Below are 142,539 nucleotides of genomic sequence, written 5' to 3' on the forward strand. Positions count from 1 at the left end.
AGCTCAATGGGGAGTTCTATTCCTATGAATAATTGGACAACTCAACCTTTGACATTTCAAGCGAAGTGCAATAATATTGATTCAGGCTTCACAATCTAACAACGTATAATTCAACCGTCAACATTTTTTTCTTGCGTGAATAAATGACAATCCGGTCATCACTTTCTTTTGATCTAACAATTCCAAAATATACATATATGTTTCTATCTTTTACATGTCATTTTCCTTTTACATTCTAAAAGTTGTCCTCTAGATTCTCACTTGAAGTTGTCTATTGTATGATCTACTGTTCATATAATAAATACAATTAGAAATATTAATTCCCCCCTTTTCTAATGTTGGGTGTTCATCTTTCACACCATTATTAGAATTGTCCCACCTTCAACATTTATTAAACAAAAAGGCATCCTATTTGTATTATCTTTATTGAAAAATGCTAGTGCATGTAGCTAAGGGGATATTGGTCATTTCATGGGTGGACCCAAAGATCTAAGATGTGAATAATGTCTTTTAAAACTTGACATAGTTATTCATGCTGGCTCATAACATATCAAAATAGTAAGCAAAGATTATTAAATCAACTTTCAAAATGAAAAAAGTCCCCATGCATGAGTATTTAAAACATTTTATAATTAGATTTAATTGAAATAAGATAAACTAACTAGTGGTAAATAATGAGGCGAATTTTTCCTAGTATTCGCCTCTAATCATACGAGTTTAGAAGAAGCATAAGTGGGTTAGGGGTGAGTTCGAATTTTTTTTTTTTTTTTTAAAACTCAGAGACGGGTTGAACTATTACTTTGTCCCTCCCCACCATATCACAATTATATATATAGTTATAAAAATAATTAAATTATTTTTTTCATTTCCCTTTTCTAACACATAAAATTTAAAAATAATTTTTTATTAAAATTATAAAAATTTTTTTTAATTTAATTTTTAATATAATCAAAGTTTTTCAAAAAATTGAAATTTAAAGATAAAAAATAATTAAAAAAAAAAAGGGATAGGAAATTTATATATATATATCAAAGAGGAGAATATCTTTCTTACTTGGAACAAGAGGAGAATAACTAAAAATAACAAATAAAAAGAATATTATAGATATTTAATGAAATTTCAAATTGATGATAATTATATGTATTTAGTCAAAATCTTAAGGGAGATGAATGAAATTAACTAAATTAAAATTAATCAATTACTTATATCTACTTTGCTATCTAATTCATTAATCATCACTTATGAGTATAATCATCACTTACAATTACAAAATACTATGGTACGTCCTTAAATGCAGAAACTTTAGACCCAAAATTTCTAATCATATATATTCTGGAAATCCAAAATTTCAACCAAATTTAATAGCACCCAATTTCCATCTTAGATTTTGACGAGCCTTTTATCAAGATTAAAACCAACGACCAATAATTTTGAATCATTATTTCTTTTTTATTTTTTCTTTAACATTTAGAGTATGTTTTTTTTTCTTTATAGTAATTTTAAAAAGTGTTTTTAACATTTTTCAATACTTGAAAAATTTTATTTTTTTAATATTAAAAAGAAAAAAAATACCTCTTCCAGGCTAATATAGGCTAAATTTAATAATATCGTTAATTTTCTATTACTCGTATCATTGGTAGGCCAAAATAGGCTTAGTTTTCAAATTACCTCTTCCAGGGCCATGGTTATTTTTCATTTTTCCACCTTTACCGTATGACCATACTAGTGTTTGAACTTTGAACCTCCACTTCAACTAAAATTTATTAGGGTAGTTGCCTTGTTCTTTATATTTTCGCCCTTCTTTTATGATAGGTTTGACTGACTCAAAAGCTTGTTCAATCACTTTCACATGCTTCAAGCTATTAACTATTTACATTTTGTATGGCAGCAGAAACATGTTCATGTTTTTGCAGGCAAAGTCCTTAAAACTTGCTTATCAACACCTTCTCTTCTTGAATTGTGTGTCCACAACTTCATATTAACAAAATCTCCACAAATTTTGAAGTTCTATTGAAATTATTTTATCACTTCTCTTGGGATTCTTAATTTTTATAATACTTCTTATGCAACTTTAGCTTTCTAATCCCCAAAAACTTCTAGGAAGAATAACTTAATTTGCTTAAGAGTTGTTTGGTTAAATTTAATGCTTATTTGTTAATGATTTAAGTTAAATTATATTTAAATTATTGATTAAAAACTTATTGCTTAATTAATATTGTTTGATAAAATTTATTTTAAATTTATTTTAAATTATCTAATTGACATATTTTTCATCATAAATTATAATTAAGGTAAAGGAAGTCGAATAATAATAGAAGTTATAAAAAAACAAAAGAGATCGTTGAGGTAATTAGAGTAAATTAAGATAAAAAAATAAAATAAAGATATGAATTTAAAAATAAGTTAATTATTTTTATTTATTATTTAAAATTATTTTTTCACTTTAAATCATACTATTAAATTATTTTACCAAATATACTTAATTTAATTAATTACTTAAATTAAATTATTATATCATTTTAAGTTATTAAGTTGATTCACCAAACACCTGTAACCTTTCTTGAATATGTATAGAAGTATAAAGAGATCTAACAAAAGTAACTTTGCTTATTTTATACTTTGTTAAACACATAGTAAGTTAAATAAAGAGAGACAAGTTTTTCTTTAACAAGAATCACTAGACTTACAATGAAGAAGTCTATCTTTTGACACTTGGTTTTCACAAGATACCAATGGACCTTTGGTATACACTTAAGGTGCATCTCAACAACTCATACATAACCAAAAAGAGTAAGTATAGATTTAATGAACATTAAATGCTATTAAAAACTTGTGGAATAATATTTCCATGTGATTATCAAGTGCTAGGTACATGATAGATAAGTTTCAAGAAGTCTGTTTAGGCACTAATCTTGCCAATCTAAATTTGCTATTGGCATTAAGTACTATTGGTTATTGCAGGCTCAACTATCCCATTGCTAGGCCGAGCTACTTTAATTAAGGAGAATATATATGTGTTTTTATTTGAAAGTTTGAAATAAAATAGAAAATAAGAATAGTTGGAAAAATAATAAAAATTATGGACTTTCAAGTAGAAAATAGTACTTATATATATCATTAAAAGGTTCATAATACTCAAATATTACTTTTGACTTAAAAATGCATCAAATAACAATTTTTTTTTTTTTAATTGCATGATGTGAATCCAAATTTGAAAAAATGAGATCTCATTTTACATATATTTTAAAATAAGACCATGAAAACATATTTTTCCTATATTAAACAAGGAAAACATTTCAAAAGGGTGAAACAATGTACTCTGTAAACAAATGATAATTTCAATCAGCCAATTTTTCTTCTCGGGTTCTAGGATATATCTTTAAACGTATGATTAGGGAGATATTTTGTGTTTAAATTACGGGGGTTTAAACATGTTTTTAAAGTATGGTTTTACATCACTAGTATAAGAACACTTTAACAACCAAGGTTTTGTTCCAATACAGAAGTGTATTTTTTCTATATCCATCAAATAAACATCACCAATCAAATGGTGCCACATATACATTTTTAGGTTTCGTTATTTATATTCTCATCTCATTTGTTTGTATTTATCATTATACCTTAGTTTCATTCATTTGTACTGTTTTTCAACCGTCTAGATCATATTATATAAATTCATGGATTTGAATTTTGTTTGGTATATATGCATTACCATGTTACTTTAGCATTTTCCTAACAACCATGATCCTAAGACATGTCTATGCAATTTATGGAGCTTAAATGCACAAGTACATCCCATCTACATCTGCTTGTTAAGAATATTTGCCAAAACCACCACACTTTAGAAGGTGGTGAGAGTTTTCTATTTATAATCAGTTACAGAATATTGCAAATCAAATAATATCAAACTGATTACAAAGGAATAACATGTAATCAAGGGTCAAATATGATACATATGGTAAATTGTAATGGAAAAGCTAAGTATCCTTAACACCCCCCCGCAAGCTGAGCGTCGGATTGGAACGAATGTGAAGCTTGGATCGGAAAAATTCAAAGAGAGGTCGAGAGACACTTTTGGTGAATATGTCAGCAACCTGGAGGTGGGAGGGCACATACTGGGTGCGAAGTTTGCCAGCGACAACGAGTTCCCGAAGGAAGTGGTAATCTAATTCAACATGCTTGGCCCGCTTGTGAGAAACAGGATTGGAACTCAAAAAGATAGCACTTTTGTTGTCACATAAGAGTAGGGGCTGCTGTGGAATGGGGACCTTGAGGTCATGCAAAAGATGCGTAAGCCAAAGAAGTTCAGCAGCAGTCATAGCAAGGGCACAATACTCAGATTCACAGCTAGAGCGTGAGACAGTAGGTTGCTTCTTTGCACTCCAAGATACTAGATTGTTACCAAGATAAATAGAGTAGCCGGATGTAGAACGACGAGTATCGGGACAGCCAGCCCAATCAGCATCCGAATAAGCCACTAGCTCACTAGGAATAGTGGATGGACGAAAGGTAAGGCCAAAGTGGAGTGTGCCCTTAACATAGCGAAGAATACGCTTGACAGCAAGAAAATGATCTGTAGTAGGGGCGTGCAAAAATTGGCTGACAGAATTGACAGCATGGGCAATATCTGGACGCGTAATGGTCAAGTACTGAAGGGCGCCAACAAGAGATCGATAGAGAGTAGGATTAGAGAAAGGAGAACCAGCAACAGTCAGGTGTTGGGAAACAACCATGGGGGTGTGAACAGGTTTGCTGTCGAGCATCTGAGCACGAGTAAGAATATCTCGAGCATATTTTAACTGACTGATAAAGAGACCATCAGGAGTGGGCGAAGCTTCAAGACCAAGAAAGTAACTGAGGGAGCCCAAATCCTTGGTAGCAAACTCAGAATGAAGCTTGCGAGTAAAACTGTTAAGAAGTGATGGGTTGTTGCCAGTAACAATAATGTCATCAACATAAAGAAGTAAATAAATAAGGTTAGACTGCTGATGAAAGACAAAAAGAGAGGTGTCAGCGCGGCTAGAAGAAAAACCGAGTGTAAGAAGAAATGAGCTGAAACGTTGAAACCAGGCACGAGGAGCTTGCTTTAAACCATAGAGGGCTTTCTTTAACAGGCATACATGAGTGGGAAAACGAGAATCAATATACCCAGGAGGTTGTTCCATATAAACATGTTCAGTAAGGGTGCATTGAGGAAAGCATTCTTGACATCAAGTTGCCGAAGAGGCCATTTATTTGTGACAGCAAGAGAAAGCACAACACGGACAGTAGTAGCTTTGACAACCGGACTGAAAGTGTCTGTGTAGTCGAGACCAGGTACCTGGGTATAACCTTTAGCAACAAGGCGAGCCTTAAGACGCTCGACGGATCCATCCGGAAAATATTTAGTGCGAAACACCCATTTAGAGCCCACGATGTTGGTGTTGACAGGCCGAGGGACCAAAATCCAAGTACCATTTTGTTGTAAAGCTTGAACTTCTTCATCCATGGCAGCAAGCCAAGCAGGATTCTTAGCAGCAGATTTGAATCCTTTTGGCTCAGTGGATGCAAGAAGAGCAGAAAGAAGTCCAGAGGAGCCCAAGACACCAAGATTTGCTGGATGACGAGTCTTGAAAATACCAGCTTTGGCTCGTGTGATCATAGGATGAGAGCCCAAAGAAGAAGAGGATTCAGCAGCAAGCTCAATAGAATGTGGACTGGAAGCCAAGGGTGGCAAAGAGGAACCTGCAAGAGAAGTATCAACCTGCACAGACTCATCCACAAGATCAGAACAAATATTACATGGAGAGGAGTTGGATCGAGGAATGTGCGGGGAAGGAAAGGTAGGGGAAGGGGGAGGTGGATCAATATGGTGAAGACGTGGTTCCAAGAAATTTGAAATATGAAGAGAGGAAAGAGGTTGGGCCTGGGAGCTTGGGGCAGTAGGAAAGTGAGTTTCATCAAATTGAGCGTGGCGGGTGATGTATAGCCTAGAGGTGGTGGGATCAAGACAACGAAACCCTTTATGAGAGGGACTATAACCCAAGAAAATGCAAGGAATGCTGCGGGGAGAAAGTTTGTTAGGCATATAATCACGCAAGCAAGGATAAACACGACAACCAAAATGATGAAAATTCTCATAATGCGGAAAGTAGCCGTATAAAAGTTCAAAGGGTGACTTACCACCAAGAAGTGGAGTGGGCAACCGGTTGATGATATAAGTTGCAGTGCTGAAAGCGTCAACCCAGAAACGAGGAGAAAGTGAGAGTGGAAGAGAAGGGTCAAGCCAGTCTCAGTCACATGACGATGTTTTCTCTCAGCACGACCATTTTGAGCAGGTGTATATGGACAAGAGAGTTGATGATGGATGCCAGAAGTACGTAAGTGAGCTTTGAAGCAAGTATTAGTAAATTCAGCACCTCCATCACTTTGAAAAACCTTGATACGAGTGGAATGTTGGTTTTCCACAAATTTTTGAAATTGAAGAAAAATATCAAAGAAATCAGATTTAAATTTCAAAGGATAAAGCCAAGTAAACCGGGAATAATCATCAATAAAAATAACATAGTAAAGAAAACCTGAATTTGATTTGATGGGGGAAGGGCCCCAAAGGTCACAATGAATAAGATCTAACACATGAGACGACCTATGTTCATTTCGGGAATAAGGTAATCGATGATTTTTCGCAAGTTGACAAGTACTACATAGTGAGGGAGAAGGCAATAAAGACGTAAGAGAAATATGTCCTTTTTTATTTAAAAAAGAAATTACAGAATAATTCACATGACCTAGGCGAGCATGCCATAAATCATATGAAGCACGTAGAGATTTATTTTTAAGGACAGAAATAAAGGCAGAGTTGCCGCGCTCCAGCACATATAACCCTCCATCTCTTTTACCGGTCGCCACCACCCTTCCTGTTTGACGATTCTGGACAGTAAAAAGATTATTAGTAAATGTAACGGAGAGAGGAAAATCAGACGTTAATTTACTAATTGAAAGAAGATTTTTAGTGAGATGAGGGACAACCAAGACATCTAATAAGTGAATATTTGGAACAGGAGAAAGAGTACCAGTGTGGGTAATGGGTAGAGAGGCACCGTTTCCTACGATCACAGAATCCTTACCCATGTAATTTTTGGACTGATCCAAAATAGATGGATTGGTGGTCATATGAGCCGAAGCTTCGGTGTCCAAAAACCAGTCAGCAGCCTCGGGTCTAGAAAGAGAACAAGATGTGTTGAAGGCCTCGGCAAGATGAGCAGAGGAATCAGTCCGAGCATACCGTTGGTTGCAGCGGTCAGCATAATGGCCCTCTATGCGACAAATTTGGCAGCGAGGTGGTCGACGACCATGACCAGAGTAGGTTCGTCCTCGGTTGGAAGAGTTGTTGTTGTGGGAATGAGAACGACTTCGCTGGTTGTTACGGAAAGCAAATGGAGTTCCATGGGAAGTGGTGCGACTGCGATTAGTGGCTGTGAATGCCGCAGTGGTGGGTTCAGAAGACTCGAGGGATCGCTGGAACAACTCAAAGCTTTCAGCTTTGTAAACTAGATCTGCAAAACAGGGGAGAGGGGTGAGAGCCATCTGAGCTGTAGAAAAACTGGAAAAATCGGTGCCGAGTCCACGAAGGAACCAGTGCACTTTGTCAGTGTCCTCGACGGGTCTTCCAATGGCATGAAGCTGGTCACAAAGTGTTTTGAAGGTACGGGCATACTCAGCAACGGGTTTGGTGTCGTGTTTCATCAGCTGCAAGTCATCCTTAAGTCGTAGTTCACGGGCTTTCGAATGAAGGCTGAATGTATTCTCCAATGCGAGCCAAACTTCACGGGCAGTGGAGAGACCAACAACGACAACAATGGCTTCCTCGGTGAGAGAGGAGAGCAAGAGACAGAGAAGTCGTTGATCAGCTGCTTTCCATGCCAGATATTTCGTGCTGAGTGTGGTAGAAGTTTCTGGTTCAAAACGGGGTGGTGGAACAAGAGTTCCATCAACGTAGCCCAACAGGTCTTGACTCTCAAGGAGAGGAAGAAGTTGGCTTTTCCAGAGAAGATAATTGGAGGAAGAAAGTTTGATGGTGATCATGTGGATTAGAGTGTTGAAAGGAAGAAGATGAGAGGATTCGGAAGCCATGGAGAAAAATGGATTGGGATTGCTAAACCAGATTGGCTCTGATACCATAAGAATATTTGCCAAAACCACCACACTTTAGAAGGTGATGAGAGTTTTCTATTTATAATCATTTACAGAATATTGCAAATCAAATAATATCAAACTGATTACAAAGGAATAGCATGTAATCAAGGGTCAAATATGATACATATGGTAAATTGTAATGGAAAAGCTAAGTATCCTTAACACTTGTAAGCTTACCATCCATTCATACCTCCAAAAGCCAGAAACCACAATTTGGTAAGGCTCTAACTTTATCACTCAACTAACATGAGGGTAGGTTGAGATCATCATGCAACGTTGGTTATTATATTGAATTCAAATTGTCAATTACAACAACCCATGTGCACTATCTTTACTGTCTGGAAGCCAAGAATAATTTGTGGCAGTGTCTCTCGGGAGAACCAGAAGCAGTGTATGAGCGGTTCGTTTCCAGCAACTGAAAGTCCTGATTACCCGGGTCTATCAGCCCTCCCACGGAATTGTAACATGTTGACCGGTAGATATCTCTATCTCTCTTCAGATTAAAAGCATCAATATATGGATATGCTCTTAGACATACAGAGTTGACCCAGCAGGAGAAAGTAGCCAGAGTAGCTAAACCCTAAGAATTTTGAATGATGAAGAACACCATTGTTCTGTATCCTTCTTCAGGTTTAAGCCACCTTGTTCCCATGGTAGAGATTGGCCGACTCCTGCTCGCTAACTACCCTTCCTTTTCCATCACCATCCTCATTGCCACCCTACCTTCTGACACCGCCTCCACTGCCACATACATCGCTTCCATTGCTGCCACCACCCCTTCCATTTCCTTCTACCACCTCCCCACTGTTTCTTTTTCCAACCCGTCCGGTTTTCCAGCTCTATTCTTTGAATTTATAACCCTTAACAACAATAATCTCCGTCAAACCCTAGAATCCATGTCCCAGACCTCAAGTATTAAAGCCTTCATCATTGACTTCTTCTGCAATACCTCTTTCGAAATTTCGGCAAATCTTAACATCCCAACATACTATTTGTGTACTTCAGGGGCAAATGGGCTTGCGATGTTCCTTTACCTCCCAACGATTGATAGACACATTACAAAAAGCTTGAAAGATGATCTCAACATGCATATCCATGCCCCGGGAACACCATCCATTGCAGCTTCTGACATGCCCTTGGCGTTGCTTGATCGCAGGACTGAAGTCTATCAATACTTCATTGACACCGGAAATCAGATGGCTAGATCATCTGGAATCATCATAAACACTTTTGAATCGCTTGAACCAAGAGCTATTAAAGCGATATCAGAGGGCTTCTGCGTTCCAGATGTACCGACTCCTCCAATTTTCTGCATCGGGCCATTGGTCTTGAATTCGAATCGAGCTGGTGGTGGCGGTGATGAACATGACTGCTTGGGCTGGCTCAATATGCAGCCAAGTCGAAGCGTCGTGTTTCTGAGTTTTGGTAGCATGGGGTTGTTCTCATCGGAGCAGTTGAAGGAAATCGCAACTGGGCTAGAAAGAAGTGGAGTGAGGTTCTTGTGGGTGGTGCGGATGGAGAAGCTCAATGGAGAAACACCTCAGCCAAGCTTGGATTCATGCTTGCCAGAAGGGTTCTTGGAGAGAACGAAAGATAGAGGTTATCTGGTGAAGTCTTGGGCACCACAGGTGGCGGTGCTGAGTCATGACTCGGTTGGCGGGTTTGTGACTCATTGCGGGTGGAATTCGATTCTGGAATCTGTGTGTGCTGGAGTGCCTATGGTGGCATGGCCTCTGTATGCAGAGCAAAAGATGAACAGGGTGATCTTGGTGGAGGAATTCAAGGTCGCTTTGCCGGTGAACCAGTCGGAAAACGATTTTGTGACTGCGACTGAGTTGGAGAACCGAGTGACCGAGTTGATGAATTCCGACAAAGGAAAAGCGTTGAGAGACCGAGTTATAGCCATGAGAGATGGTGCCAAGGCGGCCATGAGAGAGGACGGATCATCTCGGCTTGCACTAGCCAAGTTGGTTGAGTTAATTACACGAGCTCCACCGACTTGAAAAACTTTAACTCAGTTGTAATTAAATTTGTTAATTACAATTATATTTAAAACAAATTACAACTTTACCAAATTATATTTAAATCTACTTTGGTTTGTGGGCCTGGCTGGCCTTAGTCGCTGAAACCCTCCAGGATGGACTGGGTCCAGCACTGCCTGCCTGACTGGTCTGGCCTGACCCAAGAATATGTTCGGCCCATCCCACGAGCAGCCGCAAACACCTACCTATTTGGGAATATTTTCCAAAATGATTTTTGAAAAATAATTTATGAGAACAGTTGTTGAAAATATGTATCAATTATTTTTAGGAATAAAATTTTATTGAAAACACTCAAATATAAAAAACAGATTTTTGACTTATTTTTCATAGAAGTATTGATTTGCTTCAAGAATGGTTAGTTTTACAAGAGTAATTAACTCATTGCCAAGTTATTTTTTGTGTTAATCATCTCCTTTAATCACCTATTTAAATCACTTGGGTTGTTTGGTAATTTAATATAATATTTTTAGTGGTTTGGAAGGTAAAGATGGCAACGGATGCCAATTTAATAATGCAAGATAATGGAAGATTAGGAAAGTAGAAAACTGAAAAAACAAACGTTTGTGCCCATTAGGGTAAGAGTATCAATACTAAGAGTGACGATCATTTTAGAAAGTATTTTTAGTTTTTTAATATTTAAAAATTTTTATTTTTCAAATATAAAAAATATTATAAATATTTTATAAAATTACTATCAAACACACTCTAAATATGATTAACACTTAAAGGAAGCATGCCCGGTGTAGCATCCCCATCACCAATTTTCAAAGTCAAAGCTTATTTGGGGGTTCATTTCTATTTTTCAATGCATTATGCATTGAATCCCATAAAATGACCTTGTAACTCTCTCCTAGTGATTAATCCCTTTGTTTTTACCAACCCAAAATTTATTTCTTTTCCCTTTCTTATCTGCAACCCGGTTTATGAAAAATTTGAGGAAAAATATAAATAAAAGAAAATACAAAGAAAAAGTAGAACGAAAGAAAAAATGAAAAAAAACAAATTAAAAATCGATAAATTATTTTTATTTATTACTTTAAATTTATTTTACTTATTTTAATTCATTAATATAAAGATTAAATAATTTAAAATACATAAATTTCTAATTAATTTTTATTATATTTGATATTTTTTTATAAGAAAATAAATTTTTTAAAATTTTTTTTTCTTAGTATTTTTTGGTAACCTAACATATTAAAATGAATTCCTACTCTTCTTCGACAATCAACTAACGGAATCAAATTTTGACTTGCAACTAGCAACTCTTCACTTTGGGTGGACACTATACAATATCCTATTTCAAGCACATACTACAAATTAATATATGATACAAAAACTTTTCAAAATTCTCCATATTTTCAATTGTTACTCCTGACCCATTATGAAAAACAGTCAAATGTAACTTTTAAAAAATTACTTGTTTTTAGAATAAATTCATAAAAAAAAATTAAATTAAAAGTTTTATTTCTATTTTTAGAAATTATTTTCTATTTAAAAATTTATTTCTAAATTAAACCAGTCTAGGCTTTAGAAGTAATTAATGTAGCATTATTTCTACCCAGATGCAGAAGGGTTGGAACCCCAAAGAGGTGACAAGCTAGCAACACACCAAAGGGCCATTTTCTCAAAAGAGAGACAGCTCATTTATGCTAGTTTGGCCCATTCCTACTCGACTTTTGGGTTTTTTTTTTTTTTTTTTAATAACTTATACGGCAACTTTAAAAGTAATTATTTAAAAATGGTAATTGAAAAAATATTGATAGATATACGACACTTTTCGTAAAATAAAATGTGTTTTTTGAAGAGACATCTTCTATAATTTTCAAATATCTAATATTCATTTAGAAAAATCAAATTTAAACTAAAAGTATCTATTTAAAAGACATTTTTTATAATTTAAAAAAATTAGATTTATATTAAAAATATATTTTGAAAAGATACTTTCCACAATTCTATAAAATTCAATGCATACTAATTCTTTTGAAAATGTGTCTCTTGAAGAAACATCTTTCATAATTTCACAAATTTTAATTTATACTACAAGTGTCTCTTGAATTTGATTTTATGTTGAAAGAGATATCTTCTACAATTCCCAAAAAAATGAATTTATACTAAAGGTGTCTCTTTAAAAAATATTTTTCATAATTCCACAAATTCCTATACATACTAAAGGTGTTTTGAATTTTAATTTTATTTTTAATTTTCACCTTCAACAATTTTATAAATTTTAATTTATATTACAAGTGTTTCTTAGATTTTAATTTACATAAAAATTGTCTTTTGAAGAAATACCTTTAGTATATATTATATTTTGTGGAATTGTAGAAGGTGCTTCTTTAAGAGACACCTTTACTATAAATCATTTTTTTTTTTTGAATTGTAGAAAGTGTTTACCTTCAATATAAAATCAAAATCAAGAGACAATTGTAGTATAAATTAAAATTTGTGAAATTATGAAAGGTGTAGAGACACCTTTGGTATATATTGAATTTTTTTGGAATTGTGGATAATGTCCATTCAAAAGACACCTTCTAGTAAAATTAAATTCAGGAGACACTTGTAGTATAAATTATAATTTTTGAAAATGTAGAAGATATCTCTTCAAGAGATACCTTTTATATAAAATTAAATTTAGGAGACACTTATAGTATAAATTAAAATTGATGAAATTGTGAAAGGTAATCTTCAAGAAACACCTTTTAAGTATATATTGGATTTTGTGGAATCGTAAAAATTGTCTTTTCAAAATATATCTTTTACTATAAATCAAATATTTTGGAATTGTAGAAAATGTATGTTGAAGAGACACCTTTAGTTTAAATTCAATTATTTTAAGTGTATATCATAAATTTAAAAATTATGAAAGATGTTTTTTGAAGAGACACTTTCAATATAAAATCAAATTCAAGATATATGAAAATAGGTTTTTATAAAAAAGTTAAAATATAATTTTTTTTTTCCACCTCTCTCTTACATATTCAAAAGTGAGATAAAATTGGAATTATTTTCCTGTATTTTATAAAATAATTTTTTAAAAGTTCGTACATTTATCAAAAATCCAACTTTTTGGGTATGGCATTGAATATGCCTTTCCTACAAATATTCTGTCTCAAACCTCTTAACAGTGCCAAAGCTCTGTTACATCAAACCCTAATCTTTAACATAATTTTGTTTGTCAAATTATTGTCACTTTTTTGCCTGATTTGAATGGAGGGTATACTTGTTCTCTCTGTGAAAGGGAAGTTGATATTTTGAGCGGCCATGACTGATTTTTCTTCCTTCCTTTGATTTCTTCTTTACGTCCTTTTCATTATCTTCCGGATGTGCGTATAGATGTTGATATGGCATCCTTGAAAACAAACCATCTCCACAAACTATTCCCTTTCCACAACCAACCCCCTCTGCTCTCCGGTCCTCTCAGCAATGGAGAGTGTAGTAGTATTGTATCCATCGCCAGGGATGGGTCACCTGGTCTCAATGGTGGAGCTTGGAAAGCTTATATTGAAACACCATCCTTCATTCTCCATCATCATCTTCATCGTAACCCCACCTTACAACACTGGCTCTACCGCTCCTTACATCGCCCGCGTCTCCTCTTCCACTCCTTCCATCACCTTCCATCACCTTCCACCACCTCCCCACCATCTCTCTCCCTCTCGATTCTTTCTCCTCGCCCAACCATGAAACCCTTACTTTCGAGCTCCTCCGCCTCAACAACCATAACGTCCACCAGGCCCTTGTGTCCATCTCCAACAATTCCACTGTCAGTGCCCTTATCATCGACTTCTTCTGCACTTCTGCTCTTTCCGTCGCTAATGAACTCAGCATCCCATGCTATTATTTCTTCACCTCCGGTGCTAATTGCCTGGCTTGCTTTGCTTATTTGCACACTATTCACCAGAATACCTCCAAAAGCTTCAAAGAACTCAACACCCACATTCATATCCCAGGTCTACCGCCGATACCAGCCTCTGACATGGCGAAACCAATACTTGACAGAACAGATAAGGCCTATGAGTTCTTCCTAGACATGTCCTTCCACTTGCCCAAATCAGCTGGAATCATTGTGAACACATTTGAAGTGCTGGAAGCCAGAGCCTTGAAAGCGATTTCGGATGGACTTTGTGACCCACAGAGTCCAACCCCACCGATTTTCTGTATTGGACCATTGATCGCAGCTGATGATCGTCTCGGCGGTGACATGCCCGAGTGTCTGACATGGCTCGACTCACAGCCGAAGCGCAGTGTCTTGTTCCTGTGTTTTGGTAGCCTAGGCGTATTCTCAGCAGAACAGTTGAAGGAAATAGCGATTGGGTTGGAGAGGAGTGGGCAGAGGTTCTTGTGGGTGGTCCGCAGTCCACCAAACGAGGACCAAAGCAAGCGCTTCTTAGCACCACCAGACCCAGATTTGGATTTGCTCCTCCCAGACGGGTTCTTGGATCGAACCAAGGACAGGAGCCTAGTGGTGAAGTCATGGGCACCTCAAGTGGCAGTTTTGAATCATGAATCAGTAGGCGGGTTTGTAACTCACTGTGGGTGGAACTCTTTGCTTGAAGCCTTATGTGCGGGCGTACCAATGGTAGCGTGGCCGCTATATGCCGAGGAAAGATTCAATAGGGTCATACTAGTTGAGGAGATGAAGCTAGCGTTGCCAATGGAAGAGTTGGAAGATGGGTTTGTGAAGGCAAGCGAGATTGAGAAGCAAGCTAGACAGCTGATGGAATCAGAGGAAGGAAAGTCGATTAGGAATCAGATCATGGTAATGAAAGAAGCTGCTGAGGCTGCAATGAGCGATGGTGGATCATCTCGCGTTGCATTAATGAAATTGGTCCAATCGTGGAACTGAAGACAAGATGATTCTTATTCTTATTTTATCCCATTTATTTATGCCCATAGATGTCATCATTCATGTTCAACGGTCGGGAATTTTTTTTTCTTTTCTTCCTGTCAATCTTGGCATTAGTAGATCGAAGCTACGTGAAGGTCTCGCAGGATCATTAATAGGCTGCCTGTCTCCATACTTGTTTGGTCCTTACCATTTTAGTCGTCTATAGAATTTATTGAGTTATGTATTGGAAAATATCGATAAAAGAAAATGTTTATAAACGAAAATTAATTAAAACTTAAAAAAAAATAGAAAAAATAATAATATATTCATTGAGTTATTTTAAGAAAGAAATTGATAATTTATGATAAATCTATAAAATTAAACAATAATATATTGAATTTAAAAATATGATAATATTAAAATGAGAATGTATTTAGTGTTTTTTTTTTATTTAAAAATGTTGAAAATTTTATTTATAAATTTATAATTTTTCTTGTTTTAAATTATTATATAATATACACAATAATATAATTAAAATTAACCTATTTATAAATAATTTATTTTAATTAGTTTTCAAAAATAAAATTTTCTAGTTTATAGCTAAACACTAGTGATTGTCTTTAAAAAAATTTAAATGAAAGTACTACTACTAAAAATGCTACCGGCAAATGGGGCTTTTTTTTTTTTTTTTTTCCTTGTACGGCTATTTAAAAAAATAATTCTTAAAAAATGGTAATTTGAAAAAAAAATTGTTAAAATATGGTAGTTACAAAAAATATTTTAAAATTAAATTTATGTTAAATGCGTCTCTTCAAAAGACACTTTTTTCATAATTTTTTAATTAATCATACATAAAAAATAAAAATAAAAAATTGAATTTATACCGAAGAAATATTTTTTTCACAATACCATAAAATCAAATTTATACTAAAAGTGATTCTTGAAAAGACATTTTTGATCATTTTTATATCGGCCATACAGTGAAAAAAAATTGAATTTACATTAAAGACGCATCTATAATTCCACAAAATTGAATTTATACTAAATGTGTCTTTTGAATAAATATTTTTCATAATTTTTATATTAGTCATCTATTGAAAAAATTAAATTTATACTAAAAGTGCCTCTTGAAGGGAAACATTTCAATATAAATTTAATTTTATGGAATTGTGAAATATATATTTTAAAAATACACTTTTAGTATAAATTCAATTATTTCAATGGATGACTGATACAAGAATTGTTAAAGGTGTCTCTTCAAGAGACACCTTTATTATAAATTTAATTTTGTGAAATTGTAAAAAAATGTGTTTTAAGAAGACATCTTTAATATAAATTCAATTTATTTACCATACAACTAATATGAAAATTATGAAAATGTCTCTCTTGAAGAAACACTTTTAATATAAATTTAATTTTTTTTTTAACATGTGTTATTGATATAAAAATTGTGGAGAAAGAGACATCATCAATATAAATTCAATTTTTTTTTAATGTGTATCATTGATATAAAAATGATGGAAGGTGTCTTTTCAAGAGATATCTTTTAAAGTGATAAAAAGTACGTAGATTTGAAAATATTTTTCATTGTACTCTATTTAAAAAAATTAATTTTAAATTCACTGTACGATTATAAAAAATCCGGGCAAAAGGGCATTTATCAAAATCACTTTCAAACGGCTTCTTTCAGCTCACATTATGGGCGACTGACTAGTTTTGAAGTAGGGGGAAAGTCATTGTGAAGGAAGCCCAAAGCCCATTGGGTTTAAAATTGGGCTTCAAAAATCTAAATCTGGGCTCAACTAATTGGTTTCGTCCATTCAATAAATGGGCTGATCCAAACCAACAACAGAGGGTTAAGAACTTTCTTAATCCAGATGAGCAACCAGCAACCTTTACTCCAAAAAATAAAGAACTTATTATTGCCTCCTTTTATTCACATTAATGTAAGCTTTATTAGCTTTCACACAATCTTCAAAGTTATTAATCATCACTTTAAAATTATTAACACTGTTGATAGCTTCTCAAGATGACTCTCAATACTAATAATTTTGAAAAATTATGGCACGACATCTAAAATTGTTGATTTTTGTGTAACGATTTGTGGTGAAAAATTAGAGAAAAAAAAAAAATAAAAACACATAAATTTCGACAGATTGCCTGCGTCCATAAAAAGAGGGAAAAAGACTTTCACTATATTACAAATTATGGTTACATAAAAATATATTTATATTAACCTTCAAGTAATAAAATTCAAAAATACCCCTGAATCGTACCACATGGGGCGATGCCTCCGCACCCCTAATCTATTGTTCGTCTTCAACAATAGGAATATAAACTTGAATGACAAATGTCATTGCTTCGACATTTACCTTTTTTTTTTTTCATATGTCTTTCACTCAATATGAGTCACATCCTACAACAGAAATAATTATAGAAATTAAAGTAAAAAGGAGATCATGCATGGTTGTTCATGGAAGAAGCCAAATGCATCCTATTTTATTCAAAACAGGCCAAATCATGGGGTGTTAATTAAATTCTTAATAAACCAAGCAGTGACGTAGTTAATTTTAATCCTGTGCCCTTCCCAAAGGAAGCCGAGGCATCTATGATCAAGCCACAATAAAAAAATTAAGTAGTCTGATCCCTCTGAAGTAATTTTTTTTTTTGTTTTTTTGGATCCCCCAAATAAATTTCTGATTTGATCACTGGTTCTTAATGTTGAGAACATGCATGGCTCTATTGTATGGGAAAATTCATAAGATTTTGCAAGGTAATATCACATCAATAAAAAGATTAGAGTTTTGACATTTATTAGATTCTAGTTGATACTCATAGAGTAGGGACTCTTTTCTTCTAATGATTCAACAATTTAAAGGATCGGGTAGTATAGATTAAGGAAAGTCGTGATACAATTATTTTATGGAAGGTTTTGGGAATTTTTCCAAGAAAAAAAATGGAAAGTAGACATGACACCAACCAGTTCACGTGTTGGCAGAAGAGAAACCCGTGACCATGCACTGATTAGGTTGAAGGAAGCAAACAAATGAAGCAATATTACGCTATCCGACATGCCTTATGGAAATGACTAGGATACCTTGGATTTTTCACCCCTATGGATCAAAGGATAGAGACCCGTGAACTTCAGGTCAATCCAAAAGCCTGGTTGGCCTCTCATCTCCATTATCTTCAATCTTAAGTCGCCTTCCCAACCTTCAAAAAATGATTTCAATGGTTTTGGAGGACCCATGTGAGTGGTTTGAGGGTTTCTTGCCACGCTCTCTTTCAAATGTGGCCCAATGGTAGGATTTGACGTTTCATTATGTAGGTCTTCGAATCAAATTCATTGAACAGTTTCTGTGAAAGTAACAATTCATAAGTATTTATACCTTGCTTTTGTTGTGATGACACATAGGCTTTTGTTACATCCAATAAACTTGTCTAAAACAAAGTTAGTTTAGAAATGAAACCAGTCTATTGGTGGGATGGGCAGAGTAGAGAGTGAAAACAATGCAAACCCATGAACAAAACTAGCTTTATTCACGCTATTTTCAATTTATTATATGATAGACCAAATGAAGCTTCAGAATGCAACACATGAGCTTGAGTTTTGACACCAAAATGAAAATGGAAACTTACATTTAACTTTAAGACAATGAGTAAATAGAAATCACATGATTTAGCCATGGCTTCAATTCTTTGATCTTCGAACCCTCCTGATCAAAACCAGAAAGCAAAGCACACGGTAGAAGAAAAAGAATCCAATCAACATGTAGATGTTGGTCCATCTCTGCCTCTCATGGAGCCCTTTCTTCTGCAGCACATCACCCCCAGTCGCCATACATGTCTTGTTCTCTTCGTACCATAACAAACACCTTGAAACAAGGCATGAGTACTCATTGATGAGGAAGGCATCCAAGGCATATTTGTACATGGAGAAGAAGTGCATGAACAGCCAGTACTTGGGCATGCTGTCTTTTGAGATGAAGTAGCCGGAGAAGAGAAAGAAAGCGCCCAGAAATATTGTGACTAGTGATGTTCCGGCGATGTAGTTTGGAGCTACCGAACTCAGGAAGAGAACAAATGAATTTGCCATGAGGACTATTACCCATATCACCAAAACAAAGTAGGCAAAAGCTTGCCATGTAGCACAGAGACCCACTAAGAAGTATACGGAGACTGAGTAAATGATGGCGATGGCCAGCAAGTATGGCAAGAAAACCAGTGTGTTTGCGATGAGATATGACGAGAGCCTGTAAACCCCACTTGAAGTTTCTCTGAGTAGAATGGGCCTTTCATTGATGAAAATTGGGAGAGTTTCGGTTGTTGAAGAGAGGAGGAAGGTGAGAGTGAAGGCAAAGAGGCCTAATCGCTTCTCCATTCCTTGCTTGTCGAATCCAATGTTGATGTAAATGGTTCCTAGAACAAGGCCCACACCAAGAGCTTCCAATGTGTTCACGAGGAGAAGCTGTCTGGTTCTGTAAACGATCTTCCAAAACCTGTTGTACAAAGCGAGTACTTCATGGAGTCTTGAGCTCCTATATCTGATCATTGATCCACTATGATTAGAAGGAGAAATTTCAGGAATTTCTGGTGATGGAGGAAGTGATGGTGGTGTAAGGGGTTTATGCTCATGGAGTTGGCTCAGTATTTCCATAGCGTATTCAAGGGAATTGAGCTGCGGAGGAACAGTGTAGCCATGGGAGAGTAAGAACGTTTCAAGTGAAGAAAGAGTTCCATGGTGGATAACAGTTCCTTTTGAGAGCAAAAGGACTTTATCAATGGTGGAAAGGATCTTGAAACTAGGTTGATGAATGGACAAGATCACAGTGCGGTGGCGTGATTGCGCAATCGACTGCAGGGTCTGCATCACATTGAAAGCCGAATTGCTGTCAAGCCCAGATGTTGGCTCATCAAGAAGCAACACGGCAGGGTCATGGAGAAGGCTGAGGCCTATAGAGACGCGTCGACGCTCACCGCCAGATAGCCCATGGGCGAGCCTGGTATGTGCTAGGTGAGTTAGCCTGAGCTCACTGAGAAGAGAGGCTACTATGATGGCAATTTTGGAAGATTTGGGAACAAGGAGGCTGGCTGCAAAGGCAAAAGTTTCAGAAACAGTAAGCTGGGGTAAGCATGCATCATGTTGAGGTACATAAGCTGAGAGCTTCCTGAATGAAGAACGGTTGAGAGGGGAAGAATTGAGAAGGAGAGAGCCACTTGTAGGCGAGGTTCGAGCAGCTAAAATGTCGAGAAGGGTGGACTTCCCTGCTCCACTTGGGCCAACAATAGCGAGAACTTGAGATGGATAAGCAGTCAGGCAGATGTCCCGGAGAATGTAGGTTGGTGGAGTTGTAGTGCAGGGTTGGAAGAGGAAGGTGGGGACAATGGTGTAGTTATTGGTGGTTGGTTTGGTGTAAGAGATTGAAGAGGCTGTTATTCTATAGGTTTTGTGTGGTGGGGGTGGTAATGAAGAGTGGTCTTCCATGGAGGAGGTGGTGGAGATGGGTGGAGGAAGAGAGGTTTTGGTTCAGAGAGAGAGGCGTTGAGAGATATGTTGGTGACAGTTTCCATGAGTTTGAAGAGTATAATGCTGGTGGAGGATAAGTAGTTTGAGAATTAAAAAGTTTAGGTGCCCAAGCAGTTATATTAAATTGGAGTTTTATAATACTGATATAACACCTAGCTAAAAAAATTAACAAATGCTACTGTATTTTCAGCTATGTTTTCATCAGAAAAACACCATGCATTAATGAAATTAACCAAAGACTTGAGGAAATAAAAAGAGTAGAAGATTGAGTTTAGACTGAGCTCACAAAGTGGCAAAGAGAAGTACCTTTCAAGCTATAAGGTTTATTTCACTTTTTCACAAGTAGAATCTGTATTCTAGTCCATTTTGAACTATTTTGTGCTCCATTATGAGCCAAGCAGATCTCCTCCTCCATCACTACACGCCCCTATAGAATCAAAATACCACTCCACAGAGAAATGCTATTTACTCTGAATGACCAAATCTTCATCCTTGAACTTCACCAAGAGAACAACCCATTCTCAACAGAAATTCATATGCTTCTTTTCATTGATGTGTACGATATAATTTCCACAAGTTTTGTTCAATAAAGGGCATGTGCTGAAGCCATATGCAGGCATTAAATAGGGTTCATATTCAGCAAAATCTATGGACTTGTGAAATATAAGATTGGGATTCATCTCAAATAAACTCCAGCATTTGGGTTTCGGTACCCTCATTAAATATATTAAATTTGTGGCCCTGTTGGATGAATAAGAAGCACAAACTTGTAGATCATATGTTTCTGCTGATTGGATGAACATGGAATTGACAGCATGTGCAATATTCTCTTTTGATTGATGCTGGTAGGTTAAAGGTCAGTGTCCAAAATGGAAAAGGCAGCTAAATATATATGACCAAATCCAACATCGCAGCTAACATTAATTCACCCATGACTATTGGCCAGAGCCAATTGAATGGATCCTCTATTTCGTTAGGGTGGTGAATCTAAATCTTGGGGAGTTTAGTAAGGGAGGATCATGTGAACCAGCATATATTAAATTTAATTCGGCGATGGTTGACAGAAATATGCTAGTGGGAAGTGATTGGATTGATTGGAATTTGTTAGGAAGATGGGAAAAGAGGAGAAGAATCCAAGCAATTCACGAGTTCACTGTTGTCCATTTCTCTCATGTATCTGTCTGTACTTTGATAAATGCATTGAGGCCAGCAAGGCAGGCTACCCACACTTGACGACGAGCTTTGCATTTAATAGTAAGCCATCCGTGATTCTTCCCTCCATACGTATAGTACAGTACTAGTTGCATCACACATAGCACAGGATAATGAGCAGCCTTATCAGTAGAGAGTCAATACCTACTTCGCTATTGAAATAGGTATCAGCGGACTACTACTGTATTGACTCTCTCTCACACAAGTAGGTATCACTCACTCTCTCTCTCTCTCTCTCTCTCTCTCTCTCTCTCTATATATATATATAATCACATACATATATTTTCAAGCGACCCTTTTATTAGGGTGGTTCCCAATTGCCTTGGACCTACAAACTTACTTTTCAAAGACCAAAATGGATTAGTGAGGTGTATTCGTTACTTCATAAAAATATGCATGAGGACAGTATATGGTCCATAAAATAAAAGCATGCATGCATGCTGCTGTCTGACCCTGGCCGCATTCATATACATACATCTGTTGTAAGTGTTGTGTTCTTTTGTACATATATATCTTGAATGGAAAATTAGATGGTTCATGATTCATGTAGTACTGCAGATTTGAGATCGTGGTTGTATAACTTCCAAGTAATGAATAGCATAATTTATAGAATGTAACACAAAAAAGTTCAAATCTGTGTATTAGAGTAAAAGAGGCAGGCATTGACAGTCTGATTCATTGAAGATGGAAGTACAACTTATGTTATTGATTAGGGATGACAACAGGGCGAGTATAGGATGGGCCACCCCTACCCCATTTCCATCCCGGTTATATATATTTTTTCCCATCCCCGTCCCAAACCCGGGGCGGGGCGAGTTGGTGTCCCTCATACCCATTTACAAAAGAGCTGATAATCTCATCCCCGTCCCAAATGTGTTTTCTGGAATTATGAAACATGAGGTCTTTGGAATTTCAATAAATGCTATCTGGGTCTCCTCATCTACATTTAATCAAGTATTTGTTGTGCAACAAAACTGCACACTACATATACGAGAACAAAATGCACAAATCTACAAACAACCCAAAAAATCTCAATTCCATAAACTAAAACCAGAAAATATGAAAAACAAGACATTTCTAACAAAACCTCAAAACTTAGGGTTTTCTTACCTGGAAATGAGGAATCCATAGAAACCCTAATAATTTGTTGCCTACGAATTTGGTATTCTAGTTTTTTGGGCAAAAATTATGCTTTTAGGGTGAAATGAGAAGAAACAATTTAGGAAGAAATGAGAAAATAAAAGCCCTCTTATGAGCAAAAGAACCCTAAGCAATTTAGGAAGAAATGAGAAAATGGGAAGAAGTGAAAATGAAAGCCCTCTGACTCTCTTACAAGCGAAAGAACCTTGAAACTTTAGGAAGAAATGATTATATATGGAGGACTTTTTGGGTATTTTGTAATGACATAAGGGTAAATTAGTAATTCACATACGAGACGATGCAGAAATTGCAAAACCCATCCCCACCCTGAACCCAATTCAAGTTTTTATATATTCCCAAAACCAGTTCTATCCTCGAATAGGATATTCCCATACCCATCCCAATAGGAGCGGGGCGGGATGGGTGACCCGAATTACCCGTAGTACTAACTTTGCCCATTTACACCTTTTTTTTTTGAATATTTTTATAAGGAAAGCTTCTTACTTTAAAATTGAGGTTGATAAAAAGACAAATACAACATTGATTTTTGGGAAGGAGATTCTCTATCAATCCCCATTTTTCCATTAATAGCAATTTTCATTTTTGTTCCTGATTGAAAAATTATAAAATATTTGAAGTGTCTTAATCTTTAACCTCATGCCTATCCCTCCTGAAGTCTATCATGATCGTCATTTGTGGATTTAGCTAGGGCAATACACTAACAGATGGGCCAAACATTGCTTCTTGGCTTGTATTTGTCCCCTTGAAATTAACCTCTATCCTATTGCCTCCTGCGTCTTATTTGTAGCTCCACCCCTACTAGTCGTGATCGTGTTCGCTTCCTCATGATATAATATTTGCACAAAATTTAAGGAGACTTTCCTATCTATATGGCATTACTAGAAGGGGTAAAATTATCCGAATGTTTGAAGATTCAAAAACATGGCCGGGTTTCATGTTGGGCCGAGGCTTTAGGCTTTCTTGGAAAAATATGAACTAAGTGAAAATTGGAACCGGCCCAGTACATGTTGAGTCCAACCCAAGAAGTGAACCCAGCACAAGCCCAGATAGAGGCCCAAAAGTATATCCGGGAAAGACTAGCTGGGTTCATTTGAACCAAGCTCAAATTTTAAATTAATTTGCTTCCATTTGTATTACTACTACTGTTTAGAATCAAATTATAAAGAACATGGGCCAGTTTGAGAACGTTTTCCAAAGAAGTTTTCAAAAAAATAGTTTTTGAAAATATTTTTTTAAAACAATTCTCTAATGTTTTCTGACAACTTTGAATGTTCTCAACTTATTTTTCATATCTTCAAACATTTAAAAAAACAAAAAAAACAAAGAACGAGCAGTTTTATTCACGTACCTATGTTTCATATGAGAAATACCATCTACTCTAGAGTGTCAGCACAAGAAGTGTGGTAAATGGTTCCATGTGAAGCAAGTCACTCATAGAATGCATTGGAAGTATACTCCCCACCTAAAAAAGAGAAGGCTATTTTTGCATTGTTCTATTCAAGATCTTAGGATAGTGAGCCTACCAGTGACTCTTCTACTTACAGTATCTACGTTCATCCATGGGAACCTTTGGGTAAGGTTTGTTCTATTGTTGGAAGATGACCTAGAAGGTATTGTCAAAATAGATGTATAAGATGTGACAAGAATTCCTTGTCCTACTTGAGACTTGGGACATATCCCTTCATCCAACAATTCACTAATCATCGAATCAACATAGGGAAGTAGGCAATAATGCAAAATTATCCCATGCAATGCCCTAAAATCATTATGAATGATCATAAAAAATTGCACTAATCATTATTACTCTCTACAGGTAATATAAGGCACAAAAGCTTGGAGCTCTACAGATTCCATGAGAGTCAATTGATCCTAGAGATCAATCATAATGAAATAAAATTCCTAAATGCTCATATTCTTCTATTAAAGGGCTTGAATATTTGTCTCTAATTGATACTGTTTAGCAAAATTATATTGCTTATATAACCATTCCAAATGCTCCAGATCTCCTTTTCAATTAGATACTTTATTAGTTATATACCTATCAAATTCTTAATAAAGTTTGTTGATTCACGTGATATTTTCCATTCAATTTCACACTAATAGATTGAAGGGAATCATTTCTTTCGCCCATCATAATGAATAGTCAACAAATAACTACCAAATAAAAAAAAACATGTAAGAATCAAAGAAAACAAATGCAAAATCAAATACTAAGATTCGACAAGAAAAACAATGTGATTACCTATGGCAAAGATCTATGATTAGACACAATGAAAAAATCAATTATGGTGTGATACCATGTGAAATTCAAATAATCATAGGGGGAAAAGAGAAAGTAAAATCTACAGTTTCATATTCTAACCACTTAAAAATTAGGTACAACACAATTAGAATATAAATTGCTTTACAATCAAAAGAAATAAAAGACAAAAAATGACTAATTTATCCTTACTTCTAAAAAAAAGATATTAACTCTAAGTATAAGAAACAAATCACTCTAATAAATATTTCTAACAATATATTCATAAGGTCCAATTTTTTAGAAATAGAAAATTTTTGAAAACTCTCCTTATAACTTTTAAAATAATCCCCTCTTTTTAAAATCCACTTCAGAATACAACATCAAATTTAAGGAATGATTCAAAAACACTATAATTGATTTTTAGATTACCTGATAAAACTATTAGGCAAATCTAAGTACTTTGACATCATATAGTGGATTATTATATTAGAGATCTTAGATCCCATGATTTTTTTTCTTCATAATTTGTGTCCGAGTTTTTCACGTAAAATTGATTGTCTTGTATGTAATCGTGATTTTATTGTTTATTCATATTCTTATACATGATTCAATTGATTTAAAATGACTTAGATCTCTCTCATAAATTAAATTAGGTAAAGAACTTCTTTAATTTACAAATTAAAATTCTTTATTTTCACTCTTATACCCCTTTGGGTGTTACCCTACTAATACAAACATTTTTCAAAAATGTTATTTGATATTTTCTCAATTTTATTATTGCTCTATAAAAATAACTTCTACTTTATTTTTAAAATTTATTTATTTTTTCATTTTTTTTAGACAGAGTACCATATATATTTAAAAACAATTTTTAGTTTAATAACAACCAGTTTGATCTTTATATTTCTTGAGTTTTACTTCTCTAATAACACATAATTTTGATTAATGTGGGTGCATGTCCCATTATTGGTTTGTTGAAAGCAAGAACTATAAAGCTATGAACTCACACAAATCTGGAATAACATCCCCAGTTTTATTAAACACTTACTGGTGGCTTATATAGCCTTACAAGATAAAGAAATAGAAAAACATTGCAACCCACGTCTTATACCTAAAGACATGGTATTAGTTACTAAAAGAGTCAAAACCTATCTACTGGTTCCTAACTAATAGGAACTTATTAACAGAACTTTGACAAAGCCAAACCTTAACAAAAACAAATAAATCCCAACAATAATTCATCCCCTAAATTGAAGCAGTATGCATTCAGTTTAAGTTTGGTACCTCACATACCCCAAGTTTCTCATGCAACTTCAAGAACACTTCAAGCTTCAGTGGCTTTGTCAGGATATCAACCACTTGATCATTGGTGCCACAATGAACCAACTTCACCACTTCCTCCTTAGCGAGATCCCTCAAGAAATGGAACCTCACATCTATATGCTTGCTCCTACCATGCATAACCAGATTCTTAGATAGCTTGATCGTTGAACTGTTGTCACACATAATAGTAGTACACTTACTTTGTGAGTGCCCAATCTTTCTAACACTCTCCTCATCCATATACATTGACAAGCATAGAAAGCTGCTACCACAAATTTTGCTTCAGTGGTAGACAGAGTCACCACTGGTTGCTTCTTTGAGGCCCAAGAAACTGCTCTGCCACTCAATAAAAACACATAATCAGATGTGCTCTTCCTATCATCAATGTCTCCAGCATAATCGTTGTCAGTGTAAGCCAATAGTTCTCCAACATCTTCTCATCTCTTATAAAACACACCCAACTCCACAGTTCCCTTTAAATAATGAAGAACTCTCTTTGTTGCTTGCATATGTAGGTCAGTAGGATTGGCCATGTACCTGCTTAAGAGACATACTACGTACATTAAATCAGGTCTTGTTGCAGTAATGTACATGAGACTCCCAATTAATTGCTCATAAACTGTAGCATCAATCCTAGCACCTTCTCCTTTCTCTGATAGCTTGAAATTGGGCACAATAGGATTCTTCACCGAATTGGCATTTTGTAAACCAAACTTCTCAAGTAATTCACAAGCATGCTTCTTCTGACTTAAGTAGATACCCTCTAAAGTTGGCAAAACTTCAACACCAAGGAAGTACTTCATCTTCCCTAAATCCATCATATCAAACTTATCCTTCATGGAACTCTTGAAGCTTTCAAACATGCATGCATCATTCCCAGTAAAGATTAAGTCATCCACATACAAACTCATAATTAAGAACCTCTTACCTCCTTCTGTTTTAAGAAAGAGAGTGTGCTTGTAATCATATCGTTCAAATCCCTCATTGACAAAATAAGCTTCAATTTTGCTATACCAAGCACGTGGTGCTTGCTTCAACCCATATAATGCCTTCTTAAGCTTGTAGACCTTTTCTTCTTCACCCTTTCAAATATAACCTAGTGGCTGCTCCACATACACATCTTCTTTCAATTCACCATGAAGAAATGCACTTTTGACATCTAATTGATACACACTCCATCCATTTTGTGCTGCTAGGGCTAGAACCATCCGAATTGTGTCCCACCTTGCTACTGGAGCAAAGACTTCATTATAATCAATTCCTTGTCGCTGAGCTTAACCTTTAGCTACCAACCAGGCTTTGCACTTATCAACCTCACCATTTTCATTCAATTTGGTCTTAAAGACCCACTTCACACCAATCTTCTTGTCACCTTTAAGCAAAATAGTAAGCTGCCAGGTTTCATTCTTCTCAATTGCTTCAATTTCCAAGTCCATGGCCCTTATCCATTTCACATATCTCTTAGCTTCTTCAAAAGAGCCCGAATCTTCATGAGAGATAAACATTGCAAGATTATTCACATCTGCATTTTCTGATAGTCCTTCACCCGTTACATAGTCCTGCAAGTAAGGAGGTGCTCTTCGAATCCTTATATCAGCTTGAACTGGTGCAACTTCATTGGATGATTCAATCGATGTTGGAGTTGTTGCTTCTGTCTCTTGATCTGTAACCATTGCTTCAATACCTTCCACAACTTCTTCTTCACTCTCAGAGAAAGCCTCTTCACCTTCAACACTATCTTCCCAGACCAGTATATCACGCTTCACTTCTTCAGCTGTCCTCCCCCAATTCCACCCTTTATCCTCTTCGAAACTCACATCTCTACTCACTATAGTTCTTCTAGTAGTTGGATCAAACAACCGATAAGCTTTAGATTCATGACTTACTCCAAGTAAGACGCACTGAAGACTTTTATCATCCAACTTTCTTTTCTTTTGATCTGGCACATGTACATGAGCTAGGCACCCAAAAACCCTAAAGTAGTCCACTTTGGGTTTAACTCCACTCCACATCTCTTCTGGGGTCTTGTCTTTCACTACCAATGTCGGACTCCTGTTGAGAACATGCACTGTCCATCTTGCAACTTCTGGCCAGAATGCTTTTGGCACTTGTTTGTCACAAAGCATGTATTGAACCATATTCATGATAGTTCAATTTTTGCGTTCAGCTACCCCATTTTGTTGTGGGGTATAAGATGCCGTTAGCTGCCTGCTTATACCATTGATTCTACAAAACTCATTAAACTCATTGGAGGTGAATTTTCCTCCTCTATCAGTGCGTAAACAACAGATAAGTGTACCTGACTCCTTCTAAACCAAGCTCTTATAGTTTTTGAAAGTTGTAAATGCTTCAGACTTTGCAACCAAAAAATATATCCACACCTTTCTAATAAAATCATTGATAAATGTTATAATATACCTTTTGTTACTGTTGGATTCAGGAGAATAAGGCCACAGATATCAGCATGAACGAGCTGGAATTTTTGGGAAGCTCTCCACTGACTCTTCTTTGGAATAACATTTATGTGCTGCTTTCCCACAAAGCATTCATTGCAAGCTATAGTTGACGCTCTGAGAAGTGGAAGACCCTTCACCATCTCTTTGTATTGCAAAGTCCTCAACCATTTGTAACTCAAATGCCCAAACCTGCGGTGCCACAACTTTGAATTATCTTATGTGACTGTTTGTAGGCATGTCGAGGTCTCAAGCACCACATTAGCCAATAACACAAACATTCGATTTGTTGTCATCTTTGTCTACATAATCAATCCTCTTCTAGGGTGGTATAACTTGCATTCCCCATTTTGTATAATTATAGCTAAACCCCTTTCTTGAAGTTGGCCTATACTCAGCAAATTATTCTTCAAAGCAAGAACATAGTAAACATCAATGACTACCTGAGTTGAGTCATTAATCTCAAGTTGGATGTTGCCTTTGCCCATCACTCCCATCCTTGTATTATTGTTGAGCTTCACTGAGTGTCTAAAAGCCTCATCAATGTTAGAGAACCACTGCCTGTTCCCCCACATGTGATTGTTGCAACCCGAGTCAAGGAACCACACATCTTCTCGTTTCGAGTTGTTGACTTCAACATAAGACATGAAGAGGATCTCTTCTTCTTCATCGAACTCAGCATAGTTTGCACTTTTCTCCCAACTAGGGCATTCGTATTGGAAGTGCCCTAGTTTGTGGCATTTAAAACATTCCACTATGGCCTTGTTTGCAAAGTACCTTCTTCTGCCTCTCTCGCGGCCTCGAACAAAACTTCGACCTCTGCCTCTTCCTTCATACCTTTCTCCATACGAAACCTTTAAAGCTTGTTCATCCCTTGCATTTCCACTATGACAATTCATTCTCTGTTCATGAACCAAAAGGCTGCTTTGAAACTTGTCAATGGTCATCATGTCCACATTATTGGACTCTTCTATTGAGTATACCACATAGTCTAACCTGGGAGTCATCGATCTCAAGATTTTCTCCACAATCACATTCTACCCCATTCTTTCTTCATGTGCTTTCATCTTGTTTGCAATAGTCAAAGCTTTGGCAAAGTACTCATCAACCTTCTCACTCTCTTTCATCTGCAGGATCTCAAACTCTTTTCTAAGGGCTTGTAGTTGAGCTCGTTTAACTCTGGTGGAGCCCTGATACTTCTGCCTCATTGAATCCCATATACTCTTTGTTGTGTTATTGTCCAGAATTGTCTTCATAATGGTCTTGTCAATCGATTGAAATAGGTAGTTCTTGATCTTCATATCCTTTAGCCTCGCCTCTTCAACTTCCTTTCTTTATGCTTGAGTAGGCGTTGATCCTTCGGCTATTGAAGGAATTCCATTCTCTACTATGCTCCAATACTCCTTTGAACGGAGAAAATTCTCCATTAACATGGCCCAATGGTCATAATAACCATCAAACCTTGGAACTGCCGGCTGAGCAAAGTTTTCTGTTGCCATGTTCACTCACTCCACCTTCCTTTCTTCTCTATTCTCTCTTCTCACACTCTGTAAGAAATCTACAGTTTCTTACTTTCTTCAATCAGGCCCCTTAGCGGAGCTCTGATACCAGATTGTTGAAAGCAAGAACTATAAAGCTATGAACTCACACAAATCTGGAATAGCATCCCCAGTTTTATTGAACACTTACTGGTGGCTTATATAGCCTTACAAGATAAGGAATTAGAAAAACATTGTAGCCCACGTCTTATACCTAAAGACATGGTATTAGTTACTGAAAGAGTCAAAACCTATCTACTGGTTCCTAACTAATAGGAACTTATTAACAGAACTTTGACAAAGCCAAACCTTAACAGAAACAAATAAATCCCAACTATAATTCCTCCCTTAAACTGAAGCAGTATGCATTCAGTTTAAGTTTGATACCTCACATAGCCCAAGCTTCTCACGCAACTTCAAGAACACTTCAAGCTCCAGTGACTTTGTTGGGATATCAGCCACTTGATCATTGGTGCCACAATGAACCAACTTCACCACTTCCTCCTTAGTGAGATCCCTCAAGAAATGGAACCTCACATCTATATGCTTGCTCCTACCATGCATAACCAGATTCTTGGATACCTTGATCGTTGAACTGTTGTCACACATAATAGTAGTACACTAGTTCATACCCTAAGAATCACATGAAAATATACTTTTCTTCTTTCAAAAGAAAAAAAATAAAAAATGCCAGTCATGAGACTAAACTAATGGCCCTTATTACGATACTTCCGCATTATCCTATTTAAATCGATGTTTGGGGACCTTGGACATTGTTATCATTCTTTCCTAGTTTTTTATTCCTTTCTTTTCTCTTGTCCATTCTTTCCCAGTTTTTTTATTCTTTTCTTCTCCTTTGTCCATCTTAAAGCAACCTTATTCCAAAAGATTTGGTACATGTAACAGCTAGAACATTGTCACATGCATGATGGAGGCCGTCCCTGCAAATTATACCATTTGTCTTTAGTATGACCTTTCAAGTAGCTGCTGGCAATATCCACAAAACAAAAATAAATAAATAAATAAATAAATAAAAATAAAAATAAAAACAACAACAAAAAGTAAAACAAAGCTGATAGTTTTGTGGAGAAGAGAGAGAGAGAAAGATGAAAAACACTTTTTATGTAAATTAAAATGGCTTTAAGAGAGAGATATGAAAAACACTTTTTATGCAAATTAAAATGGCTTTAATGTTTCTAATAAATCACAAGAGAGATTTTAAAATGCGTTTGGAAAAATTCTTTTGATCACTTAAAACCTTAATAGGGACCAATATATGTAATGTTCTTTTTTAATTATTTTTATTTTCTATTGGCTCAAAGTGCTCTGAGATGGAGTCTTCCTTCACATCAGGTAAATGGAAGATAAAATCATAGGACGTGGAAAATGAGCCCATCGAAGATACCATTTCCAATTTTCCTTGGTCAAATTTGGAGGTCACTTTGGCCTTGGAATCTTAGAAATTTTTTACCAAACTGCTTCCTTCCCCATAAAACAAGTTCAGTCACTTAAAAAAATAAAATAAAAAAACTATATTTTATATAAAATCAGTTAATTACTTGAACTATACCACATAGAAAATAACGATAAGGGTGTTATGAAATGACGTGCATTCATTATCTGATTCCACTAATGTGTAATAATTTTATTTCGGCATGAAGCATCAAACGCTTTGGTCATGGTGGAACCCACAATGAGGTAGCCGCCTTACAAGACCAGTCACCCAAAACCCTAGTTGAATATTCAACATGACCTTGCCAATTACATCACACTCAAAAGCTTTTTTTTTTTCTTTTTAATTATCTTGATATTTTATGATATAATCTTATATGATGAACTGTCCAATAACATGGATTTGACTCCTTAGACATAATCCTTCCCCCTTTATCCAAGTCCAAACTTTATTATTTCTTTGAGAAATTCTAAGAGTAACAAGAAAAAATTATATAACGTATTTTGATGGTTACTTTAGGTAATACATAGCTTTGTTGTTTTGTATCTTATTAAAAATAAGAACAATTTTAATATTTTAATGTTAGGAGGGCTTACCTAGAGAAATTAATTGAAAAAGATGGTATTGAAATAGAAGCAATAGACAAAAATGAAACTGATTGTTTTCTCCCCCAGAAGGGAAAGAAAATTTGATTACTTAAGCTTAGGGTTTGAGTTGGTGACATTAGTACTTGGTGGAGGTCATTAAAATTATGAAGATTTAACAAACCCAAGAAGAGAAGCCATGTTTACAAGGTCTACAGAGAAGATGAAGAGATGCTTAAAGATCAATGACAAATCTTTTTCTTCCCTACTTCACGGGAAGCTTGTCTCCTTACAACTGAGAGAATATTTGAAACTTGATGGACTCATTTTCATTCAAAAAAAAAAATGTAGGTTTTTTTTTTTTTTTCTGACTCATAGCTTCTGAGTGAAATATTCTAAAGTGGGCCTTTGAAAATTGAAACTCTCCACAAGTCTCTTTCCATCTAGAAGAAAACCCAACCCTGCCTTCAACACTCTTGCGAGTTACATCCTGGAAATTGACTTGATAGTCAATTTGTCAAATTGGAATAAAGAGTTGATGATAATAATAATATATAGGTATTTTGCTTACTGGGTCGGCCACGGCTGACTAGATCTACCCACAATGCTTCTATGGTGATGACTCTTATGGTTTGATTGGTGATGATTTTCATCGGTTGGTTGAAAGCAAAGGAATCTTGGATTTAGCTTACTAGGTCAAGTTCTAGGAAGGAATTAATTAATCCTGTGCATATCTTCTTAAAGGTCCTCTTTTAAAGTGTTTTGATTGATCAAGGTTTTTGTACTACGAAAATTTTAAAAGATTCTTATATTCATAGTTTCATTTACAATTAATTTGTCAATGAAATAATTAAATTGGGAAAGGAAAATAAGAATTCTATTAGGATTTGAGTTAGGGTTAATCTACTCATATTGCCTAATTAACTCAACAAAATCAAACTTCTAGGTTGATTGATAGCTTAACTTACCTTGGAATTTGATTTGCATGAAGTCAAGTACAGAAAAGAGGTTTTCACTTCTTTTTTCTTTTTTTTCAATGAACAATATGTGCTTACAGAATTCAGTAGATCGACGATTGGCTCAACTCAATGGAGACTCAAAAACCTGTCGAGTTCAAACGACCTTTAGAAGCTTCTGTCCCCAGCAGGCAGTCTACTTATTTTTAAATTCATACCTGTCAATGAATAAGTCTTTGTAGACCCCACTCCATGAATAAATTTGTGTATACAAGTATATATAAATCCACCACATAGCTAGCCTGCAGATCACACCATCCATCTCCTATAAGGCTTCTCCTCTCCATATCCAATCCTCAAATTCAACCCAGAAAAGGAAGGAAAGTGCAAGAAAATTATTAGGGCACTATGACAAGCGACACCGGATCAGTGCGCCGGAAGAAGAGCCTGAAGTGTCTAGCATATGTTGCTGCTTTTGTGGTGTTCCAAACTGGCATCATATTGCTCTTTGTTCTACTAGTCCTGAAGATCAGAGATCCTAAAGTCCGCATCGCCTCCATCTCTGTGGAGAATCAGCATTTCTCTACAAATTCCTTTAGCATGGACCTCAAGGCTCGAGTTACAGTCAAGAACACGAATTTCGGTCACTTCAAATTCGATAATAGTACTGCAACTATATCGTATTTTGGCACTGCAGTAGGGGAGGCAACTATTCTTAAGGCGAGGGCTAGATCAAGATCCACCAAAAGGTTTAACATAACTGTGCCCATATCTTCATCCAAGGTAAATAACCATCGACAATTGCGTAGGGATTTAAATTCTGGGGTTTTGAATCTGAGCAGCACTGCAAAGTTGAGTGGAAAGATATATCTATTCAAGATTTTCAAGAAGAAGAAATCTGCAGAAATGAGTTGTACCATGGAGCTTCATACTAACACAAGCTCCATTGAGAACTTGAGCTGCAAGTGAAAATTCTACCACGCTTAATTCACTAGTGTTTTTCTGTCATGGGGGAGAGGCCATATGTGGTGGAAAGAAACTATAGAATTTGTATTTTGCATATTCTTTATAGTTTGTGTATGTATTTTTAAGATATTGGAATTTCCTTTCAAGGCATTTTAAAAAGAACAAGAGCTCTGGTTTTACTTAGTTCTTTGCTTTAACTTTAGGTTTTCTGTGATTCCCCATGGAAGTTTAATAGATCTGATCTTGATCTTCAAGTTTTTCTGGGATTCCTCAGCTGGGAAAATTTGTGACTTTATAAGTCAATGGGTCATGGATTTCAGGGCTTGTGAAATGAGAGTGGACGTTGGCAAGCTTGCCCTCATATTTTTTTCCCTTGTATGGAGCCATTTGGTCCTCCGACTTTCATTGACCTAAAATAAATTATTATCAGGGCATTTACTTTTTCTTCACCACCAAACAAAGTCTTCCTTTGACTTGATGAGTTTATTTTTGTTTCCTTTAATTTCTAGGCCTATTATCTTGTTCAATTATTCCGGCGCACTTCAAAAATGTGGTTAGACCATGCATGAAAATATATGAATATAGTGAAAATTAAAAGAAAAAAAAAGTGATTGACATGCACTAAAGTTCAATACTTTCCAATCCATTGCCAGTTATGTGGATGTACACTCAAATTTGTTTCATCTGCAACCTTGAAGCCTGTCTAGGATGATTACAACTATAGTACAAATTTCTGTATGAAACATTTTGGGTTTTTCAAAAGCAGTGATCTTGAAGCAAGTTGTGGGAGTTTGGTGAATTGTTTGTGGTTCCACAGCACTAAATGCAAGCAGTAAAAGTAGGGTAAAAACTTGAGGTTCACCACACAATTTGGTAGGTCCAAATTGTCTTTGATCTTGAGTGTGAATCCAGAAAGGAAGCAACCAGCCACACTGCCATGCTAACATTGGCCCTACCATAGGAGTCATACCACCAAAATGCATTTGGCTTGCAAGTAGACCTTATCACCCATTTTAGACGTTTGATTAGAGACGTGTTGGACTTTTTCTGTCCTATATATATTTTTTTTTGGAAAAAATTAATAATAATAATTATTCGTCTTTATTAATAATCATTGTGGGACAACATTTGCCGGTGTCTGCATTTTGTAGCATTTCAAATTTGGGTTAAGATTTGTGTGACTTAATATCCAAAAATGCACCCAAAAACCATTATTCTAAAAAGTTTTAAGGTATCTTTAATTTTAGGAAAATTTAAGGGAAAATAGAGAGGAAAAGTATATAAAAGAGAAAAAAAATAAAAAATAGAATTAAAATTAATAAATTATTTATATATTTTTTTTAAATTCATTTTATTTATTTAATTTATTATAAATAACTTAAAATGTAATTTTTTTTAAAAAAAATTAGCATTTTTTTTCATTCCTAATACTTTCCCATACCAAACATAAGCTACGGGTTTTTTTGGGGAAAAAAACACTTACACAATTCAAAACAAAACACGTTAAGTCTACATAAAGAGTCTCCTCTGTATTTGGAGAGCACACGACACACTTTTCAACAAAATGCATTTCCCCACAATAAGAAGAAGACCTCTCTTTTTAATTTTTATATTTTTATATTTTATATTTTTACTTTTACTTTTATTTTTATTTTTGGGCACGACAAAAAATGTGGATGTAGCAAACTCCTTTTCATAAAGTTAGAAACTTTTTTTGGCAAAACTCTTCATCGGCAAAAAACAATAAGAGGTAACTTTGTTTTTAAAAGCAAAAAAGAATATTTCTTTTGAAAAAAAATATCAAAATATATATGGTGATTTTGGTTATTCTTTCTTCTCTTAAAGTTGGCTCTCACCATGCAAATTTTATTTTTCAATTAAGAATATTTACCTTATTTTAACTCCATCTCTTTAATATGAAATAAGAACTGAGTACTTTATATATATATATATATATATATGGGTGTATGTGTGGGGATCATAGTTTCAAATTCCAATCATACTATTTGTCTGCATTTTGTAGCATTTCAAATTTGGGTTAAGAATTGTGTGACTTAATATCCAAAAATGCACCCAAAAACCATTATTCTAAAAAGTTTTAAGTTATCTTTAATTTTAGGAAAATTTAAGGGAAAATAGAGAGGAAAAGTATATAAAAGAGAAAAAAAAAATAGAATTAAAATTAATAAATTATTTATATATTTTTTTTTAAATTCATTTTATTTATTTAATTTTATTATAAATAACTTAAAATGTAATTTAAAAAAAAAAATCAGCATTTTTTTTCATTCCTAATACTTTCTCATACCAAACATAAGCTACGGGTTTTTTTGGGGAAAAAAACACTTACACAATTCAAAACAAAACTCGTTAAGTCTACATAAAGAGTCTCCTCTGTATTTGGAGAGCACACTACACACTTTTCAACAAAATGCATTTCCCCACAATAAGAAGAAGACCTCTCTTTTTAATTTTTATATTTTTATATTTTTACTTTTATTTTTATTTTTGGGCACGACAAAAAATGTGGATGTAGCAAACTCCTTTTCATAAAGTTAGAAACTTTTTTTGGCAAAACTCTTCATCAGCAAAGAACAATAAGAGGTAACTTTGTTTTTAAAAGCAAAAAAGAATATTTCTTTTGAAAAAGAAGATCAAAATATATATGGTGATTTTGGTTATACTTTCTTCTCTTAAAGTTGGCTCTCACCATGCAAATTTTATTTTTCAATTAAGAATATTTACCTTATTTTAACTTCATCTCTTATTCCATCTCTTTAATATGAAATAAGAACTGAGTGCTTTATATATATATATATATATATATATATGTGTGTGTGTGTGGGGATCATAGTTTCAAATTCCAATCATACTATTTGTCTGCATTTTGTAACATTTCAAATTTGGGTTAAGATTTGTGCAACTTAATATCCAAAAATGCACCCAAAAACAATTATTCTAAAAAGTTTTAAGGTATCTTTAATTTTAGGAAAATTTAAGGGAAAATAGAGAGGAAAAGTATATAAAAGAGGAAAAAAAAATAAAAAATAGAATTAAAATTAATAAATTATTTATATATATTTTTTTAAATTCATTTTATTTATTTAATTTTATTATAAATAACTTAAAATGTAATTTTTTTAAAAAAAAATTAGCATTTTTTTTCATTCCTAATACTTTCCCATACCAAACATAAGCTACGGGTTTTTTTGGGGAAAAAAACACTTACACAATTCAAAACAAAACTTGTTAAGTCTACATAAAGAGTCTCCTCTGTATTTGGAGAGCACACTGCACACTTTTCGACAAAATGCATTTCCCCACAATAAGTAGAAGACCTCTCTTTTTAATTTTTATATTTTTATATTTTTACTTTTACTTTTATTTTTATTTTTGGGCATGACAAAAAATGTGGATGTAGCAAACTCCTTTTCATAAAGTTAGAAACTTTTTTTTGGCAAAACTCTTCATCAGCAAAGAACAATAAGAGGTAACTTTGTTTTTAAAAGCAAAAAGGAATATTTCTTTTGAAAAAGAAGATCAAAATATATATGGTGATTTTGGTTATTATTTCTTCTCTTAAAGTTGGCTCCCACCATGCAAATTTTATTTTTCAATTAAGAATATTTAAATTATTTTAACTTCATCTCTTTAATATGAAATAAGAACTGAGTGCTTTATATATATATATATATATATATATATGTATGTATGTATGTATGTATGTATGTATGTATGTGTGTGTGGGGATCATAGTTTCAAATTCCAATCATACTATTTGTAATTTTGTTACATTTATATGTATTCTAATGCTATATATATATATATTTTTTATTTTGATAATTAATTTTGTTGAATTATCAATTTTTTATATAAAAAAAACCCATATCTTTAGAATGACAAACGTAATTTGAATTTATATTCAATAAATAAATAAAAAATGAAAATTATAGAGAAAGAAGGGAAAAATACAAATTGCAAAGAAGGGGATCAAACCCGAAACCTCCCCTCAAATCAAGTTATGATATATAAAATAATTATATCTCAAATATTTTCTCATTTTACACATGACACTGAAGGTGATGATGGGTGTCAAACAAGAACCCTCATCTCTGACTACCCTTATCATTCAAACTAATGATATGATATATAAAACAAGGTTAATGCCTAACTGCCCATGTTAATCTAAGTGCCCGAGTCCACTTCAATTTAGTGGAGAAAAACTACTCCCAGTAGCGGTATCCTACTCATTTCACATTTGGCATTTTCATAATTGCACATTAGCTTTTGTACTTTGACTTTTATTGCTTAACAGGTGTTTTTAGGTTTTGGAAATTCTGGTGTCCAAAAATTCTACATGCATTCATGTTAAAATAAAAAGAGGTAAATTTAATGCCCTAGTTGGTTTTATTAAAGATGAACCTTGTAAGATAAGACAGCTTGTTTGAATATTATTATTGTTGTTATCATACCCACTACTACCATTACTATCACTATTAGACCTTCTCTCTCTCTCTTTTTTTTTTTTTTGCTTTTTTATTCTTTGTTCCTTCACACAAGAGGTTAGTAAGGATCCAGTTCAAGTTTATGCACAATCTAAATGTATATCTAATATATAGATTTAGCCCCTTTGTGGATTAGAACACTTTTATCTATGATTTATAGGTATTAGGGTTTAAAGATTTAAATTTTTTAGTGTGTTTTCTATTTTAATTTAGAAAAAATTTAAAAATATGTTTAGATTTTACTTTCTATATTTATTTTCTCTGGAAATTATTGTATATTTTTTCATATTTATAATATTTCTATTCATTTTATATCATAGTTCCTATAAAAAAAATTTTATATCATCATTTTCCTTTTTTGTTTTCAATCTTTTAGAAAATAATTTTCTTTTTTTTAATAAAAAAATTATTATTAGCAAGCGTTTCTAGCTATTGTTCCCTTCCAAAGGGTAGTTTTTTACACGTTACTCATTCATCTGCCACCGAAAACACTACTTCTCACTTGCATGTGTTAAGCATGTCGTCAGCATTCATCTTGAATCAAGATCAAACCTTCCATGAGATTCATAGTTGCATTACTTATAACTTCCTTATTCTTAGGCAAAGTGGATTTAGAATTTTCATTCATTTCAAGACATAACTTGTAACATGTGTTTTACTTATGGATTTTTTTATGGGACAAATACAAATAATGCACAATCAGGTTTTATCCCTTCTTATGAGAACCTAATAGGAATCAATCAAATAGAGTAGCAAGAAGACACCCAATCAACAAGTATATGAACACCATTAGTGTGAAAAACCTTCTCTAATATGAGAAGTAAAAACCACGGGACCCTTAGGCCACTTAAAAACTCCACTAATATAATTAATGGGTTACACAATTCTTTCTATATAAAACTAGAGGCATACATCAACCATATCTCAAGACAAATTGATCTTGACAATTTCAACAACTTTGCATAAAAACAATAGAGAGATCTCATCAAACACACCATAAAACTAAAATATAACTTTTCAGAACTCCAAATCCAATCTTTACTGTTGAGAATGAATATCAATAAGTCACAAATGTGCTCTCCAAAAATCGGCCCAATCGAACCACAGATTAACCTTGATCGGAGTTTATGATCAAAATTGTCCGGATAGAAAATGCATCAAAACAGAGGCTCTGTTCTTGGACTGAAAGATGACCTTCCAGATCTCCAAATTCGATCTTCACCGTTCAGAATGAAGATCAATGATTCATGAACCTCTCCTCCAAATTTCAAGTCGATCGGCCCACAGACGAAGCAAGATTGGACCTTTGATGAAATCTGGGCAATGAAGAAAAAACTGAATTTTTCTCTCTAACTTAAAAAATGGTGGTTCTCCCCTTTCTCTCTCTTTTCTCCTACCTCCGGTGGCTGTGAAAAATTGGAAGAAGAAGAAGAAAAAACATGATTATTTTTCTAGCCCTTTTATATAAAGGCCTAAGAGGCCTTAAATTTTGGGCTCTTAATTTGGGCCTTCCACATGATGAAAAACTTAACACTTTTTTCAATTTACACCCATTATCTCAAGTTTTGGATTGAACTAATCCATTGACACAAATAGTTCATGGGCATAAATCGAGTTATTTGAGCCCCAGTGGGATTGACAGGACAAATTATCAATTTTTTGATACAGGATATCCATCCTAGTCACTATGGACGCATTTGTCCAAGCGACATGTTTGAAGGTATCAATGTTAGACTTATTGGATCTTTACCAATTCACGCAATGATTGATCATTTTCGCTTTTTTAATTTTTTGAAATTAGTTTTGCAAAAAAAGAAAATAGAATGTTTCTTGGAAAATAAAAACAAGATTTCTATTTTTCAAAAACATTTTTTACTTTTTGTTAATTAAACACATTTTTAAAAGAGGAAAGACAAAAATGAAAGCTATTTTCAAAAATTAAAAATTAAAATTAAAAAATGTTTTCCAAACTAAATGCTACCTAACTTTTTTTTATTTACTTTAATTATTAAATTGATAAAGATGTTAGAAATCAGTTAACGAAGATCAGACATTTTTTTTCTTTAATTTTTATTCAACTTCATTTTGAATGTTGTTAAAAGATTGATTTTGATTGAAGTAAACCATCACAATTATCAAACTAACTTGGTTGATCAAATTAACGTTGGAGACAACATCCATCACATCATAAATCCCACTACTTCCTGAGGTTGATTTTTATTGAAAGCATGTTAATCCTGAAAAAGATGATGGGCAGAGAACTTCAAGTTTAAGACCAAAATAATTTATTTGTAAAAAAAAATGATAAGAATAGTATCCATTTGAAAATATTTGTCAAAGTAGTCTTCTTTATCCACGTAAGCATCCACATGGATTTTAAGTGTAAAAAATCACCGTTGGTGACTGTGGTTTTAAAACTTATAGAAATTTCCTTAAAACCACAGTTACAAACTGTGGTTTTACAATTTCTCTTAGAACCATAGTTACTAACTGTGGTTTTAAAATAAGTATCCTCAAAACCACAGTTACAAACTGTGGTTTTGCAAATTCCCTTAAAACCACAGTTAGTAACTGTGGTTTTACAATTATTTTTAATCCTTCCCTATTTTAATAGTGTTATAATTTTAATATTATTTTTAAAATATTTTTTATCAAAACAACCATAAAACCACAGTTAGTAACTGTGGTTTTACAATTTCTCTTAGAACCACAGTTACTAATTGTGGTTTTACAATTTCCCTTAAAACCACAGTTACTAACTGTGGTTTTACAATTATTTTTAATCCGTCCTCTTTTAATGGTGTTATAATTTTAATATTATTTTTAAAATATTTTTTTATTAAAACAACCATAAAACCACAATTACTAACTGTGGTTTTACTAATGGTGTTGTAATTTTAATATTATTTTTAAATATTTTTTATCAAAATAACCATAAAACCACAGTTACTAACTGTGGTTTTACTAATGGTGTTGTAATTTTAATATTATTTTTAAAATATTTTTTATCAAAATAACCATAAAACCACAGTTACTAACTGTGGTTTTACAATTATTTTCAATCCGCATCTATTTTAATGGTGTTGTAATTTTAATATTATTTTTAAAATATTTTTTTATCAAAATTACAATTATGTTGTAATTTTCACAAATATTTTTAAGGGGAACTCATGTGTAAAAAAGTATGGGATTTTAGAACTTTGTTTTTCACAAATTTTTTTGTTACGATTGTTTTAAAAATATATATTTTATCTTTATTTTTTCATATTTTCCTTGAAATTTGAGAAAATAATTTGGTCTACATGCATTCCCATAAAAATTTAAATTTCCTTATATATTTATGGTAAATAAAATATTTATTTGTTTTACAAATATTTTCACATATGAACTAAAGAAAATTATTTATTCATATTATTTTTAAATTTTAAAATAACTAAAGAAATTGTTTATATTATTTTAAAATTTTATATTCTTATATGAAAATTAATGCCAATGATTATGATTTTAGGTTATTTATTATTAAGTATGATTTGAACTTATGTCTTGGTTAAAATGTATAATTTTTTAATTATATGAAAGAAAAATAGGTAATGGTTGAAATAATTTATTTAGTTAGAATTTCTTTCATTTATACTTTTGGATGCATTTGAGTTTTATTTGTTTAAATTATCAAGGAAACATGTGAATAACATAACATCACTAATTTGAATTAACACTTTATATAACCTTAAATGTATAAACCAAAGTATAATAGTTCTACAAACATGAAAAAAGATCTCAATGTGTCCCACATGATGGAATCTTTCTCTTTCGTTGTGAACATCTACGATAGATGGCCATATTTGTTGTATCCATCTGTGATATTTGAAAAGTCTCCATCTCTATAGACTGTGACACGTCATCTACATGAGCTGTCGAGATAGATGGAACTGATGGAGGTAGAACTCGACGTACACGTGGAGCTCGATGTCCTCTAGGTACCTGTACATGTAATCGTGCAGCATGAGCTGTCCCCTGAAGAAAAGGTAGAGGTGCAATGGACTCTGTAACAGGTGGAGGTGCAATAGACTCTGTAACAGGTGGGGGTGCAATAGACTCTGCAATAGGTGGGGGTGCATCCAATGATATAGATGGCTGAACAGGGGTAAGGGTAGATGGTATGGTAGTCTCGGGTCGAGGTGAATAGGCTGGTATGGATACATCAGGGGGAGAATGTGGCGACTCTAATGATGCAGATGGCTGAAATAAAGGAAAAGTAGATGTGACTGATGGATGTGAGGGTTGTACCAAAGTAGATGCCAAAGGTACATGTCGGTGACCAGCTCGATGACCACCTCTCCCTCGACCTCTAATGGGTGGTACCCTAACAGGCGTAATCAATGATGGTGGTCTCATGGATGACATTGAAGATGTGGATGGCTCATGTGTTGAGTGTACGCGATGGTCCTCTCCTATAGCACGTAAAACATCAATAGAAATTCGGTGAGTTTCCTCCAAATCATTTGAAATAGCCATCTGTGATACAACGGTGATCTGTATAAGAAAATGAAACATGAGGCATTTGCACATAATTTAAGTTTAACATTCATTAAAAAATGGTTTTGTATCTCAAATGCTCTCACCAATAACTCAGTGGCAGAAGCTGTACTATGGAACCTCATATGATCTCTATGCAAAACAGGTGCGATCAGGTGTCGCGTGATACGTCGATACCACTGCATATATGGATCATAAAAAGACATGGTAGTAATCGCAAGTGGTGCTGTCGCAATACGCTCAGAACGAGTAGCCCAAATAGAAATATACTGAGCATGGAATATGACCCAATCGTACTGATGTCGTCCTCACCTATCCACTAAATGTAGCTCCATATCTATCAAACAAGGTGGAGGTATCCCTTGTTGCATACCAAACTGGCGTAAAACTCGCTCTGGTCTATGCCACTCGATAATATCAAAGCAAATTAGAGGAGACATAGTTCACCAAATTTCTTCATCAGCCTGACATATAGCCGGAAGATGTGCAATCAAATCTGCTGTATATGGTTCCCATAATACCTATAATTTTTTTTAAAAAAATAATTAGTCACATTGGTGAAAAATATTGCAAAGGTAAGCTTACGCATCTACACTTTACCTGATCCTGTGTCTGGGCATCCAATTGATCTCAATAGAATGTCAACACATGTGGTGATGGGTTATGAGACCAAGACAGGGGTACTCTCCACATGTGGCCCAATGGATCGATTGGGAGTGCCTCATCTGGCAATAGATGATCATGTAAACCATCAACTACATCATCATGTACATGTGGGACTACTATAGGCACTGGAGGACAACCGAAATCAGGTCGACCCACATGAAGTCTTTCCCATGACCACAACTACAAAATCAGATAACATTATCAAAATTAGACAACTTACAACAATAATGTGAGTCAATTAATTATAATAGATAATTATGTCGAAATACTTGTAATAGTGTGATAGGTCCAGAAATCTCTGTGGCACTATCTAAACTCGCACGACATAGCTCTCTATATAAGTATGCCAACACTGCACTGCCCCAACTATAGTGAGAAATCTCAATGAAGTCTCTCAACAGTGGAAGGTAACATAACTGTACATGTGTGTCAGTCTTGTCTGCGAACAATGCTCCACCCAATAGTGCTAATATGAAAGCACACGCATAACGCTGTAAAATAACATCATCGAACCCTGCTGGTGGATATGAGAACTGCTCACGCAACCATCGTGCTGATATAGATGACCCTCTAATCTGAGATGGAGGTAGGACGACACCTAAAAGCTCAGAACATAGTAGTGACCAATCTATGTCACATGTGTCAGTGATAGGAGGCCCATGAATACGTAATCTAAGAATCATGGCTACATCCTGTAAAGTAACAGTCATCTCTCCAATAGGTAAATGAAATGTGTGTGTCTCGGGCCGCCATCGCTCAACAAGACTCGTGATCAATGGCCAATCTAGTGAAATGTGTCCGACACGATATACACCATAAAATCCAGACTGCATCACAAATCGCCGAATACGAGGGTCCATCTCCCACTCTCGCATGAATGTCCATAAACGTTGTCGACATGTCAATACCCGATTAAGCTACAAAAAATACCATTTCGATTAAATAAGAACTTAATTAAGGTTTATGATTATGTTTTTCTATACATCTATATTTATATATACATATATACCTGACCAGAATCCACTAATTGAGACCTATGTCTGTCCTGTAGCGCTAAAATAGAGCGATCTAATGGATCTGGATCGAATCTGCACTCTCTATGCTCCATTACTATACTATCATAATAAAATAATGTTAATATTATAATTTAAAATATTTATTTGCAACCAATATCAATATCCAGTACAATAATTTAAAAAAAAATTGTCAAACACTAATGTTCACATCCAAATTTTAAAAATTTCGGCAGAGTATCCCCTATAAATAGGGCATTCTCCAAAATACAAACAACCTGATTAATCAAAATATTTATTTGCAACCAATATCAATATCCAAGTACAATAATTTTAAAAAAATTATCAAACACTAATGTTCACATCCAAATTTTAAAAATTTCGGCAGAGTATTCCCTATAAATAGGGCATTCTCCAAAATACAAACAACCTGATTAATCAAAATATTTATTTGCAACCAATATCAATATCCAGTACAATAATTTAAAAAAAAAATTATCAAACACTAAAGTTCACATCCAAATATTAAAAATTTCGGCAGAGTATCCCCTATAAATAGGGTATTCTCAAAAATACAAATAACCTGATTAATCAAAATATTCATCTACAACCAATATCAATATCCAAGTACAATAATGAAAAAAAAAAGTAATAATATGATGTTCACATCCAAATATTACAAAATTTCGATAGAGTCTCCCCCATAAATAGGGTATTCTCCAAAATACAAACAACCTGATTCATCAAAATATTCATATTACAATTTTGAAATTAACAGCAAAGTCTCTCTTATAACATAAGTATTGTCCAAAATACAAATAACATAATATCAACATCCAAAGCCTAGCACCCATCATGAAGGCCCAGCACCCATGTTCTTATTTGGACAAGAACGACGATTGTGACCACTTTGTTTGCACAAACCACATGTAACTGAGGTTTTACCTTCTCTAACACCCATTTCATTGTGCAAACGAGTAGATTTAGGTCGTCCACCTGACACACGTTTCATTGAATCTGCAGGCACAATAACTGGACCAACATATGGTGGCCACTCGTACTCATTGTGTATGGGGTTAAACAGTGGTGCCCAAGTGCTAAAGTACGATTGTATAGTGTAATAATGTTGAACAAATGATCTAAAATCAATTGAATGAAAATGACATGCCGCTAGAATATGACTACATGGGAATCCATATATGAGTGTTTTGCCACATGTGCATCCATGCTCACGTAGGTTAACACGATGTGTTCTTCCACCAGATGATGTCTTTTTACTACCCCTACTAGCCTTTACATGAAACAGTCCTTGGAAGTGATCATACAAAACAACCTCGTGAGAACCTGCCTTAACAACATTTGCATTAATCTTAGCATCAACATAAGGAGTGTATTGTTCACCTGAAGCAAGTCGACTAGCACCATGTTCTCTTCTTACAACAAAGTAACTATTAACTCGATAGAATGTCAATTGAACAAATGCGGTGATAGGGAAACTTCATGCCCCTTTAAGCACACTATTGAACACTTCTGACATGTTTGTAGTCATTATGCCATATCGTCGACCTCCATCATGTGATAGTGCCCATTTCTCAAAGGGAATAGCCTCCAACCAGCTGAGTGCATCTTGATTGATTCTCCCAATTGTCTCCATATGCATGTTAAATTTTTCTACCTTAGTTTCTAAGGCGGCTCTGCATAAAAGTTGTTTCAAGCATTTGTCCTTAAAGTGAGTCATAAAGTTGCTAGCGAGATGGCGCATACAAATTTGATGATATGCATTTGGCTTAGACCAACCAAGATAAACATCAGCAAACACAGCCATAATGCTCGGATGACGATCAGAGATAACACAAAGACCCCTCCTTTGAGTTACTCGATTTCTAATACATGCCAAAAACCATCCCCAACTATCAACATTTTCACCCTCAGTTATTGCAAAAGTAAGAGGAAACAATTGATTATTTCCATCACAGCCCATGGCAATCATTATAGTGCCCTTATACTTCCCATACAAGTGTGTACCATCAATAGTTAACACAGGACGACAATGCTTGAAGCCCTCTATGGAATGATGAAATGCCCAAAAGACTGGCTGAAATACCTCTTCATTTCGCATATTTCCTGGGAATGTTTTAGAAATTACAACACATCCTGGATTGGCTTGCTCTAAGGCACCAAAAAAATGTGGCAGTTTAGCGTATGATTTATAGAAATCACCAAACAAATTAGTTAATGCTTTACGCTTGCCTTTCGAAGCCTTAGTGTATGAGATATGGTACCCGAATCTTTCTACAACACTTGCTTGAATGGCAGCCACTGAAAGTGTGAATTGTGTCTTAATCATTCCCTCTATATGGGAGGCTATCAGGTTTGAGTCTAACTGATGATGATCTTGGTTCATGCAAGGATTGACACATGTGTGTGGGCCACTATATTTGTTGATCTCAAATAAAGATGTCCCTTTAACAACTGTAGCACGTAGTCTCCAAGGACATTGAGACTGTTCAGCTTTCTTGCATCTTAGGACCAACAATTTCTTTATGGATGACAAAACGATATACTCTTGGTGTGAATTAATAGAGTACATCTTTACAGCATGTTGCAAATCTCATTTGGAATTAAATATTTGTCCAACTATGAACTCTCCAGTTGGATGTCCCATAAGAGTGTTTCCTCATGGGGTCCATTCACTTGACACAACATGACCAATGTTTTCAACATTTTCAAACTGTGGTGATGGTGCCAAATGATATTGCATTGGAGATAATTCAATTGGGTCATCTAAATCCTCTGTATCTGGATTGTTTGACAAGTTACATCCTTCCCCATCCACAGCCACATATCTCATTTGTTCTCTTTCAATTGCCTCACGAACAGCTAAAAAAGGCGAGCTACCTTCCCTATCTTGATTATCATCATTATGAAAATCCTCGGCTCCTACACTGTCATCATCACATTGTGTTCCTTCTTCGTCTTCCTCATCCTCTTCTGATCTATGCTCAAAAGTAAATGGATTTTGAACATTACTAGTACCATCATTTTCACCAAGTAACAAAGGCATGCAATTACCAAGTGGTGAATTCATTTGTAAGTCAATAGGTACTTGTTCAGCAAATAACTCAACTTCATCCATCCCAAATCTGTTATGCATTTTTAACATTCGAGCTACACCACTATCATTCTTTACTGGGCAAGGTTGGAATTTATTCCCTTTTTTCATAGGATACTTACAACTAAGTATTAATCGAAAATGTTCTTTATTGATGTCAGTGACCGAGTATATCATTTCCAACAGTTGTTCATATGTTGTCCCAAGAGGCACATCAATAGGTTCAACCACAACTCTATCCCCAACATAATCAACATCGGTCTGTGTTCTCACTATTTTCCCATTACAAAAACAAACTATGACCATCGATAAATTAGACATAGTTTACCTATAGAAGAAGCCAAAAAAATCAAATCAATTTCATTTTTAACCACAAAATTACACAATATAAAACATTACTAATAACATCAATTTGTAATGAAATAACAAATAACAATAATAGGGTATGTTATTAACAACAATCAAATAACAAATAACACCTTAATATCCAAATAATTCAATGTTTTTTATTAATAATATTTTCTTATTATTTATTACCATTAAAATTGAATAAAAGGTTGTTATTTTTCTATTAACAATTAAAATGTCTTTGTTTAAGCTACCCAAATTAAGTGGGAAATTTTTTTAAATTTGTTCAAGAATGGATGTAATGTGTACATATTCAACATAATTAATAGTTACGACTATAAATGTTTTAATATTTTCCATTTAAATAATTAAAAAAGAGAAAGCGGAATAGTTAATACACTTTTGCTTATGTCTGGTTAATTTTTAAATTTTTTAAATTTAATTAAATTTCTACAATTTATAATTTGATAAGTTAAATTTGAAGTAAAAACTAATATTTTCTATATATTAAATTTGGTTTTAGTGTTTTTTATTTATTTATAACTATTGAGTTCTTCAAATATTTTATAATCTTTAGGAGTCTATCTCGATCTTATAGATTTTTCCCTCTATGGCCTAAAATATTTATAAAAATATTCTAAATAACTTTCCTTATTCTATGAGGAAATATGATATCACAATAATAAATTATCTTTATAAAGATGATGATTGAAAAATGACACACTCAAATTATCTTTATAAAAATGATGATTGAAAAATGACACACTCAAATCTCATTCATCATAATAATTTTTTTTTTTAAATATAATAAAAAGTATATATTTTTTTAGAGGAGAAAAAGAAACAAAAATAAATTTAATAATCACTTCCAATTTTATAAAGTTAATAAATTATGAAAACAAATTTAAAAATAATTTGAAAAACTTAAGCATTTGTAATGATGGTTTCTCGATAAATCTAGTAATTATAATAAATAAGAAGATAAAATATTTATTAGGAAGTGTAGACGCTTTCACTTTTCTTTTTCTGTAACTTTTTGAAGTTGCTTCCATATGTCTTATGTCAAGAAGATTCCCATAAATATGTATTAAACCTGGAAGAAGCAGATTCTGACAAAAAATAATGAGTCATTTTTCCCAATTTTTTACTTTAATGCATAGGTGTTTTACAAAATCCACAAAACAAAGCTTTTTGAATTTTTGGTTATAAATTTTAGTTCCAGATTCTCACTAGGCAAATATTAATATTTGTTGTTCATATGTATTGTTGTACGTGTATCATTGTATTGTGCATTATATTTGTACCATAAAATACACTTCAGATGAGATACAGCCAAGCAATAAATAAGATTTACATCAGGAAAATGAATTATATCATTGTATTGTAAGTTTTCTAACAAACATGCTTACAGCCACTAAGGTACTTTTAGAAATAGTTGATGGATAAGATCAAGCAAGCTACTGCCTCATAACCAGCAATAGCAGGCCCATGTTTGTAAGGAATTGAAGTTTCTATCCGGGAGCAAGTAATTGTAAGGCTGTTGAAATTTTACCAGTAGTAATGGTTGAGAAAGTTGAACATGTAAAATATGCCACAAAAAATATGAAAAATTAGCACTAATGTGAAGAGCGTGCTTTGATCAGTGTAAAGCAAAGATCAGTACATTAAGCTCTACATTAAGCAGGAGTGTATTTCCATTCCATATTGGGATTTCATAGGTTTCCCCTAAGCACCCTGCTAAAGGCCATATTTAATTTCAAACCCTTCAACTTTCAGTCAGTAAACTCTCATTTTAATAACCAAGGCATAATAACATCTTTCACATACTTATCCAAGAAAAGTTAAAAGGAAAAAACATCATCAACAGTTATCATCATCCAATTTGTGATTGGAATTGGCTAAAAAGAAAAATTTACACTTCATGTGCAGGGATAACAGAAAATAATAAACCAAATGATATTGTAGTCACAAATTCATCAGGGGTGGCCATGTCCTGTAATACATCATCATTATTCCAGGTATAATCAAAGCCAGATAGCAATAGACCATTTGTCCCAATTTTGAGGAGCTCACTGAAACATATTCTTTTCTAAAATTAATAGCCACTTGATGCATTGTAACTATGTTAATTTCCAACATATTAACTCCATTTTTATAGAAAAAAGATTTTTTTTTCTCCCTTTCGAAACCCCAATCCGAAAAAACCTTAACCTCTCCAAGTCTCTCTCTCTCCCCCACCTTCATCCAATCCGAAATCCATATTTTGGATCACGATGAAGATGAATCATGGGCAGATCGACAGTTATCAGGATTCCGAGATGAGAGGAAAATGAGGCAAAGGTTAGGGTTTTTCGGGTTCCAGGATAAGAGGAATACAAGGTGGAGGAAAGGGTTTTTCAAGTTTTTTGGATAGCTATGAAATTGAAAACAACTCGAGATTTTTAAAATTTTCAAAACAACTTGTTTTCCTCTGTTTGGTTGGTGAGAAAGCTAAGGAAAATGAGTGGGAAAAAACTCATGAACCCGAAAAAAATTTACCTAGCTGCTGGTGGAGCTGCTGGTGGGAGCCACTGGTGGGAGCCGCAACAGGTGAGGAAAGAAAATGGAGCTGCAGATGGTGGAGCCGCAGGAAGAGAATACTTTCTGGATTGTTGGTTTCGGGAAAAATTTGGGTCTCCAAAGTAAAAAAACAGGTTTGACAAAGATGGCTTGTTGACGTGGATTGCTTATGTGGATTCAAAAGAGTATTTTGGCAAATAGTTTGAAGACCGGATTAGTTTGGGTTTTTTTTTCCAAAGAAATACTACTTTGGCCGTAAACTCGAGAACTTCAGCCGAGAGAGATTGGTTTGGACAAAAAGAGAAAGACGTCCAACAACTTTTAAGATACCATGTCAACATGATCACATGACACCTCCGGTCAATAAAATGCACAAGAAGCTAAACAATTATGCAAGTAAAAGAGTGTATAATTGGCCCATGATACCCGCATACTATAGAGGAGGGACAGGATTAATGAGTGGTTGGGCCATCATATACTTCTCACGTATAACAAGCTTCTATAAAGTCAATTTTCAATCTTTGTTCAAACGCCCTTGTGAAGACTTTATAGCATCTAATTTCCATATATATATGGAAATTAAATATCATACATGTAATGGAAGTTTTTTTTTTTGTCCCAACTCGTATGCAGGTGCAAAAGAGTCTTGATTTTGTTCCATAACACTACATATGATCATGTTTCTTTATTTGTTGCAATTTGGCAAACAAATGACCATCCTTCTTGTATTACATCACCAGTGGACATATTGCCCATGAATCATTTGTAGGAATTCATCAAACAAGAGTAAGCCCAATCATTTCCTTGGATTAATTCATAGAACCCATGAATAGTGGGAAAGATTCAACAGCGGCACACCAACCAGTGGTGGAGGTACCGACTGTAACGGGGTACAACTACTTGGGCCGACCCGGGTCATAAGCACAACTATTGGGGCCGGCCCGGGCCAAGCACACCCATTGTGAACCTGACAACAATGCAATCATCCCCCTTGGGCGACCGTGCCATTCTCGGAATTGAACCAACATTGAGCTTCCACCTCCACTAACCTTTGCCTTCTGGTTTCTGAGCCTTAAGCCAATCTGCTCCCCATCAAGCTTCTTTTTGGTTATAACTTGATAGTCAGTGGGGAATAATCGAGAATCGCCTCGATTATACCTTCGTGCAGGTGCCCGAGAGTGCCGGCGAACTCATCAGTCACCAACTCACATTGTTGGATTGGACCAGCAGGCGAATTTAACTCCCAGCGTTACAAACTCCAACAAATTGTCATCCCAGAAAGGACTTGGAGGCTATCATGGTGCATTAGCATGACATACATAAGGCTACCCACTCCAGATGCATAAGGTTACACGAGCTCTCAGACTTTAGCACCAGATTCGTCTTCTATAAGACATAAAATCCGGTTTCCTATAAAAATGAATCTCTTCTACTAATCAAAAAAAAAAAGTGGAATATTTTTTTATTGTCCATCCTTCATCAGGAATCACACAACATACTTCTTAGTAGAAAGCATGCCTTAGAGGAGGGGAAGCCTAGTTCGGCTAAGCACAAAATATCAACTTCCCATTCCACAATGTGACAGTCTATAGACGATTCAAATGATTTCTTTAGCATGTTTGAATTCTCCGACCACCCTGACTCTATTGAGTGAGAGGAAGTTAATTTCTATGGTCAAAATATGTGAGCCCCTATGAGATTGGAGGAGGTTGTGCTAATGGCCTAGTGTATCATCTTCAGTTCGTCATCCCTTTCTGCAGCTGTTACAGTCCCTTCTGCATAACAAAGCCCTGTTTCTATAGAATCTAATGATGAAGATAAGGTTACTGGGGAAGCAGTACTAGTCCATCAATCACCTTGGGCGCTCTCTTATATCCCAGATAAAGAGAAAGTTCTTAGAGAGACTGTTGTTCCAATGAAACTTCAAGCATCAGTAAGCTAAAGCCTCAGACTCAGCTTCTTTATTATTCTATGTGAGACCTTCATTCCCAGATGAATTAGGCCTTTTGAGATAGGCGGCCAAGCTGATTTGGTGGAGAACCTTAGATCGTCCTAGGTAGATGGATGTGGATGTTGATGAAATAATCCATTTAAGCTAGTTTCCACAATGTCATGATCAATTCACCATATTCAACAAAATATTAATTAAGATTTTGAAAAGAATCGACCGATTCAGTCCAATCTGACCATCAATAGACCGTTCAAGGGTCAGACCGGACAAACTGTTTGGTTTTCCATGAACCGGTCAACCATTGATTTGACCAAAAGGTACTAGGCTATTCCCTCTTCTAAGCCCACTAAGAATCTTGCATCTCTACACAATATGGAAGAGAACCAAAGATTTATTTTGTAAAATGCCGATGTGGGATTAGTTAAAATAGAAAAGAAACTTTCAAAACATGGACCTTTGGTTGACAAAACAAGGTAGGTCCGGTAAGCTATACTTAGTAAGATTATAAAACAAATATTTATATATTCAATTTTCAAAATGTTATTATATTAAACATTTAAATAAATATTATATTTACGTTTATTTTAATAATGATTATTAATGATAAATATGAAAATAGTATAAATTAATTAATATAATAATTTTTAAAAATTTTAAAATAACAAAATAGATAGATATATGGATAAAAATTAAATATTATACTTTTTTTCATCTTAAATATATCATCATCATCATAGTTAAATATTATACATATTTTATTTAATAAAATGTAATATATTAATAAATTTGTATCTATATTTATCATTTAATTTAACATATAAATTAAATATAAAAAATAAGACATCATTAAAATTTTTAATTATATATATATATTAATTTCTTTAAATTATTTTTAATTTTAATAAAATATAAATTATATATTTATGATATCAGTAGTTCAACGACAGTTCAACCATTTGTCCGACCATTAAACTGTGAACTAGTAATTTTTCTTATTCAATGATCTATCCAATTTTTAAAACAATGATTATTATAATAACCCAAATCAAATTCCAACCATATAATCCCATGATTTCTTAACGCTAATTAAAATTTCAAATACTTTTCCTTTTTTTAACCCAAACCTAGCGTATACTTATCAATTCTTAATTTTAATATTCCATCCATTGATATTTTTTTATAAGGTCAGAATGAAAAAAAATTAACCCATTTTTCTTTGATCACATGTTTGCCAATTTAGTCCATCAATTGTGACTACCTCTACTTTGACAGCTAGCTCCATTTAACTATATTTATGAACAATTTTACAAAAAAAAAAAAAAAATTATAGCTCATAAATGGAGAAACTAAAGCTGTGAAGCTGTGACGCTGCGTTACCAACGGAGAACTAGGAAACAACATGGCTGTACAAGTGGGGTGAATAGAATGCAAACACGATGTCGTTTTACTAGTAACACGACTAAAACGACAGCGTTTGGGACTGCATAAACTTCCAAGAGGTCATTATTGAAGAAGAAGAAAGACAAAAAGGAGTTAGCTTTTTCAGAACATAAAAAAGAATCCTATACGTTTTTCTATGCCTCTGAATTCTTCTGATACCTCCTTTGATATGACCAGCCCACAACCTCCTTCCGCAGAGAAAAAACAAACAAGTTATGTGCTTCCAAATAACGTAGTGACTCGTGACATGTCGTAGGAAAAACCCTTCTTCCTTAATTCTAAGAATATATTTATCACTAAGTTGATTATTTAACGTGCATGGAAAAGTTTAGATTTATTTCCATATCAAAGCATACAACTATAGGGCGTACGTAAGTAAATAAATCAAACCAAGTCTAAGATTCAAGAAATATGATTCATTTTTTGCCTCCACGACTTGATCAGCTTGTCTAGATCAGCAAGAGATGACCCTCCATCGCTCATTGCAGCCTTGGCTTCGTCTTTCATTGCAGTGATGCGATTTCTAATTGAAAATCCTTTCTCAGTCTCCATTAACTCTCTGACTCGCTTCTCGAGCTCTGTTGACGTAACCAGTCCTGCGGCTGACGACTCCATTGGTAACGCTATCTTCATTTCTTTGACCATCATAACTTTGTTAAGCCTTTGCTCCGCGTAGAGGGGCCACGCCACCATGGGAACGCCGGAGGAGATAGCTTCGAGCACTGAGTTCCACCCGCAGTGAGTCACGAACCCGCCGACCGAGCCATGACTCAGCACTGCCACCTGTGGAGCCCATGACTTCATCACTAGTCCCCTCTCCTTGGTTCTATCTAAGAATCCATCTGGTAGTAACGAATCCAAATCCGGGTCGGGTGGTGCTAAAAAGCGCCGACTCTGGTCCTTGGACGGTGGACTGCGCACCACCCATAGGAACCTCCGCCCGCTCGTCTCTAGCCCCACTGCTATTTCCTTCAACTGCTCTTCTGAAAAGAAACCCATGCTGCCAAAACACAGAAACACTACGCTGCGTTTCGGCTGCGAGTCCAGCCACTTTAAACACTCTTTTCCATCTCCCCCACCTTCTCCGCTTTGTGTGGCTATCAACGGCCCTATGCTGAACAGCTGTGGTGTAGGACGGTCTCTTACACAAAGCCCATCTTTGATAGCCTTCACAGCTTTTGATTCCAAGGATTCAAACGAATTCACTATGATTCCAGCCGATTTCGTGATATGGGTAGTGTGATACACAAAAGATTCATATGCTTTGCTGGTGCGGTCAAGCACCGGCGTTGGCATATCCTCCGATGGTATCGGCGGCAAGCCCGGGGCTTGATGAAGGGTGTTCATATCCTTGAAACTCTGAGTGATGTTCTGGTGAAGAGTAGGGAAGTAAAGGAACAAAGCGAGGCCGGAGCAGGAGGAAGTGAAGAAATAGTAGACCGGAACGTTAAGCTCTCCGGCGACGTCCAGAGCTGGGGTGCAGAACATGTCGATGACGAGGGCGAGGACGGTGGAGGTGTTAGAGATGGATTGGAGGGCTTGGTGGATATTAGGGTTGCTGAGGGTTAAGAGATCAAATATTAGGGCCTCAAAAGAGGGGTAGGAGGAGAGGTGTTGAGGAAGAGTTGGGATGGGGAGGTGGCGGAAGGTGATGGAGGGGGTGGTAGAAGAGACGGCGGAGATGTAAGGGGCGGTGGCGCCAGTGTTAAAAGGTGGGTCGAGGAAAAAGATGACGATCGAGAGTGAAGGGTGGTGTCTGAGGATGAGCTTCCCAAGCTCAACCATGGCGATAAGGTGTCCAATCCCCGGTGATGGGTACAACACTACACTCTCCATTTTCCGACAATCCAAACAGACTCTGAGTTTTCTCACACTTCTCAGTTTACCCTCTCCACAGTTTATATGGCCAAGAAAATAACAGCAAAGCTCCCTTTAACATCCCTTTCATTGAAATTGAATAAGCTATGAAACCATTGAATTTTCTTTATTTCAATGGAGCTTGCCTGTCTATCCAATTCATAAGAGAAAGAAAATAGACAAATAAGAAAATTAAAATTTAAGAATATTTTTAAGGGAAAATTATCTTTTGGGGTAGATGGCCTAAATTAACAAAAGGTCCATATAACTCTTTAAATTGAGTTAAAAGATATGAAATAGTAACGGACAAATATACCCTTTAAGAACACATATAAAATATTTTATAAAATTAAGTTAAATAATTTTTTTTCTTCAAAAATACTAAATTAAATAAAAGTAGTTTTCAAAAATATTAAATTAAATAATTTTTTTTCAAAAATATTAAATTAAAATTTTTTTTCAAAAGTATTAAATTAATTTTTTTTCAAAAATATTAAATTAAATTAAAGTATTTAAAAAAATATTAAATTAAATATTTTTTTAAATATTAAATTAAATAAATTTATTTTTTTAAATATTAAATTAAATAAATTTATTTTTTAAATATTAAATTAAATAAATTTATTTTTAAAAATATTAAATTAAATAAAAAATATTAAATTAAATAAAAGTATTTTTCAAAAATATTAATTTTTTTTCTTAAAATCAACAAAGGGCATTTTTGGAAATACTGAAGGATGATATCCTTCAACTCAATTTCCATACTTTCATTGGATCTTGGATTTAATTTGAAGAGTTACATGGACCTTTTGTTAATTTGCGTCATCTACCCCAAAACATAATTCTCCCTATTTTTAACACATATCTTTCGTCGTATTCATTTTGAAAACTTCTTACAAGAAGATATTTTCTGTCGAGTAGGGATTTCTGACACACAATAATACCGCCGTATGAATGCGGGAATTCAGCAACATAACTTCAGCATAATCATTGGTACTATGCTTCCGTTTCCCCTTCAAATCAGGATGACTAAAAGTCAAATCAGGAAAAACTTCCTTTTTCCTTAATTGAACGAGGGATTGGAAGTCAAGGCAGCAGGGAGAGTGAAAAGACCAGCGCAGCGTGATCCAAACGTATTGGAACATGAACCTTGTTTCAATTTTGTTGCGTGTATTATTTATACTTTCCTCTTTTTTCTTTTTCTTTTTTTATTATTAGTGGATTTTTTTAGTGTAGGTATACTTCGTGGTTTGATCATTCAACCATGTTAAAAATCTCGTTTGTTTTTATATTTTCTCTTTGAGGGTGTGCATGGTTTGATTGACAAAAGTTGGGATAAATTTTCTATATATTTGGTATTAAAGTATATTTTTTTTCTATAAAAAGTATAATAACAAAGTTCTAAAATTATTTTTAAATTACTTACATTTTTTACTTTTTTTTTTAAATAAAGAATAACTTTTATATAAAATATTATAGTATTTCTTGTATACAAAGTGTTGATTTATCTTATTCGCTTAAAAAAAGTTTTAAAAACTTTTATATATGAGATAAATCTTAAAAAGTTATTATATTTTAAATTTAATTGGTTAAAAGAGATGGATTTTTTTTTTTTTGTATTTGTAAATTTATCCTCTCTTATATTTTTATTTGAAGAGTAAATTAACCATTTTTGACATAATTATTGTTAATTATTCAAGTATCTACAATATATATATATATATATTTTAAAAAGCTACTTTTACAAGAAAACAATTCTTCATAGAAACATTTATTATATATAAAAATGTTAGTGATGAAAAGGTTACAAATTAAAAACAGCTTTACTAGATTCATCACTTCCAAATTAGCTAACCTTATTACCATATATCTTGTTGGAAAAAACTTTTTATAAAGGTTTAAAGAATATGGTTTTAAGGTGAAACAAGTTTTCAATATACATATATAGAGTACGTTTAACGGTGATTTTAAGAATTATTTCTAATTTTTCTAATATTTGAATAATAAAAAATTTAAAATATTAGAAAAGATAAAATACTTCTTAAAATCATTATCATACGCATTCTTAGAATTTATTTAATAGTGATTTTAAGAAGTATTTTTAATCTAAAAAATTATTTTTGAAAAAAAAAATAAGTGTTTGATAAAGTTTAGGAAATACTTTTAAAAATCTGAAAAATATCTTATAGTGGTTTTTTTATAAATAAAAAAAAAACATTTGAAGTGTGTTTGTAGTGATTTTGAGAAGAATTTTTAACATTTTAATACTTAAAAAATAAATATTTTGAAGTGTTAGTTAGAAAGACTAAAAACACTTCTCAAAATTACTGTCAAATGCACTATAAAAGTGTGTTTGATAGTGTTTTTATTCAAAGTACTTTTATAGCTTATTTGGTAATGATTTAGAAAACTTTTTTAATATTTTAATACTTGAAAAATTTTATCATTCAAGTGTAAAAAAAAAATACTAGAAATGCATTTTAAAATCACTCCAAAACACACTTTTGATGAGTAATTCTCCTAAAAATACTTTCAAATAAGAGTATGTTTGGTATAAAAAGTGTTTTTAATATTTCTAGTATTTAAAAAATAAAAATTTCAAGTATTAGAAATGATAGAAACACTTTTTAAAATTACTATCAAATATCCTAAAAAAAACACTTTCATTAAAAACAGATAAAAATGCTACTAAACCGCAAAGTTAGGCATATATGACTATTAAATAGATCCAAAAAGGGAAAATGACTTCTAATTTTGCTGAAATATCTTGTACAAAGGAGACTATAATTCTCCTATACAAAATCAACTCCACGATAAAAAGGAGCTACTCAATAATTTGAAAAGATATAGTCTATCTAGAAGCTATTTTTTTAGTTAAAGAAAATGTTATTTCATTGTTAAGTAATCTTTGCTCCTATATATCAACATTGTCACTTTCAAATTACCACTTAATTTGTCTTAAGTTTCAACTTTATTTAAAGTTGAAAACAAATAAGTACGTAGTCATCTCAAAATGAAGCTTTCTTCTGCCTCCTCTTCTAACACATAATAAAATGCATTTTTTTTTTTGAAAAAATAAATATAAAAACAACATACTTACAAATTTTTTATTTTAAGAAAGATGTTATGACTGTTACTAAAATTTCTTATTAATTTTTTCAAACAGACAAAAGGAGCCTTAATGTCATTCCCAACATAATAAAAAAAAAATGATTTATTGATTAGTTCAACTAATCAAATGTGTACTATTATTAAATAATTAAATAATTAAATATTATTTTATTAGGTAAACCAACTGGTCATCACCAGCAATTCTCTTCGCGGTCTGACAAGTAAACACTAGTAATCCTGCTTTCTAGCCGAGAGCTGTGCATACAATGACAAACTTTGTATTTTTATATATGTTTAAATTAATAGAACCTTTATACTGTAGTCTCCAAATTTATTGATAAGACAAAGAAAAAAATATGTTTCCAAAAACTCATACAAAAATAATCCTTTTAAAAAATTATTTAAGTTTCATATATTTATGGATCATAAATAATATTTAAGATGGTAAAATATAATACATGTATCATTAAAAGATAGCATCTAAACGATAAAAAATAGTACTTTAATTAAAAAAAATGTATGAAATATTAGTTATTTTTAGGTAATTACTTGAAATTTATATTTTATATAATTAGATTTCTATTTTGTGACTTTTTCTGTATGAGTGTATAAAATATACTTTTCCCTGAGACAAAAAGTACAAATTAAACAAGTAGACGATAGTATATATCATAGCTCCAAAATAGTGAAGACAAAAAATAATTAAAATTGGTCATTGCTGCATTTCCACACAAAAATTAATTACATTCATAATATAAGTAATAGTAACCAGTAAATTAAAGTCAATCATGATGAGCAACTTGAATCATTATAAGTAATTGAAATTTCCATAAATATTTGACTAGTAAGGTATACATAAGTAACATCGATTCATATTTAATAGGAAAATTAAATATGTATAAGAAATTTGCAATGAAAAAGTTAACGAAAAATTCTAGTTTGCTTTTAAAACTTATATGAATTTTTTTAATAAGATATGTAACATCTATTGAGTATCATATTATATTAACAAAAACATATACCACGAATTAAAACAATTGAATTCTTCTTTAATTACTTAATTATTTGACATTATGGTATATACAATGAATAAGGGAACAAAAAAAAATCACTAGCAAATAAATAGCGTTCAATAAATTCATTAACATGTCAATTGTTTTAACATTGTTTATATATCTTCGAACAATCCCAATGAATCCTTAGCAACATAAATTCTTCATGCACTAATAGATGTTACCTTGGACTTTATTATCATCAATTATTACAAGTTATGTAAAAAGTTTTACCCTATATTTAGTCATCTCCTCCTGAAAATTGCAAAAATAAAATAAAATAAATCTATGTTATTATCAATGCATATTGTCTCATATCATAGGATTGTTAATTACTTAGCATGGAAATAATATACAATTATATAATGTGTTAATACCAATGCTAAAGGGGTATAAAAAGATGCTTCTCATACTAATACTTTTATAATAAAATTCTTTTGCAACAAAAATGCACTACACTTATAACATTTATACTAATATTATGATGCATTATGGGCCTAATTTAGAAATTTATATACATGTGTTTTACAAAACTGAGTGTTATGGGTTATCATGCTATATTCCTTAACATGCTTTATGCCATAAACTAATCGTAGAAGTCAAATAAAATATCAATTCGAATTCAAAAAACTTTTAAATTTATTATTTTATAAAAATCATTAAGTAATTTCAATGCATTAAGTGGATGATATTAATATATTTATTATGTATTAATATCCAACATGGTATAAAAAGGGTCTGCAAACACTAATATTTTATTATGAAGTTTCGTTATGACATAAATGCACTACTCTTATGTTATAAATATGTCAATATTACGATATACTACGAGATGACCTGATTTAGAAATTTATTAACTTGTTTTAACAAAACAGAGAGTTGTGGGTTATCATGCTATATTTCCTAGCATATTTTATGTCATAAAGTAACCTTAAAAACAAAATAAAGTACCAATTTGAATTTCCAAGCCAAATAAACTCCAAATGACAATCTAATCGCAATATAAAGGATATTGAAAAAATTATGAAAAGATATTTTTTACTTAGAAAGACAAATTTTATAGATTTTATTTTAATTTTTTATTATGTAAGAAGAACAAATTTACAATCTTATCTATATAGATTTTGGTAGGCAAAGCTCGATCAAACTTGTTTCCATTACATCAATATAAACAAATTCCTCATGAAATATTAGTTCACCACGAAATTAGCAATTGAGCCTAACTTGTAAGACAAACATCTTTAACACGTGCATCTATAACCAATGAAAAAAAAAAAAATTAACAATGACATAATTTTGATTATTTATACAAACTTATTAGAATTTGAAGCGCTTTTGTTGTTACGCTAACTAATGCCCTCATCATACATTTCAATAATCATAATGATACATAAGAAGAATGTAACTCATACTGAATAAATAGAAAATATGAGAATCAAAATAGAGTTATTATTTGTTTATATGAAGCTATAAGCCTTTGACATATAAAGGATGAGAAAGTAAGAACCCAAAATCAAAACCCAACAAGCAACATTGAAAAAATAAAAATCTTAGAAGTAGAAGATAATGTACCGATTGAAGAAAGACGTAGACATAGGGAGATGGAGATGGTGATGGAAAAATCCAAAAATTCAATTTAAAAAGGACCTTCAAAACAAACCAAAACCCAATGTCACAATATTTTGTTTTAGATTCCTACTTATTTTTTGAAAAAAAAAAAAAAAAGTGTAAAATTGAACACCAATGTCTTCCAAAGAGTTTCTTATTTTTTACATGTAAAAATAGTGGAAGGATTTTAAATGAAACCTTACAAATTGAAATCACAATAAAAGGGTTTCTCATACAACAAAATGACCACATCTATGGAGAAAGATATTAGCATACTTCAGAAGAGTTCTTTTAGGCTATGTTTGGTTCCCGGAAAATTTGAGGGAAAATGCGAGGGAAAGAAAATACAAAGGAAAAGTAGAAGGAAAGAAAAAGTGAAGAAAAATAAAAAAAATAGATTAAAAGTTGATAGATTATTTTTTTTGTTACTTCAAACTCATTTTATTTATTTTAACTCATCAATATAAAGATTAAATAATTTAAAAATACATAAGTTTTTAATTAGTTTTAATTATATTTGATTTTCTTTGATATTTTTCATAGAACAACCAAACATGAGAAAATCATTTTCCTTAGCATTTTTTTTCTTTTCTTTGTACTTTCTGGGAACCAAACATGGCCTTAGGCTTTTCTATTTCATTGTTTACAAAAAAGAAGAATGACTACGATAATGATGAGAGGTTTAGAAGGTTAGACCTTTGATCTTCATTATGGTTTTCTTGTTTTAAGCTTCTCTCATTCTTTTTTTTTTTTTTTTTTCATAATTCATGTAAACAAACCATCATATCACATTTTATTTCGTTTTTCTCATATTTTAAGAAGCAATAGAAAAAAGGTCATTCAAATGGTAAAATTGTCCTCTAATAAGTTAAGTCCTTGGTAGGAATTGAAACAATTAGTAACCCTTTAAGATGGTACTTATCACCTCCAACCCATCATATTTGATAATTTTCCTTATATAAGTATAATATTATTATTTCTAAAATACACTTCCATGGATCATGATTTGTGGTTTTGTTCTTTTTATTTTTAAATTTCGAAGTGGGAAAAATGAGAAGAAAATTAGTTAGGATTGGAAGAGAAAAAACTGAGGTGAAGATGGGAAAGAAATGAAGTGTAATTAAGACTTTTAAAATGCCTTTGATATGAGAAAATAGGAATAGAAATAGGATGAGAATAAGACAAATCATAATTTCATGTAAATGAGAGGAATTAAAATCCTAATGAGAGTGAGATTTGGTTTCCATAATAATCAATTTTTTTATTCTTATCCTTATTTTAAAATATAATCCAAAAATTCCAATATTTCAAACATATCCCATACATGAAAGAAACAAAGGTAGAAAAGTGGTGTATAAACTGTCGGCGCAAATGTTGAGCTTTTTGAGGGATCTTATGTCATTTTAAAGGGATCTGATGTGTTTTTGGAGGGAAATAAAAAAAGGATAGAAATATCCAATCAAAATCATATTTCAAAACAATAATGGTGTGGAATTGTACTATGCATTCAAAGAATCTGTGTTTAACTTGACTGCCATTTTAATGTGGAAAACAAATTATTTTCCAACTTATAAAAATCTAACAAAAAGTATTGAATGTTTTGAATCGGCCTATGTCCTATACGTAGACTTAACATATCTATACATGGCCAATCATTAATTTAAGATGAAAAAAAAATATTCAACTACCAATTTTTCTAATAATTTAAACTTGTAAGATCTGGACTTTAATATTATATATGTCAAATTATCAATTTTCTTAAAAATTTAAACTTATAAGATTTAGGTTTAATATGCATTTTATACTTCTTAACAAAAAGTTCATTTGATGGAAGTAGAAGATAAGAGAAAATTAATGATAATAAATGATGATGTTGTGCTTATAGTTAAAAGATATTAAACAAGGTAAAAAAAAAATCAAAGAAAGAGACAAATTCCATTGAAATTAAAGAGTTCAGTCATTTTTTACTTACCATATTTGGCAATTTTTTTTTAAAACATTTTTGTATTCTCTAAAACAACAAATTAAGAAAATACATTTGTTAACTAAAAACTGTTTTTTGTTTTTAAGAATAGAAAATACGATGTTTTCAAAAAACATTTTTTAGTAATTTTTTATTATTTTCACTTATTTTCTAATAATTGTTTTAAAAAATAATTATACCAATAAGTAGAATGATTAAAAATAAAACAATAAATATAAAAAATATTTTTTAAAAATATTTAAAAACATGTTAAAAACATTTTAGCTTTCAAAATAGCTTTTGTTATATAAAACATTAAAAAAAAAAAAACATTTTTCAAAAACTGTTATCAGAAGTTGTTTTTCAAAATCATTGTTTTTTTTTTCATAGAATTAATTTTATTTTTAATATTTATTGCCACTTTTTAAGGCTTAATTTTCATGGACATTTACAAAAATGGCTATTACAAATGAATTATATACATATGACAGGTTAATAAATTTTTGTTTCTAGGATTGTCATATTAGTATTATTATAAAATATGTACAAGATAAAACAGTGTTTCTATTAAATATGTACTAAACATTGCAATGGTATTAGAGATGTCAAATACAGTAATTTAAATATTATTCATATTATTTAATGGTAAATAATTATTTGGAATAATAAATCAACTAATAATATTAATATTAGCATTAAACAATAATATAAAAATAGAACCAAAAAAGAAATAAGAGAAAATTCTTAAGAATAATTTGATTAAAATTCATATATCTAAGATGAAATGTTAATCTTTTATATCTTTCAAATTAATTATAACAGAATAAATTAAAACATAATTTCTCATTTATTCCTCCAATTTTTAATGTTTCAAACGCTTTAAACTTTATTATTTTTATGATTTAAGGTGATAATCAATTTCCTCACCCACACAAGGAATTCTCAATGTCAGTGTCACAATCAATTTACTAATATATACATTTTTTTTAATTGTTTATTGACTCTCTCTCTCTCTCTCCATTGATGGTGTCACATATCACTATTATATTGGCACATAGATGTCATTGGGTTTACCAAGACTTCCATTTAATAAACTTTTCTGACCTCAATGCCTTGCAGTGCACAGGTACTATTTCTAGAATATCTTCAGAGATCCTGCCATCTCTCTCTCTGTCTCTCTGCCTCTCTCTCTCTCTCTCTCTCTCTCTCTTTCTCTCCAAAGATGGTGTCACGTATCACTATTATATTGGCACATGCATGTCATTGGGTTTACCAAGACTTCCATTTAATAAACTTTTCTGATCTCAATGCCTTGCAGTGCACAGGTACTATATCTAGAACATCTTCAGAGATCCTGCCACTTGCGATTATTGTAAGATGCCATTTAAGCCTATCACATGTCGCCAGGTTGTGGAGACCCTATGTTTGGGGCATCTACAAAGGTAGTGTCACATGTCACTATTCCCCTTTGTTGTGATGCGTGGCAAACCGAATGTTTTAAAAATGGGATCGGACCAGCCGGTTTCCTCTTTTAGACCGTTTAGGGATTGGGCCAGTATCGCCTAAACCAGCGGTCGGACCGATGATCCGGTGGAACCGGACATATCAAGGAGGTTCCATTGGGTTTAAATGTTTTGGGCTAAAGCCCACACCCATCCACACAATTTTATGGACTGAGTCTTGAGCACAGGTGATGCCTTTGCCTTAGGTGTTCATGATATCCTTGAAACTCTGAGCGTTGTTTCGGTGAAGAGTGGGAATGTAAAGGAACAAGGCGAGGCCAGCGCTAGACGAAGTGAAGAAATAGTAGGCCGGAATGTTGAGCTGTTCTGCGACGGTGAGAGCTGGGGTACAGAAGAAGTCGATGACGAGTGCGAGGACGTTGGAGTTACCAGAAATGGCTTGGAGAGCCTGGTGGACATTAGGGTTGTGGATGGTTAAGAGCTCATAGCTTATGGTTTCAAAACTAGGATAAGAGGAGGGGTCTTGAGGGAAAGGAGTGATGGGGAGGTGGTGGAAATTGATGGAGGGGGTGGTGGCGGAAACGGCAGAGATATAAGAGCCTGTGGCGCCGGTGTCAAAAGGTGCGGTGATGGTGAGGATGGTAATGCAGAGTGAAGGATAGTGTTCGACAATGAGCTTCCCAAGCTCAACCATGGACATGAGGTGCCCCATCCCTGGTGATGGATATAATACAACATTCTTCATTTTTCACAGAGAAACAAACCAGAGCTCTGAATTTTCCACACTGTTCAGTGCACCTCTAGAATTATTTACATGGCCAAGAAAATAATAATAAAAATCTCTCTAATATCTCATTATTGAAATTAGGATGCTTCACTATTTTCCATGATACCAGTTCAATTCCATGAAATTTTCTTTATTTAAACAGAGTCAACAGTCTTCTTTCCATCTACAGAAGCAAAGTCACAAATATGAAATTTTCTTTATTTTAATAGAGTCAACATTCTTCTTTCCTTCTACAGAAGCAAAGTTGACAAATGACAATGAGTTAGTATTTGCTCGTCAGTGTTTTTGAAAATTGTTGTCATAAAATTTTCCAATATTTTCTATATTTTGTAATGTTTTCAATTTTTTCTATTTTTTCAAATATTTTTTAAAAATAAATTTTTTTATATCATAATATTTTATTTTTAATTATGCTTTATATTTATTTCATTATTAAAAAAGACCCTTGATAAGAAAAATGAAAACAACTTAAACTAAGTAAAATATGTCTTTAAAATACTGTATTTTATTTTATTTTTTTAAATATATTTTTTATTTCCTTATTCTTAAAAAGGGTTTTCACACTTTAGTTATTTATATTTAGCTATAAATAATATTAAATTTATTGAAAACAAATTCACTTTAATTATTTTTATTCATTTAAAAGTAATATGTTAATATGTGACAAATAACTTATTGATATCAACATTGGTGGAGCCAGGTAATGCTTAGAAGGGGCATTTTGTCCCTCTTAAAATTTCCGCCCAATCTACTTAAATAATTTGATGTTATCATGCCTCTCGTGAAATAAGTTCTATATATTGTCCCTTTTCAACCTCTTTCCTAACTCTGTCGCTAGATATCATTTAATATAATTAAATTGTTATTTTTAGTTGAATAAAAAAAAACTAAATATTTTAATTTTTTTATTTAATTAAATAAAAAAACGAATACCACCTAAGGTTGACCCGACTCTTCAAGAACCTCTAATGTTGCTCTTTCTACAAAACCTTGAATACCTAAATGCTGATCATATGTTGATGTGTATCGAGAGCTGAAGCCAATTAGGCACGCTAAGTAAAACAGGCATGCATGTCGACCAACACCTCCACTTAGCCAATCAATTTATATATTAAACAACCAATTTCCACAGTATTGAATATATATAATTGCCTTCTCTAACTAGTTAATTATTACTCATGACACAAAGGCTAATTAAAATTAATTAGTTAATAATTGTTATTAATGTCATCATCATTTTCTTGGTTATTCCTCGCGAAAACGACCAGCCACGACAAAGGAGAGCACCCACCTCGATCCACCGGTCCCAAGGAGTTTCGTGGATCACCTGGTCCTAATCTTAAAAGATATAAATTGTCTTTTATTTTAAAATTTAACTAAAATTATTATTATTTTTTTTAAAAAAAAACTTTGAATTAGATTTTTTTTAAAGTATCATAAATTTGAAAAATACTGTCAAAAGAATTATATTTTAATAAATATTTTTTAAAATTACTATATATTTTTAAAGACTGATGGAAGATTGAGGATGCAATCCACTGTTTGGAAGCTGTAATGAACGAAGTGAACCACTAGCGTATGTAGTAGATCTTCAAAATCAAACACCTCAGTGTCGTGATTCACATGCAATGATTGATGATGGCTTCTAATACTTCATACTAGGATGATCGTCTTCCATTTAGGAACAGTTTGCAAAAATACAAAAGCAAAAGCAAATTAAGACCATCAATTTCACTGAGATAGGATTAAAATTATACAAGGGCACGTGCACCATCTCAATTTGTCATAGAGTTGACAAAAAGCATAGACTAAACGGGGCTATGCTTCCAAAAACGGAGAAACTCAGATTTGTTTCTGCCGACATGACTTGATTAGCTTGTCTAATGCGACAAGAGACGACCCTCCGTCGTTCATCGCAGCCTGAGCTTCCTCTTTCATGGCCTTAACCTGGTTCCTAATGTTGAATCCTTTCTCAGTCTCCATCAACTCTCTAACCCGCTTCTCAACCTCAGTGGCTGTCACGAGCCCTGATTTTGATTCCTCCAATGGCAATGCTACCTTCATTTCTTCAACCAGCGTAACCTTATTAAACCTCTGCTCCGCGTACAGCGGCCATGCCACCATGGGCACGCCGCTGGATACGGCTTCCAGAACCGAGTTCCACCCGCAGTGAGTCACGAACCCGCCAACCGAGCCGTGATTCAGCACTGCCACCTGTGGAGCCCATGACTTTACCACCAGGCCCCTGTCCTTGGTTCTATCTAAGAATCCATCTGGGAGTAAGGAATCCAAATCCGGATCGGATGGTGCTAGAAAGCGCCTGCTCTTGTCCTTGGAAGGTGGGCTGCGGACCACCCACAAGAACCTCTGCCCGCTCTTCTCTAACCCAACTGCAATTTCCTTCAACTGCGCTTCTGAAAAGACGCCCAAGCTGCCAAAGCACAGAAACACGACGCTTCGTTTTGGCTGCGAGTTCAGCCACTTTAAACAGTAATCTTTTTCACCTCCGCCACCATGTCCGCCCTGTGTAGCAATCAACGGTCCGATGCAGAAAACCGGCGGTGTAGGACCATCCGTCACACACAGCCCATCATAAATCGCTTTCACAGCTTCCGATTCCAAGGATTCAAACGTGTTCACAATGATTCCAGCTGATTTCGAAATGTGGGTAGCGTAGTATAGAAAAGATTCATACTCTTTGCTGGTCCGGTCCAGCAGCGGCCCCGGCATATCCGCCGATGGTAACGGCGGCAACCCCGGAACTTCATGAATGGTATTCATATCTCTGAAACTCTGAGTGTTTTTCCGGTGAAGAGTAGGGAAGTAGAGGAACAAGGCGAGGCCAGTGCCGGAGGAGGTGAAGAAATAGTAGGCCGGAATGTTGAGCTCTTTGGCGACGCCGAGAGCTGGGGTGCAGAAGAAGTCGATGATAAAGGCGAGGACAGTGGAGTTGAGAGATATGGACCGGAGGGCATGGTGGACATTAGGATTGTTGAGGATTAAGAGCTCAGAGGTTAGAGCTTCAAAGGAGGGGTAGGAGGAGACAGGTCGAGGGAGAGGGGTGGTGGGAAGGTGGTGGAAGGTGATGGAAGGGGTAGTGGAGGAGACGCCGGCGATGTAAGAGGCGGTAGCGCCGGTGTCGAAAGGTGGGGTGATGGTGAGGATGGTGATGGAAATTGAAGGATAGTGTTTAAGAATGAGCTTCCCAAGCTCCACCATGGCGATAAGATGACCCATGCCTGGTGAAGGATACAGTACCAGTACTGACTCCATTTCAGAGACCATTTCAGAGACCATTTCAGAGAAAGAAACACGAGCTTTGAGTTTGCCACCCTGGATTGAGAGTACCACCACCCTCCATTTATAACAGAGAAAAATAAAAGTTTTTTTTTTTTCCATAATTTATAAAAGTTTATTTTATTAGTTTGAATATTCGTAACTCATATTTTCTTCGGTTACATTAATTGCGGTATTGAAATAAAAATACCATCAAATCAACTACGCTCGATTGTCATTTAGGCTACATATACCATGCCATATCTATATCATTTTTAATTAAATACGATATAACATGTATTATATCGTATTTATGTTTAATTTATAAAAAAAAATTATAGAAATTTTCTCATATTTAGTGTTTTTAATAATCCTTTTATCAAATTTAGCAATTTTTTTTGTTAATAATATTAATTATTAAAATATTAAAATTTTAAAACATAACTCATCTATTTTTTTTTTTTTAATTTTATATAAAATAAAATATCATATTTCATAAAACACCGACGTGATTACCATATCTCTCATCCTGTCGTATATTGTATCTTGTTAGTCAAATATAATTTATAATTATTTGAAGCATAAAGACGGTAATAAAAATAGATACAACCAACAAAATTCCTAAAAGATGGTGTTGACCATTAGGTTAAATTTTTTATTTTTATTGGTATAAAAATAGTTAGTCCATCTCCATTCAATTGAGACAGGATAACGTATTTATTAAAATATTTTTGTTTTGGAAGATTAAAAAATAAAAAATATTTTGTTTATTCCTTTCATCCAAAATTAAGTAAGCTACTCAAACAACATTTCTAGAAGCTCTTATCATTATTTTAAAAGCACATGCCTCACTGACGATCAGAGAATTTTCACCTTATATTAAATTGATTAAAGAAATTTTCTTCCATGGCCTTCCCTAGATGTAAAAAAATAAAAATAAAATAAAAGTTTATTTATAAATAAAATTAATGTATTGGGTAAACCAACCAGTCGTCAACCAAAGGTCCAAATTAGAGGACTGGTAAGCTGAACCACGAGCCCCAGCTGGCCAGGGCAACAACCAAAAATCCTGATTAATTACTCCAACGTTTAAAATTCCTATAATTAATTTCCTCATATATAATTGCACATTTTAATTAATTAAAATTCATTTCATTATCTACAAAATTTCTTTTAAATATATTATTTATTTATTTATGCACATTTTAATTAATTAAATTTCATTTCATTATCTACACAATTTCTTTAAAATATATTATTTATTTATTTATGGAATAAATAAGCCAGATCATCACTAACGTGTTCAAACAAGAAGTACAGTGTTGGGAATCTAGAAGACTGAAAGTTAGGTGTGGCCAATTTGTGAGTGACTTTCTGGTTAGAAAGTGCAACTTCACGCTTTATTTATTTATTTTATTTTTTGGGAAGCTATCGTGATGGCTCAAGAATAGATTTAAAATAATTTAAAATTTTAATTCTTTTTCACCGACTTTTCAGGGCAATCATTTAAATTTAGAAAGTAAATAAATCATTGTTACCAAAATGCAAATGGATAGAAAGGTGGCATTCCCGGAAGGTTATAATTATTTTATTTTATTTTATTTTATGCCTTTTTTTTAGGTCCCTTTATTTTATTTTTGTTAAATTATTTAATTCAACCAATGGTTTTAATACTCACACTTCAAGTTTTTACTATATTTAAGATCTGAGCAGAAGTAATCATGATAAAACACTTTTAATTTAATATATGATTGTTTATATTTTAAAATTTCATCGTATGTTTTATGTAATATCCCAAATTGGATAAAAGAAAGTCTTTAACTTTAAATAAGTATGAACTTCTCTTTACCTTATATATGCGTTTTAAAGATGTCAAAGTCATTTGGGTTTAGAGCAAATCAATGATTGGGTGTAGGACATTACAAATAATATTAGAGTTGATCTCATATCCTAATGTGGGGGTTTGTTTGGCCCCATAAGATGTGTAAATTTTTGACGCTATATAAATATGAACTCTTATTAACCTTGTAAACACATTTTAAAGTCGTGAAGATTCTTTTGGTCCTAAGTGAACAATATTTATATGATTGGGTATAGATCGCTACATTTTATTTTTATATGATATTAGAAAACGCTTATAACCCTTTTAAAATAAACTTCCAAATGAGTTATTACCATTGTTATTACCTCAAAGTTTTCTTAAAACAAAGATACTCTTTAAAAAATATTTTGACATTCTTTAGAAAAATAATTTTTGTTGGAGAAGTAGAGGAGTAGTGACGGTTTAATATGGGGTTGATGAAATTAAACAAATTAGAATTTTCCTTTGATGGGTTAGCTTAGCTAAACACTGACGATGAATCGGGACACATATTTTCTTACTGAATATGTGTTTGCGGATGGCGTTCATTGGCTGCTTATTGATAAGTACACTAGAAGCGTCTATTTGTTTGTTAGTATAATGCACGCCTCGTACCATGCAATACACAGGGCCCCCTCTCTATGGCATCTTCTCGAAGTTGTCGTCTCATATCACTCTCTTATATTTGTATATATACTTCCTTTATTGCTAAGTTGTTTGCCCTTTTCTTCCCTTAAGATAGGACATGCCGCATGACATGCTTTATTGCCTAAGTTTGGCTTTTTCTTCCCTTGAGTTAAGATGTTTGGATTACTTTTATAATATATATAAATAAAAAAAAAAATTATTTGACATCATCCCACGAAATCTTGAAGAAATTATCTACTCTAACCTCATTTGCAATGATTCGTTTCCAATTATATAATTATTGTACGTTATGGACTTATAATATAAACAAACACACTAACAATAGTTGAAACTAAGACATTAAATATTTAATTATTTTTATTGCGATTAAACCTTATGTTTTCTTAATGCTTCACATGATCCAAAGGTTTAAAATTTTAAAGAACAAGTTGATACTTTATGTCAAATTTGAAATATATATGATTTTGCACACCACTTACTTTTACGAGGACTTACAATACAAGTATGCATACCAAATAATGTGTTTGGTTATTTGGAAATGTGTAAGTGAGATGGAATATACAAATCAAATCATTTGATATCAAGGGACATAAATGATGTTATTTTTAAGTAAATTAGTTGAGTTGAAAAAAAAAAAAGAGGAAAAAAAAGGCAATATGGAGGATATTGCTGTGCATTTAAGAAGGGCTTGACCATGTTCATAACTTCATATACACGATATGAGACAAAGATATGAAGTGGGACCAAAAAAAAGAAAAGAAAAAGGAGGCAATATAGAGGGTATTACTTTGTATTTAAGGACTTGACCATATGCATAACTTCGTATACACGATATGAGACAAAGACATGAAGTGGGACCTAAAAAAGAGGGAAAAAAAAAGAAGGCAATATGGAGGATATCGCAGAAGGGTTTCACCATGTTAATAACTTCATGTATACAATATGAGACAAAGATATGAAACAAAGACATGAAATGAGACCATTTTAGTGAACATTCCAAGATAAATGTTGGATAGGTGGATTGGTTGAGCAACAAATAAATGGAAATTAGACTCTAGAGTTGGGTTTTATATATAAGTACCATTCAATTCAATCCAATTCCATTGTTTAGGGTAAGTAAGTTTTCAAGTTCAATAAAGTCATTTTCAAAACACCAAGTGGATGAATAAGAATGTCGATATATCTTTGATTTTTCTATAATTGAAGAAAAAGATTCCATGTTTACATAGAGTATTTTTCTACTTTCAAAACATCAAGTGGATGAATAAGAATGTTGATATATCTTTCGTTTTCGTATCATTAGAAAAAAAAAATTCCACATTTACATATATACTACTTTTCTACTTTGAAAACATCAAGAAGATGATAAAGACTTATGATAGAATTTTCATTTCTCTCTCATTAGAAAAAAAATTCCCCATTTACATATGTACTATTTTTCTACTTCCGGCCAAGGCATCATTCAAAGTTATGAAATACATCATTTGTTGACGAAGGTGTCGTTTTTGCTCCAAAATCAAATGAACAAAAAAATATATACTAAAACGTTAAATTTTGTTTGATAACTATTTTTGAAAATGGTTCTATATTGTTCAAAACAAAGAAATAGGAAAATATGTTTTACGATACAAAATAAAAAATAATTTTCTATTTTTAAAAACAAAAAAATATGATTTTATCTGATAACATCTTTTAATAAATTATTCTCATTTATTTTTTGAAAGTTGTTTTAAAAAATAGTTATATAAATATAAACAATAATTAAAAATAAAATACACTACGTGTACAAATCATTTTTAAAACATAAAAACTAAATTAAAAAACATTCTAGATCTCCAAACATACTTTTACGTCAAACTAAAATTTTTCACTTTGGAAATCACATGCCCCGAATAATGGTCTCTAGGAGACACATCCAAGATGAAAGGTATTGATTGATATGTAACAAAGTGCCGTGACAAAGCTTCTACTTGCTTTATTTTCAACATCACTCCACTCAACACGTTCCAAATCACTCCTGTCAACACTTTCCAATTCACAAACAAAATTCTTCTCATCTCAAATCACATGAGGCCCATCCCTTTGCCATCTTCAAAGGTATTGGTCACATGTATCAGTCCTGTTATATCACATGTATCATGGATTCATGATTGTTCTACTCAAAATTAATGATTTAAGTTAGCCTATATTTTAATATTTTAAATTAATTTCAAGTTTGAAACATTTTTAGTTTATAAAACTTTTATTAAAAATACTTTTGATGAGAGTGATTAATTAATATTTTAATATAAATTAAAAAATATTTTGATAGTAATTTATAATAATATGTTATATAATAAAAAATAATTCTTAAGAGAGATTGGAGAAAAAATAATTTTTATATATATATTTTTTAAATCCACCAAGTAAACCTTCTTCCAAAATAATTCCTAAACAAGGGATTCTTCTCATCAACGTAAATATATCCACTTTACAAAATTTGGTACTTGTGGTTTTAATTTTTTTTTTTTAAATGACTAAAATCATAGTTGATGACTATAATTTTAAAGATAAATTTAAAATTGTAGTCACTAGCCATAATTTTATGTTTTAAAAAAAAATTAAAGTCATAGTTATTAAATATGGTTTTGTGACACAAACAAATTTATAAAAAAATTAAAGAAAATTAGGCTACGTGGATGCCGAGAAAGTTGAAATACATTAGTTCGATAATTATTTTGGTAGAAGATTCACTTTATATATATATATATATATATATATATACACATATTATTTTTGATCAAAACTCAAGCAAAAGAAGCAAATGAATGAAGAGGGCTATCTTCAAAAAAATATTTTCATTGCAGGAATGGTTCATCAGAAGCTGCTCGAATTTAAAATTAAAATTTTCCCAAGAAAATTTTCAACATCACTCAGCGCATTCCAAATCACAAATAAAATTCTTCACATCCCAAACAACAAAACACTCTCTTCCAAGGTATTGTTTTCACACATATCATTGTTTATTGCAAAGCTTTGGCAAATAATTCAGTATCCTATTTGTATTATAAAAGGCTGCTTGCATTTCTGTCCATCTTTTGTAGTTCAGGCATGACCCTTTTCCATCTTCACTACACTACTTGCCAAGCAAGAATTATGGTATCGACAGTCTAGAAGATTGAAAGTTAGGTATCCGGTTCTGGGTCAATTCCAGAGTGACTTTCAGGTATGGAGAGTAGATATTGCCCTCTTTTAATTTATTATATGTGTACTCAGAGAAGATGTATCGATCTTGGATGCATGGCTGCTCATGAGTGATGAGTAATTTTAAAATAATGTATATTTTAAACTTTTTTGGGCCTTTCACAACAATCATTCAAAGTTATAAACTGAATAAATTATTGAAGAGATTATCATTAATAGTAGAAATGTGAATGACTAGAAAGGTGATGTGTTTTCCAATTTTACTTTTAAAAATTGTTTGATTATCTTTCATAGGGTGAAAGGTTATTTGAAAACTTTGAAATGTTATTGACCAATTTTTTTTTTTTTTTTTTTTTTTATATATATTTTTAAAAATTCTTTAAATAACTTTTAATTATATCTCTTTATTTTCAATCATTATTTGTATTTATATAATTATTTCTAAAAATAATATTTAAAAATAAATAAAAATAATTAAAATATATTCTCAAAAACATTATATTTTAAAATTTTAAAACAAAAATGATTTTTTTATTTTTTTTTACGTGTCCAACATAATTTTTTGTTTTTAACAACAAAAACTACTTTCAAAAATAGCTTCCAAACACTCAAAGGTTCCCATTTTATGGTATCATATTTACATGTCATTTTTTTTGTAAATAAGGAAATAGAGAAGGTAAAATATTTACTTTGATGTAATAGTCTACACAGGAAAGGAAGATTAAATTTATTAATAAACTTTAAAAATACATATTCCTCTTCACTCTTTTCCCTCTTTTTTCTTCTATCTTCCCGTCAGTCCTATATAAAACTATACAATTGAGCTCAATAAGTTAATCTTAAAATAATAGTTTTTTTTACTCTATTTAAACTTAAAAAGGTAATTTGCTAAAACCCAAACTCTTAAATATTGACCTTTTGAAAAATAAAAAAATAAAAAATTTGGGATCGATCTCAAGAATTTGGATTACTTTTAGTTAAAATATTTTAATTTATAACACTTTTATTAAAAATACTTTTAATGAGAATTATTTAATATTTTAATATAAATTAAAAAAATAGCTTTTAAAAGAGCCATTTATTAAATAATTATCATGATCACATAATTTTTGAAAGGATGATAATTCATAAGTGAATTTTTATATTTCAAAGAATTTGTCAAACACATAATTTATTTATTTATTTTTATAAATTTTTATAAAAATCAAGTCCTTAATCTTTTCAAATTAACTCACAAACAAATTATTATTTATTGACATAAAAAGGAAAAACAATTTTTGATGGAAAAGTAGAGGAGTTTGGTTTAAAAATTAGTAGGTCGATTGAAATTAAAAATTATAATTTTCCTTTGATGGGTTAGCCTAGCTAAACAACCGACAAAGAATCATCAATGGATCACACATTTTCTTGGGGTCCCATAATAAAGTAGGAAAGTGATTGGACATGGCATTTATTGACTTCTAAGCGAATGTGCACATTAGAAGCTTCTACTATGGCCTGTAACTTGCAAGTTATGGTCACATATCACTGATATATATCATATATATAAACCAATGTCACATGTTATTGTTCTCCTATTGTGATTGCACCTATATTTTAGTTGTTAAATCTTTAATCAGTCCAAAAGTTTAACATTTTTAAACACCACTTGCCTTGCTCTGAGGGCTTACACTACAAAAATACATTTAAGGTGTGTTTGGTTGATTGGAAATGGTGTAAGTAAAATGATGTCAAGGAACACAAATAATGTTCTCATGGTGTTTTTTATTAAGTGAATTAGTTATGGAGATTGTCATGTCTTTAAGAAGGGCCTTAACAAGATTCCATATGATGTTGGTTTACCTGCTGCACTTGTATCAGAGACAAGATTATCATTGTTTATTGCATGGCTTTGGGTTGGCCCAAATGAAGTTGCATTTGTTTTGAGCCCCGGCTGCCAAAATATTTTGGAAAAATTAAGAATATATAATAAATAATTAATAAGATATGTAATAAATAAGTGTAGATTTAAATTTGTGGATGTCACAATTTCTTTGTAATAAACCTTTTAGATATTCATGTATTATGGACGATAATTAGAAATGTATTTATTATAGTAATTATGATTATGGAACTTTATGAATAGGGCTAAGGTTATTGGAAATAGATAGCGTTAGGTTTCTTTTTTTTCTTTTTTTCTTTTTTTTTAATTTGAATTTATATTTCCAATTTTTTCTTTATTTTCTTTAGTTTTAGTACACATTATCACCACGACACTAAGAACATAGAGAAAAAAAAATTCATCCACGAAAGGTCTTGTTTACTTGAAACACTTAATCATATCTAGAAAGGTACGAAGTTTTTATTTCTTTATTTTTAAATACTTATATTTCAAAAGATACATAAAAAGTGATATTTAATTATATTCTATTTTTGTTATTACAACTTCTATTTACTTTATATTATAAGCGGAAGTTATGAGAGACAATTTCTACTTACAATTATCTCTTAATCAAATGTTTTGTAGATAATTTTTAATTTTGTGATATAACCAAAGTTATACAAAATAAAATTATCAATTAAAGATTTTGTAACACAAAATCTGTACAAACAATTTCTAATTATACCAACAAGAAGTTATACAAAACAAAATTGACAATCAACAATTCGATAACTAAAAACTATGCAAACAATTTCTAATTCTATTATATAATTAAGCTTTTACAAAACAAAATTGTCAATTAACTATTTTATAGAATTTTGTAGTCAATAACGATATTATGTCATAGCTTGATATTATACAAAGTCTTCATTTTGTTAAAATAAAATTATTCATAATCAAAAGTGATGGAAAGATTATTCTTTTATTTTCTTATTTAGTTAGTTGTTTTGTAATTATTATGTTATTTTCCCGAGTTTATCTTATGATAATATGAAATATTAATAAGAAGTTATGTAAAAGTGTTAATATTATATAATTTATCATAGTCAAAAGTATGTAAAATTACTTTTATAGTCTTTTATGATTAGAAAGCTATATAAAAAATGTTCTATATAGATAATTTATAGCATAAAAAAATATATATGTAAAAATTAAACGAGAACTAAACATTCTAACTAGAAGCTATGTTAAGCTTATTATTTATCATAAAAGCTATGCAATTATTTGATTATTTTTATTATTTAATTATTGTTAACTCATATGATAAAATTTTGTATAATATTTTATTCTTAATTTATTTTTTATATAATCTTAATTAAACTACATATGTTATGAAAAATAATAGCGTAAGAAAAGATAACAAATTTCATAATCTAAAACTACTATTTTATACATTCTTATATATTGCATTACCCATAAAGTAAGATTATAAATTTTATATATTCTTAAATTAAAGTTTTTAACATAATATTAAACCACGTAAACACAATTTTTCATCCTTATTTAATTCTATTATGGATGAGAAAGCCTATCCTTCCCCTACTAGGAGATTTTTCATTTGGTTCACAAGAATATTTGAAAAAGTTTATAGAAACCAACATTTACAAAACATATTCGAGATTTTTGTGTCATATCTTATCGACAAATTGACATGTGAACATCCGATATATATCGGCGAAATATCACCGATAAAAACCGATTTTTCAATCCATGATTTTAAGACATAATTTCAATACAAATGGTAAATTTTCTAATTTTAGAATTGCTATTTTTTTTTAATTTTCTGTAAAAACAAACTAGGCGTCAACCTACTTTAGTTATTAATGGTTTCCATAACAAGATTAAACTGATAGTTAAACCTAGTGGACAAAGTTTACTTTGGGCCTATTAACTAGGGTTTAGAAGCAAAACACATTATCAAGAAACCTTTATTAGGAGCCGTGTCCCACAAAATAGGAGGCCCCCAACTGAAACAAGGTAACATATAGTACACAGCTCATTATAGGAATTAGGTCTTCTTCATCACTGTCCTTAACCATAGAAAGCTTATTAGGGTTCTTCATCTCCAATCATCTTCTCCTCTGCAATCGCTACAATGCAAACCAAAAAAATGGCAAGCAATAACGAACGTGTTAATCCTGAGGTGCAGTCTCAAACCCTTCGCCGCAAGAAAATCATGAAATACTCATTATATGCTGCTGCTTTCGTCGTGTTCCAGACCATAGTCATAACCGCAATTGCACTAACTGTGATGCGCGTCAAGAACCCTAAGTTCAGGTTGCGCAATACTGTAGTAGAGGACATCGTCTATAGCTCGAACACATCCACTACCTCATTTGGCATGAGGATCCATGCTGAAGTTACTGTCGAGAACACCAATTTTGGTAACTTCAGCTTTGAGAACAGCACGGTAACGTTCGCTTATGGAGGGAATACAGTGGGAGAGGTCTTTATTGCTAGGGCTCGAGCCCGGGCTAGATCGACCAGAAAGATCGATGTGATGGTGGATGTGAGTTCGAACAATGTATCCAGCAACTCAAACTTGGGCAGTGATCTAAACTCTGGGCGTTTGATGCTGACCAGCCATGGCAGATTGAATGGAAGGGTGCAGGTGATGAAGCTGATAAAAAAGAGGAAATCAGCGCAAATGAATTGCACCATGGGAGTTAATTTGATGGAGAGAGAGATCGAAGATCTGAACTGCGACTAAAGTTTCATACTACATGTCACACCCCAAAACCCACTTCAAGGGCATGACGGTCATTTTACACCTTAAGCCCAAAGGCTCAAAGTGGAACGACACAAACAATTGTATTGTAACTGGAAAATTTACCAATTACCAAATTCCTATTCAAAGCAGTATGAACAAATTCTAAAATCTTCAAGTATCAACTTTAAAAAAAACTAATACATTAACCAAAATGTTATTGTCCAAATAACCTTAAACTCAAAAAGAATCATTAAAAAAAAAGATATGGACCTAATAATTCAAACAAGAATTAAGTTTTAACATTTAAACAAAGTCCAAAATGAAGAGAGTTTAAACAAATGTCCTAATAAAACCAAATTTCCCTCATAACGGTCACTCCTCGCCCGAACTGAGGTTATTTGAAAGATTATTAACAAAGGGGGATGAACTCAAAGTTCAATAAGGAACATTAATACAGTTTCATAGATCAAATAATTTCAATCATACTTGCAAATAGGAGATATAACATATATTTATTTTCATAAAAACTTTTGAGTTCAAAATACTAATACATTCAAACTTTTCAACAAAACTTTCTCATATCCATTTCAAAACAATTTCTCATCAAAATCAAATCAAATATATTCAAAATATCTTTACTCTGATTATCAAATAACAAATGGTGCCCAATTAGGTGAGACTGCACATATGAGTGACTTGTTTCAAATTTGTTCCATTTAAGGTAAACAAAACCAAAAGTCAACAATTATAACCCGTTGACTAGGGCCTTAAGGTCAACTATTATAACCCGTCGATTAGGGTCATATAATATCAACTATTATAATCCGTTGACTAGAGCCGAAAATGTTAACAATTATAACCCGTTGACTAGGGCCATATAATTCAAAGTCAAACATTTTATTTCATTAATTCAAATTTACAAAACAAAATATCATATCTCCTTAATTTTTCATTTTTCATAAATAAAGAAATTCTCAAATATACTTTCCACACAAAACCCATATTTGATCCATGTATAAAGATAAATATAATATTTTTACATATTTCAAATTACAATATAAAAAGAAAATTACTTTCTTTTATAAAAATCGGCATTAATTTCCCTTACCTTGAAGAAGTACTCAAAATCTTGAAGTATTTAACTTTGAAGAATTTCCTCCTCACCTAACATAATATCATACACAATATTGATAATTGATTATTTATCTAAATATATAAATTTGACAATCCTAAAAATATTTTATTTAGTATTAGGGATCCTAATTAATTTCTCATACTAATATTATTACTACCCAATATTATTTTCAACTTACTAAACAAAAATAAATTAATTTAGTGAGTTTCCAAATTATTGTAAAATTCATTTTCTTTCCTAATCTTACCATCACTATTTATTTCTTTATATACTTAAATTAAATTAAAACCTATACAAGAAACTATTATTATTATTATTATTATTATTATTATTATTATTCCTATAATCCAACTGTTGCTTAACCACAATTCCACCTCCACACCCCATTATATATTATTATTATTACTTTCAAAGACCCTGCAACACTATTGCTCCAAGCCACCAACTACACCCATTATTATTATTATAATAATAACACATTTTCTTCTTCTTCTTCTTCTTTTGTTTCTTTCTTCGTTGGACGTCTACATGCATCCTTGTTGTTTTTGTTTTCTTATTTTAAACCCTCTGCTACACGACACACATCTACATTATTATTATTATTTTTTTCTTCACCGTTCTAAAAAATCACGTGATTCTTATTTTATTTATTTATTTATTTTTTCTAGATCTATTCATTTAAGTAATCAAAATCTGTCGATCCTCATTAATAAATCAAACTATGTTCATAATTTTTTAATCTTTTTGACCTATAAATTCATTAAACAAATTCTAATCAAAATTGAGATATTCCAAAGAATATCTAAAGTGTTTAAAACTAATTAACGAATATAAAATATTAATATAAAGATTAAAAATCTTACTTGAAAAATTGATCTTCAAACCCTGAACCTTCAAATCTTTAGCCCTATACTCTTTGATCTTTCTGATATACATGTAAAAAGTTTTTTTGAATATAAAAGATAGGAAAAATCTAATTTATATATAGGAGTTTTAAATATGAAAAGACCTTTTTACCCTTATTAAATTACTTTAATTAATTAATAATTTCTAAATTACGATTGGGTTTGGGGCATTACATCTTCCCCTCCTTAACAGAAGTTTAGTCCTCTAAACTTGACATACACGAGTCTTGAAATAAATGAAAATGTTTTTCTCTTATATCTTCATATACTTCCTAAGTGACATCTCAAATACTAAGATTGCTTCTATAATGACCCACTCCCAACCGTGTAGATATTGTACACTTTGGACCCAAAGGGGCTCTTACAGCTTTAAAACGCGTCTACTTGGTTAAGAGAAGCCTCTAAATATATAGCGCTAGGAACTTCCTCCCCTATCCGATGTGGGGCATCACAAATACCCTCTTATGCAAACACAACATCCTCGTTGTGTCCCATGGGATTGTAGGGCCAAACAGACAAACATCTTTTACAGGGCCAAACAAACCCCCACACTGGGGTCGGGGATCGGCTCTGATACCATTTGTAACGACCCGCTTCCAACCATGTAGATATTGTCCGCTTTGGACCCAAAGGGACCTTCACGGCTTTAAAACGCGTCTACTTGGTTAAGAGGAGCCTCTACATATATAGCGCTTGGAACTTCCTCCCCTATCTGATGTGGGACATCACAGCTTCACTAGACCTTTATCAATCGGACAATAATAGAACATAGTATCTTTTCCATCTTGCACCACATAGGCATAAAACCCTTAACAATCTTTCCTAAGCAATGAACTAGCTCATAAGGCCAAGATCATACACAACGGTCTAACCACATGCTTTTCCTTAAAACTAAACTTATATTGGCCAAGAATACGAAAATCACCCTTTTATCAAAATTATTAATAGGGACATAAAAGGAAACTAACCAATCCATCTCCAAAATCACATCAAAATTCTAAAGGTCAAGAAGTACTAAGTCAACTAACATCTCTATATAACTAGCCATCATAAGACAACCTCCAAACATTATATTATCCACAATAGAATGTTTCATAGGAATAACAAAAATCAAATCAAAGTTTAGGCTACAAACAAGCATTCCCAACAAACCAACAAAAGATATCGAAACAAAAAGTGTGTTGAGTTTAGGTCAATCAAGACTCTAGCAATAAAGTGTAAATTCAAATAGTACCTATCGCCGCATTAAAAGTGGCTTGAGCATCTTAATGATTCATAGCAAACATCCACCCTTGGACTCTAGGTTTCTGTTTATCCTCCTTATTCTCCTCTTTAGGTTTTCCAATTATAAACTTCTTATTCTCTAGACAATCCCGAATCATATGTCCATGCTTCCCACAACCAAAACAAGCTCCAGACTCTTTATAGCAAGGTTTACCCCAATGTTTCTTACCACAAATAGAACAAGTCACATCTAAATTTTGCACTACTTCCCATTTAATCTGACTCTCAGTTGAAACAAACCTTTTTGGTGCTTGGTTATCATGGGTACTATCACTCCTACTCCTCTTCCTTTGTTACTCTCTGTACTACTGAAGCTCTTTATTATCCTTTTCCGCTATAAGGGCTCTATTTACAACGTCTGAATAGATACTAAGCTTCAAAATAGATATTTTGTTCTTCAAATAGGGCTTCAATCCATCTTGAAACTTTAATGCCTTTTCTTCCTCTGTAGCAATCAATTGTGGAGTAAAATGACAACTCTGTAAATTTAGTCTCATACTAGGCCACCGTCATATCCTCCTGTTCCAAACGAACAAACTCTCCTACTTTTTGTCGTCTAACACTGTTGGGGAAGTACTTTTTGTAAAATGTCTCCTTAAACTGTCTCCAAACTATAGGTCTCTGATCCTCTAAAAACCTTTTGGTCATACGCCACCAATGAAGTGCTTCTTTATCTAACATAAATGCTGCATAAGAGGCTTTTTGCTCCTCAGGGCAATCTATAACATCAAAGAATTTCTCTATCTTAAGAATCCAAGCTTTTGTTTCCTTTGGGTCTTGATTACCAGAAAAGTAAGGAGGACTTAACTTCTTAAAGTCATCAAATGAGCAACCCTTAGAAGATTAGGGTTGTCCAAGAGCTTGAGTCTCAATAGCTCCAGCCTGACACTCAACCAAACCAGCTAAAGTCTCAAGATACCTATAAAGCCCTTCTACATTCATGGAAGGCAAACCCTCAAGTGCAGGAGGTACATCATTATTAGCTTGACTGTTTTGGGAAGATACTGGTCTTCTTGGTGGCATGTTGTCCTATGAAGCATTAGGTATAACTAAATTAGTCACTAGAAAACCAATTAGACAAATTAGATTCATAAGGAATAATATGAATTTATAGAAGATGAAACTGAAACTTAAACTAATGCATCACTCATCTATCTCCAAAGTAAACTAAAACAAGTTCCCAACAAGATCATAACCTAGTACTCTTATACCACTTTGTCATGGCCCAAAACCCACTCCAAGGGCATGACGATCATTTCACACTTCAAGCCCAAAGGCTCAAAATGGAAACAATACAAACATTCGTATTGTGATTGGAAAATTTACCAATTACCAAATTCTTATTCAGAGTAGTATGAAAAAAATTCTAAAATCTTCAAGTATCAACTTTAAAAAAAACTAATACATCAACTAAAGTATTATTGTCCAAATAACTCCAAACTCAAAATAATTCAAATGAGAATTAAGTTTTAACATCTAAACAACATTCAAAATAAAGAGAGTTTAAACAAATGTCCTAATAAAACCAAATTTCCCTCATAACAGTCACTCCTCGCTCGAACTGAGGTTACTTGAAAGATTATTAACAAAGGGCGGTAAGCTCAAAGCCTAATAAGGAACATTAATACAATTTCATGGATCAAACATTTTCAATCATGCTTGCAAATAGGAGATATAACATGTACTTATTTTTATAAAAACTTTTGAGTTCAAAATACAAATACATTCAAACTTTTCAACAAAACTTTCTCATATCCATTTCAAAACAATTTCTCATCAAAACCAAATCAAATACATTCAAAATATCTTTACTCTGGTTATCAAATAACAAATGGTACCCAATTAGGTGGGACTTCACATATGAGTGACTAGTTTCAAATTTGTTCCATTTAAGGTAAACAAAACCAAAAGTCAACAATTATAACCTGTTGACGAAGGCCATGAGGTCAACTATTATAACTCGTTGACTAGGGTCTTAAGGTTAACTATTATAACCCGTCGATTAGGGCCATATAATATCAACTATTATAATCCATTGACTAGGACAAAAAATGTTAACAATTATAACCCGTTGACTAGGGCCATATAATCTAGAGTCAAACATTTTATTTCATTAATTCAAACTTACAAAACAAAATATCATATCTCCTTAATTTTTCATTTTTCATAAATAAAGAAATTCTCAAATATACTTTTTATACAAAACACATATTTGATCCATGCATAAAGATAAAAATAATATTTTTACATATTTCGAATTACAATATAAAAAGAAAATTATTTTCTTTTATAAAAATCGACATTAATTTCCCTTACCTTAAAGAAGTACTCAAAATCTTAAAGTATTTAACTTTGAAGAATTTCCTCCTCACCTAACATAATATCATACACAATATTGATTATTGATTATTTATTTAAATATATAAATTTGACAATTCTAAAAATATTTTATTTAGTATTAGGGATCCTAATTAATTTCTTATACTAATATTATTACTACCCAATATTATTTTCAACTTACTAAACAAAAATAAATTAATTTAGTGAGTTTTCAAATTATTGTAAAATTCATTTTCTTTCCTAATCTTACCATCACTATTTATTTCTTTATATACTTAAATTAAATTAAAACCTATACAAGAAACTATTATTATTATTATTATTATTATTATTCTCATAATCCAACTGTTACTTAACCACAATTCTAGCCCCACACCCCATTATATATTATTATTACTTTTAAAAACCTTGTAACACCATTACTCCAAGCCACCAACTACACCCATTATTATTATTATTATTATAATAATAACACTTTTTTGTCTTTTCTTTTGCTTCTTTCTTTCCTGGACGTCCGCACGCATCCTTGTTTTTTTTTTTAAACCCTCTACTACACGACACACATCTACATTATTATTTTTATTATTTTATTCACCGTTCCAGAAAATCATACGACTCTCATTTTATTTATTTATTACTTTTTTTTTCTAGATCTATTCATTTGAGTAATTAAAATTTGTCGATCTTCATTAATAAATCAAACTATATTCATAAATTTTTAATCTTTTTTATCTATAAATTAATTAAACGAACTCTAATAAAAATTGAGATATTCCAAAGAATATCTAAAGTGTTTAAAACTAATTTAAAAATATAAAATATTAAAGATTAAAAATCTTACTTGAAAAATTGATATTCAAACCCTAAACCTCCAAATTTTCAACCCCATGTTCTTTGATCTTTTTGTAAAAAGGTTTTTTTGAATAGAGAAGATAAAAAAATCTAATTTATATCTAAGGGTTTTAAATACGAAAAGACCTTTTTACCCTTAAATTGGGTTTGGGGCATTACACTACATGTACATACACATATGTGCCGCTAATTTCCTTGTGGAGAAATATAGTATATCCATCATTTAAAAATAGAAATTAATATCTATAACTTATTGTTTTAAATTAATTTTGACTTTAAGTAGTATTTTTACACATTTATTTTATAATTTATATGTTTAATAACTCAAGTTAAGTTATTAATCAAAATTAAGTTATTAAGTCTGTTTACTAAATGCCCCTCAAGTCCTAAATTCTAAGGGGCATATTAGTATCAACACCTTGTGACATTTCACATCTTGGGTGTAAAACTAACAGCCATCACTTTATGTCTTGGTTTCCCACACTTTGCGAATCAATTTGTTTAAATATTATATATTTAGGATGATTCTTGATAAGAATGAGCTTGAGGAAATTTCTAAATAATATTGTTCTAATGAGGTAGAGAAAGAGAAAGAGAAAGAGAAAGAAAAAGAAAAAGAGTCCACCAGTACCATAACCACAACACTAATGTCAATTGGTGAGACAATGTGGTATTGAGCAACTCAAACTTGAGCAGTGATATGGATTCCAGAATTTTGACACTCACCAACCATGGTAGATTGAGTGGGAAGGTGCATTTGATGAAGGTAATGAAAAAGAAATCTGCTAAAATGAACTGCACCATGAAAGTAAATTTAGCGAAGAAAGTAATCCAAGATTTGAAGTGTAAGTAAAATGTAGTTTTTATAATACCATGTGTGTGCTCATATGTTTTCAATATGCTATGTACGTACAATATACATGGTTGTTGTAGTATGTAGTTCATATTAAGTGAAAGACATCGGAGAAAAAAAAAGGGTTAATACTGAGTGGAACGATGACATTTGTCATTCAAGCTTGTATTTTTATTATTAAGGGTGAACGATAGGTGCCTCCCGTGGTATGGTTTAGGGGTATTTTTAGAATTTCAATACTTGAGAATTAGTATAAATACCATTTTATGCAACCCTAATTGAGATATAGTGAAAGTCTTCTTTCCTTTTCCCGTGGACGTAGGCAATCTGCTGAATCACGTTAAATCGGTGTGTTTTCTTTTCGCTTTTCTCTAATTTTCACTAGGAATCATTGCACAAAAATAAAAAATGGTATATATGTAATCTTAATACAGTATTAACTTTGATTTTTTTTTTTTTCCATTTTCTTCTCTTTTTTCATAACTTGTGAAAAGCCTCACTAACAATAGGAAGAACCCATGGTAGTCTTTTTCTAGAAAATGACCAAACCATCTTAAAATCAGAAGTTTACTTAATATTATGATTATAATCAAACCCTCCAAATCTTTGATATGAAGAACATTCTATATTTGCACCAAAAACCCACATCACCCATTAACAAACTTCAACTATAATTGCAGACCTAGATGGCAAGATCCAGTTAATTAGCACTAGAACCCAATGCAAAGAAGCCTAAACTAGAAGAACCCTCCAAAAAAATATGGATCTCAACTGAAAATAGATAGTGAGACACAATGATGAAAATATCGGTAATTATGGAAATATCGGTATTTCGATTTTATAGATATATCGAATATATCGGAGATATATTAGAAGATATTTTGAAAGAAAAAAATAACGGTAGACAAAAAATTAGATCAAAATTCATGGAAATGTAAAAAAACCTTATAAAAATGTAATTAGAAGTATAATAGATATTTTAAAGTTGTTTTGTTAAAAAATTTGATATATGTATAATATGATTTATCATATTTGATAATAATATCGTATGCATTGATAAACAATATGAATTTTATAAGTGTACATTTATTATTAAATTACGTCAAATATTATTTCATAATAATATTGTGATATTTGATTATAATATGTCTAATTTTAAAATATATTTAATAGTAAGATTATGATTCATTTAATTCAATTGGTCTAAATGATATAAAATAAATTGTGATATATGTATAATTTTTTTAATATTTAATTAATTTATTAATGATGTTAAAAACATCATGAAGAAAATTGTCATGATAATTTTTATATTTTTGGTAATCAATTAAATGAATTTTTTTATTTAATTATAAAATAATTATAATTAATTTGTTCTCTAAATTTTTTTTTAATATTTTGTTTATATGATGACTTTGAATATAGATATGTTTGGTGCAATATATTCAATAAGGGAATACTTTATCTCGTGGTAGGCCAAGCTTTATGTAAGTGTTTTGTTTGGGTTCGAGTCCCTTCAATGACAACAAAAGTTAAAAGGCAATTTTAAGCTTTCATTGTAGCTACACTGTAGGACTTTCACTGTATTGTCCTATAGCGTGTGTTGACCAAGGATGAAAATATCGGTAATCACGGATATATCGGTATTTCGATTTTACGGATATATCGGAAATATATCGGTGGATATTTTGGAAAAAAATATTGGTAAGCTTAAAATTGTTAAAAACTTATGAAAATGTAAGAAAAACCTCATAATAATATAATTAGAAGTATAATAGACATTTTAAAGTTATTTTATTGAAAATTTTGATATATGTATAACATGATTTATCATATTTGATAATAATATCGTATGCATCGATAAAAATATGAATTTTATAAGTGTACATTTATTATTAAATTACACATAATATTATGATATTTGATTATAATATGTCTAATTTTAAAATATATATTAGTATTAAAATATGATCCATTTAATTCAATTGTATTAAACAATATAAAATGAATAATGATATATATATATATATATATATATATATATATATATATATATATAATTTTTTAATATTTAATTAATTATTAATGATATTAAAAACATTATGAAGAAAATTATATAATTTTTATATTTTTGGTAATTAATTAAAAGAGTTTGCATTTAATTATAAAATAATTATAATTAATTTGCTCTTTAAAATATTTTTATATTTTCTTAATATAATGAATTTAAGTATATATATAGTTGTTGCATATTATATATCAAAAGGGGACTTAGCCCAGGTGGTAAGCGGTGAACCCCAAACCTTTTGGGGTTCAAATCCTCTTGGTAGCAGGCAAATGGAGAGGTACTGTAGCGCGTCTGACTTTCGTTGACCCGTCCGAAATTTTAGCGAAATTTTCATCCATCCGTGTGATACATGCTGTATAGCTCTTAAGAAAGGTATATTAACCACCTTGTACTTATATAAGAAAACGCATCAAGTATATAGCATACTTTGCTGCTTTCGTGGTATTCCAGACCTTAGTTATAACGGCCTTTGCATTAACAGTGATGCTTATCAAGAATCCTCAGTTCCGATTGCGCACCGCTGTAATAGAGAATCTAAGCTATACCCCCAACACAAATTCTCCCTCATTTAACATGAGAGTCAATGCTGAAGTCACTGTGAAGAACACCGAATTCGGGCACTTCTAATTCGAGAATAGCACTGTCACGTTTGCTTATGGGAACATTACCGTGGGAGAGGCTTTCATTGCTAAGGCTCGCGTTTGGGGTAGATCAACCAGAAAGGTAAATATAACAGCACACATGAGTTCAGACAATGTATCGAGCAACCCAAACTTGGGCGGTGATATAAATTCCGGGATGTTGAGCCTGACCAGCCATGGCAGATTAAGTGGAAGGATGTATTTGATGAAGACGAGGAAATCAGCACAAATGAACTGCAGCATGGCAGTTAATTTGGCGGGGGGAATGATCCAAGATTCGAAGTGCAACTAGATTTCTTACTTTATAACTATTTGCTTGATCAGTACTGATCTCTGGTTTTGGGTGCCTTAATGTTTTGCTCTGTATATGAGCCTGAAAGAATATGCCAAGTGTTTAGTATCCTTCATACGTAATTACTCTTTAATTTAATATTTTGAGTTTATTGGATCAAGCCCTTGTACCACACTGAAGCATACACATCTTTAATGAAGAAATCGAAGTGTGTCCTCCGGCGGGAAGATTGATATATAATTAAGGGAGAATTGTGTTTTGGGCCTAGCTAGGCCCAAAAATTAATAAAAGATCCTCCAAACACCTTTAATTGATTGTAAGGATATAAGGTTGGAATAGACAAAAATACCCTTTTTTACTTATACCCACCATTTTGTCTTTATATCACCACTCTTTACATACCCCATCCATAAAATTCTCCTTTATTTAATCATTTATTTTATTTTTTTTATTTTTTAAATTCCTTTAAAAATAATTGAAAAATCAACATTATTTTATATTTTTAAATTATAAATAAATAAAAATTATATTAATGATTCAAAAATTATTTTGGAACATACTTTTGAAAAAAATATTAATTTAAATGAATAAAAATTATTTTTTACATTTTACAAGTAAATAATTTAATAATTAAAACACTATTTAAAATAAATATATTTACTATTTTTTTTCTTTTATACTAAAAAGTATTTTAAAGTTTATTTTTTTATTATTATAAAATAAAAAGTTTAAAGTTTTTTTTTAAAATCTTTTTCTTTCCATAGTTTAATAATCTTTTGAACATAAACTTTTGTAATAAGTTATATGAATGTTCCAAATTTGTTTATTAAGGAATTTTTTTTAATGATTTGAATTAATTGAAATGAGAAAAAAGAAAAAGAGAGAAAGAGGATAGATGAAGAGTTTTTATTTTAAATATCCAACTAAAATGTTTTCGTATTTAGAAATGGATTATATCAATACATAGTATAGTAGAGATTGATTTTTTTCTCATACAAAAGGGTTAAATGATATGTTTACTCATTTTAAATAAAAACAAGTAGTTAAAAATTATATAGATTATGTTTGAGTTTGGTTTTAAAATATTTTTTCTAGTTTTTATTATTTTTTTATTTTTAAAAATTATTTTTATTTTCTATATTGTCTCTTTTTGAAAATACATTTAATTAAAAAAATGAAAAATATTTTTAAAAATGAAAATTGAAGACCTTGTTTAATACTAAGATAACAAAAAGAATTAAATTTCATTTATTAATTATTCTTTTTTATTTTTAAAATATAATATGTTCACAATTAAATAAAGGAATTGGTCAATTGTATATTTTTTTCACAAAAATGTAATATGTTCATAAAAAAATTGGATTGAAATTTTTCATCATTTTTTTTTAATCAAACTACTAGAATCATGTTTAATACAAATATAGGCATATATGCACTACGGGAATATGAAATTTGTGTCACTATACAAGAGTATTTACTAACTGTATAAGGGAAATGTACTAAGTGTACAAGCAGTGTATAAGATTACCATTTATAAAAAATTTCAATCTATTTTGAACCACTCCTTTATTTTTCTTGTCACCCACAAATTGCATACTCATGTGATGCACTTCATTTAACTCCCATATGAAAATTCTGATACTTTCCCCAATAATGATGTTTGGGAAAAAAAAAAAAACTAACCCTAATTCATCCATCTTTTTATTAGTTAAACCATTAGAAATATGGTTAACACACCTACATGGACATATTACTTAGGATAGATATATTGTACAATGGTATTATACTAATTGTACAAGGGAAATGTACTAAGTGTACAAGGAAAATGTATTAACTGTACAAGGGTGTACAAGACTACCATCTATAAAAAAATTTAATCGATTTTGAATCACTTTTTCATTTTCCTTGTCACCCATAGATTGCATACCTACGTCATGCAATTTATTTAACTTTCACATGAAAATTTCGATACTTTTCTTAGTAATAATGTTTGGGGAAAAAAAATTTAATCATAATTCATCCACCATTTTGTTAGCCAAATCATTAGAAATAAGATTAATATATCTACGTGGACACATAACTTAAGAGGGATATATTGCACCATTGTACAATGATGTTACACTAATTGTACAAGAGAAATGTACTAAGTGTACAAGGGAAATATACTAAGTGTACAAGGGTGTACAAGGCTACAATTTGTGAAAGATTTTAATCGATTTTGAATCATTTCTTTATTTTTTTTGTTACCCATAAATTGTTTATGAAATTTGCACTATTATATAAGGGTGTTACACTAACTATAAAAGAGTATTCCACTCATTGTGTAAGGCAATGTACTAACTGTATGGGGTAAATGTACTAATTATACAAGGGTGTACAAGGTTATCTTTTATGCAAGATTTTAATCAATTCTGAACTTTTTTTTTTCTTGTCACCTAAGGATTGAACACTTTTCCCCCACACATTCCTTCACCTAAAAATTGTTTTATTTTGAAATTTTAAATTTCATCATCCAAAATTTGTAATTGCATATTTCATTTAAGTAGTTTTAACAAAATTTTTTCTTACTACATTTACATCCTATATAAAGGAAAATTAAACATAATATTTAAGTATTACCTTTTTTTTTTTGTGTGAAATCAAATTAATATAAATGGATAACACATTAATGTCATTGTTTCAAATAACTTAAGACAATATAAACAACATATAATAACTGTTAAGGAAAAATTATGAATATTTTTTTACCAAACTATGTCATTTAGATCTTCTCTACCAAAATTAAAACATAGGAAATAAAATTAAAATTAATCACATTTAAAATGTTTATTACAAGTAAACCGAATGAAATATATATTTTTACTATTTTACCTTTATAAACATAATGTTAGCAAATATTAAAAAAATCATATTTAAATAGAATTAAAAAGGATAAAAAATTATCTTTGTAACATTTGTAATTTTTTTTTATAAAAAATCATTAATTTAAATTATCAAGTTAATTTAAAATAATTTTTTTTGTTGTAATTATAGTTTTAAAGATTCTACGATTTTTATATTATTACTTTTAATTTATTTTCTTTGATTTTTTATTTTAAATTTCATCTAAACTTGTTTTTTCTTACATTTATATGTTTTCTATTATATCCTTATTTAAAGTGATTTTCATCTAATTTGTATTCCATTATATTATCTTTTCAATTTTAATGTGTTGTTATACCTCTTTACATAACAAAAGATTTTATTATTTTTCATCTACAAAACTTTATACAAAAGATATCATGTACGAGGAAAAAAATAAAAAAAGAGAAAATTATGATATAATTTACATACACATCTCTTAATATGATACATTTGCTTGACTTAATGACATCATGCTTTAATAATTTAAATCATGTCAAGTCCACATCTATTTTAGATTTAAAAAGGCATTTGAATATTTTTCAAATTATTAAGTTAAAATACATTATTCAATTAAAAATTAATTATCACCATTAGTTAAAAGATGATCATGTTACAAAATAATATATTAAAATAATATCAATGTATTGTCCAAAAAATAGAGAAAATATTCAAATAATTGTCTACAACTTTAAAGATATTTATATATATATTAGATAAAAAAAATAATAATATTTTTTAAGGTGTTTAAAAATTATTTATTATATATTTTGTAAGTTTAAAAAAATATATTTTATGAGGTATTTAAAAAAATTTTTACTTTAAAAATATAGTAATAATCCTTTTCAACCATTGATTACCAACATTTAATTTATTAGGCATGATTTTTGGGAGAAAAATAATTGATGAAAATAGTAACACCTTTCTAGAAAAGAATTAATTTACATGTCTCACCTATTAATATGTGAGAGAAAAAGATAAGGTGAATGATGAAAGAGAGAGGGAAAAAAAGAATGAAAGAGAGTGGGAAGTTAGTTGTTTTCTTTTTCTTTTTGACAATAAAGGGCATTTTCGGAAAATTAAATGTTTCATATCCTTCTTTTTAATTTGTAGACTTTCTTTAGGTGTTGGGCTTAAATATGAAACTTATGAGGATCTTTTATCAATTTTTGGGCCCAGCTGGGCCCAAAACACAATTCTCCCTATAATTAAAAAAGACAATTTGTACTTTATATACTGCTCATGGAGACTTCAAATCAAAGTTAATTAATCAAGATGTGAATATGCATGCGCAAAGTAAAAAATCTAAGCCACTGTATAATCTAGAATAAGCATCTTTTGTAATCAAATTTTTGCTTGACATATGGCCAAACAAGGTATTTTATATCATCATATATATATATAGGTCATTACAAGTCTTCGCTTCCCACATCATCTCCAAATTTTTCACATTTCTATAAAAGAAGTCCGAAAGGAATGGATGATAATAATCAAGAACTCTATCCCATGGCACCAACCTATGGACAAAACAAAAATGATGTAGAATCTCCTTCTCGGCAGTCTGAAGTGCTCCGCCAGAGCAAATGCATAAAATATATAGCATATTTTTCTGTTAATCCATTCATTTCTATATTTAGTTCTTTGAATTGGAATTCGGATCATATTATGTGTCCATGTGTTTTTGCTTCCATCCAGTAGCATACCATTAAAACATACCTGAAAATTTATTTCTATGAAATGCTCTACATGAACATCGTCCTTCATGGTTCAAATTACTGCCACAAATTTTCAAGGTGATGCTCCAAGGGTCTGCCTAAATCAATGTAGTATTCACACTACTGTTCTGACAATATATACCAATCATAAGATCTTTGATTTTGGTAAAACTTCTACTCAGTGGCCTTAGATAAGTCCCAAGTTCTTGAGGAAAATTCGGGTTTGGTCTCATCTATATATATATAAGTAGAACAAAGAGAAGCTATTCCTTAATGCCATGCTTTTCAGCTATGTACTAATGGAGCTTGGATCCAGGTCCGGTGGCACGCAAAATCTAATATCAATTCACAGTCAATTTTCTTCAGACGATGGGGCTTTTGAGGGTTGATTCCATTGTAAACTATGAACTTAATGCCTACAGAATTTAAAGACCCACCATCTTCAAAGAATTAGGGTTCCCTTGGAATTTAAAGCCATAACCTTAAATTCAACTGGTCAAATTGAGCAACAAGGAATTTGTACAGGCCAATTGAGCTTGGGTCTCTCAGTGCATGCATAAACTTATATATTTTATGCCCTAATCTTGGCAAAGAATATATAATTCCTTCTATAAGCTTTAACTAAGCCCTGCCTCCATTTGTAGAATGGTTTTCCAACCTCAGTAATATTAGAAAGGGTTCCTAAACCTTGCACCATCTGCGTTTGATTTGCATGATAGGCACCGTAATGTTGTTGACGCAACTTAGCTAAACCCTTTCACTACTTGCTGGTTTCATCCACCAGTCAATGAACCAACCAAAACTGCCTAATTTAAGAGAGTCCGTCTAGTGCTCACAAGCATACTGAAAAGTACCCCAAAACTATGTCGCTAAGCAGAATCAAATATGTAATTATAAAAAAGTCAAAAGGGGAGAACGAGCTTTAGAACTTGAAAGGCGAGTGCACATGAAGCTATGCCAAAAAAAATTCAGAATGAAAGGTGAGGATGAAAATACAAGCATTTGTGCAACAGTACTGTTAATATTAATCCGATATTAACAATAAAAGAAGCCCACAAATTATTTGATGAGTTCTGGCTATATCTGCAAGAAAGATCCCTATAACATTAGGCGTGACTTGGGACAATGTATTTTGATGAGTTCAGAGATTTTGATGCTGATTGGCTAAGGAAAATTGATTTGCAAGTTGCACGTGATAAAGGTGATGAAGAAGGAAATCCACACAAATTAATGGTGCCATCAAAATTCATTTGGCTGCCAAAGCAATGTATGTTGATTTGCAATGTGATTAAGATTAAAGGCTGGGCTAGTTTGAAGTAATGGTATATAAATAAATTCTACAGATAAAATCTAAATCCATTCATTTCCTTTTTATGAAATTGGAATCCAAATTATGTTAGCACAGTAGCACTCATTGTATTGTCTGCTAATTTGAACATGTGCCAGGGCATAATGGCTGGCAACTTCCGATCAAAATAATCTACCAGTAAATTCTACACATAAGCAGACAGCTTCATAAAAAACTAGCATGATCACTCTCCTAGAATATGCTCCATACTACCTTTCCAGAAATTAATTGAAACAGAGAATCCATAGTACTAGCCTTGTCATATCAAGCTTAAAATTTTTTAGGCAAGTGCTTGATTCTCCTTCTCTTATCAGTATTTCTTTTCTTTCAAGCATGACCAAATATTCTGTGGTATTCAACAATTTAAGGCATGCTAAAAGTAAACGCCTGCTCCTACTGCCTTGTTTTGCAAATTTTTCTGACACAAAGATGTTTTGCAAACCTTAGGGACTCCAAGGGTTGGTTTCAGTTGTAAACTAAGGAACTATATTTATCATTAATACAGAAAATATTGGTTGGGAAACATTTAATAGTTTTGACTTCCGTTCTAGAAGCATCATGAATGTTGTTGATGAAGAAAAAGTACACAGGAGATCTTCAATGAGATGCAAAAGGAGAGGATTAGTCTGCAGGAAAACTAGAATGTGGACAACTTAGTAAGAAAAAAGCTCAGTATCAAAATACAGATATACATACATTCTGAAGGCATAAATATGCTTTATTCGTTCATTATTACTTTTTCCTTCCTTCCTTTGGTATTGTGAACTTTGAGCTGACAACTTTGAGAACAGGCTTCAATTGGGAATCGTTCTACATCCCGTTCAATCAGATGGCACTGTGGTTCTCAATTACAGCCCTGCAGATTCAGGAACTCGTGATACTTCTCTTGCAGCCCCACTTGGTCGAGGCAAGACTACTGGCTCCTGTCTCCTTCCCCACAGAAAGGAATACAAACCAGCTATAACTATAGACATGCCCAGCAAGCTGCATGGATTACAACTTGAGCTATTAGTCTAAAGCAGCATTGTTTTTATTAATACCCAACAACTATATAAGAAATAAGCTAGAAAATTATATCTACTTTACTATTTTAACGAAACAAATCCGACCTCCCGAGGCTGATCTCTTCACCAAAAATGAGAGCTTCTGAAAATGCCACAGCAATTAGTGCGAGGGGGTTGAACACAGAGGGGAAAGTGGGGCCTCGCTTTTTAACTGTCCAAGAAACCAAGAGGAAAATTGCAGGTGTCACCACTGCTCCCTGTTCAAATAATCATCAGAATAATCACTAAGAACTCTTTAAATGAGGCAAAAGTTTTCTAGATTTTTAATCAAAAAGGAAAAACAATGACATAAATTAATATAGGAAATCAACAACTTACTGAATAGATTATTGTGGCTAGTTGCAGATTCCATTCTAGCTGCCAAGCAGCCTTGCTTCTATTTAAGCATAAGCCCATCACAGTTGATTGTGCTGCAGCTATAATAAATGTTAACATCGTTCCCCAATATTTTAATGGAAATACTTTGAGTAACTCAACCTGTTTGAATAAAGATACATACATGAGAAAAATCGGACTTAAGAGACCACAACATTACTTGGATTAATATATACCTGAACTATATACCAAATTGCAAGTGACAAGCAACTAGACAGAAGCATCACCGTCCCACGAGCCCAATGTGTCCTTTTTTTTATGATGCTATTCTCCAACATGTGAACATGTCCAATATGGAATGATTTTCCCTTGTACAAAATAGTAATTAATGCTCCGACTAAGCAAATGATTGTCCCTGCAATTTTCATCTTACCAGCCTTGGTTTTCAATAGCAGTTTCTCAATCCTATAATCAATCACTGCTTAGTAACAACTTAAACATCTAGAAATCAATAATATTAACATGAAACGAGTCAGAATCAGGCAATGAAGTTACCCAAAAACAGTGGAGAAAGCAAAGGTAATAATGGGAACTAAATTGATCATATTGGAAGCAAATGTCGCAGTGGTATCTCGTACACCATAGTAAAATAGCCCCACTGCCATTGTTACTCTGCATTTCATGTAAAAAAAGGGTTTGAGATATCAACAGAATAGTATTGACATTTTGATTATTTTCTATTCTGTATACAGGTTTTGTCCCTTGAGCCAAGAAATATGTACTGATCTACATTTGTATGCCTTACCCGGTTATTGCATTCATGAAGAGCCAAAACCAAACTTCAAAAGTCAGCTTCTTTTCTTTGTTCCTGCAACCATGCACAACACCAGTGCTCAAACCAACAACCCAACAAAAGTCTGAATATGAGTCTATTAAGAGAAAGGGAAAATTGGTGCAAATATACAGTCCCCCCCCAAAAAAAAGGAAAAAAAAAATTCCAACCCTATGTCATTTTCAGTGATTAGTAACAACATCTGATAAAAAATGACTTTTAGGTATTACTCTTCAATCAAATTTCCTAAAAGAAAAATCTAAAAGTAATCCTAACCCTAGGTCAATTTCTTCATATTTGTCTATCATATCTGTTTCATTTTTCTTCTTTTTGGTCTTAGGCTATATTTCCATTATTATTATTTTATTTTTTATTTTTTTATTTTTATTTATTTATTTTGCGGGGAAGGAGGAAAAACAGTAGAAAAATTCAAGGAAAAAAATAATAATAATAAAACAGAGAAAAAGAAAATTTATTTATTGGGATTGCACTGTGGGCAAAATTTTCCTTCAATATTTCTCCTTTTTTCCTTCCATATTTCTTTTCAACCTTTTTCCTAACTCTTGTTTCCATATTATTAAAAAAAACAAGATTTCCCATTTTCTTAATACTTCTTAAAAATCAAACATAGCCTTAAAGTTTTATCTGGATCATGACCTCTCTTAAAAGCCATGGGAAAAAATAAATAAAATATAAAAGAAAAAGCAAAGAAAATAATTTGAGAATCTAAAGAGAGGAACTTGAGAATCTAAAAGAGCTGCAGGACAGCCATGACTTCGTCATCTTCTTCTCCACTAAGAATTTTCTACCCTAAAAAGGCCGCCCCACACGGAATAGAACTGGCAGCCATGGCTGCTCTGGGAATGGAATCGCCTGTCTCTTTATCCTTGAACAAAAAAGGAAAAGAAGATGCAAGTCTCCGCAGGAGGTGGTGGTAGTATTCATGTAAAAAAAAAATAAGGTTTAGTGTTAGAGAACACATTAGGATGAAGGAGGATGTACCTTTCAAAGAAGAAAGCAAGGGGTGCAACACAAACAGTAGCAATAGCATGACGATAGACCACGAAAGCGTAAACAAAGGCACCTTTGTTCAATGCAACTTTCAGAAGTAGTTGCATTGCTGTACCCAAGGCCTGTAATAGTAACATGGCCAGAACCGGACGTGAAGCCATGAACAAGTTCTTCATCTCCATCTCTCTCGTGTTGAAGGAAAAAGAAAAGAAGAAGAAGAAGAAGAAGAAAACACCCTCTTCTCTTCTTGTACTTCTTGTCTTGATTTTATACCAAATGAAGAATTAAATCAACTGTGTTCAAAAAATTTCCATGACTGATCAAATTCCCATATGAGATATATTTTTCCATATCCAGCACTTTAATAGCTGTATTTGGAATGAAAACTTTTCTTGAAAAAAGAATGAGTAAATTTAGAGCCACAGAAAGAAGCAAATGAATTCAATTTTTGGAATGAATGCAATTTATTAGAGGAGATTATTTGTAACTTCTCAAAAAGAAGTTTAATTCTATGTAACATTTCCCTACCTCCACGAAGTAATGGTCCCAGGTTGAATGAAAACAAATGTGGACTTTTGGGGTTGATAACCATGAAATTTTTGAATATTTATAATTATACATGTGACAATTTGTTATTGACTAGCTAGAAAGGTCGGGTGGTACCAAAAAGTTTTTTTTTTTTTTCATGCAATAGAATGGTCTCTCATATTATGTTTAGTTGGCAAAACAAGATAAAATACAGTATGTATGTTTTAGGATATTATATCCTATTAGATTATATGGATATTATTTTCAATGTATTCAATTGATATGAAATCTTAATATAGTTTTAGATTGTAAAGCAAATAAAAAATAAAATAGAATATATATTATTTTCAATGTTTGATATTTATTTAATAATAAAAATTATACCGTGCATCCTCAGACCACATCATTTGGAGTCTTGTTTACTTTTATTTACTTTTAGTTGGTGCCTTGGAATAACATCTCTAATCTTATTTGCTTTCTTTGGGATGGCATATATTTCTTTAGTTTATAGTATATTTCAGTTTTTAGGTTATGGTTTGCTTTCTTTAACTATGCTTTATTCATTTTAGTTTGGTTTGAGTTAATGGCTTGCTTTTCCTTGTTTTCTTTATCTTCTTCTACATCAGTTCTCTTCTCTATTCTCTCATTTCTCATCTCTTTCTTTTTCATCCCCCAAGTATAATTATTTTAACCCCTCTTTTATTTTGAATTTGTGTTTTATTTCTTTACAATGGAGGACAATAAGAATAAATAAGCTTTAGGACTAGCACAATCTTTGTGAAGGTGCGTCCAAGGGCAATGAATTGAGCCCAAGTTCTATTAAGGCCGAAGGTGAAAGGCTCTAACACATTGGAGGCCCAAGCATAACTCAGAGTCCAAAAATCACTTAGCCTAGGAACTATTCTACTTTATGCCGAAGGCACACATAAAACATAGCGCTTAGATGTTGGGAGAAGGCCCAATAACTCCTTGCTATGAAGAATTCAAGGGTGAAATCAATTTAGGCTAATGGTTTATTACCTAAAAATTTCTAGATATTTCATTCTAGTTTTAATCCAAAAAATTAAAAATTAAAAAGAAAAACCTAAACTGAAGACTTGTGTTGAATAACATCATCTCTTCTAAGGCAAGAGTTGAGGTTCTCGGAAAAAAACATAGGACCTAAGGTAATGGAAATATGGTTGGTGAGACAATCTTGGCTTAGAAGCCCGGGCATGGGTCTAAAGAGGCTCTTATACAATAGTTCTCTAAGCCTAACACTTGGGTGTTGCCAACCTTAATGCCCATTACAAGTCTAAAGAGATGTCATTGTGTACTAAACAACTCATTGGGAAAATTAAAGATGGATGGTGATCATGAAACCTTTTAGGATAAATCTGGCTTTTTAATTGTCAATAATCTCCTTTGGTTTAAAATGTGAAGTACGAAGTTTCAAGGGCAAAGATTTTTACTTTCGGCTACTAATAAACCAATAAGAAAAGCTCTATAGGATGAGAAAGAGTCAAGATTTTGGGGAAGAACTAATGATTGATGTCATATATTACATGGTAAAGATGGCAAAAATCACATCTTAGGTACCATTCAATATTAAATGCATTCCCCGTTTAGTTAATTGTATGCTACCTTTTATATACTTTGTTTTCTCACATTTTCCATTTAATTGTTGATTTTTACAACTACATTTATGAATAATGATGGCCTTGGGATCCTCATGACACATCTCAAAGGCAAGAGTGGAGGTAGATGGTTAAAGATGTATGAAGATTAATGACGTAGTCCTATTCAGTCCTATTAGACTAATAAAAAGTTTATGGTTGGTTGAGAAAATTAGAGATATCCCAATGAGGTCAAATAACTTAATTTTTTTTTTTTTTTGTAAGTCTTTGAATATCGACCTTATCCATTTTCAAAAACAATAATAAAGGACATAATTTACTGATATGAAAAAATAAGGAAAAATTGGTGAAAATATGAAAATATTGAAGAAATTAAGGGGTGTTCTGGAAAAAATGGCACCACCTTATAGCCTAGTGCCATTTTCCCGTTGTACCGCCATTTTGAGTAGAAATGTTTTCTCTACTAGAAAAAATGTCTCTAGGATTTACTTGTAATGGTTTAATATAATATAGAAATTGAATCTTCAGTTTTACTAATGATTTTATTTTGTTCTGTTTTTGTTCTTCATTTTGATTTCATCTTCATATATTTTGAGTACTAAATTAGATCTGTCAAATAGGAACTTAATTGTCAGGCAAAATCGTATGACTTAATTATATAGCTTTAATACCTCGTTATACATGGGAACTTCTTAACTTTGTGGGCCATCACTCATAAAAAAAAATTGTTCAGGAGATGAAACCTCGAGAGATACCCCATCATTGGCAGAAATGAAAATGATATCCTACAAGATACCAATCCTATGGTTCTATATTAGCACTACTCTTGGATTCATATAAGATTTAGGGGACTTTGTTGCATTTACTGCTCAAGGGTTCATGGAGATATGCATACATGGAAATATTTTTGGTTATTCATCTTTTGCCAACACACTTTTATCCTTAGAAATGCTCAATTAGCTAGGTTGCTTTATTCTCTTCAAATTCCATACTTGTATTAAGGTACCTCTGAGAACAATATATCAAAGACGTCTCCTATCCACAAGCCAAGTCAAGAACCGAAATTTTTTGCCCAATCATAAATTTTGTTGGGAATTGTCCCAAATTCCTAATTAGTAAAGATTCATTTTTGTAAAAAATATTGTATAAAATATTTCATAAGTTAATATATTATTGTAATATTAGATTTCCTCATAGAATAAAAAAAGTTGTTAGAAATATTTTTATAAATATTCTAAGTCATGAAGGAAAAAATTATGATAAGGAGATGAAGCTGTAAATATTATATGAGCTGGATAGAGATGTGAGGAAGAATGAGAGGTACTCGGTGGAGAGAGATGACTCGTGATAGGGTATAGGTATGAAGAGTGAGGAAATATGAAATGTTTCGAAAACCCAATAATTGTACCTGGTTACATCTTCTATAATGTTTTTTATTATTTAGTGGAATAATTATCTTTCATTCGTGGACATAGACATGGTTAGTCGAATCATATTAAAACCTCATGTATCATTTGTGTTTATTTTATCTTTCTGTTCTTGATTAATGATGTTTGCATCAAAGCTTCCATTTACGTAACAAATTTTTAAAGACATTGTTCAATCTAAGTTGGCTTTCAATACTTGCAGCACCATGAATTCCCATGATGCTAATCAGAATCAGCCGAGGTTTCTCTTTTCATATGGAGGAGAGAGGGAAGCAAGTAGATGAGATTATACATTCATACTAGTAAAGACTGACTGCTGGTTGAGTTGCGGGACTACTAAAGGAATAGTGAATTTTATATGGAGGAGAGAGAGAGAGAGAGAGAGAGAGAGATAGAGAGAGATAAGATCACACTAGAATGAGTGACCGGTAGTTGAGTTGGGGGACCACGAAAGGACTCGTGAAATGGGAATAGGTTCATGCACCTTTGAATACAATGAAAAAGAAGTTTGTTTATTTGTAGCCAATGAAGAAATTCATTATTGGGAATTTATTGAACGAATTTAACCACCATTCATATCAAATTATATGCGCCGATAAAATTGCATCCATTGTTTCTCTAAGGAAGTGATAAGATTCTACTAGTAATTAATTTTAAATAAAAAATATTTTATTTATAACCATATCAATCAAGTTATTAAGTTCCACTTTGATAATATTTTTTTTATCCCCTATCTCAATAAATTAATTAATTTTACTTCCCCTCCCCCTCCCCCTCCCCCTCCCCCCACAAGAAAGTATCTTATGAAATTTCAAATGGTGCGTGAGTAAATTTATCCATATTTGAGTATTTGATTTTTATTAAATGTTGAAGATATTTTTTCATTTATTAGTATTTCAATATTGTTGAGTGTTAAGTTGTTTGTTTTTATTTATATATAATTCTGGTAAGTGTTAAAACTATTTACTTTTATACATTAAAAAAAAGAAAATTAATTAATACATTTTTTTTAAAATCTAACTTAGAAACTAACAAATTAAAAAAGAAATAATCTGAATATCCTAAAACATCAGAATTTGTTATCACAATAAAGATTTTATAATAACTAATTATGTAATTAGTTAAGAAATAAATAATTGGTAATCATTAGGATTTGTGATTATTCTTTGGTAGCTACGAAAATATTAGATAATTTGTAAATTATTAATAAATGTATTTTTTTCAAAATTTTCTTATTTCATATTAAGAAAACATTTTAAATTTTTTTAATAATAATTTCTTTTCTATTTTTTATTTTTTCTATCTCATTTATCATGTCACGCAAATAGAGATGAACAATTTTCCTTAATACTTCATTTTCTTTTTTGTTTTTTCTAGCATTTTTTTATAACCCTACCCTATATATAGTTTATATTCAAAAATTTATTACAATGAAATAAACTAAATAATTTATCATTTATTTTTAATATTATTGACTATTTATGAGATATTTTTACGAAAAAATTTAATTATGTTTAATCATAAATCTATATATCATTTATTTATTATTTATATTAAATTATGTTATTTAAGATGAAAAATATAGTAATAAAAGTTATGAATTTATGATAAGTATAATGATTCATTTTTTAAATTAAAATTAAAATTCTTTTAAAATAAAGTCTTTATTGTGTAAAATAAAATTATAATTATAAATAAAAACTTTAGGCTTGATTTGGATATAATCAAGGTAGAAAGTAATATATAAAAACTAGTAACTTTTATACAAACAAATATGAATTTACCTTATATTTTTTTAAAATTAATTTTCAAAAATTTTAAAATTAATATATTTTTTAACAGTTTATAAAAACCATTACCTTTGTAACATAAACCTGTATGAATTCTTATATTTTATTATTTTATATTTTTAAAAACAAATGAAGTGTTTCCAAATAGCCACTTATTTAATGAATTATGTCTTTCTAATTAAAATTTTGAAGTTAAAATGGACTATTAGATGAGAGTCTGATAGTAATTCTTTACTTAGGGGAAGTTACCCATAAAATTTGTAAAGATGTATACCAACCATTGAAATAAATAATGGTTAAAAAATGATTGTTACATTTCAAAAATCTTAGATTAATGAAGAGAATAATTGGTTTTTCATGCAAGAGGGTTGATGGAAAATTTCCTAGGAAATATTCCAACATTTTGAAATGGTATGATTATAATTAAGGGTGGTAATTTGTGTTGGTGGGTGTAGGGGCCTTCCTTCACATGTCATACCACCACTGGGCCACGTGATGTTCCTATCAGCGATATCTGGGCAGCCATCATAGTATCAGGGAGGTCCCTGTCCGGACCATATAGATCTGCAATCAGTGATATTAAGCCCTCTCAAATCGGATGTATGCTTCGAATAGTTTTCCTGTCTTCCTGCTACATGTAATTATGAGTTTCTGACACAAGAAACATTATATGAGACCCTCCTCGATTCACACGCCTGTGTTAGAAGACTATTGCACACTGCCCCATACCTCTAGTAGGTCGAGGTGATGGGCCAACCATCATGACTCACCATCTGGCAGCCCCTGCCAACTGCCTAAATTGCAATGATTACCTTGCCATCAACGGTACTGCCATCATGATTGCAAAAGTCAAGAGACCAACTCAGCATAACAATAACTCCTTCTTAGGCACTATAAAAACCCCCTAAAACGAGAACTCAGGTATGCAAGACTGAAGGATCACTCATCCATTCTCTCTCTCAAAGGGTTAACACCCATTTCAATATGAGACAATTGTGTTTTGGACCTAGTTGGACCTAAAAATTAAGCTTTGGTCCATATAAGTTCACTATTTAAGTCCAAGACCTAGAGAAATTGTGAAAATTGAGAAGAAGGATATGAAGTTTTTATCTTTCCAAAAATAACATTTATTGACTATGAAAAAAAGAGAGTAGAAAAACATTAATTTAAATTTTATTCATTTTGCAAACCTCAATAAAATTTAATATAATTTAGTGATTTGGAAAAAAATACACCATTTTCCAAAAAAAAAAAAAAAAAATTATTATTATTTAAAAATCAAACATCTTGGAAAATATATATTTTTAAAATTGTGTATATAAAAAATAATTGAAATTATGTCAAATTTATTTTTTAAAATGATATATTTTTATAATATATATATATTTTTAAAAAATTAGTTTTCTAAATAATAAAATTTCAAAATAATTATTAAAAAAAATTAAGATAAAAAAGTTTCTCAAACATTATGATAGAAAATAGTTTTGAAGGGTATATTGGTCTCTTCATATTTTATATCTTTCTCATCAATTATGCAACTTTTATGAGCCAAATCTTAATTTTGGGGCTCAACTGGGTCCAAAAGACAATTGTACCTTTCAATATCTAACTTGAGCTTCGGAGAGTGTGCCCGGACAACCTGTTTGGACATCTTTGTGCAGGAAAGAAGAAAACCCAATCTCTAGCAGCTGGGCTGAAGCTTTTATTGTCACAACCAAGGGAAGAATCCAACCTCAGTTGACTCGGTATCAACAATGGGGTCGTCTGTGGGAACTCAACAAAGATGTCAACACTTTCCAGAAGTTGATCGTCGGCCATGGGTAGCGAAGACTACTTCAACTGGCGCAAGAGTATGGAAAGATGTGATCGATGCCAAAGGTATGCTCCCATTCCTCGCATGCCCTTTGAAGCCCTCAATCCGGTCACAAGCCCTTGGCCATTTGTGCAACGGGGAATGGACATAGTTAGCCCCCTGCCCGTCGTTGCCGCTCATAAAAAGTTCCTGTTTGTAGTCACCGACTACTTCAGCAAATGGGTAGAGGCAGAAGCTTATGCCAACATCAAAGACAAAGACGTTTCCATGTTTGTTTGGAAGAACATTATCTATTGGTTCGAAATCCCGCAAGTGATTGTAGCTGATAACAGACCACAATTTGATATAATTGCCTTTAGAACTTTTTTTTAGAGCTAAAAATAAAAAATTTGTACTACACTCCTCGTTACCCTCAAAGCAATGGACAAATAGAGGCAACGAACAAAACCCTACTCTCTATGCTGAAGAAAAGGCTTGAAAAAGCCAAAGGAAAGTGGGTGGATGAACTACCCGAAGTCCTATTGGCCTATCGAACCACACCCAAATGACCAATAGGGACTACTCTCTTTGCTCTTGCCTATGAGATGGATGCAGTTATCCTAACGGAGATAGGCATACCCACAACTTGGATGGCCGTCCAGGGCCAGAGAGATGAAAAACAAGAACTTGAAAGACATTTGGACTGGGTGGACGAGGTAAGAGGAAATGCGGCCATCCGAATGACCTTGTACCAACAGAGAGCCGTTGCTCATTACAACAAAAAGGCTCGGTCACACACATTCAGAGTTGGGACCTTGGTCCTCAGAAGGGTCTTTGAAAACGTAGCGGAAAGATGAGCTAGGAAGCTCCAAGCAAATTGGGAAGGGCCTTATGTGGTAACTAAGGCTAGGGACTCAAGGGTGTACCACTTGCAAACGCTGGACAAAGTACCCCTACTCCACCCATGGAATGTATCTAACTTAAATCAATACTATCAGTAATTTATTTCAAGTAAAGAAAAACATGCGCCAAAATCAAGCAAGAAAAACAATAAATGCTCATTCAACAAATCAATTGTTTAGTTACAAAAGCCATGCCTGACCCAAAATGACAAAAGAAAAGACACATGCATCACTGCCCTACAACAGAATTGGCAGTAGGATCAGCAATAAGAGGAACTCCATTTCCCATAATAGAAGTGCCAGCCGCATCATTCTCATCATTATAAAGACAGTTGGGGATGTCTTGGGTGATACCTTTCTTCTTCATGTAACATCGATAGCCGAAGAAGAACATCTCATCCACTTACTTTTGATATTTAACCTCCAACTCCTTCTTTTGAGTGGCGAACCCTGCTCGAAGTTCCTCAATTTTCTTATTCAAATGTTCAATCTCCTTATTAGTCTCCTTACCCTTGGTTGCATCAACCTCCCTCTCTTATCTCATCCAACCGACTTTAGCTTGATTCGTCTCCTTTTCCTACTCAGACTTCCTCAGCGATTCAGCTCCATCCGCGACAACTTTCTAGGTGTCAACTAGGTCACTTGCCACCCGTTCCAACTTGGTACGGAACTCTTTGCTACCGCTCATGTGCTGGGTAATGAACGTCCTCATCTTTTCAGCAACTTTTAACCGTTCAAAAAGAACGGCATGCTGCCGCATCAGGTTGCGAATAACAACTACTCCTTGAAGCAGGATTGAGATAAGTGTTACAGTAAGCAACTAAGGAAACCCAGGCCAAAGAGAGAGCAAGATTTACCACTTCAGCTGTTTGTTGAGCAGTGTAACCTTGCATCAGTTGGATACAAGAGACGATAGATTCTAGGATGCTAAATGGAAGCCAGGCTAAGACAGAAACAGGGGGATCCCCCTCCAAATTCACTGAAATCCGCTTTGTAAGCGGAAAGAAGTCTGGCATTTTGGTTAAAGGGGGCTCGACCTCAATAAAACAGGGGATTTGCTTCAGCATTTCTACCATTTCCTCCTAGCAGGGAGCGCGAGGAATCGGAGTTTCCTTTTCGTCCAAGTCGTCGTCGATGGAGGCCAGATCAGTGAAGGTCCCATCTTGAATCAGGCTGGTATTCTTCCTGGGAGGAGACTTCGCAGCCAACGCATTACTAGGCTTTGCAGTATCAGTCAGGGGCATTGGAACTGAGCGAGTATCCTGGGTAGACGCATCTTAAGGAGCCTCCATACAGGGTTTCTTAGCAGAAGGAGTGGCAACTGCGATAGATTCAGAGAGGCGTTTGCGTTGCCTCTCCTTAAAACTCTTTTTCAAGTTAGCTGCCATATCTTCCTCTCCATCTGGCTCATGGATAATGTGAGGCACCATAGGTTGAAGCTTTATATTCGGCTCGACTCTCGGATGGTCCAAGTAAGACTCCGAATCCAGAACAGTGTTGGCCACTGATGCAGAAGAAACTGAGGCAGACAGAGACGAGAGTATTGGAGCGGGTGCCTTCTTAGTAGCTTTAGTGGAAGACTTTTTTTAACCGGGGGGCAAGCGATGGAAGTAGCGGCCGGGTGGTTTCTTCCCCTCTTGTTTTTTCTTCTCCCTCTGCTCTAGGCAATCCTAGCATGCCTTAGCATTCACCTCACATACCTTTTCGTAGAAGGGAAGATCCTTCAGCATGTAATGCTCCCCGGGCACTAAACCTTGGGAAGCGGTCAAGGAATGATTGGGAGAATGTATAGTTGAGGCTCTCGGACAACTGCTAGCAAATTCTGATCGGACAAGAGTGTCTGGTGGTTCTGTTTGTCTGAAGTAATTACGAACAACTTGTTGAGGCGATCGAATAAGGCCTTTTCTACCCACTCAACTAGTCGACCCCTCATTTCCTTGCCTACATCATACCAAACAAGAAGTATTAGCACCAGGATTACATCATACAAGCCACAAAGAGAGAGTAAAGAAGCATATAGAGCCGATCATACCCCGAATTTTCAGAGAGAAGCGAAGACAAAAATCTTGATCCAGTTGCTCAACCAAACCAGCCCATAGGCCCCAAACAAGGACGTGCCCCTTAGCATTGCCCTTATTAGAGTCCGAAAGCCCAGTCACCAATTGAAGGGAGAGGATATGAGCGAACAAGCTAAAGATACCTTTCCTGCTCATCTTAATGGTATAAACAAAAAGGACCTCGAGCAGGGAGGGATCCAGGTGAAAAAGCATGTCTAGAATGTTGGATCCCATCAGCACCCTAACGACATTTGGATGAATAAGGGTGGGAGGAATTTTGGTGTAGTGGAGAAACTATTTGAAAAGTGAAGGAAGAGGGAAACAAAACCCTGCGTTGCATTGCTCCTTACTAAAAAAATATGGCGCTTGGAAATTCCTTTTCAGTAGATGTGGGATCACCGTCCACCAAGTGGATGGAGATACCGTTCAGAATATGGAAATGCTCTCGAAACTCCCATTCAGTAAGAAGCTCAGTAGGTTTTTTCGAGTTGGTGCGGTCAGTGTCTGTACCTATCCAACCACATTTTTTACCTTTGTCGACCTCACTGGTAGAGGTGATATCTCCTTTCGCTGACATGATGGAACAATGGGTCGAGTAGGACCTGCACAACACAACACCGAATGTTAGAAAACGACTATCCGACCCTACTACCAAAAGGCAATGCCCCAAAAATGCAGAAAGTGGGTATGACAGATTTAGAACCCGCAAAAGGCAAGGCACCCAAATCTCACTTGCCAAGAAGTCTCGATTACGAACTTTCTCGCCACGACACCATAATAACCAAAGGTCAAAGGGCCCAAAATATACCCTTTGAAGTCCCAACAGACAAAAAACATGGAAAAACCCTAGCTTTACCAGCCCCGTCGTTGACGAGGACTACCTCCAAAAAAAAAAAAGGCTAAAACCACACATTATGAGCTTTGCAGTGTACATTTCACATCCAAGAAAGTACCAAACACCCAAAACTACTCTCAACAACAACAGCAAATGAACCGATCAAAGAAATAAAAAAGGGTAAATGGGGGCAAAAGGAAGGATAGCGAGCTTACCAAAAAGATGTCCACCAACGAATGACAAAGCTTACCTACACAAAAACTATAGGAGATGAAGAAGCTGTCGACAAGAACGAACAGTGATGCGGTAGGGGAACGACAACCAATGTAGTCGCAGAAAGAAGAGTACAGAATTGGAAAGGAGAAAGAAAAGGGTCGGGAGCAAAAACGTCCAAAAAGGTGCCCCCATAAGTCTATAGAGCCCTATTTATAGGGATAAAAGCCCTAGGGATCCTAAAAGGCAAGACGCATGGGAACCCCTCTAAGCAGCGTGCTGCTTGACAACAACCTCGACGAAAGGGATGCATTAATACCCCCAAGCGACACGTGTCCCAAGATTATTAGGAGAATTTGAAAATGAACTTTAACCTACCACTTCTATCCTGACAAAGTGCACGTATTAAAGGGGGAATTGTAGGGGTCTTCCTCCACATGTCATACCACTACTGGGCCACATGGCACTCCTATCAACGATATCTGGGCGACCATCATAGTATCAGAAAGGTCCCTGTCCTGACCATACAAACCTGCAACCGACGGTATTAAGCCCCCTCAAATCGGTTGTATGCTCCAAATAGTTTTTTTGTCTCCTTACTACATGTAATTATGAGTTTCTGACACAAGGAACATCAGATGCGACCCTCCCTGATTCACACGCCTGTGTTAAAAGACTACTGCACACTGCCCCATACCTCTAGCAAGTCGAGATGATGGGCCAACCATCATGACTCACCATCTGGCAGCCCTTGCCAGCCGCCTAAATTGTGATGATTACCCTACTGTCCATAGTACTGCCATCATGACTGCAAAAGTCAAGATGCCAACTTAGCATAACAATAACTCCTTCTTAGGCACTATAAAACCCCCTGAAATGAGAACTCAGGTATGCAAGACTGAATGATCACTCCTCTATTCTCTCTCTCAAAGGGTTAACACCCATTTCAATATCTAACTTAGGCTTCGGAGAGTGTGCCTAGAAAACCTGTTTAGACATCTTTGTGCAAGAAAGAAGAAAGCCCAATCTCTAGTAGTTGAGCTGGAGCTTTTGCTGTCACAACCAAGGGAAGAATCCAACCTCAGTTGACTTGGTATCAACAGTGGGTCATGTTCATGTCGTATCAAAATCTAAGTATTCTACTACATAGCTTAATCCAAACCCGATACAAATAATAATCGTGTCAAAAACATAAAATCTAATATTGTCTAATCATTAAACAGTTAACACGTTTTATAACTCATTTAACACATTTAATAATTAGATTTTTCTATTTAATAATTAGGTAGAGTTAGGTCTTATATATGTCTATATGATTAATATCTCAATCAAATATGTTTATGATTCAATTGATCTATTTATTTAAAAACGAATTTAAATTGAGTCAAATATTAGTTAAATAATTTAAAAATATAATTAAATTAATAACGAGATTATTAGATGAGTCGATTTGGATTAGATTTGTATTATGTAGGTTGATCTAAAATTACTTTTTTATTAAACAAGTTATGCAAGTTGATACGAATTTAATTTAAATTTGTTTATATTCAACCCATACCCACAAAAGCATGTTGGTTTTGTGTTGTGATGACAAAAGGTAGCAAACTTTGCCACCCCTACTTGTCAACATGAAAAATTGCTCAAAATGTTAGAGGCAGGTGAAATAATATTTATTGTGGATAAGCTATAAGCTTTCATTGAAACTATTATTTATGAGGGGGAATGAAGGCATCATGAATAAAGAGAAGTGGGAAAGAAAGGATTGTGACGGAAAAAATCAAATTAAGTAGAAAAATACCCATTCAAGATCTTTAGGGTACTTGTAGGAGATGATTGGCAGAAAAATATCCATTATTTATAAGGTTTACATTTTGGTAGTGTCTCTTAAATCAAAAGCAAAAATTGATAAAATTGTATTCCTCCATAAATCTCATCGCCGCATGTTAGTTAATTCTTAATGCCCCTACTGTTTTCACCTTGTTGTCAATCTCAATACTTAGCTTATTCAATAGGGTAGCAACTAGTAAGGACCTCCTTTCACAACCATGCGGGTATGTCTTGTGAAAGTGGAGTAGCTCAATTTGTAACTAAATAGCTTACCATGCTTTACTAGCTACAAAACATTATTATATAAAAAAAATCAAACATTGTGGGTAAGTTAATGTTCCCAATCATCCCGCTCGTATTTCATACTGACAGTCAATGCTATTGAAAAATAAATTAATATTTACTCCTTCAATAAATCAAATATTAATATAATAATAATATATATATATATATTCCAATAAGTATAAAAATATCATTTTTCTGTTACATATAATAGTATCCTATCACATCATATCTTAGTCAGCTAAATACAACAGGATGAGAAGCCATGCTGCCTCTTCTCTGCCTCATATACGTTATCTAGTTCTTCCACTAGAATCCAAAGTGGAATCAGTAAAAGCACACAATGAAACAAGTGTCTGTTCTTCCTTGAAAAAAGCAATGAATATAACACCAATTAAGAGGTCATTCAAGAACTGTTTTCTTAAAAGAGTAAAGAAATTTTCCAGGACGATTAAAGAAGCCTAAATTTTCTGATTTGTTGGAGGCAGAGCTCATACTTTAATCTAATAAAATGCAATGAGATTCATGAAATTTCATGGAAATTAACTTAATGAATCCTTGTTGAAAAGTCTCAAGTCAATCCAACACTAATGTAATCAAAGAATGAAATGCCGTGGAAAAGGATCCCATTTGATTTTGATGGATTCTTAGGAAATGCATGGGTTATTTCCTCAGCTTCCTTGTTGAAATTTATGGCGTCCTTGTTGAAAAGTCGAACTCAATGATAGCAATGTAGAAGAGGGAACCGTAAAGGAAGTTCAGAAGGGTAATGGGAAATCATTTAATAACATTGAATTTTAAAGTAATGGAATAATTTCTTTTCATTTCCTTTTTCTCTTTCACATATCTTAAAAGGATATGAGCAACAAGCAAAGCTTAAGTCTATTAAAAAGGTAAATGTATACATAGGACAAATGCCTTATTCTATGAAGTCATGAACAAGTTATGATTTAATTAAAACATGAAATAGAAATTTCCACATCCTGCCTAGAAACTTGTTACCCCATAAAAATTATAGGCCCCACAAGTTGATTAAGGTGATGATTGAAATTACTAAAAATATTTTTTGGAAAAATAAATTTTGTCATGATTTTATGGTTATCTTATATTCTACTTAAGATCAACCTAGATGAAATTATATTAAGTAATGAGCCTATGATCCTTCACTGAAACCTTTGACCTGTTAAGGCAATACTTAAAGCAAAATCTAAACCCAAAGCTACAAATCGAAATTAGATTTTGGATAACCTTATATTAATTAACTAAAGACATCATTTTCCATATTGGAAAATATAAGAGATACCAAGTTAGGTTACACTAGAAATGTAAAAGCAAATTCCGCAAAGACAGAATATCAATTGAAACTTAGAAGAAAAAAGAATTGTTTAAAAATCACTTAATCTAAATTATTTTAATTACTCTCTAAAGGTGGGCACATAGAGAAAGATATACAATTACAAATAAAAAAGGGTCTCTCAAGGCTCCAAGTTGTAGTCCCTTACCTAAAAAATGATACAAGCATGAGTTGCTTTCCTCATTCACCCAATGGGGATCAATAGGCTAAACTAGTCAAGTTTGAGAGGTTGAGTGGCAATAATCACTATAAAAAAGAGACGATAAGATTATTCATATCCCAATGACTAAGAAATTCATTGATTGATACCTAATACTTCATGGAGAAAGTTGTCTAGATAAGATAGATACCGTTAAACTAGCTTGGAGCTTCAAAAATTCAAAAAAATTAGTTATATTATATACTAATGCCTAATATAAGCTTTTTTTTTTTTTCATTATCATTTTTTTACTCTTGAAATTTCAGACTTGATCTTAATTCATCTTTGTGTTCACTCATGAGATCAAATTTAGTTGTGCTAGGTTTCTTGAGAAAGACTTTTGTAGGGGCTTGAAGTGAAATTCCACCTCCGATCCCCATTGGTTCAATCAATTAGTAACAACAAAATATAACCAATTTCACAATGTAACCAATTTGGAGCAATTTAACCTTTTGAAATGATTTATCAAGAAATAATTGATAAACTTATATTGTTTATTTGCTTACAATCCACCCTTTCGGTTAAATTCTAGTATGTCCTAGGAGCTTGTTGGACGTATCAAACAACAACATGACATGTTAAATTACATTAAGCAATATACCTTCAATTCCCTTATAAAAAGTTATTTTATAAGGGAATTGAAGGTTAAATTCTAGTCTGTCCTAGGAGCTTGTTGGACGTATCAAACAACAACATGACAGGTTAAATTACATTAAGCAATAAACCTTCAATTCCCTTATAAAAAGTTATTTAGGAGATGGAACAAGAGAGATCCCTACACACCTAGCAGCAGCTAGCAAAGATAAATTGAAGAAGATGAAGATGGTCCTTAGTTTTATGTTAGTTGTTACTCCAGACACATAAGGGCAGGAAAAGAATTTGGTGTATACAGAAGTCCAACACCTATAAGCACACAAACCTAGCTATAAAGAGTTTGAAGTGGTTGATTTCCAGTATGTGAATGCTAAAGTTGATCTTCAATATTCATGAAATTGAACAAAAAATGAAGCACATACTGGTTCCTGTGGGCTAATTAGTAGTAATTGATGAAAGCATGCATCATCCGGGTCATAGGGGCTTTTTTAATATGCTCTTTATGACAGATCATATCTGGGTATGATAATTGTATATTTTTCTTTGAACGCTTGGTTTTGTAGCAAGTAAAATAATCAAGAACATGTGCCTTTAATAGCTTTTCCTCAGAGTTCAAAAGGTTCTTAACTACAAGAGCTAAGGTGATGCAAGGAAAAAATATCGATCACTAGAGATCCATATCTTTTCAAAACTAATGTAATTTGAACTGAATATAAACTATTGTACAAACATTCATCTGATAACAATAGTGAACAAACAGAAGATGTTACATTGATGAACAATTACATTATGATCACTATCTAGATCATACAAGCATGATAGTAAAAAGAATAACTTTTCATCCTATTCTGAGATAATTGTCAACTCTTGTTGAAGAGATTTTTTGCGCCTTCTGATGTTTCCTCCTGTTGAACCTATAGAGGCAAAAGGATTGGGAGGTATTGTTAAATTTTCTCCTTCTCTTTCCAACATTTGAACCACAACTTTCATGGAAGGACGATCAATTGGATACCATTGTATGCACCAAAGTCCCACAATTGTTAGTTTCTTTGCTATTTTAATGTCTCCTTCTTCCTCAATTCGAATATGCACATCTTCCCCTTGATCTAACTGATTATAAACCCATTCAGGAAAGTATACTTGGTTAGTCTCCATTGTAACATCAATATTCTTCCTTCCTCCTACCATTTCAAGTAATAGCATTCCAAAACTATAAACATCTGACTTATAAGACGCATTCCCAAAGTTTCTAGATAATACTTCTGGTGCAATGTACCCCATGGTCCCTCTTGCTACGGTCATTGAAACTGCACTTTGATCCTTGGAACACAATTTCGCCAAACCAAAGTCGGATATCTTAGGATTAAAGTTTTCGTCAAGCAAAATATTATGAGGTTTGATATCAAAATGGAGAATCCTTTGATCACAACCTTGATGAAGATACTCAATTCCTTTGGCTATGCCTATAGCAATGTCTTGAAGTTTCTCCCAACCAAGTGAATAGGCCTTAACAGATGTTGAAAAGATGAACTTCTCCAAAGACTCATTTGGTAAGAACTCATAAATTAAAGCTCGCTTAACTCCATCAGCACAAAATCCAACCAAACGAACTACATTGACATGATGAATTCTACCTATCGTTCCCACTTCATTAATGAACTCTTCTCCATTTCCTTTGGAATCGTTAAGGATCTTTATTGCGACAAGAACTTCATTAGAAAGCTTTCCTTTGTACACGGTTCCATAACCTCCTTGACCCAATTTATCCTTGAAGTGATTTGTAAGCTTCTTAATATCATTGTATGAGTATCTTGAAGGTTTGAGAGCTTTGTAATCTTCCAAAAACTTTTCGATTCTCACAATATTCTCTCTTTTAGATTCATTTGATCTATACACACGATGAAGTATGATGATTACAAACACGAGAACAAAGAAACCAAGGATTACACCTGTGTATGTGAAAAACGAAAATATTTTTAAGTACATGTAGGAAGAATCAAATTAAGAGTATTTTTTCTCTTCTAAGTTCTTAATTGAAAGCAAAGTATAGATGAGTAGAAAATCACCTGCAATCAGTATTTTTTCTTTTACACCTGTGAAAAAAATTAATAAAGTCATTAGCTTGTTAAACTTCTTAATTAAATTAACAAAGTCATGATCTATTACAATATGCCATGGAATATCCCCTTGGGCTTGTTAGGATTTTTTGTTGCTTTATAGTTAGAAAAATAATGTATTCCTCAAATCCTAGGTCAAGAAAATAAGAATAAAAATATAAGTTTGAGTCTCAATTCTAGCTTCACTATTTCCTCAATTATGCTTAGGCAGTATGCAACCATAAAATGGACTCAAAGAGTTTCTGCATTTTATATAAAACTTAAAACCATTTTCGGTTTTTAAAAATGAAAACAAGTGTATGCAAACGGATCCTAAAACGCTATATTTTCTTTCTCCCTTCTATCATTTTCTTAATGACTTCTATCAGAATTTACATATGTGTAACACAATGATCAATAGGAACATAACCCCTAAAATAAGTACTATTTCAGAGTAAAGCACGAAGGAAAAGAAGATTAGAGTCTAGAACAGTACCTTTTACTTGTTTAGGAATGCATTCAGTTTCAGGTCCCTTGCTATTGCTCTTTAGTCTGCATTTCTGACCCGCTTTTTCACAATTTCCGCATATCGATTCAGACCAAGTTAAAGAAAATTTTTTCCCATCAACTATACCATCAGAGAGTGAAAGGTTGTAAAGCTTGTGGCAAGAGGATAGATCCAACCAATCGAGTTGCATGAATGAACGAACAGCATAAACTGGGTTTTCGTGGAGAAATCTAGATCTGCAAGGGATTAACGTAAATGGAAATTCATACTCTCTTGTATCTGAGGAACAACTGAAGAAAGTGAAGTCGTCTGTCCAGCTTTCGAAGATGGAAGAGTCAACTTTGAACTGGAAGGGAGAGGCAGATAAAGTAAGGTTTTGAAGCTGTCTTTGAAGGCAAAAATCCGGGTCATGGACGACAATCTCCCGAGATTTGTAATTTATTTTATCCACTGAGAGCTTAACTGAATATGGCAGCTCCAGTATGGTCTGCTTCTTTTCTGTGCAAGAGATCTCAAACCCGAGATATCCACAGTGGTATGGCTGATCTTTTCGCCGGAACGGGAACTTAATGGCTGGACCGTGGGGACTGCAACTTGGTACCTTGCACTCATCTTGGTTAGCTCCAATCTCTGCAGATAATCTCAGGAATAAGAAAAATAAAGGAAGGACCATTTTCAAGCAACTGTTTATGATCATCTCTAAAATTTTTCCACTGCTTATCTGGCCTTTTTGTATCAATTAGCTCTGTGACTTCAAATATAAGAGATGAAAAGGAGAAATGATACTGTGCTACTAGCTTGACTTATTTTCACACGGTAAGCTTCCTTGATATTTCCTCATACCTCCAATTATTTGCTTATTTGACTTGGTCGTAGTTGGAGGCTTATGATGGTGATCCAGCCAATCAAATTTGACTGGAGAAAAATAAATCAGAAAACATGATTGCGAGTTAATAGAAAAATCAGACATTTAATATGGGTAGTTGATAAAGTCAACAATGAATAGAAAAATCAAGTGGCAAGAAAGTTGAACTATGAGCTGGCTTAGCTAATTGGGTTGTAATTTTGTATCTTCTTCTTCTTCAACCTAGAATGCCCAAAACCAGAGCTGCTCTCTCTCTGTATCTGAACTAATGATGGAGAAAGAATCAAAGGTTGTGGGAGTAGGCCTCATAATACTCCTCCATGTCTGGTTCCTTTCAATTTGTGTTGCTACTGAAACCAAGGCCTGCAGGTCTTCTTGCGGGGATATCCAAATCAGCGATCCTTTTCGATTAGAAGGTGATTCAACTGGCTGCGGTTATCCCGAGTATGAATTGGCTTGTAAAAACAACCGTACCATATTAGATGGGAAATACTATGTCAAGGAGATCAACTACAATAACTACACCATTAGAGTAGTAGTTCTTGGGATAGAGAAGGGAAACTGTTTCTCTACTCCTCTCTATTCCTTGGCACCATATAATTATAGATTTGAATCTGGTTTTGGACACAATACCATAGTTTTGATGAACTGCACCAGGCAAATCAGTGATCAAAACTACATTCCTATTACTCCTTGCAATACAAGTACCAACGGTTCTTCCCCTTCTTCACCATCATACGCTTATGCTCTAGTTGGAAACTCCAAGCAGGTGGGTGATCTTCCCTACTCGTGCACCTTTGGCACTACTGTTATTACTGGTAAATTGCAGGCAGTTTCAGAGCCCCCCATTAGATCAATGTCAGATGTGCAACAAAGCCTTCTTATGGGGGTTGAGCTTTCATTTTTGGGATTCCGCTGCAGAGAATGCGCGAAAGGCCTACTCTGCTATGCAAATATTAGTAACAACACTATACAATGCTTCACATGGCATACCAGAAAATATTGTGAGTTCAGTTTTTAGAGAAAACAAAAGTCATTGGAAATCCAATTATGCAGTTCTATCGAAAAAATATCTTCAACTAATATGTCTAATTCAGTTGTTTGATCTGATCACGCAGGGCTTAAGTTTTTGAAAGACGACGTACTGGTTCCAGTGGTCTCCTTCTTCAGTAAGGCTTTTGGAGTACCTTAATCATCTTTCATTTTTACTTTTTCTAAATTTGACTTTCATTTCCATTACTTCTTAATAATAATCATAAGATTTAATCCACTCGTATTTTTCTGATTATGTATTTCTCACTTTGAATTTTCTATTTTCTCTTGTCAACAGCCCGTGCATTTTTTCGAAGCCCTTTTACAATCCAAGGTAGCACTTACTAGTTCTAACAATTGATTTTGTTGTAAATATGATACAAGTTTTGTTTAGAGCTTTCATTTAAAGTGAAAGATTGTTTTACATTTGGCATTCTGTGCAAAATTAAATGTGAACTAAAAATTTACGCAGTATATAATAAGGATAAGCAAATGTTGATGCAGGTCTTAAAAATTATCTTGTCCAAAATCTTGGTTCATATGACTCCAGGACTGTTGTAATTGGTAAGGTTGTGCTAGTTCCTTCTATTACCTTCCATGTTTTACAATCAAACTTTTTGTTAATAATACCCCCTTTTATGTCTGTCTTATTTCTAATTGAATTCATGTTTCTCTTATCAGGAGCCTGGTTTCTTCAAAAGACTGGTAAGATTTCCAAGTTCCAATTTTCATTTTCTTGTAGAATTAACATGATCAGGTTTTTCTTTACAATACTTAGAATTCTTGAATTCTGGATTGTACGCTATGTTTGGTTGTGCCATGCTGGATTTGAATTGAAATTGCAGTTCTTTGAAATTCAGAATTTTACTTTTGCCATGGCTCTGTTTTTTGTGAATTTGGATGTTTTCCATTGAAAATAATTAAATCCAGTAGGATGAGATATGAAGAAGTCAAAACAGTGAAATTTGAACTAAGGCATCTAACCCCATGGGTTAAATTTTGTGCAACCAAATGGACATAATTTTCTCTCCCATTCAAGCAAATTGTATTTGTAGGATTTGACAACTCAGTGCATGGATGATCATAAATCTTTTCCTAAAATATTTTGTGTTTTTCATGTTGATCTATTAGTCATAATAATCATTGGAGGGCGCACTGTGATTGGGATATCTTGCCTGCTTGGTTATTTGATCTACAAGTTTCGAAGAAGACACTTATCCGCAGATGATAATATTGAAGAATTTCTGCGAACTCATCAAAATCTCCAGCCCATCAGGTACTCATATTCACATTTAAAGAAGATGACCAACAATTTTAAGAGCAAGTTAGGCCAAGGAGGTTTTGCCTCCGTATACAAAGGAAAACTTCGAAGTGGTCATATTGTAGCAGTAAAAATGTTAACCATGTCAAAAGCTAAGGAACAAGATTTCATCAATGAAGTTGCTACAATCGGAAGGATTCACCATGTTAATGTGGTACGACTTGTTGGATTTTGTGTAGAAAGATCAAAATGGGCTCTTATATATGATTTCATGCCAAACGGGTCTCTTGATAAGTTCATCTTTTTTGATGGAGAAAAGAGTGCTCCTTTGAGTTGGGATAGATTATATATGATTGCACTTGGAGTAGGACGTGGAATTGAATATTTACATCAAGGGTGTGACATGCAAATTCTACATTTTGATATCAAGCCCCACAATATTCTTTTGGATGAAAACTTTACTCCAAAAGTTTCAGATTTTGGACTTGCTAAATTATATTCAACAGATGAAAGTGTTGTATCCCTCACTGCAGCCCGAGGAACATTAGGATATATTGCTCCGGAGTTGTTTTATAAAAACATTGGAGGAGTATCATATAAAGCTGATGTTTATAGTTTTGGAATGTTATTGATGGAAATAGTAGGAAAGCGGAGGCACATGAGTGTTCATGAGGAGAATCTCAGTGAAATATTCTTCCCATCATGGATTCATGACAAAATCAAACAGGGAGAAGATATTGAAATTGGTGATGCCAAAGAAGAAGATATGAAATATATGAAAAAGATGGTCATCGTTGCATTATGGTGTGTGCAAATGAAGCCCACAGACCGGCCTTCCATGAGCAAAGCACTGGAGATGCTGGAAGGTGAGGTTGAACTCTTGCAAATGCCTCCTAAGCCTACTCTTTATTCTCATGAAATGTCAGCTGAAGACCGGGAGAACAGTCCAATTGGTGTACCATTTTCCTCATGCAATGGTAATATTACATTTAGCCTAGATGGAAGGTAACTTACACAGTATCTACTTGTAGACTCTCTCTCTCTCCCTCCCCCCCTCTCTCTATATATGTATAAGCTAGGCAGTATGGAGCCTTGTTCCCTTTCTTTTCGGATTCTAAGGTATATACCCAAAGTCTGAATAAAATATGGAAACTAACATTGAATTTTTTTCTTATGATAGAATTCATTGTAATTCCTTATTATTTATTTATTATACATATATAGTCATCTCTTGTGTGCATTACGACGACTGCAAAATGAATTGCGAAGTTGTAATGTTCAGTCTTTAGTATGTGGAGGCAGGAAACAGAGGCTTGGTGGTGGAGCTAAAGGCAGAGAAATACTGTTTGCATCATTCGTAAGGAGAACCAAAGAGGAATTCTTCATGGGATTGAGAGAACTCAGATCCTATCCATTTGGTTGTTTAGATGACTTAGAAAAAAGAAAAGAAATCAGAACATTGAATTCTAAACTTCCATTAATAAGATCCCCAAACCTCTCTCACAGAGCCTACCTAATAGAACACTTGGCTTGATTGAATTGAACTTGACTCAAACTTTATTTTTCCCACCAGCATTTCCCATGTTCTTTCTTCATCCAAATCGAGGAAAATGTAATATTTCTCCATAATTTTAAAAGCAGATTAGCATCTTAAAGATGAGGCTTTTTAAAGTTATCCCCTTAACATGATTAAAGTATAGTAGTTGGACCCTCACGGAATCTCATACATAGTTTTAATATATATCCACACTTTACTTGTAGCTAAACTTTTTATATCCTAATTTTTTGAGGTTGCTATAATCCCACTACTCATCTTCCTGTTCTTACTTTTTGAGGCACCATCCCTCCGTTTAATGTTCACTCTAAAACTTGTTTTAAATATGGTTTTCATTTACTTCATTGCTTCAACCTGTTGTACAATAGGGGTTGGTTGGTGTATGAGACATCATTTAAAATTGTAAACTAATAAAGTTTGGTTGTAAGATCAACTATTTCAGTTATAATAAGATATAAAGGTATCTCATTTTACTTCTAATCAAATTTTATTTTTTTTCATTGTAGCAACTAGGAGATCATGTTTTGAGATACAGCAAATGTTAAAGGTACTTCACTCTACTAAAGTCCCACTACATTAAAGAAAGATGGTTAGAAAAGATTCTGCATGATAAATTTCAAAATTAGAGAAGAATCTTGATTTATGTCATATATTGCATGGTAATAAGGGTAATCACATTTTAGGTTTCATTTTAGCACTAAACATACTAGCTTCTCCACACTTTAATTGTATGCTACCTTGAATATGTTTAGTTTTCACATATTTTCTATTTATTCATTGATGTTTATAGTTATTCTTATAAATAATAATGATCTTGGAAACTTTTTGGAACTTTCGGGAGGCAAGAATGAGTATGAGTAGAGCTGAAGGATCAAATTTGCTTAGAGATCAATGATATGATCTTATTTGAGTCAATCAAAAGTGATTAGGCTAGTTGAAGCTATGATGAATATATATTTAAATTCTAGATTCTTTAAATATCAATCTCATCATTTTTTAGAAGATTTGGACACCATTTACTTATGCAAAAAAAAAAAAAAAAAAAAAAAGAAATATTGGTGAAAATAGGAAATGTGTTGAAGGAGGTGAGGAGTTTTCTAGAAAAACACGCCATGATAGCACCATTTTCTCCATCACTACCTTCATTTTTTGTTGGAACTTCGAAAATGTGTGAGACTTTTTCTTTTCTTTTCTTTGCTTAGCTCACTATTGGATTTCCTACCTTATTTTTGATACCTTCATGTGGCATACCACTCAGAGGAACATAAGAGAACCTATGTAAAGGAATTTTCCCATTGATGAAAGGGGCACTTGAGAGGGCCCATGATAGGAATCTTTTCTTCAACTTCCAACTTTGGGATTGCTACTATAACTTCAATCATAAAAATATTTTCCAGCTTTAAAGAGTTTTTTTTTTTTTTTTTTAATGTATTAAACAACATTTTCTTGATTGTGTTTGCATTTAGCTACGTTTACTCTCTAATTTTATACAACTTTGAAGCTTAATCTTAAATTTCAATAATTATTGTTTCTTGTTCTATTTTTGTTTTTTAGTTTAAATTTTTTGAGTGGTTTTTTCCTAAGGAGAAAAGGGTCCTTATATGATTGATACCATAAATTGCATGGTAATGAGGATAAAAATCATATCTCAAGGTTCATTTATGCATTAAATGCAACCCCAAACTAGTCAATTGTATGCTACCTTGTGTATGCTTGGTTTTCTCACATTTTCATTAGTTATTGATGTTTACAACTATTTTCATAAAGTAGCTATGATCTTGAAAACCTCTTGGGACATCCAAAATGCAAGAGTGGGATATGAGTGGAGTTGAAGGACCAAAGTGACATAAAAATCAATGTTGTAGTCCTATTTTAACCCATCAAAAGTTTGAGGACAGTTGCGGGGGTTTAAAAATATCCAAAAGAGTTTAATTAAATTTTGTTAAATTGTAGACTTTTCTAATATCAATATCATTATTATTTACAAGATTTGGAAATTGTATATTTATGTGGACAAATCAAGAAAAATTAGTGAAAAATAGACAAAATGTTGATAGAGCTTAGGGGCATTCTAGGAAAAATGGCATCAAGATGGCACCACCCTATAGCCTGATGCTATTTTTCCTCGTGATGCTGCCATTTTGAGGTGAAGAAGTCCACCTATTTGAAAAAATGGCGCCAAGATACGCAACCTCATAACTTGATTGCATTTTCTCTAGAAGTACCACTATTTTGTTCTAGAACACTAAGAAAGTGTGGGTTCCACATTCTTAGACTTTTCTCCAACCGCCAATGGATCTTTTACCTCTTTTTTTATGCCTCCACGTGGTATACTACTTCGGGCAACATTAGAACACCTATTTAAAGGGATTTTGCAGTTGGAGGAGAACTCTTCGTGGGGAGCTCTTCTTTAACCTCTAACCTTGGGGCTTCTTGTTACCTCTTCAATATTTGTAATGTTTTGCCCCTTTTAGTTGTTTGTAATCTCTCAACTTATTTCCTTTGACCAGACTTAGATGCACTTACTTTTAAGATTTAGTTTAACATAATATTGAAATTGAATCTTGGGTTTTAATGATAATTTCTTTATGCTATATGTTTTTATTCTTCATTTTCATGTCTTTTGAGAAGTAGCTTAGCCGAAAGAGAATTGGGCCCTTAAGACCTTTGTTGTCCCATGAAATGATCCTCTACTATTAGGTAATTAATTATTTATTTAGCGTGTAAGTTAGATCTCTCTACTTTTAATTAGAAAACCATGTCTTGATTCTTGGCAATTGAAGTTTAGGTGCCACTTTGAGGGCATGTCAGGAACTTAAAGGTGAGATACATTTTAACTTGAGAAAATCATTATTAAGCCCTTAATTCTATGATTTAGCAAGTAAATAGGTAGTGGAGACTTCAAGAATATTATAACTATTTTATTTTTAATTAGAACACCATGCCTTAATACTTGAAAATTAGAGTTTAAGGGTTTTTTTTAGTAGTATCTGAATTGCTTAATGATTAAGAGTTATTTCGTTTTGAAATGACCATAATTGAGCCTCTAATTCTACGTTTTAGCAAGTAAAAGGTTTCTGGGGTGGCTGCTTGAATTGCTTATTTAGGACATAGTCGATGTCAACATGTTCACAACTCAAACTTGGCATTTCAATATAGTTTGAAGCAAAATAATTTTCAAATTTCCTAAGTAATTGGATAATTTTTACCATGGTTGTCTAACTCACAAGTTTGAAGCATTAGGTTTAATTAAAATTTGATTGTGTTGAAAATGCTCCTATTGAGAACATCTATAGGTAATCTTGATTGTGTTAGCTTAAAAATTAAGGGTCTTTACATGAAAAGAAGGGAGCCTAAAAGACCTCTATCCTTAGCGCTTTTGCAAATATTGTTAAGTTAAAGCTCAATTTCAGTTCAATTTGTTTTTCCTTTGTTTTTCACAACATTCATCAATCTTTTTTTTTTTTTTCAAACAATTGAGTGTAAGAGTTTGCCTAAAAAAATTTTATTTATCTTCTAAACCTTTCCATTTTCTTGTGCACCTAAGATCCTCTCTTTGTTGTTTGAGACTCGACTCATTGGGATTTTAAAACTACACCCAACTCCTTATACTTGGGGAACTACTCTTTGGCATACGCATTTTGGGAGTGATCATTCTACCTCCCTTGTGTTATGTGAAATGACCTTCAGTTTGTGAGTTAGACCTTTTGTTTTTTAATTAAAATACTATGCCCTGATGCTTGAAAATAAGAGTTTAGGGGCCCCTTTGAGGGTATCATAAGTGGTTGAGAGTTGTTTTGACTTAAGATAATTATTATTGAGTCTTGATACTATGATTTGGCAAACAAATGGGCATTTCAATTCACAAGTATGATATGTTAGGTTCACTTAAAAGATGCTTGTATTAAAAATCCTCCAACTAAAAATACCTATAGGTAATCTCTATGGCATCAATTTCATTGAAGGTTATTTCATGGAAATAAAGGAGCCAAGGATCCTTCACAATCCTCAACAATTTTGCAAGTCTTTTTAAAAATAAAATTCAACTCAATTTTAGTCAATTTTCCTTTGTTTTAACAAAATTCACTAACTTTTTTTTATCAAACGATTAAGTGAAAGTGCTTACTTTTAAAAAATTCCACTCATCCTCCAATCTTTCTAATTCCCATGTATACTTAAGACACTGCCATGTGATTGAACACCCAACTCACATGGATATTAAAACTACAACCAACTCTTTATACTTAGGGTTATTGTATTTTGGCATATACCTTTGGGAACGATCAAATGCTAATAGGGATTATTATTAAAGCAATTGTCAAATCCTTGCTAGATTTGATGTGGAGCACATAACCTTTGGTTTGGCCAATTATATCCTTTACAACTATAATCATAGGGTTTCGTAGCTTCTAAGGAAATATCTATACTCCAATGAATAATAGCAGAAAATTAATAAAATGTAACGACAATAATGCACATAAAAAGTTATTACAAATAAAATAATAGAGATAAACTTTTGTGAATAAATCACATGTAAAATACACAAATAATAAAACCTAGAACACATTAAATAAAATAAAAAAGGAAGATCCTCAAGCCCAACGACCTCTGACTACAATCTAATGTGCTTCTTAACCAATCAACCGTTAGGTCCATTGACCAAACATCTCTCAACACATTAGGCACAACCTCTTTCTCTACCTCAAGCCCTTGATCTCTGCTAGAGATACTATTAGTGGGAGCAATGATCATTAGTGTACATGGAAAGTTTTGAATTATAGTTTGGAGTTTTACTTGTAATGATTAGTTATAATAGGTGGCAACTTAGATCTTTAAAGAGTCCAAATGTTAAAAAAATTTGCTTGATCTTATTTGGATATCTCTGATGCTTTCAACCAACCTAAAACTTTTGATTGATTGAAATAAGACTACATCATTAATTTTCATGCAACTTTGATCCTTTATCTCTTCTCATACTCCACTGCTATCCTTAGGATGTTCTAAGAGGATCCCAAGACCATCATTATTCATGAAAACATTGACTAAATAGAAAATATGAGAAAACTAAGCATATACAAGGTAGCATACAATTAACTAGTTGAGAAGTGCATTTAGATCTAATATGGAGCCTAAGATGTGATTTTAAATGCCTTCATTACCATACAATATATGACATCAATCACAACCTCGAACTAGTCCATTGCTAGTCCTTAGGAATGTTGACAAATATAAAAATAAACCAAGCTAAGAATACATTATGCATATCCATATAATCACCACTGAAAACCTCTTACCCTATGTAACCATTTGAATGGTCTTATGTGTATGTTAACTATTAGGGTAGGATTGATCAAACAAGGTCATATTATCTACCTTAAGTTCAATCACTCATGAAATTGAAAACCTATTTTCCAAAGTCTTCCCAAAACCACTATTATTAGTCTCATTAACAAACTTTCTAGATTTTCTTTTCATGTTAAATTGCATAGACAATAAGGGTAAGTATCTCGGCCTTTAAGCTCAAAGTTTCAACATTCTAAATTTAAGTTTTATCAATTTAGGCAAAAGTTGAGTTCACCTTGCAAACTACCATTCTTAATTTGGTGGAAAGTGTATTACATTGTTCTATGCCTTTTAATCAATGTAGTAGGTAGCAAAGTCAATGGATCCTAAGCCAAAAGGCTTTATGTACTAGGAGTTGATATTCACCTTAGACTCATACCTTGGTTGCACTATATAAACTCAAAAAGGTATTGTATGAGTTAAAGTAAGCATGATATGTTTGGTACATGCAAATTGACACTAATTTATCACAACACAGTTTTCAAAAGTTTCATTCTGAGCTGATAGTGCATTAAGTCAAATTCTAATTATGATGCAATTGTTGTATGCCTCTATGTGGATGATCTAATTTTTACAAGAAATTGTTGATATATGTTTTAAGATTTCAGAGAGACAATGACATAACAATTTGAGATGAATAATTTGAGATTAATGTCCTATTTTCTTGGATTTCACGTTCCACAAACGGATGATAATATCTTCATCTCTCAAAATAAATATATCATAGAAATTCTAAAACAATTCAAGGAAGGTATCTAGGAGTTAGTAAACCCCACATATTTTATTAAGGGCATTGTAGGAAGTTTTATTTAATTGAGTTCTAGTAGACTACATATTGTTTATGAAGTGGGAATTATCATTTGATTTATGGAAAAACCATATTAGTAACACTTGCAAGCAAAAAGTGGATTTTGAGGTATAGAAATGGTATTCATGATCATGAAACTTGCTACTTCTACTCAAGCAACTTTAGTTGGTGAGTTATACAGATGGTAACTAGGGAGGTGATATATAAATTAAAAGAGTATTGTCGACTATGTTTCTTTTATACTTGAAAAGGAGAATTCTCATGGTCATTAAATTATTATTAAAAAAAACCTTATGTTCTAGCATTATTGACTATAGAGGCTGCATACATTGTTATGACTTTCACAGCATGCCAAGCTGTTTGGCTTCTAAGGATGCTTAATAAGTTGAAGTAAGAACAACAAGATCCTGTAAGGATTTGTGTGATACTAAGTATGCTATTGCATTGACAAAGAATCCAATGTTTCTTGGTAAAACCAAACATATAAGCATCAAGTTTATTGTATTATAGAACTCATGAAAAATGGTAAGATTGAGCTCCAATTTTGTAGATTAGAAAATCAAGTTATTGACATTTTTACAAAGCCACTAAAGGGTGATGTGTTCAAGAAGTCGAAGATGATGCTTGGTGTAATTGACTTTAAATGTTAGCTAAGGAGAAGCCATTAAAATTAGTAATTCAACTTAAAGGAAATTAGAAGAATTTTAGAAATTTGAGAAATATTTGAAACTGTTGTTTATTTAGGTATCTTATGAGTCCTAATTTAATTATTAATTAGAGTTATAGTACAATTATGATTAAATTATTATAAAAATAATTTTGTTATTTTGTTAATGTAGAAAATAAAATGAAATAAAATATTAGTTTAATAAATTGTTGTCATACCCAATCATATGGTTTGTAACATGTCTTATCTTGACATTTCTATTATGCATCCGAACTAATGAGTCTTGATAAAAACCATATTTCAGGCAGTGATTTTTTAGGTTGGCCACACGTATAGATAAGGTTATACTAGTAAAGATTGACTGGCGGTTGGGTTGGGGAACAACTAAAGGAAAAGTGATTTTTATATGGCGCAGAGAAAGAGAAGTCGACAAGATCAGTCTAGAATGAGTGACTGCTAGTTGAGTTGGGGGACCATTGAAGGAAAAGTGAACACGTACTAAAAATGGGGTTTGGACGGATGTGGAGGCAATACCCATCAGCCACGCTAGTGGGTCACTACTCCTTTAATTGGATTTGGTTTCAACTTCAATGAATCATGTGGTCATCTGTAAGGCCTTGACTCAATCTGTGATTGGTTTAACCTACTAGGAAAACGTAACATGGTATCCAACCTCATAAATTTTTATTTCCAAAAGTTTAAGTTATTAGGTCTTTAAATAGCTTAACATATCATATATCTTCACTTCTACATCAAATGGGACTCAAGTTTTTCAATTAAATATTCCATCTCCAGTTCATGATGAACGGGAACCTGATGACTGCGATTTGATTCCTTGTATTCATCCTGGTTAGCTCCAACGTCTGCAAATAATCTCATGAGCAATAAAAATAAAAGGACCATTTCTAAGAAACTGTTTTTATCTCTGAAGTTTTTTACGCTGGTCCTCTGGCGTTTTGTATCGATTACGTCTATGATTTTTCAAAGATAACGAGTAGAAAAGGAGTAATGGTTCTGTGCTACTAGCTTGACTTGTATTCACACGGTTAGCCTACTTGGATGTGGACTTGACTTCCATGTCATTTATTGGGTTGTATTCACACAAGTTCCTTGATATTTCTTTGTAAATCCATTTATTTATTAGTCTTGTACATTGGCGTTATTCGTTAATTATTTGGCGTGGTCGTAGTTGGAGGCTGATAATGATCACTGTCTAGGAAAAAAAATCAGAAAACTTGATTATGACTCCAATGTATGGAAAAATCAACTGGCAAGAGAGTTTAATTCTGAGTTGGTATAGCGCATTCGATTGTAATTTCATATCTTTTTTCTGAAACTTTCGATTCCCAAAGCCAAAGCAGCTCTTGCAATGGTGAGAAAAGCAAAACTTGTGGGAGTACTCCTCATAACGGTACTACTCCATGTTTTGTTCCTTTCAATTTGTGTTTCTAGTGAAAACCAGCCCTGCAGGCCCTCTTCTTGTGGGCATATCCGAAACATCAGCAACCCTTTCCGATTAAAAGGTGGTCCATCTCGATGTGGTGATCCTGATCCTGCATATGAACTGGTTTGTGAAAACAACCGTACTATCTTATATGGGAAATACTATGTCACGGAGATCAACTACGATAACTACACCATTAGAGTAGTAGTTCCGGGGCTAGAGAAGGGCAACTGTTTCTCCACTCCTCCCTATTCCTTGGCAGTATATGATGTACATCCATATGAACTTTTTTATGGGCACAATGCTATAGTTTTGATGAACTGCACCAGGCCAGTGATCAGTGATCGCAACTATATTCCTATTACTCTTTGCAACACAAGCACCAATGGTTCTTCCTTTTCTTCACAATCGTATGCTTATGCTCTAGTTGGAGACTCCAAGAAGGTGAGAGATCTTCCCTATTCATGCACCTTCGGCATAACTGTTATTACTGATAAATTCCAGGCAGGGTCAGAGTCCCCCATTAGTTCAATGTCAGATTTGCAAGAAATGCTGCTTATGGGGATTAAGTTTTCATTCCTCTGCAGCAAATGCAATATACATCTACGGTGCATTCCAAATATCAGTGACCACACTGTACGATGCGTTGGCATAAGTGAGTTCAGTTTTAGAGAACAAAAAAAATTGCTGGAAACCGAAATATGCAGTTCAGTCAAATAAGCGTCTTCACCTTCTATGACTAATTTCAGTTGTTTGATTTAATCATGCAGCGTTTCTGGCGTTGTTGAAAGGCCTAGTGTATATGGTCTACTTTTGGAGTACGTACTATCTTTAAGCATCTTTCATTTTGAGTTTTTCTAAATTTTACATTAATATAGCAATTACTTCATAACAATAATCATAAGAATTTCCACTAATCTTTTTCTCATTTTGAATTTTATATCTTCTCTTGTCAACAGTCGAGACAATTTTTCATACTTCCTTTACAATCCAAGGTAATATTTCCTAGTTCCCACCATGGATTTCTTGTAAAGTAGGATAGAAGTTTTGTTTAGAATTCTTTTTATTTGAAATGAAGGATTATTTTGCATTTGGCTTTGAATGCAAAATTAAATGTGAATATAAGAGATCGATAATGCAATATTGAATATAAATGAGAGATTATATATTCATCTTCTTCGTAATTGTTTGTGTTTCTCTATTAACCCTATTACTCGAACAATTATATAATCGTTCTTAATGATGCAGGACTTAAAAAATATATTGATGTCAGTCCTGCTTACTATGTGATTGGTAAGGCTCTACTAGTTCTTTATTATCTTCCATATTTTTACAAATTGAAATTTTCATTAGTAACACTCTTCTATCTGTCTTATTTCTAATTCAATTCATGTTTGTCTCTTTTTGGCAGTCTGGGTTCTTCAAAAGGCTGGTAAGATTTCCACGTCCCAAGTTTTCATTTTCTCATGTAGAATTAGCAAGATAAAGTTTTTAGTAGAAATCCTTAGAATTCTTGCGTTCAGGATTGTAGTTGGTCAAATTCTGTTGCCTGAATAGAGGATTACTCTGTGTTTGGTTGTGCAAAATTGGATTTGAATTGAACTTGCAATTCTACTTCATTTAAATAAATTAAATCCGGTAGGATGAAATATAAATTGGAATTAAGGAATCTACAGCCAAGGATTAAAGTTTGTGCAAGCAAATGCACCTTATTTTCTTTCCCATTGTACTTTGTTGGATTTGATAACTGAGCACATGTTATAAAGCTTGTCCTAAAATATTTTTTTCCTTTTTATGTTGATCTATTAGTCATAATATTCATTGGAGGGCGCACTGTGCTTGGGATATCTTGCCTGTTTGGCTGTTTATTCTACATGTTTCGACAGAGGCACTTGTCAGTAGACAATAATATTGAAGAATTTCTGCAAAATCAGAGAAATTTCCAACCTATCAGGTACTCATATTCACAATTAAAGAATATGACCAACAATTTCAAGAATAAGTTAGGCCAAGGAGGTTTTGGTTGTGTATATAAAGGAAAGCTTCAAAGTGGTCGTGTTGTAGCAGTAAAAGTGTTAATCATGTCAAAATCTAATGGACAAGATTTCATTAATGAAGTCGTTACAATTGGAAGAATTCACCATGTTAACGTGGTAAGACTTGTTGGATTTTGCGTAGAAGGATCAAAATGGGCCCTTATATATGACTTTATGCCAAATGGGTCTCTTGATAAGTTCATCTTCATTGAAAGAGAAAAGGGAATTCCTTTGAGTTGGGATAGATTATATAGGATTGCACTTGGAGTAGGACGCGGGATTGAATACTTACATGAAGGGTGTGACATGCAAATTCTACATTTTGATATCAAGCCTCACAATATTCTTTTGGATGAAGACTTTACTCCAAAAGTTTCAGATTTTGGCCTTGCGAAATTGTATTCAACAGATGAAAGTATTGTGTCTCTCACTGCAGCTCAAGGAACGTTAGGATATATTGCTCCAGAGTTGTTTTATAAAAATATTAGAGGTGTGTCGCATAAAGCTGATGCTTATAGTTTTGGAATGTTATTGATGGAAATAGTGGGAAAACGGAGACATGTGAGTGTACATGAAGAGAATCTAAATGAAATTTACTTCCCATCATGGATTTATGACAAAATCAAGCAGGGAGAAGCCATTGAAATTGGAGATGCCAAAGAAGAGGATATGAAATATATATTGAAGATGGTCATAGTTGCATTGTGGTGTGTGCAGATGAAGCCCATGGACCGTCCTTCCATGAGCAAAGCACTAGAGATGCTAGAAGGTGATGTTGAGCTCTTGCAAATGCCTCCTAAGCCTACTCTTTATTCTCATGAAATGTCAGCTGAGGATCGGGAGAACAACCCAGTTGATGTACCAATTTCCTCATGTAATGCTAATATTACAATCAGCCTAGATGGAAGGTAACTTAACATTTTATCCACTTGTAGACTCTCTCTTGTTCTCTCTATGGATATTAATGCACTAGCTAGGCAGAACAAAGTTCCCTTTCTTTATAGATTCTATGGTATACCCAGAGAATGGAATTGATCAAAATGGATAAGTGATGAACATAAAATATGGAAACTAATGTTGAATTTTTGTTCATCATAGAATTCTTCGAAACCATCCCTCATTTGTTTTTTTATTTTTATTTCTTCAGATATATAGTCATCTTCTGTATGCATTATGACTGCTGGAAAATGAATTGAGAAGTTGTAATGTTCTTCTGTCTACCTGAAGACAGGAAACAAAGAAATGCTGCTTGCATCATTAATTCATAAGGAGAAACAAAGAGGAACTCTATGGGATTTGATAGAGGTCATATCTCATCCATTTGGTTGTTTCGATAATTTAGAAAAATATAGAAAGAGAAGAAATCAGAGCTCTGAATTCTAATAGAACGCTAGGTTTGATTGAGTTCAACTTGACTGAAACTTTGTTTTTCCTACCTGCATTTCCCATGTTTTCTCTGCACCCAAATCCAGGAAAAGGTGATATTAATTTCTCCACAATTTCAAAAGTACATTAGGCTCTTAAGAAGGATCTTTTTCTAACTCCAGATGATTAAAATTCAGTTGGACCCTCATCGGATGGCATACATGATACTCTCTCTCTCTCTCTCTCTCTCTTCAACTTAGCCAAAAAAACTTTCATATTCTAATTTTTGAAGATATATTCCCATTCTTATTTTTTCAGCATCCACCCTTCTGTTAATGTTCAATTCTCAAAAACTTGCTTAAAGATTTGGTTCACAAGCTAATATGTAGGCCAGCTTTATTCCATTTTACTTTAATAAAGGCCAAGATAGCTATAAAAGATTCTCCACCACAAATTTTAGGAAAATACTAAGATTACGAAGTGGTACCTTTTAAACTCCAAATTTTTGAACCATTGAATGTATATGATAAAATTTAGATTGTAAATAAGGATACAAACAAAAAAAATTAATGTGTAAAGATATAAACAAATGAGACCGAGGTATAAACAATGGGGCATGACACCACCTAATATATATGAGCCATTTATACGTACAAAATATATATATATATATATATATATACACTTTAGTATTGTAATTGGATCTTAATATTTTTTATAAGCTTAAAAGAATCCTAAAAGGATTTGTTATTAAAATAATTGTTGGATTCTTGCTAATCATGTGGAGTACATAACCTTTGTTCCATATTCATATGGCTTCATATATTGTAGGGAAATATCTGCAGGCTCCCATAACAAAAAATCAACAAAAATATTTCATGCAAATATTAAAAATGAAATCACAATACCATACCTAGAAAATATTGCAAATAAAATAGTAAAAAAATAATACAAACTTATGCTATGTAAATATATTATCACACATCAAATGCACAAATAATAAAACTCACAATCAAACATTACTAAATAGAACCCAAAATAAAAGGGACCAAAAACTAGAATCGAATGGGCGTCTTAACCAAGAAATATCTGGGGTCGTCAACAAAAAAAACACTCAGCATCGGACCATAACAGTGAACTACTCAATCCAAACGAAGTAAGGCCCAGCCCCTTTCTCGTCCTCAACGCCACATATGCCGTGAAAGGGAGCAAACTGGGCCTGGACTGGGTTCCCCAGTTTCAACTTTTATAATCTTAGCCTCCTGCAAATTGGGCCCGACGTTTCCAGGTCTGTTTCGAACTCAAAAGGGTGTTGGTTGGCTTGATATCTCAAATTGTGGAATTTCAGATGTCATTCCCAGTTGGTTTTGGAATTTCAGTTCCAACATTATTGGTTAAATATTTCCAATAATCAGATCATTGAAATTGTGCTGAATTTCTCATTATGATTTGCTCACTTCGCTCAAATGGATATGAGTTTGAGGGCTTAATACCTCTATTTCTTTTTTCGAGCTGCATGATTGGATTTGTCTAAAAATATGTTTTCAGGGTCAATTTCTTTATTGTGTGCAGTTAGTTCTGGAGCTTTGACCTATCTCGACCTCTAAAATAACCTATTGTTGGAGAGCTACCTAATTCTTGAGCACGCGCAGACTGGATTAGTAGTTCTTAATTTGAGAGACAACAAATTTTCCGGGAAAATTGATATCAGACAAACTCCTTACAAGCCATTCAAATGTTGCATTTGCATAATATAAATTTATTGGGAGAATTGCTTGTCTTTGAAGAATTATACAAATTAAGGGCTATTGATTTGGCAAAAATGGATCAACAGAGAAAATACCATCTTGGATAGGAAGAAGTCTATCAAATTTGATTATTCTTAATTGAAGATATAATAGATTTAATAGAAGTATACCTTTGGATTTGTGTCAACTCAAAAGTATTCACATAGCAATAATATCTCAAGAATGATATCAGGATGTTTTAACAATTTCAGTGTCATGGATAAGAATGAGAATTTAGTCATTAGATAAAATTATACAATCCCTTTTTTAAAGAGTTGTAACGCTAAGGCTCTTATAAAAAGTATTGATCTTTCAAACACTAAACTAAGAGGGGAAATTCCTAAAGAAGTAAGTAATCTTTTAGAATTGATTTCATTGAATTTATCATGAAATAATTTGATAGAATTAATCCGTCTTGCAATTGGTCAATTGAAAGTATGAGATGTTCTTGATTTGTCTCAAAATCAGCTTATTAGTAAAATTCTTGCTAGCCTTTCTCAAATACCTCACTTAAGCATCTTAGACCTGTCAAATAACAATTTATCTTGTAAAATTTCATTGGGCACTTATCTACAAAGCTTCAACTCTTTCACATAAGAGGGAAATCCACAACTTTGCAGACTACTCCTCTTGAAAAAGTGTTCAAAAGATCAAATAGGGGAAGATTCCCTCACCATTAAAGGAGATATACAAGAAGTGACAGATGACTAATGATTTTATACTAGTATTATTCTTGGATATATAATTGGATTTTGGGGAATCTGTGGTAGTTTACTACTCAAAAAATCATGGAGAAATGCCTATTTTGGATTTTTGAAGAAAACAAAAGATTGCCTACTAAGGAGTGCATGAAACTGAATGGTAACATCTATCCCCTTTCTCTTAGTGTCTATTTTATCTACACAATTTTCAAGAAGAAATCATTTTTAGAGGAGGTTAATGATTGTATTATTATTGAAGTCCCTTTTTATCAATGCTAATTAACATCCCTATGTCTCTTTATTTACATAATTTTCAAGAAAAATCATTTTAAGGGGAGGCTAATTAATGACTGAAAAAGAAAAGTACACATGTTCTATTATTATGTACTCAAGTCCCCTTTTATTAATTGCTAATTAACATCCACGGTCTCGTGGTAAACTAAGATTTGTAAATGAAAGAAGAAAAAGAACAAGAACAAGAAAAGTTTATTTTGTAATTAGTAACATAAATGTTGAGAATAAGAAAAAAGAAAAGAACAAGAAGAAGAAAAAGAAAAAGAAGAGTCAGAGAAAGAAGAAGAAGAAAAGCCTATTTTGTAATTAGTAAAAAAAATGTTGAGAATAATAAAAAAGGAGATGAAGAAGAAGAAGAAGAGTTTATTTTGTAATTAGTAACAAAAATGTTAAGAATAAGAAATATAAGAAGAGAAGAAAGATGAACAAAAATATTGGATTTTCTAGTCATTATGTAATTAGTAACAAAAATATTGAGAAGAAGAAGAATAAGTGAAAAAGCAAACAAAAATGTTGAATTTTTAAATCATTTTGTAATTAGTACTTTTATCCCTTGGTGTGGTTGAATTCACTTTAGTTCTTTTTAATATCATAAATGTATTTAAAGTACTGTATTAAGTAATATATGAAACAGTACCTTGTCTAAAAACCAAGAGCAGTAGTTCCAAATTTCCTTCCAACTTTTTCAAACTAATGAATATGATTTTACCTTTGTGTTGCAGGACTCCAACTTGCCTTCTTCTCATTTGTCTTAGGGGCATTAGGTGTATTTAGTTCACCAAAATTTCTATGACTTCTCATTTCTCTATAATCTAGATGAAAATTGAAACATAATCATCTTCTCTTAAACTCTTATTTTTTGGGTTATTAATGAAAATTAGGACAATCCTCAAGCTCTTTGGCTTATTGAGTATAAAAAGAGTGTTGGTATAATGAATAAAACAAAATTTTAGAAAGTGCAGTTAATTATCTCTTGTGACATTTTTTGTTAAAAGGTACTAAAATATTTTGTGGTGGAATCTATTTAGTTTTACTTTCAGTGGAGTGCTATAAAAGTTAAAACCCAAAAGGGTGCCATGAATAGATCTTATAACATTAGTACAATAACCTTGTACATAATGTGGACATGTAAAGAAAATGAATATAACATATTTGCAAATGAGCAGATAGTATTTTTCAAAATTCTAACAAGAAATTCAAACAACTTTTAAGGGGGGAAAAATGATAGGACATTCATAATAAGATACCTTGTACAACTAGTACAATTGCCTAGAACAATATTTAATACAAATGTCTCATATATAATGTGAAAATATAAGAAAAAAAATGAGTGTAACATGTTTGTAAATGTGTAAACAATGTTTTTCATTTATTTATTATGAAATTCTGTTAGAAAAAACAGGATGAGAGGATACTTACAATAAGATATCTTCAGTCATATTCAAAAGTCTTAAATCAAATGTCATATTGATAAATAAACTATTATATCAATTATCAATAATAATAATAATAATAATAATAAATATTTAATAAACTATTCATTATCTTTATATGTGAAAAAAAAAAAATTTAATGTCGATCATCTAACATGTGTCTAGGTTATATATTGTTGCATGATGTAAAGCACAATTGTCCCTTAACATAAGTCTATTTGTAAATTATCTTAGGCTTTAATTTGTACATGCTACCATTCTAAAAAAGTTCACAGGGTTTGATTTCACGTTTAATATATTGGTAAAAAAATTGACAGTATTTGTTTCTTTTAATGGTAAGTGTCTAGACATGCCCGACAACCAAACTTGGGATCATAGCTAATCTTAAGTAGATTTTGAAATCTTGAGCAAAAATAATATATTTGAAGAAAAAAATCTACAAAATAGATTTTTTAAATTTGTAGAGAATAACACATCAAAATCCCCTCATTCTAAGTAAGGACAATAGGTAACATGCTCAATCATCATTAGGACTAAAAATCATGATTAAAAGTCTATTATAAGAAGACAAAACTTTATTACAAAAACCTATTTTGCCGTACACGATGGTAGATACTCCATGAAATTGTCTTAAATTACTATTCATATAGATGACAAATGAGAAACTAACCAAGCAAAGCAAATAGTAGATGATTAAAATGGAGAAATACACAACCTACCATAGAACACGAGATATTGTATTATGAATAAATGTAACAATTTATAGTTAAAATTATCACATTTTTACATCAAAATTGAGTTTATAACTAAACATGATAGGAAGAGTGTTATAAATACGAATATATCAAAACCCTCTAACCATAGGTTAAGGATAATGACAATATGTTCAAACACTATCATAGTTAAAAATCATAATTAAAACATATCACAAGAAGACAAAACCCTATTACACAAAACTATTTCACCTCATTATATACGGTTTGTGAGATTATTTTGCACTACCTTTTGATGTGAGTGACAGACAAGAGCCCGATTGATAAAGTAAAACAACTAATTGATAGTTACATCCAAAAACACACCCCACCTACTGTATGACATGACCTTTATTAAGAATAGATATAACAACTTCTAGTCATATTGTATTCTTAAAGTTTGGTAAAGTTATACACAAGAAAGTAAATTATCAAGTTAATAACTATTCCTCAATTTGGTTTTTAGAATGTAAAATGATCAACCTTTGAGAGAACGAAACTTTATATTTGTGAGAGATAAATATCCATATAGAGAATGAATGTTTGTCATAATAAATGATGGAAATGAAGTTTGATATCGATGTTTCAAGAAAACAAAAAAAAATCTTCATAAAAAGATGAAGTATTTTGTGTAGGTAAGAAAGTTTGGTGAAGATTACTAATAATATTTATTAGAGTATATCGTATATAATTTAGACACCAAAATCTAAAGCATGCACGCAACCAAACATTCAAACATACTTTTATTTCTTCAACTTCTCTTCTTGGGGTTTCATTTTTATAGGTCAGTTGAAAGAATTAAGTTGAATGATGGATTTAAAAGAATTTGAAACCACATTAGAAAATGGCAACCAACAGCATCTCTTTGTTAGCTCCTCAAATCTTTGCGGGAGAAAACTATCAAATTTGGTCCGTAAAGATGAAAACGTACTTGGAAGCATTTGATCTTTGGGAGGTTGTAGCTGAAGACAAACCAATAGCTCCACTGCCGGCGAATCCTACAATAGCACAAATCAGAGCTCATACTGACAAAAAGACCAAAAAGTTTAAAGCTAAGACTTTAATCCAAAATTCAATTGTTGACTCAGTATTTCATAGAATTATGAATTGTAGGACAACCAAAGAAGCCTGGGACAAGCTTAAATTAGAGTATCAAGGAAGTGATAGAACCAAACAAATGCAAGCACTGAATTTGAAAAGAGACTTTGAGTCTCTAACCATGCAAGAAGATGAAACTATCACCAAGTAGTCTGACAGAATTACTTTGATTGTTAACAAAATCAGGTCGCTTGGTGAAGAATTTCCTGATGCAAGGATTGTGGAGAAGGTTCTTGTGACACTTCCTGAGAGGTTTGAGTCCAAGATTTCATCTCTTAAAGAATTTAGGGACCTTTCACAAATTTCACTTATTGAACTACTGAACTCATTCCAAGCACAAGAGCAAAGAAGAGCTTTGAGGCAAGAGAACGTCACATAAGGTCCTTTTCAAATGCAGACCCTACAATCTAATAAAGACAAAAACTAGTTTAGCAAGAAGAAAAGTAAAAGCAGAGAGAAGAGTAGCAAAGAAAGGCCCTAACAGAAGAAATATCCAACCTACTCACATTGCAAGAAGACTATGCATCTAGAGAAATACTGTTGGTGGAGGCTAGATGCAATGTGTGGCAACTGCAAATAGCTTGGGCATGTTACCAAAGTCTACAAATATAAAAATAAAGGTCCTCAATCTCAGCAAGCACAAGTTACTGATGCAGATTCGTAGAAAGAGAAACTCTTTGCAGCATCATGTTTCTCAAGTCAAGACTCTTATAATGCTTGGCTCATTGATAGTGGATGCACACACCACATGTGTCACAATGCTACAATATTCAAGGACCTTGACAAAACCTACAACTCTACGGTGAAAGTTGGCAATGGTGGATACGTGGATGTCAAGGGAAGGGGCACGGTTGTTGTCAAAACAAATTCAGGTATCAAGCTCATCTATGATGTGTTATTTATACCTGATATTAATCAAAATCTATTGAGTGTAGGTCAAATGCTTGAAAAACAATATTCCCTGCAATTCAAAGACAACTAATGCATCATCTTTGATCCCTATAGAGAGAAATTCCTTTGTATGAAGATGAAAAGTAAGAGTTTTGCCATCAATTGGGAGAATGCTACTGAATATGCATATGCTGGAGTTACTCAAAGTGTTTCAGACCTATGGCATAAAGGGTTTGGACACTATAACCAAAGGAGCTTAGTAGAGCTTAAAAAACTTGAGCTAGTGGAAGACATGCAAACGTATTTGATGAAGCTCAAATATGTTAGACTTGTCAACAAAGCAAACAAGCAAGATTGCCATTCAAAAATAATCAAGCATGGAGAGCCACCAAAAAGCTTCAACTCATACACATCGATGTTTGTGGTCCCATGAAAACAACTTCTTTGAGTGGTAACAAATACTTCATTCTCTTTATAGATGACTATGCCAGAATGTGTTGGGTATATTTTATCAAACTAAAGAATGAAGTTTTCTCTGCTTTCAAACAATTCAAAGCCCTTGTAGAAAATCAAAGCAACTTGAGCATTAAAATCTTAAGGTCCGACAATGGTACGGAATATACCTCCGGTCAATTTGTTGAGTTTTGTAGCACTATAGGCATCAAACATCAGCTAACAACTCCATACACTCCACATCAAAATGGTGTCTCAAAGAGGAAGAATCAAACCGTAATAGAGATGGCCATGTGTTCTATTTGAGAAAAAAATGCCAAGTAATTTTTGGGCAGAGGCAGTTAACACCTCTGTATATTTGCTGAACAAATTGCCTACAAAATCCTTGAAGAACAAAACACCATATGAAGCATGGTATGGTGTCAAGACCTCTGTTAATCATCTTAAAATATTTGGAAGCACATGCTATTATCAGGTACCAAAACCTAAAAGAAGCAAGCTGGACAATAGAGCTCAAAAGAGCATTCTCATTGGCTATGGGACATCAACTAAGGGCTATAGAATATTCTGTTTGCAAACTAACAAAGTTGTCTTGAGCAAGAATGTAAAAGTTGATGAAAGACAACGATTGGCAAAATAAAAAAGATGCGCAATCTGATGTTGGCTTCTATAATCATGAAGATTTTCAAACTTCTAAATTCGTAGATGATTTTCCAGTGAGAGGCACAAGAAGCTTAGAGGACATCTATCAAAGGTGCAGTTTAGTAATAACTGAACCAACAAGTTATGTAAAATTCAATGATTCTGAAGCATGGAGAAGAGCAATGCAAGAAGAAATGAAGATGATTAACAAGAATGAAACCTGGCAGCTTGTGGAGAGACCCAAAAATCACAAGGTGATCAGAGTGAAATGGGTTTTCAAAACAAAACCCAATCCTGATGGTCTGATATGCAAGCACAAAGCTAGGCTAGTGGTGAAGGGAGATGCTCAATAGTATGGTGTTGATTATCAGGAGACTTTGCTCCTATGGCAAGGTATGACACTATCAAGCTACTTTTTGTACTTGCTACTCAAAATTCTTGGCATATTCATCAGTTAGATGTTAAATCTGCCTTCTTAAATGGATTTGTTGATGAAAAGATATATG

The 142,539-nt window shown here is 32.7% G+C and overlaps 13 protein-coding genes across 13 annotated transcripts; 7 read left to right on the forward strand and 6 right to left on the reverse strand.

The window, feature by feature from the left end:
* Positions 1-8,482: 8,482 nt before the first annotated feature.
* LOC117932886 (anthocyanidin 5,3-O-glucosyltransferase-like) lies at positions 8,483-10,253 on the forward strand. Its single transcript, XM_034854196.1, has one exon. The coding sequence runs from the start codon at positions 8,769-8,771 to the stop codon at positions 10,176-10,178; it is 1,410 nt and encodes a 469-aa protein (XP_034710087.1). The 5' UTR covers positions 8,483-8,768; the 3' UTR covers positions 10,179-10,253.
* Positions 10,254-13,592: 3,339 nt separating this feature from the next.
* LOC117933469 (UDP-glycosyltransferase 88A1-like) lies at positions 13,593-15,285 on the forward strand. The gene is given in 2 exon segments (XM_034854843.1): positions 13,593-13,868; positions 13,870-15,285. Coding segments are annotated over 2 exon segments (1,422 nt in total). The 5' UTR covers positions 13,593-13,640; the 3' UTR covers positions 15,064-15,285.
* Positions 15,286-17,915: 2,630 nt separating this feature from the next.
* On the reverse strand, positions 17,916-20,675 carry LOC117934077 (ABC transporter G family member 4-like). The gene is made up of 2 exons (XM_034855678.1): positions 18,685-20,675; positions 17,916-18,402 (listed from the first exon to the last, which is right to left on the reverse strand). The coding sequence occupies exon 1, from the start codon at positions 20,528-20,530 to the stop codon at positions 18,737-18,739; it is 1,794 nt and encodes a 597-aa protein (XP_034711569.1). The 5' UTR covers positions 20,531-20,675; the 3' UTR covers positions 17,916-18,402; positions 18,685-18,736.
* Positions 20,676-33,902: 13,227 nt separating this feature from the next.
* LOC117933380 (late embryogenesis abundant protein At1g64065-like) lies at positions 33,903-34,463 on the forward strand. Its single transcript, XM_034854745.1, has one exon. The coding sequence runs from the start codon at positions 33,903-33,905 to the stop codon at positions 34,461-34,463; it is 561 nt and encodes a 186-aa protein (XP_034710636.1).
* A 12,215-nt stretch (positions 34,464-46,678) lies between these two features.
* LOC117933381 lies at positions 46,679-47,527 on the reverse strand. Its single transcript, XM_034854746.1, has one exon. It carries the CDS (start codon positions 47,525-47,527, stop codon positions 46,679-46,681), a length of 849 nt encoding a protein of 282 aa, XP_034710637.1.
* Positions 47,528-54,909: 7,382 nt separating this feature from the next.
* LOC117933492 (UDP-glycosyltransferase 88B1-like) lies at positions 54,910-56,568 on the reverse strand. Its single transcript, XM_034854870.1, has one exon. It carries the CDS (start codon positions 56,424-56,426, stop codon positions 54,993-54,995), a length of 1,434 nt encoding a protein of 477 aa, XP_034710761.1. The 5' UTR covers positions 56,427-56,568; the 3' UTR covers positions 54,910-54,992.
* Positions 56,569-68,080: 11,512 nt separating this feature from the next.
* LOC117934294 (UDP-glycosyltransferase 88B1-like) lies at positions 68,081-69,759 on the reverse strand. The gene has a single exon (XM_034855970.1). The coding sequence runs from the start codon at positions 69,726-69,728 to the stop codon at positions 68,274-68,276; it is 1,455 nt and encodes a 484-aa protein (XP_034711861.1). The 5' UTR covers positions 69,729-69,759; the 3' UTR covers positions 68,081-68,273.
* A 9,671-nt stretch (positions 69,760-79,430) lies between these two features.
* LOC117933382 (late embryogenesis abundant protein At1g64065-like) lies at positions 79,431-80,030 on the forward strand. The gene has a single exon (XM_034854747.1). It carries the CDS (start codon positions 79,431-79,433, stop codon positions 80,028-80,030), a length of 600 nt encoding a protein of 199 aa, XP_034710638.1.
* A 17,182-nt stretch (positions 80,031-97,212) lies between these two features.
* LOC117933383 (WAT1-related protein At5g64700-like) lies at positions 97,213-99,768 on the reverse strand. The gene is made up of 7 exons (XM_034854748.1): positions 99,578-99,768; positions 98,549-98,611; positions 98,299-98,415; positions 97,980-98,208; positions 97,747-97,905; positions 97,474-97,625; positions 97,213-97,348 (listed from the first exon to the last, which is right to left on the reverse strand). The coding sequence occupies exons 1-7, from the start codon at positions 99,766-99,768 to the stop codon at positions 97,213-97,215; spliced, it is 1,047 nt and encodes a 348-aa protein (XP_034710639.1).
* A 15,806-nt stretch (positions 99,769-115,574) lies between these two features.
* On the reverse strand, positions 115,575-118,361 carry LOC117933658 (rust resistance kinase Lr10-like). The gene is made up of 3 exons (XM_034855135.1): positions 117,595-118,361; positions 117,069-117,095; positions 115,575-116,951 (listed from the first exon to the last, which is right to left on the reverse strand). Exons 1-3 carry the CDS (start codon positions 118,301-118,303, stop codon positions 115,846-115,848), a joined length of 1,842 nt encoding a protein of 613 aa, XP_034711026.1. The 5' UTR covers positions 118,304-118,361; the 3' UTR covers positions 115,575-115,845.
* Positions 118,362-118,632: 271 nt separating this feature from the next.
* Positions 118,633-121,941, forward strand: LOC117933656 (LEAF RUST 10 DISEASE-RESISTANCE LOCUS RECEPTOR-LIKE PROTEIN KINASE-like 2.3). The gene is made up of 6 exons (XM_034855134.1): positions 118,633-119,475; positions 119,590-119,640; positions 119,802-119,837; positions 120,008-120,067; positions 120,185-120,208; positions 120,635-121,941. Exons 1-6 carry the CDS (start codon positions 118,740-118,742, stop codon positions 121,771-121,773), a joined length of 2,046 nt encoding a protein of 681 aa, XP_034711025.1. The 5' UTR covers positions 118,633-118,739; the 3' UTR covers positions 121,774-121,941.
* Positions 121,942-130,506: 8,565 nt separating this feature from the next.
* On the forward strand, positions 130,507-131,301 carry LOC117933384 (LEAF RUST 10 DISEASE-RESISTANCE LOCUS RECEPTOR-LIKE PROTEIN KINASE-like 1.2). The gene has a single exon (XM_034854749.1). It carries the CDS (start codon positions 130,507-130,509, stop codon positions 131,299-131,301), a length of 795 nt encoding a protein of 264 aa, XP_034710640.1.
* LOC117932958 (rust resistance kinase Lr10-like) lies at positions 130,940-133,620 on the forward strand. Its single transcript, XM_034854287.1, has 7 exons — positions 130,940-131,025; positions 131,169-131,236; positions 131,352-131,399; positions 131,541-131,576; positions 131,830-131,874; positions 131,993-132,013; positions 132,391-133,620. The coding sequence occupies exons 3-7, from the start codon at positions 131,384-131,386 to the stop codon at positions 133,527-133,529; spliced, it is 1,257 nt and encodes a 418-aa protein (XP_034710178.1). The 5' UTR covers positions 130,940-131,025; positions 131,169-131,236; positions 131,352-131,383; the 3' UTR covers positions 133,530-133,620.
* Positions 133,621-142,539: the final 8,919 nt, after the last annotated feature.

This window comes from Vitis riparia, chromosome 16 (genome assembly GCF_004353265.1).
Source record: "Vitis riparia cultivar Riparia Gloire de Montpellier isolate 1030 chromosome 16, EGFV_Vit.rip_1.0, whole genome shotgun sequence".
Taxonomy (NCBI): Eukaryota; Viridiplantae; Streptophyta; class Magnoliopsida; order Vitales; family Vitaceae; genus Vitis; species Vitis riparia.

What these genes read in the sequence shown, in the direction of transcription:
- LOC117933381 (XM_034854746.1), bottom strand. Translation starts at nt 47,527, where the DNA reads ATGATTAAGACACAATTCACACTTTCAGTGGCTGCCATTCAAGCAAGT.
- LOC117933383 (XM_034854748.1), bottom strand. Translation starts at nt 99,768, where the DNA reads ATGGAGATGAAGAACTTGTTCATGGCTTCACGTCCGGTTCTGGCCATG. An exon ending in TTCATGAATGCAATAACCGG is followed by an intron (nt 98,416 to 98,548) that starts GTAAGGCATACA and finishes CATGAAATGCAG; the next exon opens with AGTAACAATGGCAGTGGGGC. An exon ending in GCTTTCTCCACTGTTTTTGG is followed by an intron (nt 98,209 to 98,298) that starts GTAACTTCATTG and finishes GATTGATTATAG; the next exon opens with GATTGAGAAACTGCTATTGA.
- LOC117933382 (XM_034854747.1), top strand. Translation starts at nt 79,431, where the DNA reads ATGGCAAGCAATAACGAACGTGTTAATCCTGAGGTGCAGTCTCAAACC.
- LOC117933656 (XM_034855134.1), top strand. Translation starts at nt 118,740, where the DNA reads ATGATGGAGAAAGAATCAAAGGTTGTGGGAGTAGGCCTCATAATACTC. An exon ending in ATGGCATACCAGAAAATATT is followed by an intron (nt 119,476 to 119,589) that starts GTGAGTTCAGTT and finishes CTGATCACGCAG; the next exon opens with GGCTTAAGTTTTTGAAAGAC. An exon ending in TCCAGTGGTCTCCTTCTTCA is followed by an intron (nt 119,641 to 119,801) that starts GTAAGGCTTTTG and finishes TCTTGTCAACAG; the next exon opens with CCCGTGCATTTTTTCGAAGC.
- LOC117932886 (XM_034854196.1), top strand. Translation starts at nt 8,769, where the DNA reads ATGATGAAGAACACCATTGTTCTGTATCCTTCTTCAGGTTTAAGCCAC.
- LOC117933658 (XM_034855135.1), bottom strand. Translation starts at nt 118,303, where the DNA reads ATGATCATAAACAGTTGCTTGAAAATGGTCCTTCCTTTATTTTTCTTA. An exon ending in CATTCCTAAACAAGTAAAAG is followed by an intron (nt 117,096 to 117,594) that starts GTACTGTTCTAG and finishes TTTTTTTCACAG; the next exon opens with GTGTAAAAGAAAAAATACTG. An exon ending in AGAAAAAATACTGATTGCAG is followed by an intron (nt 116,952 to 117,068) that starts GTGATTTTCTAC and finishes TCACATACACAG; the next exon opens with GTGTAATCCTTGGTTTCTTT.
- LOC117933384 (XM_034854749.1), top strand. Translation starts at nt 130,507, where the DNA reads ATGGTGAGAAAAGCAAAACTTGTGGGAGTACTCCTCATAACGGTACTA.
- LOC117934077 (XM_034855678.1), bottom strand. Translation starts at nt 20,530, where the DNA reads ATGGAAGACCACTCTTCATTACCACCCCCACCACACAAAACCTATAGA.
- LOC117932958 (XM_034854287.1), top strand. An exon ending in TACTTCCTTTACAATCCAAG is followed by an intron (nt 131,577 to 131,829) that starts GTAATATTTCCT and finishes TTAATGATGCAG; the next exon opens with GACTTAAAAAATATATTGAT. An exon ending in TCCTGCTTACTATGTGATTG is followed by an intron (nt 131,875 to 131,992) that starts GTAAGGCTCTAC and finishes TCTTTTTGGCAG; the next exon opens with TCTGGGTTCTTCAAAAGGCT.
- LOC117933380 (XM_034854745.1), top strand. Translation starts at nt 33,903, where the DNA reads ATGACAAGCGACACCGGATCAGTGCGCCGGAAGAAGAGCCTGAAGTGT.
- LOC117934294 (XM_034855970.1), bottom strand. Translation starts at nt 69,728, where the DNA reads ATGGTCTCTGAAATGGTCTCTGAAATGGAGTCAGTACTGGTACTGTAT.
- LOC117933492 (XM_034854870.1), bottom strand. Translation starts at nt 56,426, where the DNA reads ATGGAGAGTGTAGTGTTGTACCCATCACCGGGGATTGGACACCTTATC.